At 37.6% G+C, this 144,179-nt stretch overlaps 3 protein-coding genes across 3 annotated transcripts in view; 1 reads left to right on the top strand and 2 right to left on the bottom strand.

Moving 5' to 3' along the window:
• The window catches only part of LOC115923493, a 19,241-nt gene extending 256 nt beyond the window's left edge, over positions 1-18,985 (top strand). Inside the window, exons 2-20 of the mRNA XM_030984275.1 lie at positions 971-981; positions 4,150-4,186; positions 4,911-5,005; positions 5,542-5,613; positions 6,247-6,339; positions 7,028-7,095; positions 8,859-8,964; positions 9,230-9,830; positions 10,507-10,616; positions 11,379-11,469; positions 12,625-12,741; positions 13,944-14,031; positions 14,793-14,946; positions 16,389-16,544; positions 17,103-17,191; positions 17,595-17,651; positions 17,832-17,935; positions 18,391-18,486; positions 18,881-18,985. Of these exons, the coding sequence (XP_030840135.1) occupies positions 4,154-4,186; positions 4,911-5,005; positions 5,542-5,613; positions 6,247-6,339; positions 7,028-7,095; positions 8,859-8,964; positions 9,230-9,830; positions 10,507-10,616; positions 11,379-11,469; positions 12,625-12,741; positions 13,944-14,031; positions 14,793-14,946; positions 16,389-16,544; positions 17,103-17,191; positions 17,595-17,651; positions 17,832-17,935; positions 18,391-18,438 (2,082 nt within the window). The 5' untranslated portion in view covers positions 971-981; positions 4,150-4,153 and the 3' untranslated portion in view covers positions 18,439-18,486; positions 18,881-18,985. The remainder of the gene's footprint in view (positions 1-970; positions 982-4,149; positions 4,187-4,910; positions 5,006-5,541; positions 5,614-6,246; positions 6,340-7,027; positions 7,096-8,858; positions 8,965-9,229; positions 9,831-10,506; positions 10,617-11,378; positions 11,470-12,624; positions 12,742-13,943; positions 14,032-14,792; positions 14,947-16,388; positions 16,545-17,102; positions 17,192-17,594; positions 17,652-17,831; positions 17,936-18,390; positions 18,487-18,880) is intronic.
• A 22,290-nt stretch (positions 18,986-41,275) lies between these two features.
• On the bottom strand, positions 41,276-67,229 carry LOC115918584 (multidrug resistance-associated protein 5-like). The gene is made up of 10 exons (XM_030984268.1): positions 66,951-67,229; positions 62,238-62,694; positions 59,975-60,250; positions 59,275-59,406; positions 52,386-52,533; positions 51,490-51,638; positions 50,405-50,650; positions 50,015-50,113; positions 49,137-49,655; positions 41,276-47,298 (listed from the first exon to the last, which is right to left on the bottom strand). The coding sequence occupies exons 1-10, from the start codon at positions 67,091-67,093 to the stop codon at positions 45,190-45,192; spliced, it is 4,278 nt and encodes a 1,425-aa protein (XP_030840128.1). The 5' UTR covers positions 67,094-67,229; the 3' UTR covers positions 41,276-45,189.
• A 7,020-nt stretch (positions 67,230-74,249) lies between these two features.
• On the bottom strand, positions 74,250-141,759 carry LOC582602 (guanine nucleotide exchange factor VAV2). The gene is given in 27 exon segments (XM_030984257.1): positions 74,250-77,012; positions 78,064-78,227; positions 81,327-81,359; positions 82,871-82,912; positions 83,961-84,069; positions 85,122-85,209; positions 86,807-86,911; positions 88,107-88,216; positions 88,842-89,157; positions 89,794-89,889; positions 90,371-90,489; positions 92,151-92,237; positions 97,245-97,265; positions 99,428-99,494; positions 102,556-102,655; positions 102,657-102,796; positions 102,860-102,933; positions 104,232-104,303; positions 105,681-105,776; positions 106,459-106,656; positions 108,775-108,843; positions 110,167-110,253; positions 112,407-112,539; positions 113,233-113,286; positions 122,466-122,524; positions 123,115-123,231; positions 141,452-141,759. Coding segments are annotated over 27 exon segments (2,820 nt in total). The 5' UTR covers positions 141,665-141,759; the 3' UTR covers positions 74,250-76,961.
• Positions 141,760-144,179: the final 2,420 nt, after the last annotated feature.

Here is a 144,179-nt window from a genome sequence, read left to right as displayed (position 1 = left end):
ATTTTGATGAGGGATTTAGATCAACTTTCATCTTTCATCTGACTTTGATTTCATGTTCTCGCGGGCATATTTGGAATTTGAATGAGGGATTTTGATCCAAATTCATCTTTCATATACAAACCAATAGAACTTGTCAAGGGTATCGAGTCTTGTACATTATACATGTAACGCTCTTACACCAATATCATACTCCAATGACTATTTCTTCCAAATTTTCTGTGATATTTGGGTTTCTGTGACACCACCTTCATTTCATTTCATTTTCATTTATACTGTCTCGTTTCTGACTTAAACTTAAGGCCCTGTTTTATTATACTGGTATTAAATTATGAACTTTATGATATAGCGATATACATCTTTCTTTGTTCGTCTTCACTCAAAAAACCTTTCAAATGTCAAGGTTTCATCAAAACTATCTACACAAACTATCTTCCACTTGACAAGCAGTCTGCTGCCCTGAGTCACACAAAGTGAAAGAATCATTTTGACTGACAGTGCGGCCAAAAGCGATCGATAAATAGTACAGATGAATTGCTGTCCTGAGCTAGTATACTGGGCAACGTACACAATGCACTGAACAGTTTAATACGCGTTAGCTCCCACCCGGTACGGTAGCGGGAAGCCGGAGTACGGCGTGAGGCAAAACATTCGCCCCGTGTCTAGCCGCAGACTATTCCTGGCCTACGCGATAGGCAGCTAAAGTAGCGGGCGGCATATTATGCCGCCCGCTACTTTAGACCAATCAGCGATCGACTTGGCAGACATCGCCATGGACGCGTGTCACATGGGCCACGCGCGGCAGCCAATCGAAAATATTGATTGATTTTTTGAGGCGGCAATTTCATATCTGGACTTTTTGACGCGGGAATTTCGTCAGCGATGAGTGTTGAACTTTTTTGGTGCGCGAGCAAAATTTGATGCGGGCGCTGACGAGAACCATGACCATGAGATCAACTTTCATCGGCCTTAGGAACATTCAATGTAAGTTAGATTTAGCGAACATTTTACTCATAATTACCATTTTTAAGTTCTAAAGATAATTCAGATGAGTAATGTTAACGTTTTAAATTGCATTTTGTTATTATAAATGGGATTAAAATTCTTATAATATGAGTTTTCCAGCACAGAATTAGCCGTTACTGCCCTATAAACGACGTTTTTGTTGTCCCATCCGTCGCTTTCTGTGTGTGTGTGTGTGTGTAAAGTATTTTGTGTCTAAGAGTCTATGCAGTGCTAGTGCGTCCCAGAAAAAACGAAACCGAGAATTATCGATGTTTTATCATAACTTAATCACATTTATATATTTATCTTTCATTTGATGCAACTCATGAGTTAATAAAATCAATTTGAAGAGAGGAAACCGAAAAGTCATTTGGCGGGCGGTATCTGAATTTCAAAGAGAAAATCACATTTCTACTTTCTAGAAAGTTGGGTTTTTGCACACATAGATTTTTAGACCCTAGGAGCATCACTATCCTGGCTGTGTAGTAAAAGCTGTGCTTTTGATTCTCAACATTTCAAACACCACTGTACAAAACTCAACTGATTTCACTAAAAATCGATACTTTAGTGACAATTGATGACACCTAGACTCTAAATAGCAGTAAAATACATTTTTTTGAACTCACTGATGTTAAAAAGAATAGGTCTAGATCTAGAGTAAAGTACCCGGTAATCGGTCAGCTCCGGTTTTCGGCCAATTGGTTGGATACATGGTAAAATCACTTTAAAATACATCGCATAATAGCATAACACATATCCCACACATACCATACCATGCCAGTGTCACTGAAGAACCACATTTGCAATGAAAAATATATCCTAAAATATCACATTTTAGCGATGTAATCGGCGGTCCCGCTACCCAAATCTGAAAAATCGAGTTTCTTACGCGTGTATGTAAGAAATATGGGTACCATAAAATGAGCTTTATTTCAAGTATTTTTCAGATATAGAGCCCGATTTTGTGCTGGTCGCAAGCTCAAAAGTATCTCATCGCATGTATTAAATCAATGCAGCCGCACACCGCGACGCACACACGATATGTCCGTCTAATTCAGATTCCAACTTCCGATCACCGCTGTGCCTGTATTCGGTCAGGCGAGCACCCGGGAGCTCCGGCGTGGGATACCTGCTCCGCCCGCTTGTGCTATACATCAGCGCGGAAACGCACGGCGCGCGCGAGCGCTTCCTATTGACTTTGTACATGCGGCCGTAAACTGAAACGCTCGGCCGATAAACAGGCTCCAAAACAGTGAAAATTGAAATGAATATTGTCATGGCAATTCGTGATTTTTTTTTGGGATTCTTTTTTTGTTTAAACAATAATAATATTTGCTTCATGATTTGAACAAGAAATGATAATAAATAGGAAGTAAAGAGTCCAATAAATAGGATTTTGTCTTAAGTGGCCGAAAACCGGGTACTTTACTCTAGACTAGATCTAGATCTATACTCTAGAATCTAGTCTAATTTAAAAATTCAAATTGTAGACTAGACTAAGTCTAGTGTCAAACTTTGCTTACAGCTGCATCGACATGATTGTGTAGAGTCTATGCGATATTGTGTGGTATGTGTATTTGTGTATGGGTATAGACCTCTAGATCTAATAATACCTTACTCACAGCAAGCTTGCAGTGCTAGAGGTCAATACGCTTTAGCATTGACTCTCTATGCTTTGCTGGAGTGGGTTTTTGCCCTTTCATATGACACCTCCATCAGGAATGAGTAAGGAATGACAAGGTTCTGTTTGTTTAAAGTAGCCCTTACATTTTCATAATTTTAGCAAACAAATTCGTTTTCACTGGCTGCCTTCCGTAGCAAAAAGCAGAATTAGCCTAACCCCGTTTCGTTGACAATCGGCCATGCATGAAGTCTTTAGTCTACGGCTGATTGTCAACGAAACGGAGTTAAGTCTTTAGTAATATGGGTGCATGTGTGTGGTAATGTGAATATTGCACGGAGATTACATAATGATCAATGATGAGAATGAACATGAATAAATGCGATGTACATAATGAATGAATAGAGCTTTACATATATGAAATGACGTCGAAAGTCCAATGAAGATGAAGAGAGTTGAGAACGAAGGAAGGGGCTCACGCGATGTGGTGCGGAGGCTTGAAGGTGGAGATGTAGCTTCGTTGTACGTGGCTGAAGAACCGTGAAGAAAATCTCGACGCTGACGCTCGTGATGAAAATGGTGAAGATCGAAGCTCTCAGGCGAGAAGAGAAGAAAAGTGGTGCTCGAAATCAGAACAGTGGGTCGTTCGCTGGCGGAGGCCAAGAGTAGAAATGTAGACATCAAGCCGGTGGTGAATTAAGACGGAGCAGTGAGTCGCTCGATGAATGATCCTGACTTTGATGGAGAAATTCATCAGAGTTACAGTGAGTCGAACTCGTTGATGAAATAATAGACGAACTACGGTGAGTTGAGCTCGTGTAAGAAAAGAGCTACCGGAACGTAGAAACTGGCAGCTCCCAGCGGAGAATCAAGCGCCATGTTGGGTCCTGATTATAACGTTCCACTGGGAAACTGCCAGTCCGTTGAAGACGGCAGAGAAAGAGTTGATGTGCCGTAGGATAGGCGAAAGGCACAGAAGAATCTCGAGTGTAGAGAGAGGATCACAGAGACGTCTTGACTCGAACAAGTTGGAAGCGGGAGTGAAGAAAAACCTCATGGCGTTGAAAATACGCGGGTGAACGGGTGCGCGGAACCACGGTGCTCGATTGAAGGAATGAACACACGTGGTCTGAATAATGCATATAAAATAAGTAGCGTGATGGAAAAATACTAGAGACATGAATGTACGATAAAAGTAGGGCGAATGTAAGAGCCGCTACAAGTCTTTTGTTAATTTCGTTTGTTGATACGACAGGCAGCCAGTGAAAACAAATTTGTTTAATACAATTATGGAAATGCAAGCACTACTTTAAAGTAACAAACAGAACTTTGTTATTCCTAGTTCATTTTTCCTGATTGAGGTGTCATATGAAACTCAACTTTCTAGAAATGTGATTTTCTCTTTGAAATTCAGATATCGTCCGCCAAAAAATGTCATCAGGGCCAGGGTCATTATCAAAACTTCAGTTTTCTGATCACTTCTAAGTTTTATTTATCTTGATTGGCTTATGTTGTTTTCTTTACAGCACAATGACAAGTAGGAAAAGGAAGTCTTTGTCTTCTGTAAGTTCTGTCACTTCTTTTTTTCTTCTTCACAGATTTTGCCATTCATTTAAAATAAAAGAAATATGTAAATATGCTGCATAGTCATAGATCTAACTAATCTCTTTATTCTTCAGCCATCCAGATTGAAAACCATTTCCCCCTTTTCTTGTTACAATACATGTTCATATGTTGCTTGAACTAGAAACTCACAGTTTTGTTTTATAGATAAAAATCAAACTTGTGTGTGCAAGTAATTTCTAACATGTTAATCCACAAATGAAATTATTAAAGTTAAACAACACTTATTAAACAGCATTTATTTTAAGTTGTTAATACAAACAAATATTATTTTTTGAATTATTGGTAGAGTTTGTGGGATGAATCATAGTGCCAGATTTGGACTAGAATTCACAGACTTAGACATTCAGTTAGTACAACCCACACTTTTGTTCTATCTTTGCTATGACATACTTTTCCCACCTCTGCAATGCTCTGTTCTCTTTATGCAATTGCAATTATTTTATTTTGAAATTTGAGAAATATTGACATGAGTTATGAGCTACACATTTTTTATAACAGCTGTGACTGATGATCTGACAGTATGTTTATCATGAGACTAAATGATTATCTATAGTTGTAAAATGCAGGCTCGTATGCATATCTGACTTTATGTTTATTTTTTAAGGCATATAGTACTGGAATGCTTATTATTTTATTCCATTCTGTTCTTTACTACATCTAGATACTGAAGGCCCAGTCCCCATCTAGAACTGCATTATTGGATTTGAAGCCAAACCTGAATGGACCATCAAGTGATGAAACAACACAATTGGATGTGTAAGTTTACAGCCTAATATCTCAATGTAAAATAGATAACCAGTTAATGAATTGTTAACAAACTAGATTGTACAAGTTATCTGAATATAAAATGTAAGGAGCAGAGGGGGAGGGGGGCGGGGTGCAATTTTGAGGTAAATGAATGACATCGGTGTGTGTGTGTGTAATTGTGTTTTTACAGATGTGTATCAATCAGATTTGATTAGTATCTAATCTGGGGACCGACCTTTAACTTCACCATCCGAAAGATGTGACTCAGTTTCGAACTTGCGTCCTCGGCCGAATCAGTTTGTAACTTCCATTGTTAGCTGGATTACAGGCGCACCTACGCCACAATACCCCGTTATCAGTGACATGTCCTTATTATAAAGACAAGACTGTTTGAATGTGTGGTATTCAAATCTCAGGACATTTCAGGCAGTTGATCAGAACATCAACAAAAATACAAATATCCTTGGATAAAGAAAAGGAGAGTTACCAGTAAATCATTTGAAAGTTTGAATGGTATCGAGATAAAGACTCTTGCTTACTTCCAGTCCCCACAGGATAGAGAAAAAGAAGCGCAGGTCTTCCAGGAGAGTGAGTTTTGCAGAGGCCTACCAAGTCAAGTAAGTCCTGATGCTAGCTTATGGAGTCACATACTCCTTTTTCTGGCAAGCATAGATTGATACTTTAATTAGATATTATAATCATAACATTTATTAAGCCTTGCCTAAATTCTGATTTTAGTAGAAAATTTAAATGATTTTGAGAACCCACACAATTATTTTTACCAATTTGGTGGGACATGATAGAGTGGATGGAAGCAATAGTATCTTGATGAATTATTTCTGCATACAGCCTGGCTCTTTGTTTATCAATATATTTTATGTACATCAGATACATCACTAATATCCTTTGGCAAGATATTTACCTGCACTTGCTACTCTCCACCCAGGTGTTAAATGGGTACCCGGTAGGATGCGACAGTCATTGTTGGTCAAACAGTTTTTGAGCGTTAAGTAACGCCTGGCTGGAATGCTCCCCAGGGAGTGGAGTATTGAATCCAATGACCGGGGCAAAGCGCTAATAGAGACATCATAGATGTATTAAGCGCTATTTAAAAGCGGAATTATTATTATTATTATAATGCAAATTGTACATTCTTATTTCACCCGTGAATCAAAGGCATATACGGCTTCGATCAGATTGTTTCATTCATAGTGAATACTTTTTTATTTCTTGCTTGTTCATATTTCCAGAGAATTTATGAAAGATTCTGACAGAAAAGAGTTAGGCTTGTGGGACGATTCTCAAGACGGCACAACACATCAGGAATTACCTGACCTTGAAAAGTAAGTAATTGGACAGTAAATTAAGCTACATTATTATTACCAGGTATGTGAGAAATAATTTTTGAGTTCATTTTACATTACAAGTGAAAGCTGATTACTTATAATTTAAATTGAGAGCAGTATATCTTGTTCAAAGTGGATAGAGCGTTGAATTGACGGTCGCAATTAAAACAGAAAACTATTGTTATCTGTAATGCACATATTCCTCTACGAAATATAAGACATTCTGTAATGGAGGTTATTCATATAAAAAAATAGTTGAGGTATCCAAGATGCTTTGGTTAATTTATGCATTTCCAAGTGCAGCTTCCCATGCATACAATTTACATGTGACTGCTTTAGTTTAGTATAAAAAATACCGCAAATGAAGAAGTGCTTGCTCAGTCTTTGTCAGCATTTTTGCTTTATGTTGTTGAATATATGGGAGGCTTGGGAGCCATTTCTCTTGCATTCTAAATATGACCATGTTTCTGATTATGTAACATTTACTCAGTGAAAATGATACTGTGGTACAGACATATTGTCCCACTGTCAATATTGTCAAATTAGTGCAAAGTTTTGTTTCACATTTTTCACTCAATATGTAATGAATTTTTACTTTTCTATGTAGGTAAGTCACCTCGGTGTGAGAAAAAGACAATCACAGATTTGTGTTATGATAATGTTTCTTTGTGCTTTGCTTCTATAGAGCCAACAATCCATCTGATCATGCTGGACCCAGTCATATTCATCTTGATCCAGCTCATCAAATTACAGGTAAATTGATAAGTCTTTAATTTCACTCTTGATTTCACCATCTATTACAAATTATTTTATCCCATATTAAATACAACCATTGAAAGGTTGTAATGTGATTATTAATTTACTTTCATGTTTGGTGAGAAGATTGATTTTGGAATCTAGATACTTCATCTTAACCCTAAAAAGGCCGGGCTAATTGAGGTCTTAGTAAGGCCGGGGGGGGGGGGGCCATTATGGACCCCCCCCTTAAGATCTCCGCGAAAATTTGCACGCATGTCAAGTGAAGTGTATAGAATAATATGGTAATTTCAATTTTTTTTTTAAATCACTCATTTGCATATTTATGGTAATTTATGCAAATAAGGTCATAAAATCACATTTTTACCCATAAATCATATATTATTCATATTTAAGCATTCTTTTTCACCACATATATTCATTAGACCATTTGAAATAATAATACGACAAAAAAATCGGAAGAGCCAGCTTATTCCTTATGTTATCTATTGTTTTGATAATTTCTTATGTATTTCATTGTTTTTTAACTTATGTATTTTGTTGTTTTTGTGGTTTTATTTCATTTCTTACTACAATTCAACTATTTTGACCCCAAAACAACCACCTAAACTTTAGACAAGACCCAATAACCAATGTTTGATCTATTTTTAGGAAAAATGACATTTCCATATGTTTTGTACACAAATCACAAAAATGAGCGATTTTCGGGCTGACATGCAAAGACAAAAGGTCACGTGACCTTGTTACTGTAGGTCCGATTTTCATTTTTTTTTTGTTTAAAGAAGCGCAAGACTCGAAAGAAAAAAGTCAGCCAGCGGCGGGGCGCCATCCATATGCGTTCCCGAACAATCAGAAAAATCGTGGAGGGGGGGGGGGGGCCATAATGGTTGATGGATTCCTGCCAAACTTTGGTCATGTATGTATCTTGCACAGCCAATGAACTGATTAGATTTTGGGGTCACGAGGTCAAAGGTGACAGGGCTCATTATGTATGAAAAAACAGCTCGTGATCGCGTTATCTGAAGAACCGATTGATGGGTTCCTGCCAAACTTAGATCATGTATGATACTTGCAGAGCCGACGACCTGATTAGATTCTGGGGTCACAAGGTCAAAGGTCACAGCGCACATTATGTATGCAAAAACAGCTTGTGATCGCGTTATCTCAAGAACTGATTGATGGATTCCTGCCAAACTTAGGTCATGTATGTTACTTGCAGAGCTGATGAACTGATTAGATTTTGGGGTCATGACGTCAAGGTCAAAGGTCATGCGGCTCATTATGTATGCAAAAAAAGATTGTGATCGTATTATCATTAGAACAGATTGATGGATTCCTGCCAAACTTAGATCATTTATGTATCTTGCAGAGCCGATAAACTGAGTAGATTCTTGGTTCATTAGGTCAAAGGTCAAAGGTCATGGGCTCATTATGTATGCAAAAATAGCTTGTGAACGCATTCTCATTAGAACTGACAGATGGATTACTATTTAACTCTTTGACATCTTGCAGAGCCAATGAACTGAGTAAATTTTAGGGTCATGCGGTCAAAGATCAAAGGGTCATATATGTATATGAGAAATTGCTTGTAATCACGATATTCTGAGAACCTGTTAATGGATTACAATTGAACTTGAATTTGAAAAATTTCTTCTGTTTTGGTTTGTTAAATTGCTCTATGACAGAGGCATCATTTTCGACTGCGCCCAGTTGAAGTTCCATCTAGTTTACACTTTGTTTTCATCATTTTTTATGTGAAGGTTTGGAGACTCTCTTGTCTGGACCCATCAAACAGGAAGCACATTCAATGACCTTAACCGGGCAAGATCCTAATGGAGCATCTCACACCAATGTACAAAGTACAAGGTAATTCTTACCCCATACATGTGTATATAATTTGAACAATTTGATGGTATGTTTGTAACCAGGTTGTACTTTATAAACGATACAGTACATGTGAACAATGAATATTGTCAATCTATAATATGTTTTCCAAATTCCAAATTCACAATTGAAGCTAAAAAGCACGATATCTGAAATGTGTAAAAGGTGAGGTATATTTTCCATAGAATATTTTGAAGTAACCTAAATTTTGTACTTTCTCCTTTTCATTTCATTCTTATTTTGACAGTTCTGCTGAGAACTTCCGTCAGTATCCTCAAAGCGCTAACCTAGACCAAAGGAAGAATGATGTGAATGAAACAAGTGTGAAAAGCAGTTTCCTGAAATCTTTCATTGCTGCAGATTCATGTGGGAGTAAAGGTAGTTTTTCAACGGACCTAGATGCTTTTGCAGCACCTGCCTTTCAGTCTTACCCACCAAACTCTGGACAACAACAACAAGGTGGTCAAGAAGACCCACCTCAAGAGTCCAGCTTCAAGAGTAGCTTCTTGCAGGCATTTGTGTCTGCAGGACCATCCTCCTCTAGCTCTGAAGCCGCGGGATCAATAGAAGCCAACAGTGAGCAGCAGAATGCAGATCCTGGTATGGAGCTCACAAATTGTTTCTACTCCAGCGAAGTTACAAATAAATATGAAGGACAGGAAGAAAAAGTTGGAGATATCACAAGAATATTTGGAGGACAAGGAGATGGATTTGAAAATGAAAATGGTATGGATATGACCACTTGCATGGGAGGCTTTGGTGCCAGTTCAGTGGAGGACTTCCTGCAGATGTTCTTCAAGTTCAATGACCTTCCTATAGGAAAGCGCAGTATCATGTGCCCCTCCAAGGCAAGTACTAATTAAAAAATAATGTTACATGGCGACTATTCAGGGGACAATAACAACATTTCCATTCTGCCCTTGTGGAAATCTTTGTCTACAAATTTTAAGCAAACTTGATTTGAAAAATGTAAACATATGTATAGTTCAGTTCCTGTTTTACCATCATTATTTAGTAACCAATGTATGAAAGAGTCATGTTTGTGAAAGAGTGATGAAATACAGGTTTAGAAGGACTACGTGTACATACATTTGCCCAAATTTTGCATGTATGTGATGAGACCAATTGATATTCCACCAGTTATGAATTATAGATAAACTAATTTTTGAAAATCGTTTAAATAACTCTTGACTCTTGACTCTAACTCAATCCTCCCTCTCTCTCACATGGTGCACCCGCAAGCCTACTGTATAAAACTCTTGACTTGTCTCTAAGAAACTCTGTTATTGAGTATTGATGCCATATTTATGCAGGTACAACTACTATATTAACCAGCTTTGTCTCTGTTCCAATCGAGGCCCCGATTGAATTGAAGAGAACGTCTTTCAGCAAATTCTTTTGTATCCATGTCTTGTGAACAACATATATCCATGTACAGTACCTATATGTATCTACATAATAGTATGTATGTCACCCTTTATTGATAGCATCAAATTTGTAAACGTTTTCCCCTCTCCCCTTCAGATCAATGAGCCTACAACACTGAGCAGCCAGTTGGAGAATGCATGCCTCGTGAAGCCTAAAGCAGACATGTATGAATGGGCCATCAAATTCTTCACACCAGCTGTAGAGGAGTGAGTTTCATTCTTGTTATATCATTTGTTCATTTCCTATTCTGATTGAAACTCTTAAGTCAAATATGTAACCCTTAAAACCCCTCTAAAGTGTTCGGAGACCAAAATTTGCCCCAAATGTTTTTGCAAAAATTATTTAAATTGTACAATGGTATGAAAGGGGATGTTATTTAACACACATTTCTGCAAGGATTTTCAAAACAAATGTGTTTGAAGACGAAAATTGATGACAGAATGCTGTATTTGGGTTTACTGTTGTACGCAGAAAACCTCAATTTTGTATTCTTTCATCAATATTCGTCTTCAAACACAATTGTTTTGAAAATCCTTGCAGAAGTTTGTGTCAAATGACATCCTCTTTCACGTCATTATACAATTTAGGTGAAATTTTGCCATCAATTTTTCGGAGCTCCCACTACTGCTATTGAGATGGCGCGTAATACAAATTCATAATTTGCATACATTGTTCTTGACAACGCCTATTGGCATGTATAAATAAATCATAGAAATCGACTTAAAATCTCTGAGAAAAAAATGTGATGTGACACTGATTTAGAATTGGATATGGCGTATATTCATTTGTATACGGTATGAATGCCGTTTTAGAGATCTTCCAAGTTAACCCTAATGCAGACATTCTTAAAATTTATTTACTAGTAGTAACTAAGTAATGATGGTAAATTATTTCAAAATGTTGTTACATAGTAATAGAGCATATAGGCCACTGCAATGATACAATGGTCATGATGTTCTCTTATCTAGGCTTAGGAATTCAGTGAGATCCCAAGATACTGAACAATTGAAGGAGGGTGCTCCCATCATCAAGGAAATGCAGTCTGCTGATCCTAAAAGGGTGTGTTATCTTTCTTGATTCTCTGTGAATATTAAAAGGCAGAGAAGAATTAGCCCTTTTAGATTAGATTCAGTAGAGCCATGTCACATAAAACTTATGAAAATACATGTACGTTGGAATAAATTGCACCTTGCTGGTTCTGAAAGGATGCATGATCTTACTCGGTTTTCTCTGAGGTTGAAGGCTGTAGGAGGCTATATAAGCACAAATATTTTTTCCCCTTCTGTTTCTTAAAGATAAAGACCAGTTATGGTCATGCGATCGCATTGTGAAATAAACGTTGAGGAATCGATCGGAAAAGTTTGATCATCTAGCATATAAGTATTGGTGTGTACTGCAAGGTTCTGGAATCATCAAAATCATAAGAAACTTGGCCCAGTCTTGGTAAAGTTACAAGCACTGTACACAGAAAGATGTATATGGGACTACGCACACGTGCACGACACGTGCGTTTATCTCTCACACACCAATAGATAAACTAATTTATCAAATATATGAATTAGTAGGCGGTTTCCCGGCAAAAATTTTATGATCATGTATTAGTCAAAACATATTCTTTCACATGATTGGTAATAAGAACTTCCATTTCATTCTTTGAAATTGGGGCGTTTCCAATACTGGTCTTTACCTTTAACATATCAGTTTGGTATCATCAGATGATCAGATATTAAAATCATATGGTACAAAATGAATAAAAGTAGATTACTTCCTAACTTCAGCTCAGTAAGAGTAAAGACAATACAAATAGTGATGCACCATGATTTCCGCAGAATCCTTTAGTTTGACCAATGCTGTTGTTTACCTTTATGTGTAGTGGATGATAAAATGTCTCTCTAATTAAGTGGAGGTGTCATGGTATAATTCTTCATTCACTTGACTCCCAATCCAAGGGATGAGGGTTTGAATCCCAGCCCAGCACTAACATGTTTTGGCAAGACATTAGGTAATCCACATTTGCTACTATATCCACCCAGGTGTAAATGGGTATCTGGCAACTGCTGGGGTACTAATAATAATAGCAGCTAGGACCCTCAAGAAGAACAACCCTCATGCTGATGAAGTTTCCCTGGGTAAACAAAACTATATTATTATTACATGTGTGTCAAGGAATGAGTCTTAGAATGTTTAGTAGTTACTGCCATGTCTTTCCTCCAGTGTGCTGAGATCCTGAAGAAGGGCAAGAGTCTGCAGAAGTATTGCACAGCGTCATCTAAAGCCAAGATGAAAGAATGGAGACTGCAGATGATCAACAATACCAAGGCGGCCATGGAGGTAAGTAACCTGGGGGTGTCTGTCATGGTCTAATGGATAAGTCAAAGGACTATAGATTAAATCATCTGCAGAGCCAGAAGGACATTAACTCTAAGTTAAAGGGATAGTTGAGTTCTGTTTTCAGACCGCAAATGCCTTCAAAGTGCATGGTTATTCTTTTATTCTTATCTATGACATTTATAGTGCCCTTTTAGAACCTAAAATTGCTATGAAGGTAATTTTAGACCCCAAAATGTGTGAAATTTAGCCAATACGAGCATACCAAGTCAGCTCCACTTTCAAAAAAATATGGTGACCGTTAATTAATTATTAATTAAAAATAACAATACATGGACCGGCTGGTTGTGCTTAATATAACCAACCTGAAAATGCCAACAAAAAAGCCAACATCTGCATTGGCTGAAATACGACGTAAAAGGCGCTATTTCGTTTTTTTCAACAGGTTTTTCAAATTATCTTATATTTGTGGTGGTACACAAGTATTAGAAATCGCTATATTTATGGATATTTGAGCGTCTCTGAACCGATTTTGATCAAACAAAGATGATTTTGTCATTTAAATTGTATGTTCTTTCAAATTTGACACTCAGTTTTTCATTATCTCACCAAAAAAATTATTTTGTGTAGCGCCCTCTGCAACAGAACTCAACTATCCCTTTAAAGTATATAAAAAAAATGCATTTCTGGCTCCAAACAGATGACATCATGGTCCATGTTCAATTTTCAGCTGTGGCATTTTTTATATATTTTTAAATCCTATGGCAAAACTTTGATCTATATTTACCACTCTGCACCCATGAGAGTCTTTAGAGGCAGGTTGCTGAATGCCACATATACCCCCCCCCCCCTAAAAGTGCTTATTTGGTAGGGATATTTTCCAGGGAGTGGAGATGATGTAAACAGTTTGTGTGTACATCAATACAGGGGTGAATGATTACTTTTGAAATTTGAACATTTAGAGACATGAGTATCCAGTGCTATACAGATAGTCTTATGTTAATGCATCTTCAGATTAACAATTTGCAAAAGTAATTAAATTATGAATAGCTACGTTGGTTGGTTGGTTGTATGAATCCCCAATGATATGGAAGAAAAAACACATTAAAAGCATTATTTTTATTTCAGTGGAAACCATATTGTTTTGTTTTTTTCTCTTCAGATTAACAGATAAATCCAATCTGTCTTTTATATGTATTTGCCAGGATTCAAGCCGCCATCTTGAAAACAAGCTTGCCGAGTTGACAAGTTCAATATGTACAATTGATGAGCAGTTGCAGCAATTAGCCTCTGGTATGTTTGAATAAGATACTCATATAGTCATAACACTTCAATTTGAAGTAAAATGTCAGTGTAATATTTTTGAATTGTCCTGCAAATCAAATCAAATCTCTATCTTTCTCTCCATCCATCTTCCTTCATAGTGATTTGTTCATTTTTCTACCCTCTCTCCCAAATATTAATTGTTTGTAAATATTAATTTACACGGCAGTTACATTAGGAAATATGTATGGACATTTATACCTTCCATGTAGTAAATAAGTCCATTAATAGAATTTCATGGAAACAACAATAATTTTAATATGTATGAAAGAGAAGTATATTGGAACATTGAGAGATTATTGTATCTTGAATTTCCTTCATTCCCTGAGCATTTTGTTCTCATATTTTTATTGCAATTATGCATTATATTACCTTTATATATTTAGAAGATCAGTAAACTTCTACTTGAACCTGCTTCATATTCCACATATATCATCTTTAGAATGAAGAACTAACTCTTGGGATCTAAACAAACTCCATGAAAATATGTTATTTTTGTATTGATTAGGAATTGTAAAAGCTGTTTGTATATTTACCTTTTGTATTAAAGGCATGTGAACGATAAATCCCCATATACGGACAATTAAACATTGAATTGCATTGAAATGTCATAACATTCTATAAAGCATAACATTTTATAAAGACAATATGAATCATGACAAAAGATTCATTTTATCTAATAAAAATCATGAAAAAAATGTAAGATATAAATGCTTACTTCCTAAATCCAGTGGATAGTGCCTTAGATGATGCTATCAACAGCTTAGAACAGATCAAACTACCTACTGAGGAAGAGAAATCTGAATGGGTTGCAAACTCACAGGGACTGGAATCCATGGAAACAAAACTAAGAGAAGAGGAATGCACAGTACAAGAGACTGAAAGGTTTGTTCATTTCTAATATGTTGAAATGATTCCTGTTAATTTATACATGGAATCACTATTTGTGTTGCTCAAACAACTATTATGATTGATCTGTAAAGAAGAGTATATAAACAAGATTAAATGAAGTTTGAATATATACTCTAATTACACTGCATTCAATGTTTCATTCATATTTGATATCAATCGTGCAGTTGTAATTTATGGATACACAATTTTCTCTTCATGCCCATGTAACCCTTTAATCTATTTAGAAGGAGCAGTGTTTTGTTGTTTTTAGCTTTAATACTAGATTAAAGCTTAGTTATTAATGTTTTAACATGGATATTGAATATACTGGTTCGTGAATGATTTATACTGTGTAATATAAGAAATTAAAGTTTACCAACCACCTTTAAAGGTACTATGTCCCATTTGCAGGCCAAAAAAATGAAAAAGTTAAATTCCAACTGCATTTGAAAGATAATACTAATTTATAACTTCCCTAAAAAAGGTGGGGCTTGAAAATGTCTTCAAGTGGGAAAATAACGACTATTAGTTGTCAAATCGACTTTAGGGCTATAGAGCCCAAAAGTAATAGTCTTGATTTTCAGACAATTGTACCGAATGGTCATACGTTTTATGCTGCACAAAGATTCAATCGGTTTAATCTTGGCCATCACAAGAAGTGGGTTATTGATGTAGACAAATGCTCATGTACCCTTTACAACTCTTTTCATGTATGTTATTACCAAAGAAGAAAAAAAGCCAGTCAGTCACTCAATAGTGTCTGACAGTGAAGTCTAGCAAGTAAACAGGTTTCCTTGCATAATTTGAATATGAGGACACTGCTAATATTTAAATTTCACAGATAGGACATGCATGACATATTCATAATTCCTACAAAGTTATACAGAATTTGAGGTTAGCTGCAAAAGGGACATAGTACCTTTAAGAAATAATTTGTGTAAAGCTAGAATATATAAAATCCAACTCAAATTTGTTTTCCCGGCATTCTATTGGCCAAAGAATGAGGAGTATGAAGAAACTAAAGAATGACATAAACCCCTACGCATGGAACCCATGTCGGACTTGAGTTTCATGCAGGCCTTATTCAATGCTAGCATTTTGTTGTTGTTGTTTTAGTTTTAAGGCGTGTATCATTCAGTTGTGAATATTTACGCCAAAATCTTTTCGCATGAACAGGTGCATTGAATTGTCTATTCATAAGTCATGGGTTTTTTTTAATGAGCGTGTGCTTGAATTTGCAATATCTCTTTATAGATATAATTTGTTAAGCTTATATTTTGAATATAGTAACAACATGGAGCCGCTAATGTACTAAACAAAACAACAACAACAATTTGTGACTGGTACATTTGAAAAATAAAAAATAACTTATGCCTTGCCCATGTAAAACTGACTTGATAGAATATAAACTAAATAAATGTAATTTATGTTTGCAGTGAAAGAAAACGGTTAGAAGCAGAGATAAATAGCATAGAGGCAAGCACAACCAAGCTGGAGGCAGAGCGAGAAGAACTGAGTAAACCTGGAACTGGAATCAGCCAAACAGACCTGGAGCTAAAGAACATGAAATCAGACATCGTCCTCCTCCACAGGCAATATATTCAGTTTTGTATTTTTGTATCATGGAACAATATGCCACTTTCCATCAGAGAATTACCCTTTCTTGCTTCTTTCAAAAGATCCCTTAAAAACATATTTATTGCGATTTATCTATTTACATGAGTCTATATATTTTATGTTTTCTCTTCACACTCTATATTGTGTAAGCACTATGGTACTTTTTATTTCAGCACTCCTAATGATTGATATTATTGTTATTTACATGCTTGTTATGTAGATGAAATGTAATACAACCATTAGAGGGGATGTAATATTAGAACTTATATAAGGGAAATGACTGAAATATTGCACATGTAGATATCATCATATGTAAGAGGAGTAATATTTTAAAAGTACCCCATTAGATTATATCTATCCATGTTCTTCGCATTAACATTTGGACTGGCTTTTCTTTTCTATTTGTAAATCTTCAATTATACATTTGAATCATTTTGAGAGTTTGATTGCAGCATTATTAAATGTCTTTTGAAATGGCCGTTTTGGATCACATTGAATCTTTGCTTATTTTATTATCTGCATTTCTTCTACAGCTTTCAAGAATGGAGACTACAAGCTTTCCTTGAGAACAACTACAATTTTTCATTCTTAAACAAATCAATCCTACTCAACATACAGTTTGGTGAGTTTCTTTATTTCACTCAGTAACTTGTAATAGAGTGAGATGATATCCCATAAGTTGTATCTTGTTGTTGTTTGTGTTTGTTTTTTTGTATGTGTGTTTTCCTACAATCCTGGTCCATATTCCCAGGTTCTCTTCCTACAACTTATAGTACAGAACAACAGAAAATATCAAAACTACATGCTGAACTATTGGTGAGTAGAATTAAGCCATGTCGAGTCTCAAAATGATTCTTTATCCAGACTTCCACCATATTTACATCTTGTCACAGTTTGTTCCCTTTTTCAATTAATTCTTTGTTTGGAAGCACTGATTCATGTGTAAAGTCTCACTTTTAACAACTTTCACGAAATATATGATTGGTCTTCTTCTTTTTTTTCTCCATTTTTTAAATTTTTTATAGGTGACACAGAAAGTGGTGCCAAGTTGAATGATCTCACATTACGTAGTGTGCTTGCAGGTAAGTATCTTGAGTAAATCTAATTTTAAACATCAACTAAAAGCAGTACAATTTTTTTTTGGTCACATAACCAATGTTTTACAAATCATGTTGGACATTAACCAAGCTTTTAGTTATGCAGGATGATTCAAACTGTATTCTTGAGATGTGTATCATGGTCCTGTTTTTATATTCTTGTAGATGATGCCTGTAGCTCAGCCAAACTAGCCCATTCACTCTTCTTCAGCAGTGTAAGTGCAGACAAGTTGAAGACACTCTATCCTACCTTAGCTGCCCTTCCGCAGGTATGTGTAGCTCTTGAACTTTCAGATGTTTCTCCAAGAAGTACAGCATTTCTTATAACAAATATCATTCATACGTGTCCAAGAAATCATATTGGTTCTGTTTACACAACAAATGTAAAATGTATCTCAAGTAGGAAATAAAATGTGATTGAATTAATATGAAATACATGAACAACAAAAAAGAGATGTTATTATTTTGTTTGTAATTGTTTTTTCAAGACTGTCCATGTAAGTAATTCTTTATCCACTCAGTGTTTGTATTTCTTAGTAAATTGTTGTTCATAAGACTTTTGGGGTAGATTTTGCATCATAGCAACCACTCCCCACCAAAAAAAAAGGAGGAAAAAAAGAAGAATATGCTGATAACACATTGATTTGTGACCAATATAAATGTACCAAACTAACATTGCAAGACTTGTGTGTTCTTTACATCACTTCTATTTTACCTTTTAAAGATGATGCAGCATCTTTCAGAGTTGGCTGGTCAGGTTGCTAGAGGCTGAGGTCAGTAGAATAGATTTCTGGCATCCAGTTACTACAGCACAGAACAGGTAAGACTACGTTAGATTTATCTGCCCATGTCTATTCACATTGATGCAACTCTGCTTACAGTATATATTTAACCTTTAAGAAATATAAAGCAGTGTTGACTTTCTGTTTTGAATGAAATGTTTGTATACTCCGTCACTTTCATGTAAGAGTCATCAAGAGTTCTGAGAGCAGTAACAGCTAAATGTATCATTCTGAGATCAAGTATTTGAAATAGAGCAAATTATGTTTTGTCTTTAAAGTAGCTAGTCGTCTCCCTAACAGATAGTTATTGCATTGATGTGTCGGTTTTGTGAATCTGTGAATTATGAGATGATGAGGCAGTCTAGTATACGGTAGGTACCGACATTAATGACAATTAAGAGCTGTCTTTATTGATCCATCTTGTTCTCCTAGACTATCCATTGAGTTTTCCAGCATTGAAGCCCATTCTACGTTCTGCATTCACCTGGACATTGTACCAGGCCAGTATCCATTGACAGCCATTCCACACAGCTGTGTCATCAAGATTGGCAAAATCAGGTAAGAACTATTAGAACACACCAGTTTGACCAAACAACTGTGGTTGCAGTGTTGAACGATGAAAGCCTTCCTTGCGTTAAATTGTTCTCATGACAAAAATCCCAGATTTTAGTAATAGATTAGGTCACCGTTACCGCGATAGCCCATTAGTTTTTTGGCTTGATGTTGTCTAACAGACAGCTTAAAAATTTGGGATGAAAGAAGCATTGTTATTTAAGTATGTGTGCTTATCCAAATGCATAACTTCTAATTCAGAAAATATATTTTTGATGTTGATTTACACAGAGGGCTTATTCCCACATATATGTAAGGCAGTACTAAAACCACCTCTCAAAATGCCTGTATGGCATATTAAGATGAAATAAGCAGTATGCATACACAACAATAACTTCTTCTGCCCTTGTGATTGGTATAAATCATATACTTCTGAGAGTCTTGAAATGGTTTAAATTTTACCTTTGTTAGATGATTTATGGCATTTTTAAAGTTGTATAAAATCAAAATACCCCAACCCCCCTAACTGTACATTCGAGATGACAATATGCTGCGTCAAGACTCTCTTAATCTGTCACAACACTATAAAGCAGATGCTCACCATTAATGAAAAATAAAAAGGCTGTCAATGTCAAAGAGGATCTCTCTCATTTTATTCTTCAGTGAGGAGTCCATCAATGCTACCATTGACACAGTGCAACCCGGATGGAGGTACGTCTCAAGAATCACCAAAGCTATTGAACAGCTCCTAATTGATAAGCGATGACTTTACTTATTGTTGTTTTGTGCTCATGGCTTAATAACTTTAATTCTTTAACATTATATTCTCTTTGGGGAAAGAAATTTTTTTACCTTTGTTAGATGATTTATGGCATTTTTAAAGTTGTATAAAATCAAAATATCCCAACCCCCCTAACTGTACATTCGAGATGACAATATGCTGCGTCAAGACTCTCTTGACTAAGAAATTAATTTGATATTAAATGTAGAGATACATATGACAAATCGTAGATTAGTAAAAACCTAGTTTGCTATTCGCAAATTAAGAATCAGAATTCTGATATTTTGGTATCCACTGTGCACTCTATTACTTCGAACTGTAAAATGTTGATATTTTAGACTTTTTTGTTGATCATGGGAGAGAGATGACTTTACTTATTGTTGTTTTGTGCTCATGGCTTAATAACTTTAATTCTTTAACATTATATTCTCTTTGGGGAAAGAAGAAATTTTACCTTTGTTAGATGATTTATGGCATTTTTAAAGTTGTATAAAATCAAAATACCCCAACCCCCCTAACTGTACATTCGAGATGACAATATGCTGCGTCAAGACTCTCTTAATCTGTCACAACACTATAAAGCAGATGCTCACCATTAATGAAAAATAAAAAGGCTGTCAATGTCAAAGAGGATCTCTCTCATTTTATTCTTCAGTGAGGAGTCCATCAATGCTACCATTGACACAGTGCAACCCGGATGGAGGTACGTCTCAAGAATCACCAAAGCTATTGAACAGCTCCTAATTGATAAGCGATGACTTTACTTATTGTTGTTTTGTGCTCATGGCTTAATAACTTTAATTCTTTAACATTATATTCTCTTCAAAACATACACATAAAAACAATTGAGGGGGGGGGGGTTAAACCCCAAAATCCCCTCGGTTCCTGGAGACGCCCAGCGCGAAAATCATCCAACGACGATGGAAAACGCCACACAAACCAACAACAACAAATGCTCAGTTCGTTAATAACGCCATCTTCGGCGGCTTGAATCAATAATTTTAGGGGAATATAATGAACAACCCATCAACCGGCCAGATTCTGGACTATAGGCCTACTCCATACTATAGAGATAGGGGACTGCAAACTTGCGATTGATTTGGGTTTACGATAATTGAGATGGCACTGTTGTCTTCTAGGAGTAGGATGTTCTCGAGAACTACCGTAGCCATAGCAGCCGCCAGACTCCATCGTAGACTCTTCTACGGGAACGACGAGGTAGGTAAGCTGGGCCGGGTGCTAGTGTATCCATTTTTGAGCCGTAACTCCGGCGTGGAGATACCCTACTAAAACATACCCTCCAAACATACAGGTACACGACGCCCCCTTGTCAACCGAGAAGCGTAACTCGCTGGGCTGGTATTGGTATTGGTATTGGTATTGGTAAGATGGCATCGTAAAAAGGACAGGGCCAGCGTGAGTTGGAACTGTGTGTAAATCGTGGTTTAATTTGAAATAGAATTCCAGTTTGTAAAAGTAAAACTGGGTAGACTATGAGTATGATGATGAGTATGACTTAATCAGTGGCGGATCCAGGGAGGGGGGGCACGTGCCCCCCCCCCCCCCCCCCCCGGCCAAAAAAAAAGAAAAGGAGAAAAAGGAGGGGGAAAGAAAAAGGAGAGGAAAAAGAAAAAAAGGAGAGGAAAAAGAAAAAAAGGGAAGAGAGAAAGAAGAAGAAAAGGGGAGAGGAGAAAAAGGAGGGGAAAGGGAAAGAGAGAGAGAAAAGGCGGAAAAAGAAGAAAGGCGGAAAGACGGAGGAAAGAAAGGGGGGAAAGGGAGAATAATGAGAAGGGAAAAGAAGGGAAAAGGAAGAAAAGGGGATGATATTATAAGAAGGTGTTTTTTTTTACCGGGTAATTGGGCGGGGGGGGGGATGCAATTTTAAGTCGAACATGACTAATACCAAAGATTTTATCTCCTTTATAACTTCTAACTTATAACTTATAACTTAGTCTTGAATTAATTTTCCGATATACCTATTCTAAGTGCTCTTTCAGCATGCAGATTGTCCCCGCCATTAATCCTGCCACACTTGCTGGTTTCATTGTCATATTATTTTCTGTCATCCCTGTGGCCGCTTTTTTAGTCAAATACCTGATTAACATTTGAAGATTTCCTACACTAATGCCTGGCCGTGCGTAACCCATATTTGAACACTAAGTTGCACCTGAAATTGCAACATGTGCATTATAAGCTCAAAATGCTTTCTTTCATACAAATACACCAAAAAAAAATCCCAAAAGCTTGAATGCATACAATTTCACAAGATGTAATTAAACAATATGAATGATATTAATGATACTTTAGAAAACTACATGGGGTATGGACTATGTTGCGTGTTAACTAGTAATCCCACATAATTCCCTTTTTTAATTAAACTACTAAAAAGCAGTATCCCTCCAGACAAGAAAACACTTAATAAATGATCACATCCAGACCAATTGATTATGGTTAAAAACTGGTTCTATATTCTATAATTTCACATAAGATACAATGATTACAGAATTATCAGAAACCTCTGGTGTCTATCTCAACAGTGACAGACAATTAAACTATCACTAGGCCCTTGGTAGTTACTATTAATAATCAAACATAGATAACTTCCAACAGCACATTAATGTAAAGGAGACTCAACTTAGTCACTATGGTATTAATGATTACCGCTTAATACAAGTCTCGAAATATCAGGAGTCCTGTTCAGTACAACTTAAGACAGTACTAAAACAAGTCAGTTAAATATCATTCACACTGCATGAATAATAACAGTCAAGAAAATACTACTCAAATCTAAGCTAGACAGCGTTTAGATTTACTTACATAGGCACGAAATATTGTGGTTCAAGAAACCACTAAACAAATCTCTACTTGTGTATGTGTACGGAATGCACAACACGAGAATACAACAATATATCGGTGGATCTAGACTATAGCAGATTTAGATCAGTAGACCAGGTATAGGCCTAGAACTAGTGCAATTATAAACATGTAAAATATGTGTTAGTAAGCGTACGCACTCAACAACAGGCACTCAGTCAGTCAAAATAAGGCATCACAATGATAAACAATGCAAAGCATCAATCACAATATAATTAACGTTACGTGAGTCATCGGAGTTGAATTCAGAGTAGATCTTCTTCAAGTTCTAGATAGATGTAGAAACTAGCTAGTCGAAAACAGTGGTCGATGAGCTGGTTGTCGATCGCGTAGGATATGCAGACGATGATCGACGCTAGGTGAATACCACGATGATGAAGACGATGTTGAAGACAACGATGATGACAACAATGACGAAGACGACGCTGGTGAAGACAGCGATGATGAAGTCGACGATGAAGACGATGATGAATCAGTATAAACAGATGAATACAATGATGATGCAGTCAATGTCAATAGATCAACTTCAGTGACTTGCGATGCAGGTCGAAGAATCAAATGTCGAGACAATATATATCATATGAAGTCGATGATAAAAGGTTGTCAAACAATAATGCAGGTGAGAAAAACGTTAGATCATATTAAATGTTCTATTCTCACTGCTGGTGAATTAAAGTGTAGTCAATGCTGAACAACGAGAGAGTCAAAATATATCTTGCAAAACGTACAAGATGTAAATAGGTGAGCACGTCCACTGGGAATGGTCCGGGGGGTAACCCGACACATGCTCCGCCGACGATTGCTCCGCCGACATTTACTCCGCAAAACGCGACAATTGCTCCGCGACATTTGCTCCGCGACATTTGCTCCGACGTCAAATGCTCCGCCGACAGTTGCTCCGCCGACAGTTGCTCCGCCGATTGTTGCTCCGCCGACAATTGCTCCGCCGACAGATGCTCCGCCGACAATTGCTCCGCCGACAATTGCTCCGCCGACGATTGCTCCGCCGTCAATTGCTCCGCAAAACGCGACAATTGCTCCGCCGACATTTGCTCCGCCGACATTTGCTCCGCCTGAAGCGACACTTGCTCCGCCGACATTTGCTCCGCCGACAATTGCTCCGCCGACAATTGCTCCGCCTGAAGCGACAATTGCTCCGCCGACATTTGCTCCGCCGACAATTGCTCCGCCGACAATTGCTCCGCCTGAAGTGACAATTGCTCCGCCGACATTTGCTCCGCCGACAATTGCTCCGCCGACAATTGCTCCGCCTGAAGTGACAATTGCTCCGCCGACATTTGCTCCGCCGACAATTGCTCCGCCGACAATTGCTCCGCCTGAAGTGACAATTGCTCCGCCGACATTTGCTCCGACGACATTTGCTCCGACCAAAAAGTGTCCCAAACTACAAATGCTACTAGTACTACGACAAATGCTTCGCCGACAATATTTTTTTTACACGGGTTATTTTCGTTTCTTTTTTTTTCTTCTTCATTTTCTGAATGCATTTCATGAAATAATGTAGATGAAATGAAATGAATGAATGTTGATGAAGTGGGAAGAAAAAGGAGTTACCTAAAAGTCATTTCGAATATACTGAAATAACTTTCCATCTATCACTGTACGTCCCATATAATGTACACTAAACACTCATTACATGTCGTGGGAAGTTTTTAAAAAAAAGTAGAGCAGCAAGCCACATTCCCCAATACGCGCATACCTCCTAGTTAATTTCAAACAGCTCATCAATATGTAAGACCTGAAATAAAACTCAATGCAAGCAAGCACATGCATCTTACTCGTCTGCAAGTAAAGTCATGGAAGTTCTAGAAAATAACAGGGGAGGGGTAAAAATCAGCTTTGAAGGACACGCATACGTTAAGAAGAGGACCCATTTAGACGGGAAAGTTAGATGGCAGTGCGAGAGACAACGATCCGAAGCATGCAGTGGGGCAATAACAACGAATGGCCCCCCTCAATATGGGGGAGTTATGGCGGCGACGCCCCATAACCACGAACCTGATCAGGATAGAACAAGGGTCATAGCAGCGCGGGCAGGCCTAAAGAGAACCGCGAGGGATGTCAACAGTGGCCCGACAACCGAAATAGTTGCTAACGCCCTCATGGTAGCGCACCCGGAGATTCGAGGGCAGTTGGGACAGCTGTCAGCCCTTAGGAGGGACGTCCAAAGACAGAGGTATGAATAAAATAATTGTATCTGCTGCATCTAAACTCCCCACCCCTACCATTTGGGGCGATGGATAACCACACACCGTCCTTAAAAAACTCTTTAAAATCTCCTTCAATGAAAAGTTGTTTTTAATATTATTAAAGCAATCACAAATGTTGACACTTTATGGAGAATTATCATTATTTACAATACAAAATCACATTATAAGCCGAATTAATATGTTAGTTTTATATATCAATTTAATTTGACGGAGTCATCTTGGGAGGGATACCCCACTCACCCCATTCAGGTCCCACCAGCAGGCCTATTTATCAGGGATCCTACGTATAATGTAGTTTCGTGCCTGTTCTGTTTTGGCAAACATCATGAGTGTCAGGGGCGGGGCTACAGAGGTGTTTAGATACTTAATATACTGTACTAGGTTATGATATTTGAATTGAACTTTTTTATTTCTTATTTAAGGTAATCAGCTTTTTAAAGCCGCGCTATGATGGATGTCTTTTCTCTCAAAACAATGTTAATCTCCCCTTCTCTCATTTTGATATACAGCTAGACTTAAAAACACCAAGCGAAATGACAGAAATTTTGATTGTTTATCTGTTGATCTTTTACTTTTTTTCCAGACGAGCTGCATACCCGGCAGAACCCGAATCAAAAGAAACCTTGGAGATTCCTGACGAATGGACACTGACCGGTGATGTAGAAGGACAGCGTTTTCTCCTCTACGATTCCGGGCCGGGGCAAGACAGGCTGATATTGTTTGCCACTGATTCCCAACTACGACGTCTCGCCGTTGCTAGCACGTGGTACATGGATGGCACCTTTTCCAGAGCACCCGCTATTTTCACACAGGTATGCATGCATGTAGTAAAGAAGCAAAGACATGACTCTTTCTATACCCCCCCCCCCCCTCAAAAAAAATTTCGGTGCCCTATCCTCTCTAACCAGGGGCGTCGCTAAAAGGGGAGGGGTATGAGGGGGTGTGACACCCCCCCCCCCCCCCTGTCAGGACATTGTCGGTGAAATTGCGCTGCTGTCGGGGAAAATGAGAGAAGGGGAGGGGGAAATGAGAGGGAAAGGGAAAGAAAAGAAAGGAAAGAGAAGAGAAGAAAGAAAGGAAAGAGAAGAAAGAAAGAAAGAGAAAAAAAAGAGGAACGAAAGGAAAGAAAGGAAAAGAAAGAAAAGAAAGAGAAAAAAAAAGAGAAAAGGGAAACAAAGGAAACAAAAGAAACGGGGGTGAAAGAGAGCAGAGAGAGGGGTAAGATCCTGAGAGAAGAGGGGTGGGAGTAAGAAAGAGAGGGGATGTTGGGTGAAGTCGCCGCGTCGGTCTAGGGAGCAAGAAAGATACGCATAGAAAATTATGTTGCTGTGTCTGTATTGTTGCTCGATCCTCGTGTACTATACAAATGCAGAAGATTGAAGTCGGTGATATGTAATATACCGGTCGGCCGGCTTTTCTTTCCCTATGAACTGTGACTTTTTGTCGGACAACGAAACATTTTTGAAAATTCAGACAATGATTAAGAGTCGGTACAACGAATCGTCTTCTTTCTTTTAACAATTTAATGAAACGTCAAAGCTTCCGCTCCGCGCGGGAGGGGGAAACTGAATTCAGACAAGGAATAAGATTCGAAAACAGTACAACGAATTGTCTTCTTTCTCTAATGATTTAATGAAACGTCAAAACTTCCGCGCTACGCGTAGGAGGGGGGGGGGGGGGGACTGAATTCAGACAAGGATTAAAAGTCGAGAGCGGTACAATGAATCGTCTTCTTTCTCTAATAATTTTAATGAAATGTCAAAGTTTCGGCGCGAAAAATAGAGAAACTATTGTGACTAGACCGAAAGGGTCTACCTCGGCTGGGTGCAACTATTATTCTACAGTTTCTTCTTACTGATTCTAGTCGTATTTTGACTAGATCCCAGTCATTTCTGATTAGAATTACGACTATTCACATTACTTGTATCCAGCTGACTCTTGGATCATCTTATTTCATGTTGATGCCTCTCATTTGATACATACTTCACACGAGAGTGAATAAAGACCAAGTGAAGCAGGCTACCTAAAAGTCATTCGGCCAACGATATCTCAATTTCATAGAGATCATCACGTTTCTCATGTTTCTAGAGAATTCATTTTCTGCCCTGTCATCAGTATTCGCATGACACCCTATTCGGAAAAAAATGAGCTAGGGATAATAAAAGTTCTGTTGGTGTAATGTGATGCTTGCATTTCCATGATTTATTAAACGAATCTGTCTATACTGGCATCCTGTCCGAGCAACAAACAAGACCAGGGGCGGCAGAGCGTCTGTGTAGGGGCACCAAAATAGGGGCACTTTTTAACATGGGCACTTCCAAAGGGTGAAAACAAGGCGGACAATACCACTTTGAGACATCATATCGCCGCATCTGATTAATCGGGGATCATTTTCGTCATCTCCACATGGTTCCAGATAAATATCTGCATGGTAATGATCTGATATTAATTTGCGAGCCAACCGAGCAAGCTTATTTTGTAAAGGTTTTCTAACACTGAAGGCTATGGTGTTGTACAAAGATTTGCCTTATATGATAAGATAATATAGTATCTAGTAAATGCGAGCGAGCTTTGTAAAAACCTACCTATTTTTTTCTCCACACTCCTTTGGTGATTTAGGGGCACTGTTAAATATGGTATAGCACGGGCGGCGATCCCGGGGGACGGGGGGAGGGGAGTTACGACCCCTTCAATTTTTTTAAAATTTGAAAAAGTGCACACAAACAAATGTATAGCAAATACTGACTAGACTGCAACACACTTTTAGGCTCTGGAGGGCCCAAGAGTGCAGCGTTTAGACAAATAAAAATGCACAAATCTTCTTACTCGGTAGCTACACTCCCTTGCATACTATCCTTCAAAATGTACAAGTAAATACAGAGAAAATTGAACTTTGAAAAAAGTATATTGCTTGTTTTTATACTATAGTTTTGCTAAGGAATGTAATTTTTTAATACAACAAAACTTCAAAAACCTGTGAGGGGGTAGTCACTTCCGTCACCTTCACACCTCTCATTCACTATGCTCCCTCGCACTTGCTTACACGTGCGGGAGCATTGGGGGCAGTTGTCCCCGAAATTAAATTATAACGTAGTTTATTTTTAATTCGATACCAGTGATTTACAAATGTTGTTGAAATGGCATGATTTTTCCCTGAGCTTTCGGGAGCTCTGCCCCCTGGACCCCACTAAGGGCCCTAAGGCGGCCCCTGATCACAATTTAATGCCTAAAACCCCTAAGATTCCGGGGGCTCCGCCCCATGGACCACACTCCAATAAGTGACCTCCATGCCAGTATCACAAATAAGCTATTAAAATATGCTCATCTGACCTTAAAAAATGCCTAAATCCGCTGAGCTTCTTGAGGTTCTGCCCCTTGACACCCAATTTACGCTCCACTTTGCTTTGTTTTGCTCTACCTGATCGTAAATACTTTAGCACCCCCCCCCCCCCCCACCCCTCCCACTTGGAAAAACGTTCCCAGGGCCTGCGTAAAATGTAAGAGTGGTGGTGATGCGGTTTTTGTTCTTCTCCCCCCAAACGTTTTTGCTCATTACGCCACTGTTCCTTCGTCCCTCGCATTTCGTTCTCCTGGTCATGAAAAGAAATTGCCGCCCCTGTGGTATAGTCTAGGGTATTGTGTCCTTTCTACTCAGGACTGCGCCCTGCTCCACTGCTGCACTTTGTGCTGATTCTAGTAGGGGAATCTGTTATCAAGCCTCTCTAGTCATCTGGAGGTGGTCGCCTCCTTTGTTTACTCTAGAGCATAATTTGACATCGGGATATATAGGGAAAAGGGGAAATTATCAAAAGGGAAAATAATATCAGAAAGGAAAAGGGTTCACAGATCATATTAGGGGGCACTTCAAAAGATGAACTGTTCGGTGATGAAAAGTGGCACTGTAAGAACGGAAAGTAATCAGACGAAATAGGGCTTTTATCTCAGCTTAAAAGGGGCACTTATCAGAAGGTGAAGAGGGCATTTGTGAGAAAGAGGAAGATGCACTATACGAAGAATATATTAACACAAGATTAATACAGATTAATTACCACATGCCATTCAAAAGTTGATATTCCATGACGGACACACAAGTGGGGAGACGGACGGGGGGGGGGGGGGCTCAAAGACAGAAGGGGAGAATGGGGGAAATGAAAAAAGGAAGAAAAACTCTTCAAATGTTTTTCTTTATTCCTTGCTATATTCATACCCCTCCTCCGTTTTAGTATTGTAATCTGTTATGTGGAGTGTTAATAGGTCTACTTTGCCTAGTGAAGCTACTTTCCTTTTTTGTATTTATTTAAAGAAAATTCTAGACCTTGCACTTATAACATATAAAGATAGGAAAAATATGCTTGTTCGGAGGGGGCTAGGGCTGTATGCTGGTAGTAATCATTTGTTGAGGTCCCCAGGAATGTTTGCCCCCCCCCCCCCTACCCTCCAGCTATGACCATATTAACACGCCTGTACACGTGTACATTATGAACACCAGACTAGTATAAATTCTTAAAATCTGTGTCATGCTCACTAGTTTTCTCATAATTATTCCTCTACTCCATTTTCATGTATTGTTTATAAAATGAAGTCCATTTTCATTAAAATTGCAGGTATACTGCATCAGAGCAGAAGTTGACGAAGGCGCAGTATCTTGTGTTTATGCACTGATGTCAGGAAAGACTCGGGCTCTTTATATCAGGCTCTTCAACGCTCTGATGGAAGCCCTCATTGATAGAGGGCATGATGCACACGCACCTAGGACAATCGTGACCGATTTTGAAGAGGCCGCTAGGAGTGCGGTCCAGTTTTGTTTGGGAAATGCAGTTCAGCTACACGGATGTTTTTTCCATCTCACCCAACGAACTTGGAAGAGGGTAGCTGACAATGGCCTCAGAGGGTTATATTTGCAAGGTAAACATTCACGTTCACATCAGATACGTTCACAAAGTTGCGATATTGTAATAGGGCAGCTTTTGGGAGGTGAAGCTTGACGTTTCTTGTCATGTTTCGTTTTTTTTTTTGGGGGGGGGAGGGGGGGGGGGTTTACCGCGACCAGCTATGCGCATGCATATCAAAACTTAACACAAAGTTCCCTCTTCGAAATTATGGGGAAAAGTAGGTCCTAGGCCTGTCAGTTACAATGTGTTATCAATGATGTAGTTTTAGTTCTGACTCTTGGGAAAAGAATCTTAAGATAAAGAATATATGTTTAGTGTACATGTATAACAACTGGGATCTGGCCATACTTTACATATCACAATTAAGAAACTAAATTGAGAGATCATTGTATATTATCATAGTTTTTTTAAATGTCTGAACCTTTCAAGTATTACAACCTTTACCATTCCCTCCTCTTTTTTCAACTTGAAGACAAATCAACTAGATGAGTAACAAAATATTGGATTGTCTTCTAAGTTCAAGTCACAAAGCAGTACTGTAATTTGCTTATAAATGAGAAATGTTTGTTCATATCTTGTCAACAGATGAGGGAGTCCGCACCTACCTTGGGATGATGGACGGTTTGGCCTTCCTACCTCCTCAAGACGTGGTGCGAGGCATGGAATTCCTGAGGCGCATCATGCCCACCCCTGCCCTTCAGCCTGTGGTAGATTACTTCGACAGGACATATGTCACCGGGACGTTAAGAGCGGACGGACACTTAACACCGCCACGATTCCCCCCCCCCCCCCCCCCCCAAGCGTGGAACGTCCACCAAATCACTATCCATGATGCGGATAGGACAAACAATGTGTGCGAAGGGTGGAACAACGCCTTCCGTAATCTCATCGGTATGTAGCTTTTATTTCCCTAAATTAAAATTCTATGCAATGCACATTATCACGTGTCAAATAGATAAATATTCATGCACAAGGTATATCTCAAAACCTAGAAATTATTTCAAAACCAAATAGCACCAATAGGTAGAGGAACGCAGAATTACCTCAGGACGCACGCAGAATTACCTCAGGACGCAATTTTATTTGAAAATGGGAAAGACATGAGCATGACCATGAGCATGAACATAAGCATGAAAGAAGATGTCAAGAAACTTGTAATCAAAATCAAAGTATCAAATAATAAGGGAGTTTACAGATAGCACATGGTACAAATGACCCCAAATATCCACAGATCTTTTACACATGGAGAAGTTCCACTTTGAGCATCTTAGAATAATAACTGCAAAATCCTAGATGTGCTTCATGAATACCTTTTGTTTGACCTCTTGAAAAGAATACTTCCACCTGCGTATCATAGAATGTATCATAGAATGTACCGTTGTTGCATAAATGAATAATATTACATAACTTTCTTGAGCGCTTTTCCAGTATTCATCTCTGTGGGTTTTACCATTTTGGTACAAATGACCTTTATCTACCCATGCGTATATTGTATCTGTAAACTCCCTTATTCTATGGTATTTTGCCTTGATGTTCATGCAGTTGCCCTCAGGGGCGTCGCTAGACCTTTTTCAGTGGGGGGGGGGGGGGGGGGGGGGGGGGGGGAGGTGTAGAGGCCAACGATTACCGACAAAACTAGCCACCAATTACCGACAAAATTAAATGTCCCAATATCTACAAATTTAGCGCTATAAACCCGGGGCCGAAGGCTAAATTGTTTTTTAATATACGAATGATTTTGTCAACTTAGACAGCATCATAGCTATATATTTTAATGCAGGCGCGGAGCTAGGATCTTATTTTAGGGAGGGGCGCTGGTGAGTAAGCGAATCATCTTTGCGCGCTCATTAGGGGGTGTGGATGATATAGGCCTCCCGCGCAAAGCGCGGAAGCTTAGACGTTACCTTAAATTATTAGGAAAAGAAGACGATTCGGTGTACTGTTCTCGACTCTTAATCCTTATCTGAATTCAGTTCTCCCGCGAAGCGCGGAAGTTTTGACGTTTCATTAAATTATTAGAGAAAGAAGACGATTCGTTGCACCGTTTTCGACTCTTAATAAGCCCTATTTATCTGAATTCAGTTTCTCCCTCTCGCGCGAAGCGCGGAAGCTTTGACGTTTTCTTAAATTATCAGAGAAAGCAGATGATTCGTTGTACCGTTTACGATTCGTCTAAATGAAGTCCCCCCCCCCCCCCCCCCCCCGATCGAAGCGCGGAATTTTTGGCGTTTCATCAAAATATAGAGAAAGGAAGACGATTATTCGTACCGTTGTTGACTCTTAATCCTTGTTTGAAATTAGTTTCCCCGAAAATTTTAAACCTCTGATTTCTTTAGCTGATATTATAGGAAAGTGAAACTTCGAGAAAATACAAATATTGTAGTTGCAGTCCCTCTCGAAGTCGACACAGCGGATAAACAGTCACAGTTCGAAGGGGAAAAAACTTGTCGGCCGACCGACAATATACATCTCACCGACTTCAAACTTCTGCATTGATATAGTAGGCCTACACGAGGATTGAGCAAGAATACCGACACAGCTGACCCGACACAGCAACATATTTACCCGTGTCTTTCTTGCTCCCTCGACGAGACGACTCAACCAAACAACCCCCCTCTCTCTTTTACACCCACTCCTCCTCTATCAGGCTCTTACCTCTCCTCTCTCTCCTCTCTTTCACCCCCCGTTTCTTTTGTTTCCCTTTTCTCTCTTTTTTCTTCTTTTTTTTTCGTTTTCTTTCTTTTCTTTCTTTTCCTTTCTTTCCTCTCCTCCCTCTTTTTCTTTTTCTTTTTCTTTCTTCTCTTTTCTTTCCTTTCTTTTCCTTTCTTTCCTTTCTTTCTTTTCTTTTCCTTTTCTTTTTTCTTGTCTTTCCCTTTCCCTCTCTTTTTTTCCCTCCCCCTTTTCTCTTTTTTCCCCGACGGCAGCGCAATTTTACCGACAATATCCTAACAGGTGGGGGGGGGGGTGTCGCACCCCTCACCCCCTTTGGCGACACCCCTGGTTGCCCTACCTTTATTGGATCTCTATATTGAGATAAATTATTTGTAATTATAAGCTGATGTGCGCGAAGTTCGAACTCGTTCTAGAATACATTTGTTTTAGTTGTAGCGCGGTGCGTTACGACATCGAACTTTCCGATCGCAATATTGTCAATATGCTTTCTTTTTGCGCCCATTCATAGAAAAAGAAAAATTGTTTTCCTTTTGTTATCTATTAATCAGAATAATTTGTTGGTAGATATCATTTAGAAATAATGGATTAAACATTGCATTCGTTAGAAACTTAAATATGCGCAAAATATAATCACTACATCATGCAGGTATTGGTCGGGATCACTTCAATAAGCTTTCATAATATTATTTATTCACAAAGTGAGATTAGATGACACCAAGGGCATGACGAGTGCAGGCGCGTACGCAGGGGGGGGGGGGGTATTTTTATGTGTGTAAACCCCCTAAAAATCCCCCTACCCCCAGAGGTTTTTTTTTTAAATTACTCCCATGGCTGACCTAAAAAAAGGTGACCTTACCCCCCCCCCCCCCCCCCCCCCCACCCCAACGGAGCAAAATTTTCAAATTTTCAAATTTCGAGACCAACAAAAAAAGAAAAGTGTCCTTTGGTATTTTTATGTGTGTAAACCCCCCTAAACCCCCCCCCCCCCAGAGGTTTAAAAAAAAAATTACTCCCATGGATGACCTAAAAAGTGTCCTCTTACCCACCCCCCCCCCCCCCCCCCCCCCCCCTCCCGCTTATTCAGCGGTCGGCTGAGTCGTTGCGATTTTTTGGGGACAAAAAAAAGAAAGAAAAAAGTGTCCTCTTACCTCCCCCCCCCCCCCCCCCCCCCCCCCGCTTATTCAGCGGCTGGCTGAGTCGTTGCGAAATTTTCGGCCCGATTTATTAATGTTAAACCCCACCCCCCTCCCCCCCCTTGAAAAAATCCTGCGTACCCGCCTGGACGAGTGTAGAAGGTCGAGAGTGATTTCAGTACCCATGATATTGCCTATGGAAATGATCTCCAGATCATTTATACCATTTTAGTTGACGTTTGCACATTTCAAAAGGTAGCTCAAAAATGCTGGTTTAAACCAAGTCTTCACGTTCTTTTAATCAACTTTTATTTTTGTTCGGGTGTTCGTGAACTTTACGTTTTGCTTTGTTTATTCAGACTGTATAATGCTTGGCATTTTTTCCTTTTTAAGGGCGTGTTCATCCTCCCTTTTGGTCCTTCCTCTCGGCCCTGCGAAAGGATTGGGTATTGACAGATACTCAACTACAACAATCTGCGCTGGGAATTCCAGTAAAAAGAAGGAAGAGGAGAAGCCATGTGGCACACCAGCACAGGCTGAAGGTTCTGTGCCAGCGATACGATGCGGATGGAGATATGGAAGTGTTCCTCAGAGCTATTGGGCCATCCATTAGGATAAATAAAGCTTGGCATCATGATGGGCAGGCACCATAGTTTGTACCCAACCAATGAATGTGACCTGCAAAAAAAAATCACTCTTCATCTATACTGGAATTTCTTGTGGATGAAAGTGGAGTATATGGTCATGTTACTTTTCTATTGTTGTTGTTGTTGTTTTGATATGCTCTAATGTGGCTCCAGAGCTACTTGATTTCAAAATGAATGCTTATTTTGCATCGTAAACATCCAGGTTGTTCATAATTTGGTAGTAAACAGTGGGGGAAGAGCTCGGTAAACAAGGATTCTGATGTTGAGTTTACATCCCGTGTATGTCCACTGGATATTTCTACTCTGAACATTCCTATACTCTCTTTGGATTAATTTTGTAAGAGAATATATGATATATTGTTTGCCGAAGTGTGCCGGATATTATTTAAGCTTTCTTAAGGTGCCTGAAAATGTCTGTTCTGGAGATGCCGTTCAGTAATGTTCTCCGGCTTACCAGTTGTTTAATACCTCCATAATATATAGCCATTTGCAATATCAGTATAATTGTACTTAGTAGTGTGGAGCTGTATAATCCCTTGATGTAGGTATGTTATACGCCAAGAATATGGAGAGTTTTCTTGCAAAAGGACCTAAATCCACTTTAGCTATTTGGGAGTAAATCGAGGTTTTTATTTTAGACATTTTCTTTGTTCTTTCACCATAGGTTTTTCTTATATCTTGAAGAGTTACCATAAGATGTAATCATATGACAGTTTGAATAATCTTGCGGTTATTTACCCCCCCCCCCCCCAAAAAAAAAAAAAAAAAAAATTATTTAAAGCGAAAACAAATTATAACCCTTTCAAAATGCAATCATTTTCTTCCTCAGGAATGTTATGAAACACCATACTTGTGAGGTCTTCATGTAAATCAGATGATTATCTAGAAGGTCAAGAGAAAGAAATTGTAGACAGAACATTAAAGCAATGTACATATTCCCTCCGAGAGGATATATTACTTGATTGATGATTCACAGCATGATAGTCATAGCCAGGAAGCTGGAAATATGTGGGTAATAATCAAGAAAACAAATTACCCAAAACATGTTTTCATTTGTTTTTCTCATCCACCCCGTTTAACGGTGCCTATTAATTTTAAAAGCTTATTTTGCAATCTTTCTATTTTAGAGCAGTTCGACGAATGTACGTTTCCTGTTTGAGCTGTAATTTGTTAGATTGTTATTAAGGATATTTACCATCCAACAATTGATATGTAGGATTGTTTTTATGTTATATGCTGCCTGTTGCATACCATTTGAGAGTGTTTTGGCAATTGTTCGGTTAACAGGAGTAAGAGAAATGTTTCTTATCCTTTTTGAACATATTTGCAATATCAGCATAGATTCTTTGATATGTTAATTGTATTAATTGTATGGTGCTCAATCCTCTTGTTTTCGAGTTTGGTTTTTAAAAGATTCTTTGATCAATATCTCGGATGTCTGTTCTTTTTGCGTGTTGCCTAGTTTTGGAGACGATTCGGAATGACGCATAAATAGGCCTACTTTGTACTTGCATAATAATGCATATCCAAAAACTGGTTAAAAACAACCTTAAGTTTTGGGAAAAGGATTTGTTTGTGTGTTTTCGCATTTTCCCCCCTTATGAGTTAGGAAGAATGTCATAACTTTTTTTAAAGGTTCCCTGAAAGGGAGTTGCTCGTCAAAGGCCTTTATCATGTATATTTAGTAATGTCAAGAAATGGCTGGATTCTGGCTGAACATTCATGCCAGAACAAATTGAGTTTGGTCCCTTGTAGTACTACTCGTTTATGCATGCAGCGCAAGTGCCTGAGGCGGACTTTCGTGTGCAAAATTATCGATTCGATAATCCCTAAATCTTGTTTATGTACACCTAATCTAATTTCATAATGCTTTGAAACGGTTTATTCCGAAATGATGACCAGAACTCCAATACAAAATTGATTGGGATTGAGATAAGAAGAAGATAAACCGAGTAGAAAATGATGTGACGGTCATGAAAATTAGGCCTATACAGTTTGTAGAAGAATTAGGTTGAAACAATATGAAGATAATTTTGAAAAAAGTTCTTTCAGGAAATGATAGTAACTTATGATATAACATATCTGCATCATGAAATTGTTTGGTTGAATATGTGATGTAAGTTTTTGTAATTATTATTTGAAACGATACGAATAAAGAAAATGAATAACACTGTTATTTTATTATCTTTATGGTTTAGTTCTTAGCCTTTCTGCTTATTCCCATTTATACAAATCATTATGTTGCAGTTTGATGTTAGTTCTTCATAATAAGCCAATTGTTCTTCTTCAGGTGGCTCCGTGAGTCCCTTAAAGTCAGTGAAAACAAAGTACTCGAATGAGACGGGGTGTTTTACACACAAATATATATATATATATATATATATATATATAATTATAGTAAAGCTACATACACTTAACTGAAGGAAAGAAACCTATAGAAAACGGACTGGATATTATTGAAAATACTATTCTAAACAAGAATGTACTACATTATGTTACAATTTCACGAGAGAAATAGAACTCGAGAGGGGGAGAAGAGAAGAAGTGATGAAATTGAAAAAAGACTAATAGCATGAGAGGAAAGAAAAGAGCCAAGAAGACAAGAAAAGGGTGTAAAAAGGAAAAGGAGGAGCAAGAGATAAAGAGAGAGAGATAGCCTTGAGCTTTGGATCAGCTAATGAGTAATACATGAAACAGATTTTGAGTGGAGTAATTATCTTTCGCCGGAGAACTTGCATATAAAGGAGCTATAATTTGATTTTCTCTTTTTAATCAAACATGGGGAATAGCAAAAAAAACGGCTGAGCATTTATTGCACTAATTACCAGAAATTGACTAGGAGGTATGCGCGTATTGGGGAATGTGGCTTGCTGCTCTACTTTTTTTTAAAAACTTCCCACGACATGTAATGAGTGTTTAGTGTACATTATATGGGACGTACAGTGATAGATGGAAAGTTATTTCAGTATATTCGAAATGACTTTTAGGTAACTCCTTTTTCTTCCCACTTCATCAACATTCATTCATTTCATTTCATCTACATTATTTCATGAAATGCATTCAGAAAATGAAGAAGAAAAAAAAAGAAACGAAAATAACCCGTGTAAAAAAAATATTGTCGGCGAAGCATTTGTCGTAGTACTAGTAGCATTTGTAGTTTGGGACACTTTTTGGTCGGAGCAAATGTCGTCGGAGCAAATGTCGGCGGAGCAATTGTCACTTCAGGCGGAGCAATTGTCGGCGGAGCAATTGTCGGCGGAGCAAATGTCGGCGGAGCAATTGTCACTTCAGGCGGAGCAATTGTCGGCGGAGCAAATGTCGGCGGAGCAATTGTCACTTCAGGCGGAGCAATTGTCGGCGGAGCAATTGTCGGCGGAGCAAATGTCGGCGGAGCAATTGTCGCTTCAGGCGGAGCAATTGTCGGAGGAGCAATTGTCGGCGGAGCAAATGTCGGCGGAGCAATTGTCGGCGGTGCAATTGTCGGCGGAGCAAATGTCGGCGGAGCAAGTGTCGCTTCAGGCGGAGCAAATGTCGGCGGAGCAAATGTCGGCGGAGCAATTGTCGCGTTTTGCGGAGCAATTGACGGCGGAGCAATTGTCGGCGGAGCAAATGTCGGCGGAGCAATTGTCACTTCAGGCGGAGCAATTGTCGGCGGAGCAAATGTCGGCGGAGCAATTGTCACTTCAGGCGGAGCAATTGTCGGCGGAGCAATTGTCGGCGGAGCAAATGTCGGCGGAGCAATTGTCGCTTCAGGCGGAGCAATTGTCGGAGGAGCAATTGTCGGCGGAGCAAATGTCGGCGGAGCAATTGTCGGCGGAGCAATTGTCGGCGGAGCAAATGTCGGCGGAGCAAGTGTCGCTTCAGGCGGAGCAAATGTCGGCGGAGCAAATGTCGGCGGAGCAATTGTCGCGTTTTGCGGAGCAATTGACGGCGGAGCAATTGTCGGCGGAGCAATTGTCGGCGGAGCAATTGTCGGCGGAGCATCTGTCGGCGGAGCAATTGTCGGCGGAGCAACTGTCGGCGGAGCAACTGTCGGCGGAGCAACTGTCGGCGGAGCATTTGACGTCGGAGCAAATGTCGCGGAGCAAATGTCGCGGAGCAATTGTCGCGTTTTGCGGAGTAAATGTCGGCGGAGCAATCGTCGGCGGAGCATGTGTCATGGAACCGTCCGGGGACGTAGTAGTTCAATCCTCGTTGGATACAATTTTCTAGGTACAATAATAATCAACACAATAACAGCATGTGTGTATACCAATATTAAAACAGCTCACTGATTCCCGCACAGGAAAATCAGAAGAGCGCCAATCAACTACAGCGCGATTGGTTCAAAACACGCGCACATGTATGTTAATTAAGCACGTGATCTAAATACTTATGAATAAATACGCGTACATCTATGTTAATTCATCATGTGATGAAAATACTAATGAATAAACATCGTTATATAATAAATCGAGTTAAAACCAGTTCTGAGGACATGGCGTAATACCAAATCCTCAAACTCTCAATGACTTCTAAAGCGGCCATTTTGGATTAAAAACACAATATGTATACCAGTGAATTATAAATGAATGCACTGTAACATTAGTCGCTACAATACACTTACATGTACATGCAAATGCATGATCATTTTTGCGCTTCTTGCTCCCAGCAAGATAGTTTCCTTCTACATTTAATTTTGTTGCTGTTGTGAGTTTATATTCATATTTTTGTTATCAAACAGGAATAAATAAATTAATATATAAATACATTTGTACAATGATAGTTGTACAATGATGATAGAAGAACCAATAAAAATCGCAACTGATTTTCCTTAATTCCTTTTCTTTGATATATGCTGTATTATTATTATTATTCTTCTTCCTCTTTGTTTTCTGTCCCTTTCTCTCCTCTTTCCCTTTCACTTCCCTTCTCCTACTCTCTCTCTCTCTCTCTCTTTGCTGAGAGAGGGGGGGGGGGGGTGGGGGGTAGGGGTACAAACCGGGACAAATTGCAACTGATCTCCCGTACCTTTCTTCTTCCTCTTTTTCCCCCTTTCCCTTCCCTTACTTCGCTCTCTCTCTCTCTCTCTCTCTCATTTAAGTTTGCTGAGGGAGGCAGGGGCCTTTCGCCCCCTCTCCCCGATCCACACGATGTTGGTGGGATTAATCGCAACTGATCTCTGCCTCTTTTCACCCTTTTCTTTTCTTCTTCCTCTTTTGTGCTCCATTTTGGCTCTCCTCTTTCCCTTTCCATTCTTTCTCTCTTTTTTTGGCGGGGAGGGGGTGGGGGGGCAGAGGCAAAGGCCTTTCTCCGCGATCTACATCTTGTTTGCAGGAAAATTGCAACTGATATCCCTTTTCTTTTCTTTTCTTCTTTTGTTTCTTTCCCTTTCCTTCCTTCTCTCTTGTTTATCGGGGGGGGGGGAGGCAACAGCATGGGCGGCAAGGCCCTGTCGGACCCCTTTTTTCTTTTCTTCTTCCTTTCCTCTTCTCTCTTCTTTCCCTTTCCCTTCTTTTCCTTCCTTCTCTCTCTCTCTTTTTTTTGTTTGCTGAGGGGCCAGGGGAGGGTAGGCGAAGGCCTTTCGCCCCCGATCCACACCGCGTTGGTGGGAAAAATCACGATTGATCTCCGTACCTTTCTTTTCTTTCCCTTCCCCTTCTCTTCTTTTCTCTCTCTTTTAAGTTTGCTGTAGAAGGGGGAGACAAGGGCCATTTGCCCCCCCCCCGATCCCCTGAGCCTTTCGCCCCCGATCTCATTTGTTCTCGCACCAATAGTCCGCCTGCCGCACCGAATGTCCGTACTCTAGTCCACACGTATACATATTCAATAAAAGTATAATTATACTTAATGAATGAAACGACTGGTACCCATATTCAGCTTTGCCAGCTAGCTAGGGATGATCGACACTCAGTGGTGGATCCAGGGGGGGGGGGGGGGCCCGGCCCCCCCCCTTCGTATATTCGCGCCTGAGTGACACCAACATAAACTGACCTTATTTATTACCGAACAAAAAATAACGAAAGAGGCCCCTCGACACCATAGATGTAAGTATTCAGCCAGTTGCTACCCCCCCCCCCCCCCCCACCAAAATAAACTTTAAAAGTGATTTGTTTTTGTTTTTTGTTCTAATTTGATACCAGTGATTTACAGATGTTGCTGAAATGGTCCAATTTTTCGGGATTTTTTCCTCACTTTTTAGTAAATTATACTTTTTATGCATTTGTTGGAGAATGACAAATATCAAAATTTACAGCCAGGCAAGAAATGTGCTTATTCAATATTTAGAGGCCTACATGTAAGGTCCCGTGGAACGGCGGGCTTGGGGGCTCAAGCCCACCCCCCCCCCCCCCCCCCCCCCCACCCCCACACTTTTGAAAAATGATATTAAAGAGAATTAAATAGAAAGAAATAGAAAAAGAAAGTATGCTCATGTGACCGTAATTAAATGCCCATACCCCTGAGCTTCCAGGGGATTTGCCCCCTGGACCCCACCTTGGGACCTAAGGCTGGCGCCTAGATGCTAATCTGACCTTTATTTGAATGCCCAAAACCCCTGCGCTTCCGGGGGCTCCGCCCCTTGGACCATACACCATTTAGGTATTAAAATATGCTCATCTGACCATAATTAAATGCCCCACCCCCTGAGCATCTGCCAATTTGTGCTACGCGCTACCTTATCTTAAATACTCTAGCCTCCCCCACTCACTTTCAACCCAATTTTTAATTACTTTTATTTCCCATTTAACTCCTTCATTAAACCTCGAAACGCCCCCAAATACTTAGGGCGGGGCCTGGATCACGAGTATATATATATATATATATATATATATATATTTATACTAGTAGTGAGTTGGTTGAAGTACGAAGCCACGTTTAAAAGTATAATCGATTACAACAGTTGTGGGGCCGATATCACGAGTATGTCTTCATAGAATAAAGGTTTTAAAGAAAATATTCACTTCTACTTTCAAAAGGACTGGCCCATTTGCTTTAAAAAAATTGTAGAGTTATTATTATGTAATTTTTAGAAAAAATGTCAACCACATGATGAGTCTAAATACCTTGATTTGCCGAGTTGCTTCCTTTTATCAAATATACACGTAAAACAATGGGGGGACAGAATGTGCGGATAGCATACCGCATATTATGTCCGACGGACAAACGAAACTGGTAGGACAAACGGCGCGGTCACACCGGCACCAAAACAACGGAAATCATACTATCTGGTAAGATACCATGAATCGAAAATCCGGAAATGCACATTGCAAGCAAGGGCATGAGTTTCGGACTTGCAAACTTTAAATGTTCAGCTGTTATAGTATCAAGGCTACATGACTTATTGTCATCTAATTTTCTAATAGCTTCTTTAACCTCCTCAGGAGAGATAACCATATTTACATCAAAGTCAACATTAGTAACATCCTAGCTGCACCGTACTCTGTACACAATTAAACAAATCCTTATAATGGCTACACCACAATTCACTTATTTTTTCATCACTAGAGATACCTTCAATATTAGTTGGAAGAGGCGCTTTACTATTATTAACACATTTAATTTCTTTCCAAAATTCATAATAACTTTTACCCTGCAATTACGAGCAACAGAGTCCGCCCGCATGACTTTCTCATTATTCTTAATAAAACGGCGAGCATACTTGAATCGTGCATTGGCCCTCATTTTTTAGCTCAAATAACCGTCCCTGTGTGTTTTGCCAGCTTCAACCCAGAGTAGGTGAGCCTCATGAGCAGCAGAGTGGAGCTCTGACACATGCTCATTCCAGCCAGGCCTAGTATTATGAACCTTGTTTTTACAGTGATATAGAGATTCACTAGCATCACATAAGCATTTCACAATATCATCATATGTATTAAATACATAATTAACATGTTCATTGTTCACACAATTAGAATCTCGACATAAAAAAGCATTGTGTGCATGTACATTAATTCCCTCAAGCATAGTATCACAGCAATAATTATACCTACGATTTATATCAATCTTAGTCCAATCTAGCCTGCCTTTATGTACAGTGTTAGCCATGCCTGAATCACGTTGCCCAGGCGAATTGTCAACATCAATTGATAAATTAATAGGAATATGATCAGTTGTAGCAAATCTATACATAATTTCCATCTTCTCTATAGAGGCATTAGCATCTGCTGTACATATACAATGGTCCAACCATGACGTGGTATATGCCATGCTTCACTAACATAAGTGTAACTATCTGCAGGTAAATAATGCAGACTTGATAACACAAAATTATTATCACAACAAAATTGTCTCAAATGATTTCCAAATAAGGAACTATTGTCAGATATGTCTGCATTCCAATCACTTACCACATAAACACTGGTAGTGTCTAGCTCAGAAATAACCGCCGCAATAAATCCTATTTTCTCAAGATAATCACTTTCATTTACAGGACACTCATAAGGAGTGTATATATTAATGATGACAAATTTCTTATCATCAGTTTTGAATTCAATCCCTACAGCCCAATCAACATTTAATCTAACTTCACTAATTAAGTGTTCATATCTAGTGTGCCAGAGTATAGCCACCCCACCAGGCCGGTATACGACCCCGAACCAGACCATTTCTGAGATCTGTAGTAGATTCACCAATACCATGATATAACGAATGTAAAGAGTTATTTCCATTTAAATCTTGCTTAGCTAACCAAGTTTCTTGAAGACAGACGATGTCTACCTCATCCTGAAATAGTTTTTCAATGACAAGACGACGAGATTTCTCTGCACTGCTCTGCCCAAGACGCAGCCCACGACAATTATAACTAACACAATCGAAGTTAATTTAAAAAGGTTAGCATAATCCAAGCTAGGGCTCTCTCTGGGTCTTCTCTTCGAGTATTGAATGACTACTGCTCACAGGTCCAGAAGACTCTAAAAGTGTCACAGACCCCTGCTTCCGAGGCTCATAGAACCTCCTAACAAAAATACCATCTGGCCAGATATCAGGTGCATACATCTCCGACGTCATTGCATAAAGCGGTAACCTGGAACGATGAGAAACGAGCTTTCTCCTTTTCTATCTTTCGACACTTAACAGAGTCATTCAGCCTTTCGTTTAGGTACTCCTGTAGTATGGTAGAATCAAGATCAGGGTCGAACCGAGTAGCAAAGACATTGACCTTCTTAGTCTTGACAGCTTGTATTTTCCCTACAGTGGCTGTCCCAACTATACCCGGCTTCTTTTTGGGCTGTGGCCTTTCCTGGGGTTGTTTTTGGGCCTGGCTAGAGTTGGGCTCAATATAAGGGGCCTTACGTTTCCCACCCCGACGTACCACCTGGCTCCAAAGATCCTCACTCCGCACTTCTTGTGGTACTGGTACAGTAGACATGGTGGGCGTGGAACTAGAAGCTTATTGCACGTACCGTAGAGATATATAGCCGACACACGTGAATCCATCTCGGATGTAACTATAGTTGAATATCCTCAGTAACTTTTGCCTGGCACATAACAGATTTCTTCAGTGCTGTCATTTCACCCTCTAGTTTCTGAAGTCTTCCCAGCAAGGCTGACACATCGAGGCTGTCAAAACTAACAGGCGGGAGCCTGTTCAGGTCCTTTGCAACGAAAGTCGGAGCCTTGTCACCACATTCGAGAAGCAATTTAATCATTGCTTTAACATTATTAATGTCCATTGTAGGGCCTTTGTGCAAAATATTCCTCTGGGTACCAAAATCACCACATGCATCAAACAGCCTCTTAGTACTTTTTATTAATAGATACCATTGTTCTTCTTGTTTTGTTTTATTTGGTCTTGTGTTTTTCCATCTTCTCCTTTTTTTTCTACTAGTTTTTCTTCTTCCTCGTCTTCTTTTTCTTTTTCTTTTCTGGTCCCCATGGAAGATCAGCTCCATTACATGTTTCTGTTACTTTATACTGCGGTGGGAGACTATAAAATCTCGCCAAAAATTCCGTACTCGTGTTATGATGTTTAAAATCCTCTATAACATGACGCCAAATTATTTAACTGAAAACAAATTTTATACCCCAGGCCTTATCATCTATAATACAATAATGTTTCTCTTCCCAAACGCCGAACAGACAACTGCAAACGCTTTTTATACTACAGGGAGGCTAAGTTATACAACACTATAACAACAGCATTCCCCAACCTATTCGCAACTGCACATCTCTATGCTTATTTCAATGATCTCTTTCACACGTAATTTAAATAATACCGTGAGACCTTAATATCATTTTATTTTAAATACCACTGTTCTCTTTATTTGTATGTTGTTTGTCTTGCTTTTTATTCTTCCATTTTCTTCTTCGTTTTCGACTCCTTTTTCTTCTTTTTCTTTCTGGTTCCCATAGAAGACCAGCTGCACTATGCAAGTTGCAACTGAGAATGGGCTATCCAGCCGTCTGTTTCTCTGTTTTTGTTTACTTCGATGTACATTCTTCCGTTCTTTTTGTTGTTCTTTTTCAATTTAATACCATATGATGTGTCTTGCGTAATGTAATCAGTGTATTCCGTATATGTTAATGAATTTGTTATTTTCTTTTTATTGTATATTCTTTTGACATGACGCAAAAAAACCTGACGTAAATCAATCTCGAAAACTGCCCCTTACAAAATCTTCAAAGGGGACACACATTGCCTTTATATTTATGGGACCCCCCCCCCCCCCCCACCCCCCGCTCTCCTAAAAAAAGCAACCCTTATTTACATCTAACTCGAAACCTAGCTACCCCTTACCAAATCTTGAAAGGAGACACACATTACGTAATATATCAATGAGATACCCCCCAACAAAGGAAAAATGAGCAAGCAGTATGAGCTGTATTATCAGATTGGGTCTTGGATCAATAAGCCGGTTATTTTATTACCATTGGGCTTTACCCTGTCTTCCATCCTAAACAGAAGTGTCAAAGCTGAAATCTACACATTATGGCCTAGTCCCACATCCTTCACTCTTATCCTGCTCATAGGAAATGTTCTAATTGTGTCCACAATGGTTGGTTTTATTGACGGAAACGTCTTGTCCTGAGCTCAAGAGAGCGTTTAGTCTGGAGTCTGGGTTGGCAAGAAGTGCTGCTGGAGTATCCATCTCCAGGACGGTACCATCTTCTAAGACAAGAATACGGTCAGAGTCTAGGACTGTGTGAAGACGATGGGCTATGGTCAGAACTGTGCAGTTTGAAAAAGCTGTTCTGATTGTACTTTGGACCAGACTGTCTGTTTCAGCATCAACAGCCGCAGTCGCTTCGTCAAGGAACAGTATCGTAGAGTTGCGCAGGAGAGCTCTTGCTAGACAGAGAAGTTGTCTTTCTCCAGAGGAAAAGTTAGAGCCATTTTCCGTCACCCGGACTTCAAGTTGTTGTTGGATACCAGCAATGCTTTTTTTCATGTATGTTTTATCCAAAGCATCCCAAATCTGAGCGTCGGAGTACTGATCGTATGGATCTAGGTTGAAACGAAGAGTTCCTGTAAAGAGAACAGGATCCTGAGGAATCACAGAGATACGTGAACGAAGTTCCCTGATACGGATGCTACCAATGTCGAGGTTATCGATATGGATTCTGCCAGAGGTTGCTTCGACGAGACGGAAAAGCGCTACTGCAATGGACGATTTGCCTGATCCAGTTCTTCCAATGATTCCAATTTTCTCTTTAGAATTAACATGGAAGGAAATATCCTTCAATACAATCGGAAGGTTGTCTCGATATTTGAGTTGAAGTGAATCAACTGTGATATTTCCATGTTTGGGCCAACTATCAATATCACTTTTTGATATATGCTTTTTCCCGGTGCCCCCCTCAGGTATCAATCTTTTTATATACTCGGTGATGCGTTCAATGGATGTGAAACGGGCCTGTGTAAAGGTGAAGATTCGAACAGAAAATTGAAATGTTCCTAAAAACTGTACAGAGTAGGCAAGAGCCAACCCGGCAAAAGCGGCAGCAGTAGTGTTGTGTGTAAAAACGACAGATAGACCAAGTAGCAGTTGGGCTACTGCTACGCATAGGTCCAGTCTAAATGCCAACCATCGTGGACCCAGTAAAAACAGCATTTTTGGAACAGCGCTGGCGTCTAAAAGCTTGTTACAGCGTTTAACGAAGAGTTCTCCCATGCCAAATGCCCGGACGGTAGTCTGAGCCTCGACTGTAGCTTTAACGTGTCCGATGAGCGGTGATCGTTTGATATTTTCAATACGTTTGATATCACGAATAGCTGGTAGAAACATTCGAGACAAATACACAAGGACAATAGCAATAATGGCAACAAAGACGATAAACCAGGGAAAGACCATGATGACAATAACAATACCTGCAAACACACTGAGAAATGTCCAGAGGGCCGTCTCGAGAGCGTTCGGGACTTCATTATCTGCTTCATCAATGTCACGAGAGAAACGATTCAGGACCCTTCCCGATGGAGTGGTATCAAAGAATTCCATCGGGCAACTGAAGACCTGCCTGTAGAGGGATCGATGAAGGTTGAACGACGCCCTCAGCGTAATCATTACGTAATAAACTATGCTAAGACTACATACTACAAACACACTCAGAAAGCTATACAGATAGATATCCCTGTAAAAATGGAATTCAGGATTCTTCAGAATATCTTGTTCATCTTCTGACTGATGGGTGTCATTTTGAGGGATGCCACTGCCCGCGCTGAGCCAATGACTTAGCCAGACGTTGTTGAATGCAGCGCTCGCTGGTGATAGAATATATAAGAATAAAGAAAATAAGCATGGAAGGACACCTCCTGCGTATTTGAAATAGGCCAGATAGGTCCCTGTGCTGACTGCACCCTGCTTGTGAGTCTCTGCGTCTACCAACTGACCCTTAATCTTTTCTTCTAGACACTCTTCATTCATATTTCTCGTCGAGCAATTTGCCAAGAGGTCACCGTTATCGGTGCAGCTTTCGTCGTCGTTCTGCACGCTGATGTAGTCGTCTGCTGTTTTGTCGTGGTCAGAGCCAAATGTTCGTAGAAGGCGAGCATACTCGGCTTCATCTGTCATGAGCTGCGTGTGTGTACCCTGTTCGATCACCCGTCCATTGCTGATAACAATCACCTCGTCACATTTGCTCAGGTACTAAGATAACAGAAAATGTTAAGATATAAAATTCCAATGAAATGTTTTCATAGTCACGACAGATTCTCCTTAAGTAAGACGACAAGCGTAAGTAAAATTGAATTCTCACTATTACCATATGCGCACTTGGAAAATATCAATGGGTAAGCTATAGAACCCTCTGGAAAATGAACATCAAGACTAATTATGCCGACTATAGTTTGATAGTAAATATACAGTGCGTCCCAAAAAAAACTATACACTTTTGAAATGGCTGCCAAATAAAAAAAAAATATATGATTCGTGGGGAAAAGTTGTATATGTATGGAAAGCTCATAAACCCAACGTTCATATGACACCAAAAGGTCCGAAAATAATTCATGCTTGGGTGAGCACTGCTCACTTTTGTAAAGGGTATGGAAATTAGGTTGCGCAGGAATTAACCTTCCAATTTGTGAGAGGTAAATCCTTTGGAGCTTACAAAATTGAGGGTGATATGATACATTCATGATTTGCTGAGTGAATTTCATGGTCTATTAAACCAAACTTTTATGCATGAGTGAACAGGAATTGCATTTTTTATTGTAGCATTGTAAATTTCCCTGGTAGACTCAGTGGTGTGTTCATGGGAGTCAGGATGGAGTGTTGGTACATGTTGTAATTTCCGTGTTACAAACTGTTATTTCTTTTCTTTTTTTTACATCTGTGACTGTGAATAAAAACCTTCACCAAGATTGTGCATCGAAAGAGGAGGTGGACATATGGGCCATTGTTTCCATTTTCAGATATTTTCTCCCCTTTTTTCTCTTACAAGATGGACGAAACAGTTATAAAATTGAAAACTGACATGTTCATTTTACAAATTTGTGAATTTGTGTTTAACTGTACCGTATTTCTTGTGCGAAACTCAAGTGCTAAAATGACTGGTTGGTTGGTTGATAGATTGAGTGAGTGACTGACTTATTGATTAATTATGATCGATTTATTGAATGATTAAATTGATTGAAATACAGAATGGTGATTGAATGCTTGATTGATTAATTGATTGACCGATTGACTGATACATTGTTGATTAAGTGATTGATTGCTGAATGTTGATTGTCTAATGAATTGTCAAGAGAGAAAGAGAGAAGGGGGAGGGGCATACATGTCCTCTTGACCCTTATCCCATCTACCCAACAAAGTCCTACCCTACATTTCACCTCCCCTGTACCATGTACCATCACCCCGTCCTGACTCCCATGAACACACCACTGAGTCTACCATGGAAAGTTACATTGCTATACGGTAATAACAAATGCAATTCCTGTTCACTCATGCATACAATTTTAATCCCATGAACCACAAATTTCACTTAGCAAACCCAAACTCATCACAATTGATCATAAATTGGTCATATTATTCTCAATTCCATAAGCTCCAAAGGATTTACCTCTCACAAATTGGAAGGCTAATTCCTGCGCAAACTAATTTTCATACCCGTTACAAAAGTGAGCAGTGCTCACCCAAGCATGAATTATTTTCGAACTTTTTGGTGTCATATGAAAGTTGGGTTTATGAGCTTTCCATACATATACAACTTTTCCCCAAAGAATATTATATTTTTTATACGGCAGCCATTTCAAAAGTGTATAGTTTTTTTTGGGACGCACTGTAGTGCAACGTACTTATATGACATGAGGATTACTCTATATTATAATGTCAGTATGGATACATCATTATACCAAATGTTCTACCAGAAAACTTATACTAATCTGATCATTCAGCTTCTATACGCTTCCAAAGTGTTATGATATATACAGAGTTGAAAAAACATTACAGATTGATTCAAACTGTAATAGAAAAGCAAGTAGACTTACCTGTAGGTTAGATGTGACCAAGAGTACGGTCTTCTCCTTGAGGATACCTGCGAGGCACTCTGTGTAGATGTGTTCTGCTACCCTTGTATCCACAGCACTCAACGGATCATCCAGTAAGTAGATGTCTCGATCAGCGTACACAGCTCGAGCCAGACTCACACGATGCTTCTGTCCTCCACTCAGGTTGACACCACGCTCGCCGATCTCCGTACGATCACCGCACGGAAGCGCCGCGATTTCGTCACTCAGACAACATACCCTGACCGCTTCCCAGTATCTCTCTTCTCTGTGAACTCTCTCAGCATCGTCCTTAGTCTCGACTTCATCTTCACAATGGTCGCCGAACATGGTGATGTTCTCACGTAATGTTGCGTTGAAGATATCAGGTTGTTGGGAGGTGTATGCCAAAGACCCTGATACAGCTATGGACCCTTCAAGGATGTGTGTCTGTTGCAGTATGGTGTGTAGTAAGCTGGTTTTACCACTTCCTAAACTACCGCATATACCAACAAGAGATCCCTGCCAAATTTGTTTAAAAAGAGAGCAAGTTTTGTCTTAATTCACGACAATCCGTCACCTCGTATTTAGACACCCCTCAAAAAGTTCGGCCTTCGTTGATCACTAAAGTAGAAAGGATTCTTATAACTATACGTGTTTGTCGTGCATTCAAAAGAATTGTGTTTCTGTTTTACATCTTTCAAACCATTGACGTAGCATTACCCCTTTCTATTTATAGTTACGTTTATTTCTGAAAGTATTTTGATTTTGTTATAGATTTTGCATTGTCTATTTGATTGCAAACTCTCATAACTGAACATGAAACAACCAAGATTGTATTAATAATAGATATGCAGATAAAGGAGAAAATTATACCGTACCTTTTTGACTGCCGCCGATACATCATTCAATGCGCATGCTCCATAGAGGTTTGATGATGGAACATTTCCTCTGTCTAGGAAGTCATGATCTTCTGTATCCTAGCAACCGTCAGGTAGTTCATAGAAAGGGAAATTATAGATCCATTTTATTGTTGATAAGTTACATTCAGACATGATTTATTTATAAGGAATACTAAGCGAGTAATAGACACTAAGCAGATGGAAGCATTTCTCTTTGCTGATTTGGTTATCCAGGGTTGATCAAAGAAAGAAATAAGTTTCGTTTTCGCAAAGAATGTGATTTCAGGAATTCCTATGGGAAAATGAACATCAATCGATAAACGGATTCATTGATCAGTTTGTGGTATATGTTTACTTTGTTTATCTTACCCGAGCTGTATCGCATTGAGTCTTCTTGTCTTTACTGCAGTCATCCCAAGCAGCCGACACCGAGTTCATCTCGATCGCATTCGACCGGTCATTGACACTGTCTGTGATGGGTAGTATCTCATCTTGAATCAGCAAGTTCTTGATACGTGGTATGGACACCAGGATATCACTCAAGTATTGAAAACCATACTGAGACATGTTGAGCATCGAACGTATACTGTAGATGACGGCTAAATAGGTCAACACCTAGAAATAGATAGGATGAGGATGGTATTTAAAAAAAATTAAACGTAAAGAAATTAATCTTGCATTTTATATTTTTAACCCGAATACATCCATGGGTAAGTCGAGATTTCGTTGTCTTGTGAATACATCACCGGACTTTGATCAATAGTTCAAAATTCGAGTTGCAACAGTGGCACGAATATCATTTGAAAAGACATTATTTTTACATTTACAACTCTGGATCTAGGTGTACGTAGGTAGCAGGATATTTTCAAGGAGGGGGGGGGGGGTAAGAGGACACTTTTTTTAGGTCAGCCATAGGCATATTTTTTTTTTTTTTCCTTTCTTTTTTTTAATTAAAAAAAAAAAAAAAATCACAAGGGGGTGGAGGAGGGGGGGGGTTGCTCCAAAATACACTCATTAAAAATACTGAAGGGGTGGTTCAACCCCCCCCCCCCCCCTTGCGTACGCGCCTGCCTGCATAGTAAGACGTTATTCATTGATACTGTTTTCAGCACTTTTGGAGGGCTTGGCTATAAAAGCCAGTGTGATAATTATACTTTTAGTCGTCTTGAGCGACCCCTTGGATATATTATGGGCACGACATAACGTTACCTGCAGTTACTATGTCAGTCGAATACTTCTCCATCACTTCAGTACAATAAAAATCAATAGTTTAATAATGTGCAGCTTCTTTCTCCTAATACCGTTTCTGCTGATGAAATTTGTTAAGCCCTAGTCCTCTACCAACATAACCATCGTACATGGTACATTATTCGCATTCCCATTTTTTCATTAAAAATAATGTTGCAGAGAGAGAGAAAAAGAGTCTGGGATTCTGAGGTGTGATTTGAACGTACCTGGTCTGGGGAAAGACTCTCTTTGAGATAGAGTTTGAACATGATTGTGGTTACTACAGCTACTATTGGTACAGATATGATGAGGCTCTTTTCGATACCACTAAGGATGCGCAAACCAACGAGATGTCGTAGTTCACTTCGGCGGAGTTCTGCAGAGTTAAAAACAAAATGAGGCCTTAATTTCCTTATTTCCTTCTGTCCATTGGAAATCCATTGAAAGGTCATAGTTTTACATTTTTGCAATTACTTCTAGTATTATAAATGTTTTCCTTTATCATCCCATAATAGTCAGCATTTTGTTTTTCAGGGTTCTGGATCCTAGCTGATTGGATAATGGAAAATACCCAATCGGGGTGCACCATCTAGCATTAGACAGGTTGTTGTATTATATTATATTATATTATTATATTTTATTCTCGAATATGATTGGTAAATTTGAAAGTTCAATAAACGAGACTAGGATTTGAGGACGTGCATAGATATGTAATGTCGATATTTATATCTCAGCCTCTGACTTTGTATCTAATTACAATTACTCAGGAGAAGCCAAAATAACATTTTCACCAATTCAAATATTTCGGGAAATGCCAAAGGAAAGGGTGAAAATTCCATCCCCTTGAAAAAAGAAACTTTAATCAAACAGACAAACTAAAAGAATGTCTCTGCATATTAGATTATCCATATTTCATTGTAACATATGACATTTCCTATTTTAATCGATATTGTCTAGTCCTCCTCCTCCATGCCCCGGCCCCTTTGCATGCAGAGTTTTTGAAATTGAGGTCGATTCTTAGACCACAGACTCTCCCTCTTATATAGTGTCCATGTGTAGACCGACCGTAAAAGCTCTGCTACGACACACAATCTAGAATAGTCCTGGTCCATGTTTGACCTACCATTGACCTTCTTCTCAAAGCAATCTTCCCATGCATACATCTTGATGAACTTGATGTTAGTCAGCATCTCACTGATGATGTGAACTCGTTTATCCGTCTCTTTCATCATGCGTGCACGGTAGATCACCTTGCCTCCTGTTAATGCGAACTATTATAAAGAACAAGACAAAAATGCTGCTTAGCTAGGCAAGGCGATGAACCTGATAGGCCTGTTGCAAAGAAGGCTTTATTTTCATCACGTCATCACTTGCGCTAATCAAACCTAGATAGGGAATAAGCCCAAACTGCATTAATTAAAAAAACACTTTATTTTGTACTGTTTACCATTATTGCATTTACCTTGTGTACGATACGACTCTCTTATGACGCGTCAAGGCCGTGCTAATCACTGACGCAATCCCATCTCAACAAAATTACGCCACGTTATTGTCATCATTTTGAATAAGGCTATGCCGCACCGACCCAAACAAAATGTTTTGTTTGGGTCCACCATCGAGCCACCATCACCATTATACCCCCATCACCAGCATCATCATTACCACCACCACCACCATCAGAGGAGCAGCGTCGGCTCAATCCTAAGGGGGGGGGGGAGTCTTTAGTCTACAAGATCAGCGTCTTTATGCCTCCGCCACCGAAGGTGGTGCCGGAGGCATCATGTTTTCGGGTTGTCCGTCCGTACGTCCGTCCGTACGTTCGTCCCGTTTGACCGTTATCACAATATCTCAAGAACCATTTAAGATTTAAACTTAAGACTCGGGAATAGTATTTATCACCATAGGAAGACGATCTGATTAGATTTTGGAGTACGTAGGTCAAAGGTCACAGGTCACAGAGGTCAACTTATGAAATTCCTTGTATTGAGTTTGTTAGCGCGATATCTCAAGAACCATTTGAGATTTAAACTTCAAACTTAGTGATAGTGTGTATCACTATAGGAAAACAATCTGATTACATTTTGGAGCACGTAGGTCAAAGGTCAAGGGTCATAGAGGTCAACTTATGAAATTCCATACATTGAGATTGTTATCATGATATCTCAAGAACCACTGGAGATGTAAAAACTTCAAACTTAAGGATAGTATGTATCACCATAGGAAGACGATCTGATTAGATTTTGGAGCACGTAGGTCAAAGGTCAAGGGTCACAGAGGTCAACTTATGAAATTCCATACATTGAGATTGTTATCATAATATCTCAAGAACCACTGGAGATTTAAACTTCAAACTTAATGATAGTGTGTATCACCATAGGAAAACAATCTGATTAGATTTTGGAACACGTAGGTCAAAGGTCAAGGGTCACAGAGGTCAACTTATGAAATTCCATACATTGAGATCGTTATCGCGATATCTCAAGAACCACTGGAGAATTTTCACTTCAAACTTAATGATAGTATGTATCACCATATCATAATATCTCAAGAACCACTGGAGATTTAAACTTCAAACTTAATGATAGTGTGTATCACCATAGAAAGACAATCTGAATAGATTTTGGAGCACGTAGGTCAAAGGTCAAGGGTCACATAGGTCAACTTATGAAATTCCATAAATTGAGATTGTTATCATGATATCTCAAGAACCACTGGAGATTTAAACTCCAAACTTGTTTAAATTGCTCTATGGCGGAGGCATCATTTCGACTGCGCGCAGTCAAAATTCCATCTAGTTTTTTTTAATTAACAGTGCGTCCCAGAAAAAACGAAGCCGAGAATTAACGATTGAATGGGCAGAACCTCAATTTTTTAGAAATGTGATTTTCTTTTCGAAATTGAGATACCGTCCGCCAAATGACTTTTTGGTTTCCTCTCTTCAAATTCATTTTAATCACATATTGCGAAAAGAGGAGGATCTAAGCTTTCCAAATATGTTTTATTTAGTAATTATAAATGTGACTAAGTTATGATAAAACATTGATAATTCTCGGTTTCGTTTTTTTTTGGGACGCACTGTATATTCCTTTTTTAGTCACGGCACCCTTTTTGGAGTTAAACCATTTCCCGTCGCCCCAATCTAAAATTAATCTATTTAACATAATTAGTTTTCCATCCCTCCTACACATAGACGTTAGGGCACATTGTTGAGTGAGGGCCGAGGGCCTCTTGTCCGAAAATATGCTCTCCTGATCTGAAATATTGCGAGCGAGCAAAAATGTTATTCAGTCATCAATATAAACTAGATAAAATGTAAAAGTATATTCGGTCATGTCGTTACCAGAAATCATCTTGATATATCAATTTTGCGAGAAGTGAAGTGAGAGAGGGTATAAAGAGACAATTTATCCTGGTATGAATTTCAATTTGATATTAGAAAAACACAATAAATATGATTATATTTGGGCAGAGAATATCGTCATATTATTGTTATGGAGATATTCATGGAACTCCCCGCCTGAAACTATCTCGTTTCTTAAGTTTGGGAGCGAGCAAAGCGAATGAGTAAAATAGACACCTTACTATCTCTGACATGTTATTTCCTTATCAAATTAACAAAAAATAATATATATGTGAGAATCTTTCGGTTTCTTATATTCTCGCGGCATTCCGGTTTAAAAAGTGGTATTCTAGATGTTTAAAAATTGAGGGTAAGATATAGGCCAGAAAAGGATTTACTCCTTGCCCCATAAGAGTTGGGAAATTTTGTATTTTAAAGTAATATGAACACACATAAATACTCTTGGTCTCTTTTTGCGTATGTTTTCTATCTTACACCCCCTTTCTATACCCTATACTCTTCACCTTATATACTCATACCATTTAGCTTAAACCCCATACCCCATACCCTTTACCACATACATCATACCCCATACCGTATACCCCATTTTTATACCTTGTACATTACACCCTATATAATGTACCTTACACCCTATATCTTACACATTATACCCTGTACCGTATACCCTACACATTATACCTTAAACCATATACCTTACATTCCATACATTATACATTATACTCTATACCTTACAACTTATACCACGTACCTTGAATCCTATACATTATACATTATACCATGTACCTCATTTCTTATACATATCCTGTACCTTATGAATTATAATTTTTTTTATTGGACTGGACCCTTTACTAGCGCGGTTGTCGAGGATCGCGCCGTCATTAAGTATCGCGCCATCACTCGGCTTAACGCTTATAGTCGGCGAATAAAAAAAAATCAATAAAAGGGTCCAGAACTAGACTAATATGGGGCGCCTGTGGGCCGCATATGAGTTACAATATGGGTCTCATAAGGGATATCCATACATATCCCATAAGATTGTGCGAAAATTGTAAGATTGGTATGTTAAACGTAGGCCCCATCTGGGTAAACCTTGTGGGCATTTTGGGGCAAAATACGGACTATCAAATATGGACATTGTCTGTGGGGTCCTAAATGGGTTCCACATGGCCACGGCCACCATCACCTTCACCAACATTATTGACTTAGTAAACAGTAAACAATTGCTAATTCTTGATATATATGAACAAATAATATCTACCGTCAATGTTTTTGTATAGGGCATAAGAATTATGTATATTAACCCATTGCTTACTGGAACCTGGTGGTCCCTGTGTTAAGCTTATGGGAATTAGATAATTCAGTAGCCAACGGGTTAACGGAACTATGAAAATATAACGTTTTGGGGGATATGTCATCACCGGCGACTTGAACATTCACTTGGACAATAACTCTGCACCGAACACACAAAAGTTTAATGATCTTCTCACTAGTCACGGCATCTCCCAGCTAGTCAAATCTCCTACCCATGACAAGGGTCACATCCTGGACGTTGTCATGGTGCGGAACGCTGATGATCAAATCCTGTGTTCGAAACCTCAGGTCATACCTGGCATCTCCGACCATTCTGCTATCTTATGGAAGCTAAACTTCGCTAAGCCTAGTCGGACCCACTCTACATATGTCAGTCGTAACATCAGAGATATTGACAGAGAGACCTTCGCGAATAGCATTGCTGACTGCAACATCACTGCTCCTGCTACATGTAGTGTCGAAGAAGCTGTTCATCACTACAAGTTAGAACTCGGGAGGGTTCTAGATGCTCATGCTCCTCAGAGATCACGAAAAGTGAGGAATCATGCAGACTGTCCGTGGTATACCAATGACATTCGTACTCAGAAGAGGATACGTAGACAACTGGAGAGGAAATGGAGGGCCAATGGCCGACTTCAGACCGACAAAGATCTGTACTGTGCCCAGCGTGACCTCGTAAATTCACTTGTGAAAAGGGCGAAGCGCTCATACTTTGTAGATCTTATTGAAGACTGTCGGAATGATTCCAGAAAGCTCTTCTCAGTAGCAAACCGACTTCTGAATCGTCGACAGTCATCACCACTTCCAGCCCACACGGACAGCCAGCAAATGGCCTCTACATTCACCCACTTCTTCCAGACGAAAGTCAAGACCATCTGCGACAGTTTATCACCTGACGAAACACCATACCATCCCCTTACTTCCTCTTCTTTTGAAGTAATACAACCTACTACCCCTAAGGAGATTATGTCACTCTTACGTAAACTACCCCCCAAATCACGTCAGTTAGACCCTGTTCCCACTAAATTATTAATGGATTGTTCCTCCACATTCGCTCCCATCCTTTCTTACTTGATTAACTTGAGTTTAGAGCAGGCACATGTTCCTTCCTCATTGAAAATAGCTCATGTTACTCCGTTGTTGAAGAAACCTTCTCTGGACCGAAATTCCCTCCAAAATTATCGACCAGTTTCAAACCTACCTTTTTTGTTCAAAATTCTTGAAAGGGTTGTGTTTTCTCGTCTTTCGGATTATTTTCTGGACAATGATTTGTTCGACCCTTTCCAGTCAGGTTACAGAACCCATCATAGTGTGGAAACACTGCTTGTGAATGTGTCCAACTATATCCTGCAAGCGATGGATAGGGGTAACTCAACTGCTCTCCTGCTGCTAGACTTGTCCTCCGCCTTCGACACCGTTAATCACACTATCCTTTTGAACACAGTTCACTTGGTGTCAAGGGTGAGGCATACAAATGGTTCGAGTCTTATTTGTCATACCACTCTCAGATCGTTTGTATTAATGGTTGCAAATCAGTTGCTTTGCCTCTCTCTTGTGGAGTACCACAGGGTTCTGTGGGCGGGCCTACTCTCTTCTCAATTTATTTAATTGGATTGCGACAAGTTTTGTTACAACATGGCATAGATTATCATATTTATGCAGACGATATTCAACTTATGATTTCCTTCAATTCAGATCAAACCGCTGCAGAACGAGCCGTTCATCGCCTTGAATCTTGCATGGCTGATGCTCATGATTGGATGCTCGCACGTTCCTTGAAATTAAATTTTGACAAATGCAAATTCCTTATTTTTGGTTCCAAAGTACAGCTTAGTAAAGTTAGTTCAATTGCATTTCATTTTCTGGCCACATAATTCACTTGTCACAAACGTGTCGCAATCTCGGTGTTATGTTTGACTCACATATGACAATGTCTGACCAAGTTTCTAATATTTGCAGATCAGTAAGGTACCAATTGCGTAATATCGGTTTTATTCGTAAATATTTGTCCAAGTCTGCCACCGAAAAATTAGTACATGCTCTGATTTCCTCCCGTCTTGATTTTGGCAATGCCCTCCTAATCAATCTACCCCAGAATCTACTGTCCAAACTTCAGAAGCTTCAAAACGCTGCAGCTCGTATTGTTTCTCTGTCCACCAAGCGTACCCACATTTCCCCAGTTTTGCAGTCGCTACACACTGGCTCCCAGTAAAAGATCGCATTGTTTTCAAAATTTTGTTGCTAACCTTCCATTGCGTTCACGGCTCTGCTCCTCAATACCTTATCTCTCTAATCCAAAACTACACTCCTGCAAGACCTCTACGCTCATCCACTTCCGATTTTCTCGTGACCCCCAAAATTACCAAAACGTGGGGGGAAAGATCATTTGCATACTCTAGTCCTAAATTATGGAATGGCCTTCCTGAAGACATCAAAAAATGTTTATCTTCTGATTCTTTCAAAACTCATCTCAAAACATTCCTTTTCAAGTCTTGATCGTTTTTCCTGTTCACACGCGCCTTGAGCACTCCACAGAGTGGATTTGGCGCGATATAAGTTACATTATTATTATTATTATTATTATTATTATTAAAACAACTTATAGGCTTTTAACGCCAAAGTTGCAAATATTTTTTATTTGGCAGGATTAGAGTCAATTACATTTCAATTCAATAATGGTTTTATTAAAAAACAATGCCTCGCAGCCAAAATGCTAAATTGTGCATGTTTACATGTATACATGAGCTTCATTACATAACATTATATTTCATTTGTTACAATCATTCATTCAAACAGTATTGGTAACATCTAACAGTATTCATGTGTAGCATTTAAAACCAATCACTATATATTATTTACATTTTTAAAATCTATTAAACTTCACAATAGTAATAACAACAATTAATCAAAAGCAATACAATACATAACATACAAATAAGTAAAAAGCTAATACTGAAATTATTGCACCTGTGTCTTTAACATTAAAAGTCAGCAAAATGTTGCTCTGTGTTGCCTGTTCATCAATGGTAAGTACATAATTATAAATTGATGTCTCTGTAAAAAGATAAATATATTCCTACGTTAAAAATAAATCATTGTTGGGTATGTATTAAAACATTTAGATAATAAACATATTTATCAAATATTGTTAATATATATATATATTGTGTAAAATCCATTACATTAATCACGACGTATTTACATTACATGTAGCTGGTTGGTAACTTGTGTATATTTAACTCTAACGCCGACTATAATTGATGGCATCTTATGAAGCACTTTATATTCAGTGGAAAAGGCGCTATAAATAGCAACTATGATTATTATCATTTGTACTTACCTGTACGATGTATGTGAGCGCGTAGACCAACATCCCAATCAAAGCTGATTTGCCCATTATGTAAGTCGTGAATACGCATGCGCAAATGAATGACACGGGCGCTCCAACGACATAAGGTGTATACACCACTCCCTTAATAGCAATTAGAGTATGAGAGATAGAGGAAAGTAGGATTAGAGCTAGCAAACATTATCGAAAGCAATATAACATAGACGAGGTATTTTGAATATAAAATGAATTCAATGAATTAGACTCTTCATGAAACATCGGAATTCTTGGAATTGAGTTGATGGGTATAGTCGCAATAAACACTTTCGCGAGATTTGTCTGCTGTTGAACCCGATTGGCTAATTAATGTTGAGAACTAAAATTATTGTTTTTCTTGATAATTCAGTCTGCAATAATTATGCAGAACAAGTATGAATTCCTATGTTTGTTCAAATAAAGGTGTTTCGTATAAACGGGGTCACATAGTCTTTCGCAAAATATCATTCTAAGACAATTTCAATAGGCTTGCCCATGCATCACCCTTTGATATGAGCGAACAGTATACAATGATATATTGCGTAATCCAATGGTGTTTTTTGTGGTCAATGGGACACACATTGAAATTCCCGAATGTCTTTGTGATTGTCTTTATTTTTATAAATCCATATATCAAATGCATAATTAAGAACATTTTTGTGTTGTTGTGACTTACATCATGGAGTCTATTCGCATCGTTGACACATAGATTTACAATCTCGCCCATCGATGTATTGTGAAGACCACGCAGCCGCAGAACCTTCTGTAGTAATAACGCCACCACGCCGCCTCGTAGCCGCACCGCGGTGCTAGCCCCGATGAGGTAGTTTGCATTGAGGATAATGTTGTAGAGCATTGTGAAGAGCATAGCGCTGACCGCATACAGAATACCGCGGTAAACGGGCGCAGTCGCATCCTCGGAAAATTGAATAAGACCACGGATGGAAACGGACTGAAAATATGTTTGTTCAAAAGTGAGAAAGAAAATCGTTAAAGGGCAATCCAGCTTTCGTGATTTCGTTCATATTGTTTGAAAGCAGAAATAGAAACGAAACGGAATCTCGAAAGTTGAGATAAATCGGACCAATAATACCATTTTAAACAAAGCCAATGACCTAGAGGTCATGTATTTATGCGTAAATTAAGATTGTGCCCATGCAAATTATGATGATATCACCGCCTACGCGCTGCATTGTGCGCGCACATCATCCTTTGCATGGGTGCAATCTTAATTTACGCATAAATACCACTGACCTCGGGTCATTGGCTTTGTTTCAAAGCCAATGACCCGAGGTCAACTGTCTGCGCATGCGCACTGATACAACCGTAAACTGGTGTATAAGGAAGTTTTAAATGTTTGAACTAAGACATCACTAAATATATGCCAATCTCAAATCGGCAATACACCAGTTTACAGTTGTATCAGTGCGCATGCGCAGACAGTTGACCTCGGATCATTGGCCCCGTAACGGGGCCAATAACCTCTGACCTCTGGTATTTATGCGTAAATTAAGATTGCGCCCATGCAAATTGATGTGCGCGCACAACGCAGCGCGTAGGGCAGTGATATTATCAAAATTTGCATGGGCGCAATCCTAATTTACGCATAAATACATGACCTCTAGGTCATTGGCTTTGTTTAAAATGGCGCACACAACTGTAAACTATATTTTGTCAGTGGATTTCTGACGTATAGTCACGAACAACTTTCCCGTTAGTCGTGTACATAAGCATTGTAATTTTTTCCCGTACTAAGTGCGTTCTCCTTTGGGGCACTACCCAAAACATATTATGAATAGCATATTATTATAGGTCCTCGGTAGAGAGAAAAGGCCCTCCTGAGTCATACATCTTGAATAATTGACATTTTAGACATTTTTGTTGTGTTTGAACAACAAAAATTGTCTGGCACTATACGTCACAATGACATTACCGATTTTATTTTGTCGGACCCAACGGAAGAACAGCTGTGCTGAAATGGTCCAGCTGTGTAGGATGTTTCTTCCGTAATTGCTTTGTCATATCATCATCATAATATGTTATCTTTTACACTCAATCAATCAGCCAATTCGAAGTGCCAATAACTATTACAGCTTTATAAAATGCATAACTCTCTCATTTTATGTCCGTTCAAATTGTTTGAGTTTTCTGCTTTCTTTTAGAGTAGTTTTCTATAAAAGTTGGGTTTTTCTTTAAAATTGGCCGACTATTTAATCCCTTGACATCGCATATCCATCGTAGATTTAATACAACAACTACCTACTTCTACCGGCAATTGATAAATTTGATTATGGCTTTGAAATGTAACAGACAATAGTAATAAGCTATCATAAATGTCTCTTTCTCCGTTTCGTAAAATCATTAAAAAAACGCACCAAGAAAAGTAAAATGTTGATACACTAACCGATTTTACATGTAGATTTTATTCTTTATGCCTTTTAACTTTTGAATTATGTGAGAACAAAGTACTAATTGGTAATGATTATTGAGAAAAACGTGCAGGACCATGGGCATGGCTAAGTTAACAACAGAGTAAAAATGGTACTGGCCTCACAAGATATACGGGGATGTGCCGCTCTATTGGGTTATTTTTTTGCAAAAATATTCCTACACATGGAGTATGATTTTGCCCTGCAAAATCCCTTAAAGTGCCCCCACTTTTCACATATTTGCCTGAGTCTTTTCTCAGTTCAGAACAATATCTCACCCATAATCACACCAAAGTGAAAATTCTAGATTCGAAACCCTGATAATGAGTAGTATTTTCTGCCAAACTGACCCTTAAAAATGGGTATGGGTTAACCCGCTTCAGCCGCACACCCTCGTCCAATTAAACCAAATCTGAGTCCCCCCCCCCCCCCCCCCCCCTCCCCCCGGTATTATCAGACGTAGTTTGAAATATCATGATGTCTTTGTTTATATAACAGGAGGCTACTCACCGAAAGAAGAAATATGACCAATTGGGATAATATAACCATGAGCATACTGCCGAGAATACGCCACGATACGAACCGCAGAATGACGCGTCCCAGTGATGCTTTGACCGCGTCACCACCGTGATGTTTTATCTCTTCCTCCCATAACTGAGCAAAGATCTTGGCGTTTTTCTCCGCTGAGTCCACGGGCAAGATGGGATAGAGGTCGTTGTCGTTAAGTCCGCGTTTCTTGGCGGTGCGGAACAGCGGTGTTAACCACTGCCATGTTACGACGCTGATGAAGTTACCGGTCGCCCAATGCTTAGTTCCGGTGTTGCTACTCATCTCTACTTTAGTATCACCTCCTTCAAGTTCCCGTTTGACCGGAAGTTGTTCAGTTTCCCCTGGGTCATCCTCCTGCTCTCCGATTCTCACGTGTTTCATCTTTCTGGGTGTCTTACCGTCGATGTAGCTCAGAGCCCTTTCAGTATTCATGGGAAAATGGAGGGGAAAAAAACGAATGTTAGCATTGAATATGGGGCACTTTTTAGCAAGGGAAAGAGGCACATATCATATAAAAGGGTCATTAATTAGAAGTGAATAGGGGCACTCATCAAAGAAGAAAAAGAGCACTTATCAGAAGGGGAGGGGGCAATTATTACAAAGAAAAAAGGGGCACTTCTGAAAGTAAAACGTGTAAGTGTCAGATTTGAATAAGGACAATTGTCAAAGATGAATGGGGCACTCAGAGGTGGTGAGGGGTACTTCTCGTTCCTGAAAAGGGGCACTCACCAGAGATGAAAACAGGCACTTATGAAAATGGAAAAAGGACACTTATCACAAAGGGAAAGGGACAGTTGTCGAAGGAAAAGGAGCACTTATCAGATTTTAATAGGGGCTTTAATCAAAGGTAAAAAGGGACATTCGTAGAAAAGTAAATGGAGTATTATGAAAAATAGGGGTGCACTTATCAAAAGGATAATGGGCACTTAATAGAAGAGGGAGCAGTTCTTACAAAAAAAAAGGGGGCACTTGTCATACGTAGAAAGGTGCGCTTTGTCTCTGAATTTAACATCTTAATGTTGAAAGAGAACAGACCAGCACGAGTATGTTTTTCACGATCAGACACCCGCGCAGGCATAATAATAATAATACATCAGATTTGTATGGCGCCAAATCCACTTGACAATAAAATGCTCAAGGCGCAGCTTGTGCGAAAGATGAAATACATGATAAATACTTACATAAGTGCAATAGAAAAGGTACGGACATCGAAGGAAATGGTAATCAATTACAGGCTAACTTAAACAGATATTTCTTAAGATTATTTTTAAACACTTGACCAGAACTGCGACTTTTGTTTGAGGGAGAGTTTTCCACAATGAAGGCCCGGCATAAGCGAAGGTTCGCTCCCCACTTTGTTTTAACCCTAGGAATAACAAGTACGCCAGAGTTTGAGAACGTAACTGTCTAGAGGGAATGTAATGCCAGATCAAGCCGATGTATTGTATTGATTCTTCTCCCAAGTTTTACAGCAATGATACTGGTACTGAAAATAATGAGGCTTGTTTTAAGTCTATATCTGATCCAAGGAGAATTGTTACAGTTTAAAAAACAGAACCGCTAGTGCTTCCACTCGTTTAAATAGATTTTCTTGAAAAAGAACACCCACTGTCCTGGAATTTTCTAAAAAAAACTTTCAAAATGCCTCTTACGTGGATTTTTTTTATTTGGATGAATTATTTGCTCTGGGGAGACCAACGTCATAACTCATACGACTTGTCGCACAGTATCAGATTATGAACTTTCAGTAAACTTTAGATTTGCGAATAACAAGTAATACTGAGGAAGTAAAAGGAAAGGGATCAAACTAGGTATATATACATTTTCTCAGCGGCGGATGAAGGATTTATCAAAGGGGTAGTGAGCACTTCTTTTTTTTTTGTCCTCAAAAAAATTTCAATTTGCACACCCCCCCCCCCCCTTGAGCGCCAGGGGGAGGGGGGGGGGGGTAGTGATATCTCCGTGGTATCTGTACCCGGTAGTGAGCACTTCTTTTTTTTTTGTCCTCAAAAAATTTCAATTTGCACCCCCCCCCCCCCCCCCCTTGAGCGCCAGGGGGGGGGTCCAACCCCCCAAAAAGGTAAAAATCACGTGATTTTACATGATTTTTTTCTCAAGGGGGGGGGGCCGGGCCCCCCCCCCCCCCCCTGGATCCGCCACTGCGTGGTGGGGTCCAGTGGCAGAGCACAAAGACGTTTACATATATATGTATGCATACTTTAGTGGGGCTTATTTTGCTTTCAAATGGATCCATACAACATGGCAGAGCTTGGGGACTGGCAGAGTCCATGTCGGAGGTTCCGGAGTGGAGCACCAGGACGCTCTCGAGTGTTAGCAATTCAGAACCTCAAGATGACCGTCTTGAGCTTATGGGGCTTATGGAAACTCACACTCTCTCCTAAGGACAATTTTATACAACTGCGGGTTGTCTAGCTTGGTTACCAATTCTATCTTTACTAATGGGGTCCAGGGGTCCGCCTTAGGGGCCCTGGTGGGTTGCAGGGACAGTGCCCCCGCCAGGGATTCAGGAGTCGGAACCCCCGGAAGCTCTCGAGTTTTGGCAATTAAGATTACTTTCTAGATAGCCGTCATGAGCGATAAAAATCCCTAAAATATAAACTTCACTGCCCTTATTGTGTGCTCTTTTTAAAGAGCCCAACAAAGTTCTCAGGTTATGCATTGCATCTTATTTAATACGTAGTTCAGAAGTTCGTAGTTCTTTCTAGATAGCCGTCGTGAGTGATAAAAACTCTAATCTATCACTTGAAATTTAATCTGCACTGCCCCTATTGTGTGCTCTTTTTAACGAGCACAAAAAAACCTCAGTAGACGGCCCTAATAAACTGGACATAACATTCAATGGGATGATGCCCACATCATCGAGTTTGAAACGCACCTCTGATCAAGAATGGTAGAAGAATCCATTTGGATAGAAAGGATAAATCCTTCACTTGCTATACATTGTTACTTGTCTTCGCTCCAGTAATCTCGAGGCAGAAGCCAGCAGTAAATTGTGTGAATAATTTTTCACGGGAGTGGTTGTTAAAAGCTTAAACAACATAAAACTCACACTCTCTCCAATGTTATACTTGGGAACCACTTCCATCTTTACGGATGGGGTGCAGGGGCAGAGCTTTTGCCGGGAGTCTAGGGGGCGGAGCCCAAGGAAGTTGATTTCTTCTAAATTTAGAAATATCAAAATATTCGTCAAGAGCGATAGAAATTGTAATTTCCTCGTTATAAGCCGCATGGCCGCTTTCATTTCAATTTAGAATAACCTCTTTTTCTCACTTAAAGACAATTATAGAACTTATTGTTCGTATTTTTGTACTTTCGTCCGAAGACTTTTTTGGCATAATTATGTCGAGCCAAATTATCGGAAATGTAATCTGTAAGTGTAAATTGAAGTTTCATGTTCTTCCTTTTTGTCTTTCTTTTTCTCTCTCTCTCTGTCTCTCTCCTTTTCCTCTACCCTCTATCTTCTTCCTCTCTGTTACATTATAGTCTCTTTCTTTTCTCATTTATCCTTCCACCATTCTCTCTTTTTTCCATTTCCATTGTTTAAGGCCACCAAAAAAGCAGAGCCGCAGGCAGCTGATTCCCCCCCCCCCCCCCCCCCCCCCCCCCCCCCCGCTCAGCCAGTGATGTATACGTTGATGCAGGCAGTACGCATCAGTTCAATGGGATTTGATTTCCATCCTATATATCTAATACGTTGCCAACTTGTTACTCAGAGTAGCGATTTTTATATTATTAGTATAACATTTCTTATTTTCCCCTTCTCTCTCTCTTTCCTCTTCCTCTCTTGTTCTATTTTACCTTTGTGTTTCTCTTTCTTTACTCTTTTTTAGGCCGCCATAAAAAGGGGACCGCACCTGATTCGGTCGTCACCTGGATATATTGAATTTCCTTTAAAATTCCTTGACACTATCAAAACTCTGTAATTTCCTTTAAAAAAAGGCAATGTCCCCGGAGGTCCGGACTTTGAGAAGTCCTGCTCTAACGCATACCAAGGGAAATTTTTAGCAGTTTATTTGTCCCCTGTTTTCTTTCTTTCTTTCTCTATTTTTTGTTAGCGGCCAAAGGGGGGGGGGGGCACAGGCGGGCTGTGCCCCCGCCTGGATCTGCACATGCCACTACATGTCAGTGTTGTTGTTGTGGACTAGTGGATAAGTCACCCGACTGCAGATCACAAAGTACGGGGTTCATGTCCCGCCGCGGCACTAAAGTCATTTGGCAAGACGTTAATCTATATTATTTTGCCACTCTCCACCCAGGTGTTTAATGGGTACATGATATGCTTGAGCTCTAGTTACTTTGGCAGCTCGGCTACAACCAGGGTAATATCATTATGTAAAGCGTCATGAGCGTCAAAACCTGACGGATACCGGCGCTATATAAATATCCATATTATTATTATTATTATTATTAACTGTCGGTTTTTTCTTCTATCTGCCCATGGAACCCTCAGTATTCGCCGATACACCCACAGTTTGGCACACTTCAATAAATCAAATATCTTGGCTAATGCATATATTATGCAGGATTTAGGCGAAGGGAAGTTCTGCATATATGTTTGCTTCTAGTATTTCATAATAATCGTATGATTCTGTGATTTGGAACACAGCAGACGGAAAAAGAAACGAAAATACACAAGATCTAATTTAAACTTACCCAAGAATTTGTGTCACTTTCGATTGCGCCAACTCGTCTATGTTCCCAAGCTGTGGCGTACGTTGTACACCGAGACTTGCACCCAGACAATGATTTTTTTTTTGCTGGAATAAAAAAAAAAAAAACTCGCAATTGCGCAGCATTAAGAGAACGATGTGGCTTAATTTCGTTACTTATTGGTACGCAGGACAGGTATAGCTCAAGACATGGTCTGGTGACTATTCAAGGATCCATTTCGATCGTGCGACTCGGCGATAATCATTGCCCATCAATATATCCTTTGTGAAAATAAGGATCAGTCTAGACGTGCCATGGTGTATGCCGTGGTGTATGGCGTGGTGTACGGGGGATCGAGGGAGGGGAGGGTGGAGGGGGAGGCAATGGGGCCCCTGCACAGGGTGGTAGGCCTTGTTGGAGGGGTGCATAAAAAGGAAAAAACGCAAAGAGGCGAATAGCAAAGTGAGAATAAAGAGAAAAAAAGGTGTACGGGGGAGGGAGGGGGAGGGGGAGGGAGGGGGCAATGGCCATCTGCCCAGGGTGGTATGCTATACTTGAAGGGGTGCACAAAAAGGAAAAAACGCAAAGAGGTGAATAGCAAAGGGAGAATAAGAGAAAAAGATAGTCCTCTTATACCCGTCGTCACAAAACTCGATAATTTTCAGTACTCGTACTTGTTTTGCTTCCATTCATTGAAACGTTGATTATAACCTTCCATGACTAGCTGGTATGAATAAACGTATGAATAAAAAGTGGCCAACTTGGGATACTGATTAAACACTGTGTTGTATATATACAAACACTTCAAGGCTCCGACTCGCAGACCTAGATTTACAGTCTTTGTAAACAAGCTCGCTGATCTCAAAATCTTATTCTCGTTGTCCAGAAACCTCGCGAGTCTTCTCATTCTATAGCATAGGGGGGTAAGAGGACACTTTTTTTCTTTTTTTGGGGTCCCAAAAAAAATCGCAACGACTCAGCCGGCCGCTGAATAAGCGGGGGAGGGGGGTAAGAGGACACTTTTTTCTTTTTTGGTCTCGAAATTTGAATATTTGACATTTTGGGTATTGTCACCTTTTTTAGGTCAGCCATTGGTATATATTAAAAAAAAAAAAAAAAATTAAATAAAAAATACAAACCCCCCCCCCCCCCCCCCCCCCCCCCCTGCGTACGCGCCTGTGTAGTCATGCTATCGAGCTTTGCTTACTTTGTCAACTTACTTTTGTGCTTACTTTTGTCATGTGTAAAATTTGCAATGTTTTGTTCGTTATATCTGTATTGGTAAAAATACAAAAGAAAAAGAAAATCAAACATAAATAAATAAATAAAATAAAATAAAATCAATACCTCTTGATATCTCACCAGGGTATTTCTTGCTAAATTCTCTTTCCCACTCTCATCTCTACCTTCATGACCATCTCATTCATTTTCTTCTCTTTCTCATCATTTCTTTGTCTCTCCCACGATATTTTCACTATCCTCTCTCTCTCTCTCTCTCTCTCTCTCTCTCACATATTGTCACTATCCTCTCTCTCTCTCTCTCTCTCTCTCTCACATATTTTCTTCATAATCGTTACCTCTGCTCCCCCTCCCTCTGTCTCACATACACACCAACACACAATGCCTCTTTCTCTCTCTTTCTCTCTCTATAAGTATACATATCTCCATTTATTTCTCTATCTCTCTACTTTGAAGCCCGTCTGCACTAGTTTGGCCAGAAGGGATTAGACCTTCCTGCAAGTGGTAAGGCATTAATCCCCATTACCAAGTCCCTCGGAGAGGACCTCAAGCCGCTGGTCCCCTGGTTGTTTATTTACACACATATACATGCTTTCATTCATAGCAGTCAGGTAAAACAAGCATCTTTTTTTTTTTTAAATGAACATAGCTCCACAAAAGTGCTCGGCTCTGTGTAGCATTAATGACAGTAATTTTAATGCGATTTTGTACAGGAAATGTTTGACTATAGCTTTGATACACTCAGTATAGGGTAAATATTGTATGTTTAATACAGAGAAATTGAAATACAGTCTATTGTAGGGTGTGACATACATATATTACTCTTTAACTCAATACTCAATGCTTAAAATTTCATTAATAAAAAAGGTGTATTGTTATACTTCACAAAATAAGTACACTTTATCATCGTAATGAATTTATGATTGGAATAGTAAATCACGGTACATCACAGAAAAAACTTTGCAAGTATAAACGGAAGGGGGGGGGGAGGGGATAACTCTACATGTATCATGGACAAGAATAATATTTTTTGGTCAATTTTGGAGCAGAACTCTCATGTACAACACGCATAAAAGAGTAAATATGTATTTGTTTCTAGCTATAGCTAGCTGCAACACTGAATATGAAAACGGAGCAAAAAAAAATATATGTTTATACCTTGAGAAGACTTAAGTTATCTTTGTTCACTTTTATCAACGTGGAGTAAATACTGTATTATTTGGCAGTAGAATGCACTACTGAAGTTAGCTGAACTGACTTGATTATGACCAACATTGTGAAATATATTTGTAAGTAAGGAAGTTTTATTTATATTTGAACCCCATTCTCCCATAGTAAACAAACAAGAAGAATATAGTTTTGTGTGTACTGATATTTATTTTTGGAAATGGTTTTATAATCGTCGGAGACTTTGACTCACATTAAAACTATTTCGAGTTGTCTTGGTATTGTGTGTGACCTTCGGTGAGACAGATTACAGTTTTAGTAGGAAAACAAGCTTTCAACATTTTAAAACAAATGAATGATATGTTCAAGTTATTTAGAATACTACTATGATATTGTGCATTGATATCACCAATTATCATTCACATGCCTTGGCAAAATATTAAGTCATCTCAAAGAGAAAGACAGATATGATTAAGAACAAAAAAGGAGGGAGGGAGAGAGAAGAAGAAAGAAGAAGATATAAGTGAGGTGGCAGATTAGCCCTGTGCTAAACAAGTTATCCAATAAAGTATACAACTACAGATAGAGAGAGAGAGAGAGAGATAAAGAGGAAGAGAGAGATAGAGATGACACTTAATTTTAAGTGTTTTTCCTCAAACATTATAACTTCTACATGTACTTTAGAAAAAATCAACCTCCGGCAATTCAATAGCCTTATATGTCACCTATTGAACTGTGAGAAAATGACAACATATTATGTAATCTGAATATACGGTTCCTACGGGGCATACAATAGGGTATTGAAATTGCCCTCGAGTTGATTTTTGAAAAATAGTTGCGATTGTGTTCTAGCTCTCCCCACCCCCCCCCCCCCCCCCCTTCAAGCGATGATTTTATGCCATAGTAGACATGTTCACGTATCTCCTGATTCTACATAGACTTTCCAATGATGATTATTACAACCGAGCTTTCATGGCCAACATCACATTGCCTTTCTTCCAACATACAGCTGCCTTATTTCCACTTTAATTTTATCCTGTCAACACAGCCTCATGTATTATCTCTGGACTGGGGGGAGGGGGGAGGGACAACAAAAAATACAACTTATCGATCAATAAACGTCCATTGCTGAAACCGAATGAATTTTTTTTAGTATGAAGAATTTATTTGTAGATTTGATGGTCCGAATACAATGAATTGCATAAAATACTAATGGGTTAGTGAGGGCTGGAGGAGGAAATTATTCCAGTATGAATGGGGTAAACAAATGTGCAGACTCCTATGTACTTAGATCAGCATCTAATTTGACTCATTCATTTCAATTTGAAAATGTGTAACAATATATATATAACTACATACCATGAAAGAAATATGACAACAAATAATACAAAAAACATATGAGTAGAGTGTAGACTTCTAGAAACTACCTTAACAATCTATAAACAAAAAAGAAAACATTAATGAATGGATCCAAACAAAGAAGGATACTTTCTGGTAATAGTACATTTGAAAAGGTGTACATGTGCATATAATATATGATTTTCCCGGAACTATACAAATATTCAATCTTTGCATCAAGTAAACATCGGCTTTTTCCATATAGACCTTTAGATGAGAGTTGTTATACGATTTAATGATTTTTAGAAAATAAAGATATACACAGTAGATGGTGTGACATTTGAAGAAATAATAACTAATTGCATTTGTGGTATTTAATCCTAACTTTACTAAGCCCTTTACACAGTAATTACCCTGGTCACTTGATTTCAAGCCAGCACACATTGTGTGCACCATCTCCACCCCTCCAAGGATTATTCTCATCTACAGTGCACCATTCCAATTCGCATGGCAAAAATAGATTAAACGCCTTGCCAAACATACACAAGTCCCTCTACTGGGATTGGAACCTGGCCCGGTTAATCCATATTCCAGCTGAGAGCCAGAACAATATTAACTCTGTGTGTAAACACATATATATTAAAGCTAATGCCCTTCTATCTCTCACAGGCCTATTCCACCAAATAGCTCCCTCATGATATATTTGATGTTTCAAAAAAACGTTAAAAAAACCTAGTGCAGCAGCTAATACATCTATACAGATTAGGGTATACAAGATTTTCTCTACCTTTTACTGCCCAAATATGTTACAGTTATAGAAACAAGTCTTATTGCAACCACTCACTCTCTCTCTCTCTTTCTTCCAATTTGTTATTAATGTTCCAAATATATAAACAATCTGCTATGTACAAGTATCTTATCTTGGTTGAAATAACTACTTGACTATTACATATTCTCCAGGTCGAGGCTTCACCGGATACCATTACGTGCCAAGCAGGAGGATGCGAATGGAAGCACAACAAGTCAATAGGCCTGTCCTCATCAGCTCGAGATATCCAGTTAATTTGCATCTTCACCAGCCCGAAGACTTGCACTATGCATGTACGCTGAGCAAATTATCTCGAGCTAATATCTTGAGCTTGAGTTTCAAGTTTCGAGGTCAAGTCTCGAGCTGATGAAGACCGATTTTTAACTTCAAGATTATTTCCCGCATCAGAAATATCAGGCTATTTGGCAATCTTGAGCTGATGAAGGCAGACCTATAGTATATTTTGAAAATTAGTCATCCTTTGCTGTATCCACACAACACATTTTAGTCAGTACATTGTCTAAACTGCTCAATGTGAAAGATTAAGCTTCTCAAATTATTGTTATCACTGCAAATTTTTCAAAGTGATTATTTTGGCCATTTGTGTGCTCTTCTGCTAGGCACACAACAGTATCACATTTACAAAAGCAACTTATAAATATGCTTATACATAGATAGACCATATAAACACAAACCTTTTGAAATTCACACATTGATTTAGATGCACAGTAATGCATTTGACAAGACTGTAAATTTTACTATATAAACATTACATTTTTTAGCATTGATAGAATAGTACAAGAGGAAAAATTATTTTTAAATCATTTTTTTTTTCTGTAATCTTTAAAGCTATCTTATTTTGTGCTCTTTTCAGTTGAATATGATACAGCAACTAAGTAAAAGAAAGTAATATGGAAATAAGCACAACAATCTCAAGCACATTCTCCATATTGTGTATGTGTTATTTTTCATTGTCATCATTAGCTTGGTTACATGAAAACAAAACAAAAAAATAAACAAGTCATCAAGCAGGACTCATCGCGAACAGGTGCAAGGTCATATGAACCTCAGGATTTTAGAATGACCCAAAATATTTGACACTTAGTTATTACAGTTAAGAGATCAGCAATACTTGTATTCTTCAAATCACAACCTTACAGAAGAATGTGTAAGGAGACCGGCACAGGGTACGAGCAAAAGCAAAATAAAAAAAAACATTGATATCATTTGATGAAATCTTTGACAAACTACACATGTGGTTCATCAAATTAAAAAAAAAATTCCAGTGACTATACTGGGAACCTGATAGGAGAGACGTTTCCACATAGGCACCTTCCTTATACAAAATGTTATTTGCTTAATTTAAGGTTTTGTTGCATTCAAGACGGTTTGTCCCTTTTGCAGACCTAAAAACCTGAAGTTCCATGAATCCAGGGACCGGTTTCACAAAGCCTTTTTTCAATGACAAGTTACAAAAATCAGTGACAAATCAGCTGATAACCTATCAGAAGCAAGGATTCAGTAGCTTATAACAAAAACTGTCATTTTTCACTGATTACAAGTTTAGTGAAACACCCCCTGGGGTGTATACTGAAGAAGTAAATTTGTAGGAACGTTCCACCAAAAGAAAAAACTATTTTTAGTGATTAAAAACTAATTCCATCTTTATATCTGTTGATTTGAGACTAGCTCCCTCCGCAGCAAAATGAAAAAAGAGCGCTCAATTTTCATTTCTGACAAAGAATTTTCAGAATCTATGACTGTACAATTTCACACACAATATCTGAAGGATATATTCAAAACACTTGCCGAGTTTCATGGAATTTGCACAAGTCTGCAAAAGGTACTTAGTGAGTGATTCAATATTCATCTAAGAACACTAAACACGCTGCCTCATGAATGCAGGAAGGGCAGCCAACACAGTTTATTGTATAAATAAGAGTTGTAAATTGATCTGGCAAAAAACAAAATAAAGCAATGATATGTATATACAGTCAAACCTGCTTTAGTGACCACCTGTCTACAAAGACCACATTTTTTGGCTCCCTTGAAAATGGATTCTCATTGAAACATGTACTAAAAGAACCTGTCTTCAAAGACCACCTGTCTACAAAGACCACTTTTTGTGTTCCTCTTGAGCGGTTGCTATAGACAGGTTTGACTGTATATCATCTGCTGAGGGCCAGTAGGTCATTTCTTCACATCCTTTACACAGAGTTAACGCCCTTGTGGGTCTCAGCAAACAATTGGTTAGCCCTAAGAGAAGGAGGCATCATCTAAGCTCCATAAATCATCGCCTCATTAGCCCCTTGATTTTATAATTAGAGTTATACCTAGAGACAAAGAAGGTCTTGGGGTCCATAAAGTCAGTTCGTAGGCCAAGACGGAGAGCTGACCACACAGCTAGACCAACTTACAACTCAATTAAAATCTGTTCCAATGTGGTGTGAAAAACAAGAATTTAAGTCTTGCTCTGCTATAAAAGACGTTCTACTTTTGGTCAAAATGTCCTTGCATCACCAATGCATTTTCAGATGCTAAGAGGTCCCTTGGATTGATTTTGGCGCTGTTGTGGAGCCCATGGTACTTATTTCCAATGCCATAAAAGTTGCAAGTGAACTCATGGAAAACTGCTTTAATAAGTATTCATCTAATGAGAACGCTCTTAGATCATCTATTATAGGACATCTTAATTTGGGAACAGACATGAACAAAGTTATTTGATCGGTACAGTCTATGACATGATCTCAAAATGTTTACAAGGAAGCAAATTTGTTCATAAAAATACCCATATCTGAATAAAAAACTATTGATATTTCTCTTGATCTGTGAAAGTTATTGATACATCTCTTGATCTGTTAATGCTAGCTTTCTGAAGGAAGTGTATCGGAAGTCTCATCTCATTTTAAAAATAGCAAAACAAATAATTTGTTCTCTTTTCTTGCATATTGACTCAAAGAGTCTGATCAATTCATTGGTTCCTAATAACAATCCTATACCCACTAGTACAAATCTAAATATTAACATGTTTTCCCTCATGAATATTCCAACATACAACTTTCTCATGTAATTTCCTTAAATAACATGCATGCATAATGACATTCTCTCCGCCAAAATAGTTATGCTTGCCTTAATCAAACTTCATGGAAATTCATGGAAATATCTGACTTCACTTCTTGGAAAAATGTGTATTTCTGTGTAACACAAAATATGCAATACCATACAAAACAGAAGATATTGAATGATCTTTGTCATGAGATATAATGTAGAATCACCAGAAAGGTGCGAGTTTACATTTCATTAAGGGGCAAACCATTGTACACCAAACAATTTGTATTCCCCCTCCATGCAGTGTTTACTCACAACATTCCGACGTGCCTGATACAATGTACTGGTAGGTGATGTAAGATTGGCCAAGGTTAAAACACAACCCAACCATACAACTGACATTAAAAAAATATATTTTGGTCTCTTTTGCCACACATGTGACATTTTTTTCACAATCTTGAGAAAAAATTGGAATGTCTTTATAATTTCTTAAAGAGAAGGTTGAGGTCTGGGAGAGGTGAAAGATAATGTATATTTTTTATTAATTCTCTTAAGTTTGGAAAGTATTATAGAAAAATGTTGCCTCAAAAGGATGGCTCTTCAAATGCCTTCACATTCGAAAATATGACAACTTTCATGCCACATTTTTGTGTAGGCCCTTGTACACGTTTCTGTGTACAGTGCATGTGGCACTTTAATAGCAAGACTGGGCCAATTTCTGATCACTTTGATGATTCCAAAACCTCACGGTATACACCAATAACTTCCACACATTTTTTTCACATTGCAATTGCATGACCAGAACTCAACATTCTCTTTCAAAATGTCATTGACAAAGTGTGAGTTTTCTTGTTTTCCACTCATCAGCAAATATCAATGGCTCGTCCTTTCACTTATTTGCACGTATAAGATGTTAACATGGATGCATCAGTACTCTTTGTTCGACTAGTTTCAGTAAGAGGACAAAGTCCTCAATTGTTAATTTCATGACGATTGAATATTTAGTTAAGATTACCTTCATCTTTATTTAAATACAAGGCTCTATTCTTACATCGGTTGGGAATTCCTCTGTGCAACCAAATAAAGTAGTCTACTCAGTTCTGTTTACACGTAACATTTTTACCGTTACCTGAATTATGCATATTGACCAACTATAACCCCCATCCATCGGTATAAAGAATATACATTTAGCATGTGTATTATATCATTGTGACATATCAAATTGTGCAACATATTCAAAATAAATTAAGACTATAATATACGCATGTATTATTTTGGTCTCAATATTAAAGAGGATGATATAAAAGCTGTGAGTTTAATTAACATGAAGTTTGGCTACTCAGACAGCACACAAGCTTGGGAAAGCAAGCATAAACTACGAGATACAGCTACCAATGTTCACTTTGACATCTAAACAGAAGTATTATATCAAAAATATGTAATTGATGTCATATTCCACGATGAGAAAGTCTTACTTGGGGGTGTTTCACAAAACTTGTCATCAGTGACAAATGACAGTTTTTGTTATAAGCTACTGAAATCCTTGCTTCTGATTGGATATCAGCAGATTTGTCACAGATCTTTGTCATTGTCATTGAAAAAAGACTTTGTGAAACAGGCCCCTAATAACATTTTGTTCTTCTTTAGAAGGGAGTACAAAAAACTACATAGTATAAAATAGCAAATATTTTGATATCACTGCTCTTGATCCCTGTACAAAAGTAAATGATAGAACAAATTATGGCGATACATAATAACAAACATTTGATGGTTCTAAATGAATAATTAAAAATAAAAGTTTTTTTTTTAAAGTCTCAATTTCCCCAGAAGCATTGTGTTTAATTACCTGTTGTTTATAGCATACAACCAAACTATATGCAACCTCTTTTCACATTATCATTCAACCCATGTAAAGAGAAGTTGATTTTCAATGGCGGATACTTCACTACATTGTGATACGTCTGGACTATAACACAGAGATGTAGTTTAGAAAATTAGAATTGAATAAACAATGCAAAAAAAGATATATAGAAGATTACCCCTCCCTTTTTTTTTTGATTGGGGGGTGGGGGGGGGGGGACAAATACATACATAGGGATAACAGGTTGATATGAATCTACTCTGATCAGTTTATATTATATCTTGTGGGTCCAGCACATATACCGAAGCCACTTTAATATCGGCAACATTTCTCATCAGTCGATGAGGAGGAGTCTGGGTTAGTTAGTTACACTCGCTTGTCTTCACCACTTTATCTCACAAATATATAAGTCTAATATTCACACTAGTTTTTTTCAATTATCACACATGTATGTATAGAAGGATAAAGGCTCTGTGAAACAGTACATACAATAATCATAACGCAAGTCGCGATTCCATCTGGGATGTTATCGTGGTGAAAGTCTCGTGGTGCATCAGGACGGCACGTCGATTTCTTCAACATACGTCGAAGGGAAATAGCCAACCTGTAGGAAATAAATAATAAGAATAAGTAACAGATAAATTAGGAGATCACATTGTCATGTTCAAAATCTGAGCCTAAACTTATAAACAATTGAGATTGATTCAAATTAAGTGCAACTTAAAAAGCAACTCTGTTTTGAAAAGGTATAGGATTTCTAAGTTTGTGATTGTAGGACTTGCAATCAATCAGGATCAGTTACAACTCTTGGACCCTGAGCATTTACTTGTGCTATATATGGCAGTATAAGAATTTTATTGATGGAATCTACTATGTATTTCATAAACCTGCAGCCTTTTCCCCCCTTCAAATGAGCTCCCGTGAATCTGATAACCCTGCCCCTAACCCAAAACCTATATGTAGATCGCCAATTGCAATCCTTACCCTATATCTCTAAAGGAATAAACGGTACGATTATCCTGGGGAGTGTTTGACAAAGATCTTAAGTCAAACTTAACTCTAAGTTGGACATAAACATTTGGAGAGCCATTTGTAGCCTTAAAATAAATTATGTCTAAAAGCAAAAATTGAAGTAATTTAGACTTTTCATAAATTTCACATCAAGAACATGAAATCTCCTTGATAACAGAAAATATGAATGATTTAAATCAACATTTTATGCCTTTTAAAGTGGCTCGGTAACATTGCCTCACATTGTGAAACAAAGCCCTAGATTTAGCTCATGCTGCAATGATAATTATAACCCTTTTAGTCAGTCAGGAACCCCATGACTTTTACAAGCCAATCGCCTGTCTGATTATCAAAATATTCATGATTGGAAATCGAAATCAAATTTTGCGTTTTCCTAATGGTTTTTATAACACTACAGTCTATTGGGGAAAATGGTAAAATCGGTCACTCAAAGATGTTTACTTTTTGAGGCACTTCATGATCATTTTGAAGTGCAATTTTTTTAGGGCTTCAATATTACACCATATCAAAGACACTGGATACCACGTAGGGCAATGCATCTCAGATTTAACATTGTTAAACGATGCTTTTAAGTTTGACTTAGGATCTTTGTGAAACACCCCCCCCCCCAGACGCTGTCTTACCCTGTCGCCTATGCATCCTTTCCACCACCCTCTATGTCCTCCTGCCTTGCTGATGATGGCCACCATCTCGTTTTCCCTCAACGTCAGCTCTCTCGTATCCCTCGCACTGAAGTCATACATGGCCTTGGCCTGCCCGGTCACGTTGTAACGTTTGTTCCTCCCACCTGCATTATCAAAATGAAGCAAAGTTATTTCATCATTATTGGTTATTTTATTGTTACTGTCCAGTGTAACAGTTGTTCTTCACATCTGCATCATTGAAATCAAGCAAAGTTTGATTTGATTTGATTTATTTGATTTGATTTGATTTATATATTTCTGTTTGATTTTCTTTTTGTTTTGCAGTTTTACAAATATATAAGAAACAAATCATTGCCAATATTACACATGACAAAAGAGTATATAGAATAAAGTAAGGCTGGCTGTAACTAATCAAAACATCAAACAGAAGAGTTGACAAAATAAGCAAAGCTTGATAGCATGAGTACCGTCAATGGATACATAATAATACAACGGAGGAACAAATATTAGTAAAAGGGTAAAAGGGGAAAAAGAGAAAAAAAGAGAGAGCGAGAGAGAAAAAAGAGAGAGCGAGAGAGAAAAAAAAAGAAAAAAAGAAAAAAAGAAAGAAGGGGTGTACATAAAGATTCACAGATGTATGTTATTTCATCATTATTAGTATTATTAGTAACACTGGAACAGATGGTTGTTGATGGTAGTTCCCCAAATGTGTGAGATATCATATGTTGGCATCTACATGTATTTAAAATGCATATTCCAACAAAATCATAATGATTGCTCTACACAGAGTTGGTAACAAAACTAACAGTAGTGAATTCCTAGAGGCTTCAACATTTTACCATCAGTGGTATGTGTAGCATAAAGAAAGTGAGAGTCAAGAGTGCAGCATTGGTGAAAGTTCTTATCCACAGAAAAATAACACTTCCCAACAGAATGAATAGTTTGTGATGTAGCTGAAGACAGACTTTCAATCTACTATTTAACCAAGGAGAGATTTATTTGGCAAAAGCAGCAAAGATACACATGTAAATATGGTCATTGTTTATTCTGCTAAAACATACTTTCAATCATGAATGAATATCTTCAAAAAATTAAACACAGGATTTCATAAATCAGTATGCTATGAAATCACACACTCCTTACCATGACTCAATTTGCTTCTACAATAAAATAAAAAAATCTGGATTCTATACTTAATCCATAATGTTTGGGCCCACTTATAGTGCTATCCTTTTAACAAACTGAATATTATATTCATCAACAGAAGTGGAACCTGTGGTCATTGTGCAATTACGTAGAAAGATGATTTCCAAATTGGATTTTCTCGTACACATTGTATTCAAATCTCCCAAAAAAATTGCAACCGATTGTTTCTTTTGAAATAATGATAATAGTCATTTTCTTTACCCAGGAAGACCTTATTAGCATCAATGCCAAATACCAATTTACACCTGGGTGGAGAGTGGTAAATGTGGGTTAATGTCTTGCCAAAGGATGTTAGAGTCAGACAGGGTTTTTGAACCCTTAACCCTTGGGTTGAGAGTCAAGCGATAAACCACTATACCATTACACCTCCACTTTTCATAAGTGCTAATTTGTCACTTTCATAATGCAAAACTAAGAAACGCAAAGAATAAGCTTTGTGTATAAGCCCGTTCATAGTTGCAGTCTGAGCACGAGCAAAATAATAAAATAACAATGGTAACATAACACAGCAATATTATAACACATTTAGAAAAAAGATGTTGATAATTAATTATCAAAATACTTAAGGCAATGTTATTAAATATTCCAAGGATAAATTCAATGAGCAAATGTCCTCAAATATTTAGTTTATTGCACAAAAATATCACTTTAGACAAACAATTTTAGTTGAGTATGAGAGGGAATAATTACACAGACGTAGCACATAAATGTGCAGAACCATCAACTATGGGTTAAATTATTCAACCTGTTACTCGGGAATACCACTTAGTGTTAGCTAATTAATTGAAAAGAGACCCAGCCATATATAATATATGAAGCCTAAGGCTGTAATGGATAAGTAACAGAGCCTAAAGTCAGGCAATAGATTGGATTATATCGATCCTGTTCTCTCCTTCAAACAAGATCTATAGAGAGATTCTAAAAGGGATAACTGCATTTAAAGATAAAGTTGAGTTCTGGGAAGAGATGAAAAATAATTTGTGAGCGTTATCATTCTTATTATGCAAATGTGGAAGAACATCAGATAAGACATGTTCCCTGAAAAGCATGGCTCTTCAAATGCCTTCATATTCTAAATATGTCATGTACACTGTAACATCGTAAAAATCCAGGGTAGGATTTTTACGCCACGTGTTCGTGTAGTCCCATATACATCTTTCTGTGTACAGTGTTTGTAACTTTACCAAGACTTGGCCAAATTTCTTATCATTTTGATGATTCCAGAACCTTGCAATACACACAAATTCTTATATGCTAGATGATCAACCTTTTCTGGTCGATTCCACACCGTTTTTTTCACAATGCAACCACATGACCAGAACTCAACTTCATCTTTAATATTGTTCACAAGTCAGTAATCTTAGCACTTATCCATCTCTGAGTAATAATTAGAACCATGTTCCCACCTACAACCTATGTGTTTTGGTTAAGGAGAAAAAGCGATTTAGAGCAAATCATGTATGAAAATTAAGCCATTTTTAAATTGAAATGAAATGCAAATAAATATGAGATTTGAAGAGGACGTTTTCCTATGAAAGTGTTCATGTTCTCACTTTTTCTAAATAGAGATTATGATTAATGAACGAATAGCAGTAAGAGTTTTGTTTAGAATAGCTTTACTGTACATGTATAGATAAATTTTTTGAAAATTTGCTGACACAGTGACTCATTATCATGGTTGCTTCTTTGTGCATGTTCATTAATACGTTTACTGAAATGACTTCATAAATGACTTCACAATTAACTATTTTTACAAGAAATATTCTTTTCTTTATTTATCTAGGCATCAATTATATTGCATTCTGATAAAATGTTACTTTTTTGTCGATGTGATGACCATGACTACATCAGGAGTTAGTGCAAGGAGCAGTACTATACTCAAGCATTTCTTAGTAAAGCATTCAGTCTACCAAAACCAAATAATAATTAAAGTGAAATTTTCTAAAATTGAGCGTATATGAAGTAAAAAATTATAATTAAGCCATAAGCCATATATTGTGGCTCAAGATTAGAAAATAAAAGATTTCACGGCATACCTGTAAGTATCGCTTGAGAGTTGGAACCAGCTCCTTTTTCAAAAATAACGTTTTTAAAAGGAAACGTTCAGGTTTTGGAACGATCTTACACTTTATAATGAACGATTTTGACAAAACTGTCTGATACCACATACATGTAGGCCTACTGTCTGGTGATGTCATAAGAAAATGAAAATAATAAAATGTTACTTAATCCTATAATGAAACGTTTATACAGTCAAACCTGTCTATAGCAGAGATGCCAACCTTCTTCAACAAAAAAAAGTATTCTTAAGAGCAAAAAACAGTATTTTTGGAAAAAAACAGTATTTTAGAAAAAATCTCTCAACTTAACATATCGCCCAATCGAGGAGCTTAAAAACCAAGCAGTACCACGTATACGTACCCGGATCGGAGCGCGACATGCATACATTACATGTGGGTTGTTCGCAATGTGCGCAGTTTGGGGCCCGTATCACCTTCCTGCGTGCATCGTTTTAAGATGTAGGTGCATAATACACTTACGACACAAAGCCCATGATCAGAAATTAAGAAAAACATTACTAAAAAATTTTTAAAACGTAACAAAACATACAAAAAACGTACTGCCGTATTCATAGCGAAAAAACGGAACAAATACGGCAAAAACGGAACAGTTGGCATCTCTGCTATAGCGACCACCCCAGGGAAACACAACAAGTGGTCTTTGTAGACAGGTTCCTTCAGTACATGTTTCAATGAGAAAGCATTTTCAAGGGAAACAAAGAATGCGGTCTTTGTAGAAAGGTGGTCACTAAAGCAGGTTTAACTGTATTACTAAATCCTATAATGAAATGTTGTTATTATAAACAATAGCATGGGAGACAAACATACAACTAGGCTTCATATAGGTTCAGTTTATTCCTAAAAAGTGAGTGTACATGTTAGGGCTGTGCACAACAGTGTAATGAGGTACCCGATTACACTCCCAGGCTCATAAGCGAATACTCGAATATTCAGACGCCATGTTTTTTTATAATTTCTTTGAATTTTTTTGATTTTTTTTTTAAAATTTTAAATTTTTTGATTTTGTTTTTGATTTTTTGATTTTTTCATTTTTTTTCATTTTTTCTTTTTTTGCCACTACCATACACTGGGCAGTTTCCCAGGTCCCTCGCTGAAAACGCATGCAATTTTACCTTGAGTTGCAGTTGAAGGCGCCGATTTAATGAGAATAATAACAGTAAACAATGCTGTTTTAAAAACCAAAGATGGCAGAATAATCCATTTTCCTCCAAGTCCAAACAGAAATCTGGACATTTGGTCCCAGTTTCTGAAAGGTGAGTTTGACAGTGTGGCCACCGCTCTCCCTGGCACGGGTAAGCGTGGGCCTGGACATTTTTTTTTTTTTTTTTTTTTGCGGCCGAATATTCGGGTACGAGAAATCGTACCCGAGTAGTTGTCAACCATGCGGGTACTCGAGCATTCGACTACCCGTCGCAGCCTTAGTACATGTATATGAAGTAAGATGTGATAAGTAAGCCGTATGTTGTGCACAAGATTAGAAAATAGATTCCACAGCATACCTAAAGAAGTTGGAGGTTCGGCTTCAGGGTTGGGACCAGCTCCTTTCACAAATAATGGTTTATAAGGTAAACATTACAGTCTCATAACGGTATTACACTGAGTTACAGTAATTTTATTGCTAAATCAACCTTAGCATGGGAAACAAGACTAAGATCAACTTTCAGTTTAACTTAACTATGGCAGGCTGTTCATGTCACTGTTTGCTCTCACCATTTACTGGCATTGGTCTCTCAAGGGACGTCACAAATCTACATCTGGGGGGGGGGGGAGGGGACTCTTGTCGGCAGCAAGCCAGGTACATGTTAAAAAACCCACGCGGGAAGGACTTTCATTAAACTGCGAGGTGCAGTTGAAGGCGCTGATTTGTGCTTGTGCTTGTGAACTTGTCACAAATGATAGTAACAATGTCGTTTTTAGAAGAATGTGTAAGATCATTAATGTAAATTAAAAACAGTAGAGGACCTAGGATAGAACCTTGTGGTACGCCATGTGTAATAGAAGAAAAATTAGAGGATTTTTATAAACTACATGTACATATTGAGAGTTTTGTTCTAGTTTCCGAGTGGTGAGTCAACACACCAATTACTGAGCTGGGAGACATTGCCAGGCATAGTGCCAGGTGGGGGGCATAAATCGAAACTTAAAAAAATAAAAACAAAACCATCCAAATGAAAACGAATAGTGCCATGGGCGGTCCGATACCGGACGGTTAAACGTTTGACTACAGCACTTAGATTAATGTCTCGTCAGAGGAAGATAGTGCTGGGGCAGAGATTTGAACCCTGTACCTCGTGGTTCACAGTCCGGAAATTATTCTCTAGACCACGACACCTCTACATGTAACATTAATAATGATAATAATAATAGGCATTTCTATAGCGCCGCATTTCTATAGCGCCGTCTGTCTAGAAATTTTATTCCGGGGTGCATTTATTATTACCCTGGCTTTAGCCTAGCTGCCATTACAGCGCTCCAGCATTTCACAAGGAATTGATTCCTGCCAGGTACCCATTTACCTCAACTGGGTCGAGTGTGGCAAATGAAGATTAATGCCTTGCCAAAGGACGTATAGAAAATGAGGACCCTTACCATTCTCTGTTAAGGGCATGGTTCCTCCTCTGTATGGCTTCCGTAGATACGCATTCAGCCCTCGGAACACGCTCACAAGGCTGTTTGTACCGTAGTGGTTGATCATTTCCTGCAGAGGTGGAAATGGAGCATTTGAATGAGTGTAAGGCTACAAGACATCAGTAAATAAGAGTTTATAAGATGATGAAGAGGATCCAATTCAAATGATTGGTTGAGAGCTTACACGTGACCAGGCATTTATTTTGCCTAACACATAATTTTATTAATGACCGGTCATTAATAAAATCATGTTATAAAACATTTTTTTATAAAACAAATAAAACATCATCTTATAAAACAAATAATACAAATCATTTTGTTCGGGCATCAGTAAAATAACCCATACTCTGTACCTTAAAAGAAGTCCAAATGCCCTCGGCAGACTGTTCCAAAGGTACCTTGTGTGGGTTATTCTTACTAATGCCCTCACTGCAGTGTATTATTTGTATACTATTGACCAATGACCCAGTTAGATTGGAACTGGTTATACAAGAGGAGGAGAAGAAATGGAAAATAGATACAAAAACAACAACACAAAAAAGCAGAAAGGTGGAGTAAGAAAAGGAGAAGTGAGGAAAAAGGGGAGAAGAAGCAGTAGTAGAAAAAGGAGGAGGAAGAGGAGGAGGAGGAGGAGGAGGAGAGGGGGGGGGGGGAGGTGATGGGAAGGAGTAGAATGAGGAGGAGACGAAGAAAAAAAGAACATGATGGAGAAGTAGAGAGAATATGAAGGAAGAAAATGCAAATATAAGGAAGGAGAAATAGTGTAAGAGGAGAGGGAGGAGGAGAAGAAGAAGGAGAAGTAAGAGGAGAATATGAAGGAAGAACATGCAAAGGTAAGGAAGGAGAAATAGTGTAAGAGGAGAGGGAGGAGGAGGAGGAGGAAAAGAAGAAGAAGAAGAAGAAAGAGAAGTAAGAGGAGAATATGAAGGAAGAACATGCAAAGGTAAGGAAGGAGAAATAGTGAAGAGGAGGAGAAAAAAATAGAGGAGGAAAAAGAGAAGAAGAATAAGAAGGAGGAGAAAAGGAGGAGAAGAAGAAGAAAAGGGAGAGAATACAAAATGAGGGATGGCAAAGAAAATGGAGGAGAAACAGTAGAAGATGAGTAGAGGCTACTAGACTTACTTGTAATGAAGAGAAGGTTGTTTGTTCTGCTAGTCCAAATTGATTGTTCTCCATCACTACCTTCATATGCTTGATATTGCCTTCATGTCTACCAGAACAAAAACAAACAATCAAACAAACAAACAAACAAACAATCAAACAAACAAACAAACAAACTCTCACAAGTCAATGATGCCTTCCACAATCAATCAAAGGGTTAACCAACGTTTCATGAAAACAAATTTTCCTGATTATCCCTGATTTTTTTCTCCAGATTTTCTCTGATTGTTTCAAATACTTCCAGGGTCATTATTTCCAGCAATTTTTCCAGCGAGAAACATTTTTAAAATGTATGATTTTAATTTGTTTAAATGTTAACAGACTATCTTTTCTTTTGGTGCCAATGAAATTGCCTGTTTTTTTTCCCTGATGTTTGTGATTTTTTTCTCAATTGTGTTTGTTGCTATCGACTCGAGCATTCTTGCTTATGATAGTCGGCTTCTGCATTTATCTTGATTATTTTTACTTTCCTCGATATGTTCAAGCTTTCAATTATGCATTTTCTATTTGTAAGTATTTAAGTTGTCATTCTTTATGTAAATCAATTATATTATATACTATTATTGTTATTTGAATGTTTTATATTTGATTTATCAATAAATGCAGAAACATCTGCTATAAAAAAAAAAATATGTGTATGTAATAATCGATACATTAAAAAAAAAACAGCATACACAGAGGTTGCGCGAGGACGCTTGGAATAAAACAAACCAAAAATACAGGGAGAAAACGCTTGTCATTAGGTGCATTTCAGCTTCTCTGCAACTTATCTACAGTCTGACAATCGTTCACTGATTCCTGGGGGGGGGGGGGGGGTTTCACAAAGACTAAGATAGACTTTAAGTTGGACTTAACTATAGCAGGTCATTCATGCCACTGTTTGCTCTCACTATTTTAATACTGGCATTGGTCTCTACCATAATATGCATTAGATGTAATTTTACTTTGTCACTGATGTACACCTTGTAGAAAAGAAACTGCAATTAGTCTCTTGGGCCACGAATTTTTTTAAAGAATTATACCATTTAAAGGTATACACCAGTTTTGGAAACGCCCCCCTCTCAAAAAATGTCTTATCATTTTGATTATTCCAGAACCTTGCAGTACACACCAATACTTATATGCTAGATGATCAACCTTTTCTGATCGATTCCACAACATTTCTTTCACAATGCAGTCGCCTGACCAGAACTGGTCTATATAAAATAAATTAAATACCAGAGTAAAAAAAGTTTAGAATGGGGATTAAAGGGATCCGGTAACTTTGTCTCAGATTCTGAAAACATATTCTGGATTTAGCTCATGATGCAATGATAATTATAAACCTTTAGGTCAGTCAGGAACCCCATGACTTTTACAAGCCGATCGCCGGTCTGATTATCAAGATATTAATGATTGGAATTACAAATTTTGAAAACCGTTCGCCTGACGGTTTTCATAACACTACAGTCTATTGGGGAAAATGAGTATGGTAAAACCGGTCACTCAAAGATTTTTTACTTTTTTGAGGCACTTCTTGATCATTTTGAAGCGCAATTTTTTTAGGGCTTCAATATTACACCATGTCACAGACACTAATAACATGTAGGGCCGTGTATCTCAGATTTAACATTGTTAAACGATCCCTTTAAGGAGAGAAAACTTACTCCAAGCTGACAGCATATCCTCTCTTACTCTTCCTGAGTAAGAAACATCCAGGCTTAGTTATGAGCAGGTCATTGGCTTTATCTCTCTCCATCTCCCCAATAAACCTGTTATATAATATTGGATGGTAGCAGGGAAGAAAGACAAAATAGGAAAAAAATAGTGAACAAGAGCTACGACACATACTGCGGGGAAGATTGGAGAGAGGGACTAATAGTGTGGTACGGTATGTCACTGAAACAGCTCCCGTGGGATTTTTGTGCCAAAGTTGAATTTTTAGCACTTTTGGATTCATTGGGATCCAAGCTATCAGAAATTGATGGGGTTCAAATTTTCCCGAAGACACCAAATTTCCCTATTTCGCTTTATATAAGCCATTTTGGTGCCCAATAGAGACCCCCCATGGAAATGAAGGAGTGGTCTGAAAATTTGAAACCCATCATTTTTGGCCAATTGGGACCCTTTTGAAGCCAAAACAGCAACAACAAAAAATCAAGTTGGCACAAAAATCCTACGTGATTACATACCATACCGCACTGTAAGAGAGAAGTACTAAGAGTAAAATATAATTGTAACTCTCAAAATCAACATCGTCAATTTAATATCAATCATTAAAGGGACTTGGTGACATTGTTCAGATGAGAGAAAATGGTGCTAAGGTAGTGCCTTCAATGCTAAATGTACAATTAAAGATAATCTGAAAGTTTGAGTGAAAACATACCATCATTAATGATAAAAATATTGAAAAACTGATCTGATTGATTCTCCCAACTATATTATTATGATTTAATTTAATTTTAGGTGAATGTATTTCGTCACAAAGCAATGAATTGGAAAGTATAGAAAGATTTGTAAAAGCGTGTTATACATGTATGTATTCTTTTCATGGAAAAATGGTTGGGAAAATTCAAAAATTCTCGATCTTGTAATTGAACCACCATTCTCGCCCATAAATCTGTTCTTTACGCATTTCTCCACCAAAGTTTAACATATTCAGATACCACTTGCTTCTATTTCCACAGTAGAGCAGAATTTTTTCACACTTTAAAGCCCATCTGTACTAGTGTACAGGATGGATTAGACCACCCTGCAAGGTCACTGGACAGGTGGCTATCTCATCAACTCAGCTCTCAAATAACAAAAATGGGGGACCAATGGTCACCGATAAGGCATTGCTTGTTATATAGAGGGCGCAAGTAGCTACAAGTAGTGCAGTGGGCCTTGAAGCCTTTCACCTCTGCACAAGCGCATTCCAAGTGAAGCAAGCACTGTGATGAAAGAGCCTGGAATTGAACGACTTACCAAGGGTATTGAAATAAGTCTGATACTTCGGGTGCTTTTGGTGTTTGCGTTGGCGGTGGTTGTCGAAATCCTTGAGGGGGAGAAATATCAACTGGCTCATAATTCTCCATCTGAAATGGGTTTAAAGAGAAAGGTTGAATACAAGCAGGGTGGTTAGCTATGCATACATCATATATTTTGGAAATTTATATTATCAATATAAAGAAAACAATTAGTGGACAGTGAGGCAATGACGTCACAGACTCATGAGTGAGTTGCCAATTTGTCTTGTGATCTTCAAAGTTTTTCCTGTCATTACAAATTCATAACCTTCTTAGTAGTTATCCGATTTTGCTCAAACTGTTTATGATTGGTTTGTCTGATTTTTCTGCTTCTATTGAAAGTAATTTTTTTTTGGAGTGGACTTGCCCTTTAATTGTTCACCAATAGAATGCCAGCTAGTTTTGGGAGGTCAATTCAGTGCATACAGCTGTACCCAAAATATTTTTAAGTAAATGTAATAATTTCATTTCGAAATGCAATTTTAAAATTAAAGAAAAAAAAAAGCCTTCCAAAACAATGCATGTAAGCTGGGACCCGTTTCACAAAGCCTTTTTTCAATGACAAATGACCCAAACTAGTGACAAATCTGCTGTTAACCAATCAGAAGCACGGATTTCAGTAGCTTATAACAAGGACTGTCACTTGTAACTGATGACAAGTTCTGTGAAACGGGCCCCTGTTGTGCATACTAACCAGGTAAACTGATGGTACAATCCCAATTTGGTTTGGCGGGCTCAGCATCTTGACTCGCTTCCAGTCACTGCCGATGTTCTCCAGCACGACCACCTGCGATCCGCCCGACACGATAAGAGGCTGTTCCCCGTTGGGAGGCATCGGCGCACCCTTGTAGGACCTGGAGACCCTGAGCTGTTGGCCGGTGAACATTGAGGGCGCGTTGGATTTGCCGCCTGACTGGTCCTTGCAGTAGGAGGTGTGGTTGGAACTGATGCACTCTTTGTGTACTGAGATGCCGCACGTCGTGCACTTGTAACCTTGGAAGAACAGGCCTCTGTAATTGGATGAACCCCAAAAAATGATGGTCATTTAGTGTTACCCGAACTGTATCGGGTAACATTCCCAAATCTAGACTCTCGGCAGCTGCATCAAAGACTTGGAACAGCATCCCTCTTTCCATAAGGGAAATTACTTGTCTTGCCACCTTCAAAAGACCCCTCAAAACTTACCCTTTACCCCAGTGATCTATGTGATCTACTTCCTGAGAGGCTGTACATTTTTTGTCCTCTTTTCATATATTTGTATTTGTAAGCGCTACTATGGTACTTATTGTTTTTAGCGCTCCTAAATATTCAATATTATTATTAACACATCTTGTGTTAGATACACCCTTTAATGGCCTTTTTCATCTTTGATCTGTCCATATAGCCGCAAAACGTCTTACCAAACGACTACGAGAAAGGAAAGTACATGTACAGTACATGTGTAAGCTTTTCTGTAAAGATTTTCAAAAAGTGGACCCAAGCCTTTTAGAAGTCCAGGGTATTGTAACTGAGGATGAATGGCTTACTAAAAGGCACACGAGCATCAGCTGGGTTTCGAACCTGGGAATTCCCCCTGGGAGGTTTCACTGTATGTTCCTTTATGAAATAATTACCCTTGTGCTATAGATGATAAAATATGATGTTACCTGAGAAGTTTTCCGCATGAATCGCACGTTGTAGATTCCTTGAAGGATGTGTATTCTACCGTGTGTCCTTTGGTGGTCCTGGGAAGGATGTTGTCCCTAAGAAACAAAATAAGAAGAGTGATAAACGGAACAACCATAGTCATTTTAAGGCCACGATAGAGGGTACAAGGCAAGGGTGAAAGAGAAAAAAATAATCAAAACAAAATAGAAAAATGGTCTCCAAATGGGAGATACAATACACACATGTATTCAGGTTATTCACCAAAACTTATTCAAATTTGATGATTATATCTTCAGTTCCAACAAAGTATTTTTACCACTGAATTTTGAATCTACAAAGTATCTTCAAAATGTTGCTTTGAAATGGACTTGCATGCTATAAAACTACCAAGTTTCATGTAGCCTAACAAATACATAACATCATTTGGGACTATCCTTACAGGGACTGCTTGGTTTGACCAGCTGTCAAAAACTATCTGTTGTTACCAGAACTGGCTATTTTTTGCAAATATACAATATATGTCCCCTCCCCCCCCCAAAAAAAAAAAAAAGTTTATGTCAAAATGATGATACTTACTGGGCAAGGCGAATTCCTTCCACCCATCTCAGCATCATCTCTTCAGTTTTACAGTACACCTCAATGTTGCTCCTGGAGCCAGTCTTGTCTTTAGCAGTCAGATGAAAGCAGAAGTTCCACTGTAAAATAGAATTCACGAAAGTAGGACTTCAATAATATGTAAGTGCAGTTAAAGATAAAGGTGAGTTCTGGTAATGCGATTGCATTGTGAAAGAAAAGGTGTGGAATGGATCAAAAAAAGTTGGTCATGTAGCATGTAAGTATTGGTGTGCACTGCAAGGTTCTGGAGTCGTCAACATCATAATAAATTTGGCCCAGTCTTGGTAAAGTAACAAGCACTGTACACAGAAAGATGTATATGGGACTACACAAATGGTGTCGGGGCTAGTACTACCTGATTTTCTTATCTTTCTATGCTCATTACTCAGCCAGTATACATTTTCTTCCAAAATTGTTTGGCACATGAAATCTATTTGTAATCTTAAACATTCAGTGTAAGTTTCGTTTGATTCTGTGAGAATTCCTTTTTTTTTTTTTTTACCAGAACTCAAGTTTATCTTTAACAACTATGTGATCCAGCATGTGACAGTGACAATGAAGGTAATTTACAGGATAAAATAATTGAAAGTAATTATTGTTTGGAAGATGAATTTATGTCTTAACCAAAATTAGTTACTGATTTATAGTGTCGTACATTTAATAAGAGAAGTTTACTCAAGAATTTCTTAGCTATAAGTGATTTTATTCATTTCATTTAGTTACACTTTTTCTATTTATGGTTTCACAAAAACATGGATTCAAAGTAATACACCCATTTTATTTCATTTAGAAGGATATTCATTCATTCATCATTCATTCATTCATTCATTCATTCTGATCGTATAAGTGGTAGAGGAGGAGGAGCGGATTTTCTTGTTTTGGACTATTTGGATTTTACAAAATAATATAAATGATATCCCATTGGAATGCGATGGTAATGAATGTTTTTTTTATTGAAATTATTAATAAAAATGCAATTGCATGACAAGAAGAAAAATAATAAACTTAAGTATCATAAAGCTCACAGCAAGATAAACAAATTATTGAAAAAGGCACGCAAGGCATATTATGCACAAAGATTCAAGAAGACACAAGGTACCGGTAATATAAAACAAACATGGTTTGTAATAAATGAGATATTTTGTAAATCTAGGAAGACTTTGCCTTCATATTTTATAGTAAATGGACAAAATATATGGTGGTGGTTATTTTACCTGACTGCTGAGAAAGCATAAATGCATGATCCACATGATATTAAAAAATTCTTTTAATGATTTTTTCATTGATATTGGATTGAATATATGCAATACAATTCCTGTAAATAATATTGTAAATTATAGAGATTTCTTGCCTGAACTATGTGCTGTACCTTTATTTTTGAAACCTGTTAATGCAAATGAAATAACTACAATTGTGCAATCATTAAAAAATACTCAAAGTTGTGGAATAGATCATTTTAATCTATACATGTATGTAATTAAGAAAATTATTGATTATATTTTAGAATCTCTTATTCATATTTTTAATACATGTATGTTTTTATGTACAGAAATAATACCATCTGAAATGAAAATGGCCAGAGTCACTCCAATGTACAACATGATCATGTTCATAATTTAAGTAATTATAGACAAATCTCAGTTTCACCATTTTTTCCAATTTTTTTAGAACTCAACAGACAGAGTGTTTTAAGAATACAATGCAGATCGTGCAGGATATTTGCATACATAATGCTACTTACCCGTCCACTTCTGCCACTTGGTAAGTTATTCTCCACATTGTACTGGGTTAGGTCAATGGTGTCGTTGTACTCATGGCTCTCCTGGCCCTGTAAATATTCAATTCAATTCGATCCAATTTTATTTCACATCTCTTTAAAAATTCATCAGAATATATTCAAACAAATCAGTATAAATTAAACAATATAAATATAAAAACATTCATTGACATGGTACTATGAAAGAAGGATGAAGGGTGGTGGATGTGAGGGATCAACAAAGGCCATTGGCCTGTCAAGGCTAATCCCCTATTATATTACCACACTTCAAGAAAAAGAAAACAAATATATTAAACAAATATATACCCGGTACATCAATATCAACATCGACATCAAGTCAGACGCTTTCTATTATCAGGATGAGAGAAAAACTTGTTCCCCTTAAGCATTTTGGACCGTGTTTAATGGATATCCATTATTTCAATCAGCCGTCAAATGGATGGATTATGACACTAATCTATTAAAGTACAAACTTGAATAGAACATTGTAAGAATAACATTTTTTTTTAATTATCTTGAAAAGAAGCTGATTATATAAAAAGAAATACATTGTTTTCCAAGCAGCTAATGAAATAAGAAACTTCCAAAAGGCTGCTTATAACCTTTAACTGTATAGCGCAAATCGTACATCAAATTTTTAATTCAATGCTAGGTATTTTTTCTTCACTTGGTTCAGGGGGGTGTTTCACAAAGACTAAGATTGAATTTAGGTTGGACTTTACTATGGCAGGCCATTCATGCCACTGTTTTCTCTTACCATTATGATCTTTAGATAATATATTTTCCTTCAATAATGAATTATCAAAAAATGTATATTCTGTAGATTTGTGACCATGATTTGTACGTCTTTTGAGAGACCAATGCCAGTAAATGGTGAGAGCAAACAGTGGCATGAACGGCCTGCCATAGTTGAGCCCAACTTAAAGTCGATCTGAGTCTTTGTGAAACATTCCCCAAGTTTTCAAGATGTGGATTTTGATAAAATCCCTGCGTCAAGTTTAACTTTAGATGAAATACATGTGTGGGCCTTACAATATACAGGAAATCTCAGAATGATCATAATATGATATAAACAATTGTATTTTATAGGTTAACATATGTCTTAACGAAATTTATGATTAACAGTACATGGTTTCTGAGAAAATAGAACAATTAATCAGACTCAAAGATTTGTTTATAGAAAATCATTACTTTCATACATTGTCTTTGGCTTCTTTGATGCCTAAAGATACATCTACTAGAAAGAAACCATAACATATCTTATAAATCCCTCTTTTCTAATTTTCTATGCCTCTAGCTCAAAGTGTTCAAAAGAATTTGGATCTAAAAAAAAGCTAAGTATATACATTGGTCACATAGCATTCCCCCAATCCTTTCAAGCCTCCACAGGGGGGCGTTTCATAAAACTTGTCATCAGTGACAAATTACAGTTTTTGTTATAAGCTACTGAAATCCTTGCTTCTGATTGGTTATCAGCAGATTTTTCACTGATTTTTGTTCTTTGTCATTGAAAAAAGGCTTTGTGAAACAGGTGTCTGGATCTTTCACAGTTTGCTCATACATTACATAACAAGCTATGTCTACATGTTGTTTTTTCTCTACGCTAAACCCAATTATGATAAGGTATATATGTTATCTGTAATGATAGTACATGTACAAGGTTTATCAAGAACCTATCTTGTCTATACTCAATCTACCCACTTAAAGGTAAAGACCAGTATTGGAAATGCCCCAATTTCAAAAAAAATAATTGAAGCTCTCATTACCAATCATGTGAAAGAATGTGTTTTGACTAATACATGATGATAAAAAATTTGCCGGGAAACCGCCTACTTATTCATATATTTGGTAAATTTGTTTCTCTCATGGACTGTGAGAGATATAGGGTAGTCCCATATACATCTTTCTGTGTATAGTGCTTGTAACTTTACGAAGAATGGGCCAAATTTCTTATCATTTTGATGATTCCAGAACCTTGCAGATGCTAGATGCTAAATGATCAACCTTTTCTGATCGATTCAACAACGTTTCTTTCACAATGCAATCGCATGACCATAACTGGTCTTTACCTTTAAACATGGGTAGCTTGGGATGCAAATATCTATTTGTGTGTATGTATACCAGTGTATTTATCTATTATCTTGTTTCTCAATGAGCAACGCTAAATTAGAGGCTATTGTATTGTAGATATTGACAAGGACGTTTTGAGTGTATGACACTGACTGTGTCAATTCATAAACAACAATATTTGACAAGGAAAACAACAATTAAACATCAAAACAAGTAATACATGTATATTGTAAAAACAGGTCACTTCACAACACGCCAACCACTAGAGTACATGTCATCATTTCATTTGTTACACATTGGTGAGACATTGAAAGGTAGCTCTTAATACAAGGAAGGAAACAACAATATTTCATATCAGAGCAATTCCACATGGGTGTTATTAACATAATTTGTACATTGTGTACTGTACATAGAGTTGGTCATTGGAGGCTGTAAGTTTGAAGTACATAGACTAGTGTGTGATTCTCACAGAAACTACTGAATGATATAAATTTTAACTAAAATCAACCGATTCCTCTTTGACCCGAATTTACTCCTGTACCAAAAGAATGTTGGTGACAGAAATGAATCAGAGAATTTAAAACTTCCCCTCCTTCAAACCTTCAATATATGCATTTCTGAATTTTAAATAGTGGCTGAGAAACTTGTATCCTACGTTACTCCTTCAAATAGAGACATATTTTGCATAAAAATTATAGGTTAAGCATTAATACACTTTAAATCACAATAATATATTTTTTTTCTCCCATGTGTAATTACCCTAATAGGCTTTGCAATTCTGACATCATGCAATGCAAACAACTTTGTTCATATACATTAGATGCACATAAATACAGTGTACAATCATGCAGTCACATACATTCGCAATACTGGGATATGCATGGAATCGGCAGACATTTGCGTATGCATGCAGTTTATTATTTGATTTAAAATGTATCAATCAATTGTGAGATACTGAATGTGATCAAAATCAGCTTTCTAAAAATATCTGAGCACTTTTCATTATTTTCCTCCTGCAAAAATAACCTCCTTTATTTGCAACATTTTGAAGCCGTTTGAAGCCGTTTGAGCAGTTTTCCATATTTTCCTCCAACTACCTCACTTATTTGCGCCATAAGTTAGCTTAAAGGTAATACAAAGTTTTGGGAAATTTTGAAAATTGGGTGGATAGTGATTCTTTACAATTTTGATATATTTGGATGCCCCTGTGGATGTATTATAAGCACTAGAAAATTTAGCTCCTCAAACACTTCTGTTTCGAGAAAAATTTAATATAAAAATTTACCGGTGCTCCTGGTAAATTTTGATAAATTTCAAATAGCGCCTACGACCGAACAATGGTAGCTGCGACCATGAAAATCTCAGAATACGTACATGTACATGTAGTTGTGATACATAATTTCCAAATGGGAATACATGTAGCTAATCGGTCAATTTTAGTCAAGAAACATTGTTTTATAGCTTGATTAATATGTTGACCTTGAGAGGGAGCTATACAACATAAAGAGTTAATTATTTACAATTTCATAACTTTAGACTTGATTTCAACCGCGACAGCAATCACTGAATATTGTAGGATCACATATGCATCCAATATGTTCATTTGAACCAAATTCATGACCCTATACCAAAACTTTATATTGCCTTTAATCTCATTTCTCTGTTATACTTTGTAGATAAAGATAAGCTGTATGCTTTTTTTCTTCTTCATATTGCTTTTTTTTTTCTTGTCTTATTAGAATGGTTAGGCAAAATTGGCATGCATTTTAAATAGCATTGTTAAAGATAAAGACCAGTTCTGGTCATGCGATTGTATTGTGAGAGAAACGTTGTGGAATCAATAAAAAAAGGTTGATCATCTAGCATACAAGTATTGGTGTGTACTGCAAGGTTCTGGAATCATCAAAATGATAAGAAATTTGGCCCAGTCTTGGTAAAGTTACAAGCACTGTACACAGAAAGATGTATATGGGACTACACGACACGTGCGCGATATCTATCAGGTCCAAACAGATATAATAATTTACCAAATATATCAATTAGTAGGCAGTTTCTCGGCAAAATTTGTATCATCACGTATTAGTCAAAATATATTCTTTCACATGATTGATAATAGGAGCTTCCATTTCATTTTTTGAGAGGGGGCGTTTCCAAAACTGGTCTTTACCTTTAAAGATTAATTTTCAAAGGTATACTTTATTCTTCATATTGCTTTATACATGCATTTCGGCAGCAAAGGGCTTTAAAAAAAAAATCCATTTCACTTCTGTATCTTTCAACCAACTTTGAATAATAATTATTTTTAGATATCTCCATCTTCTCTTCTCAACCCTAAGGAGTATCATAAGACAGTCTTTAAGCACAATGAACCCACTTCCACATTGGGAACCGACCTCTCTCACATGTATTGACAGCAAGCATTTTTTTTTAAAGTACAATCCGAAATAGAAGATAAAAACAAACAGTCGGTACGCACATTCATGTATTCAGCAGTATTGAGACGGCTAAATTTTGCCCGCCAAGTTACTTGCGCAAACTCTTTTTGTGTCGGCACAAATTTGACAGGAATGGCACCGACTTTTTGTAAACGACACTAACTGTCAAATGCTTGTATCTCATTTAAGGCCTCTTTGATTCTTAATCCTACGCACAGCATATCAAAAAGACAAACCATATTAGAGCCTTGATGATATTAGTATGCACGCACAGAGTAAAGCATGCAACAAAATACATCTAGCCATGCAGGATTGAACATCAAAGACAAGAAAACATTTAAAAACAGAAAAAACAAGCGATGACGTCAAGCCATTATGGAAAAGTCGATTCAAGGGGATTGCAAAGAAAAGGAACATGAAGACTCGGCACTCTACTACAAGGAAGAAAAAGATGCATGAATTCAAATCAGACACAGATGGATGGATGGAATATAGCTAGCTGATGGAGAGGAGAGGAGAGGAGGGGGCATTCCAGAACAAGGCTTATACCTACCCATAGCTTCTCCACGTTTAGCTACGAATGAGAACAGAAAGTGAGTCCATGGCGGACAGTCAGAGAGAGAGAGTCAAAGGAGGAGGGTTGGAGGAAGACGAGGAAAGAATATCCATGAATATATATGGATTATTCGATCGAGAGAGAGAGAGAGAGAGAGAGAGAGAGAGAGACAGGCAAGGTACTACCCCGGCTACATCATTCTGCGAAACTCTTGCCTATTTGAGGCAGTGGTTCCAAGAAAGTAAACTAGGGTACTGAAATTTCGTGTAATGACATCAAAAGCCAGTCCTTTCTTCACAAAACTATTCAGCTTTGCCAAAATCGTTTGCATTGAAGTCAGAGGTATTTTTTTGAGTACCAGTACTGGTATTTTAGAAGAAATCTTTCAGATTTTTCCAATATATTTTGGATTGTTTCCCTTGGTCCACCTAGACTAATGATTTTTGGAATCCATGGGATTCCACTATAAACAAGGTTAATGAAACGAGTATAGAATTCCCAGAATAACAGAGGTGATAGAACAAACAATATGAAAGCTTTTTAACTTCACACCTTACATGTAAATAACAGAAAGTTATGAAATATCAACATTAAAATAAACCCTGTCCCCACTCTAATCACATCATCAACCCCAACAGGCAAAAACAAGTTAAATGGTATTAGAGTCTTAGCTTTTGAACTCTTACAAACTTAGTTATCAACACTCTAATATAACATATTTTTATAAATATAATTGAGAGCAGTTTAGTTTTTAAAAAGAATTTAAAAATATAATAATAACAATAATCATAATATGTCCTAGTATCAACAGTCAAGAAAGAGAGTCATCATAAAGACAAGACATATAACAAACAATAGGCAAACCCAATCGTTATTTATGGAACCATCTAGTATCCATGCGATTCCTTATCTATTTGCATGTTATATAGAAACTACATGTAAGTCTCTAAAGACCTAGCACGCATGCAGCTCTATGAAACTCTAACAGTAATAATTACATCAGTGCAGCTATTAAAGAGCCATGTCAAATGCAAGACTTGCTACCTCTCTAGCTGTGTTTCATCAGCCATTCCCTGTAATAATACTGGCACATACTATACATAATCAGGCTTTACATACGAATGGCACACATAAACATGTAACTGCGTGAGTTCTAATGGAGATTGCAGCATTATCTTAGAACACACTGTGCTGTGGTACTGAGTTGTATATGTTATTAGCAAATCTCATTAAATATAGTAATGTTATTGAGTGTTATAAACATTCTTACGCACAAATTCATGAATGTCTCATCAAGTGATTTACGCATATTTCCTCCTTAAAATAAATCGAAAATCTAAGAAGTTTTTGTATTGAACAACCAGGCATTGCATTGCTTCAAAATATGACACTTTGGAGCACAGGTGCACGAAAAGATACATTTCGTATCCCACGTTTAAAAACAGTTCAGGTAGACTAAGGAGAATGAATTGTAAATGACAAGAAATTAAGACTCGTAAAGTGAAAGGGAGCAACAAAATAACCTGTGTTAACGGAAATCTTTTCACTTAAAAGTTGCAAAAATATTTTTTCTTTAATTGCATTTTACTTTCAAAATTAAAAAAACAATAGCAGGAAGTAAAAAAAGAAATGGAGAATGAATAAGTAACGTAAATGCTGAACACAAATGTTCATTAGAATTCATTTCCATGTCATTTCCCTGTTTCTGTTCTGAAAAAAAATGTCTCTTATATTTGTGATCAACTTGTTGATGATCTCTCGCTTTAAACTCTCCTGTCATTTTCCTGTTTCTGTTCCTTGTTTACAACAATATCAATATTCATAAAGTTATCTTCCGAAAGCCTGTAAGTGTTCATCCATAATAGCAAAGTGTTAAAAACTAAACCCCACTATTAAAACGGAAGGAAAAAAAAGGTTGCTAGAAACATCAACATAACAAAAATCCTGTTGAACAAAAGAATTAAGAGAAAGGACGCAGTTTTATCATGAACAGAAAACAACTTAAAAACAAATTTGAGATATAAAATTGCTTCATCATTGTATTTGCAAGTGAGAATTCCAGTTGTTAAGCATGTGATTAGGAAATTACATATATATGCATTTTTTGTTCTTTTGGGGGGTAATTTTTCTTGTTTTCTCTGATTTTTCTTTTGAGTAATGAAACAAGTATTGTGACCTACCCTTCCACCACTTTTACAGACCAGAAGGACCTTGTCAAACAAGAAGCAGTATCTTGTTTGTGCGGCACTGTGAGAAAGACAAAAGAAGAAATACAATTTGATTTGATTTGATTTGATTTGATTTGATTAGACATGTTTTTTAAATAATAATAATGATAATAATACCACTCTTATATAGTGCATAACACATTAATAAAAAGATAAAGTTGAGTTCCGGTCATGCGATTGCATTGTGAAAGAAACGGTGTGGAATCGATCAGAAATGGTTGATCATCTAGCATATAAGCATTGGTATGTACTGCAAGGTTCTGGAGTCATGAAAATGATTAGAAATTTGGCCCAGTCTTGGTAAAGTTATAAGCACTGTACACAGAAAGATGTATATGGGACTACACAAACATGTGGCATAAAAATCTGTCCCGATTTTTATGCTGATACATGCCATATTTAGAATGTGAAGGCATTTGAGGAGCCATGCTTTCCAGGGAACATTTTTTACCTGATGTTCTTACACACTAGCATAAAAACAATGATAACGCTCATACATGTAGTTATTTTTCACCTCTTTCCAGAACTCGACCTTCTCTTTAAGTATGTCCCTATGCACTTGGTATGTGCTTGGGTATGTCCCTATGGTTTATTCAATATAGAATATCGTCCCAGTTAATAGTAATACCTTTAAAGTCATATCACCCGAGCGACTCCACTGTGACATGAAAATGGAGGATCCTTGGCCAAGCATAGTAAAATAATGTTTAGTTTTGGCTGTTGTATTGCATTGTATTGGTTTGGTTTATTGCAAAATCACATCAAACAAGCAGCTCGCAGGCTGCAAATGTTCAATTTACAAATAAGTTTATAAAATAGAGAGATATAAACATATACAAAACTAAAATACATATTGTAAGTCTACTTTAGCAGAAATTATTTAGCATTGGTAAGATGAAGTCGAAATTGCAAAACAAAGTTTTAAGTTTAATGTAATAATATACTTTCATGTTGAAAGACCAAGACGGTGGAAAGGAGAGAATGGAGAAGAAAAAATGGAAATTGTTTGAGTGAAAGAGTTGAGAAAGTACCGATATTTAACAATTGCTATGTTAGCCATGGCTGGCATTCAATACTTAGAATAAGTAAGAAATTTACTAAGTAAACTGTTAAGCTAAGAACTTTACTTATCTCATATTCAAATCGCATTTTAGACTTTTACATACGTAAGACAAAATCTTATGCCCCCCCCCCCCCCCCCCCCCCTAAGGTCCAATGTGAAAATTAGCATGGTGATAGATTGAAGTATATTTAATGAGATGGTAATGTTTGTTATCTTTTATGTTTATTTTTTATTAATATTTTTATGACAATGTGCAATTTTTTTTTGAATTTTCAAAAATGCATGATTTTGAACAAAACATGGGCAGAGTTGATTTGAAATTGCTGTTTTAGTTGAGTAATAAAATTTAAAAAAATTAAATTTAAATTTAATTTAATTTAATTTAAATTTAAATATATTTGTTTCTAATACAAACATACAACTAAACACACACACAGGTACAAATGTTTGCTACATAATGTTGTTTTCATATGAAACTATAGTTTGCACAATATTTTGCGTGTCATATACTGTAACTGTTTAGTGACTGCAAGTTATTTGATTTGATTTGATTCATTGGTTTCTATATCATATTTTAAACATACATATTTTAAATATACATAATGTCCATCAGTGTGATATAATTTACGTTTCAAAGTACAATACATGATACTCATATAGTATAGAACATAGATAATATAATACATAGGAGAACAATACTCATTTTTACAATTAACATGATATAAGAGGGATACAGCCTAAGCATGAAGCTTGTAATGCTTGCAGCCCTCGATTAAACTAAATTATACAACACCTACGTGGATCCCTGTCATTTGATTGGAGGATTGTTGGTCACATGATATTCAACAGATGGTATATTGCACGGTCGTGCATTTTTGGTTATATGCGCCGTGCATTTTTGGTTATATGCAGACTGCGTACCTCTCTGCCGTGCGCGCGCGTATCCCTGCGTGTATCTGACGCGAAGGCAATCTGAATGTAATCGAGAAGGCTTGAATTCAACTTGAATTTATCTTTAATATAAGGAGTAAAGCATAATTTGTTGATTAACGTTCTATTAGATCTTCTTTGATGTTGTATGAAACAAATAATGAATGTTTTTCATTCGTTCAATGGTGCGAATATTTTCATTCGTTGAAAGATTAACATTAATTCTATTCTATGACGCCTCGTTGAATAGAATGTTAATCTTTCAACTCATGAAAATATTTGCACTATTGAACTCATAACCATTCATTATTTGTATACTATTATTACTTAAACTAACCTATTAAATCTAACCTAAACTAACAGCTACATACAGTATGAATTATAATGAAGGATGAGAATGACTTGCAATAGAGAGAGAGAGAGAAAAAAAAAAGATAGAGAGAAAGAGGGAAGACTGTATGAGATAAATCCACATTTCATTCCAATTTGATTTATAACTGACAACTCTTACGGAGTGAATTCAATTCAATTCAATTCAATTCAATCGTACCTTTCTGTCTGCCATCTAGAACTGTACAAATGATATGAAAAATATTTCAAAATAAAACTTCCTCCTACATCCTCGGTATAAACATGGCTTCAGATTTGGAAACAAAAATCCTGGATTTAGCTCATACTATACTACAATCATAATTCTAAACCTTTAGGTCTGGATTCCCATGACTTTTACAAGCCGGTCTGATTATCAAGATATTTATGATTGGAAAACTGAATATAATTTTTTTGTTTTCCTAACGTTTGTTTTATTATACTACAGTCTATTAGGGAAAATGAGTTTGGTAAAACCGGCCAATCAAAGAATTAAAAAAAAATAAAGCCACTTCATGATCATTATGAAGCACAATTTTTTTAGGGCTTCAATATTACACCATATCACAGACACTGATAACATGTAGGGCTATACATATATAAGACTGAACATTGTAAAACGATGCCTTTAAATATTTAACTTCCTTCAAGACCCCAAACTGATTGAGAACCATTTGGAATATTTGATGGCTGTTGGTACCCGAGAAATTGGACTCACTTCTTCTTTGCTCCAGTGACTCTGATCTTCAACTCTCCATCTTTCTGGTTACGTCCGTACGAATTCAGACTCTCCCCTCTGTAGCTGACCAAACTGTGTTCAAACAAAGACAAAGAATCGATCAATGAAACATGAGATGAGCTCATATGAAAACAAAACAATGTTTAATGTGTATGTAAACTCTCCATCTTTCTGGTTACGTCCATACGTGTTCAGACTCTTCCCTCTGTAGCTGACCAAACTGTACAAACTAACAAAGTGCTAGGGTTTAAAACCATGGTGAATAAAGAGTAGATTTATTTACCTTGCTTGGATTGAGTCATTGGTCTGCATCAGCTCATGGTCCCTCTTCACCTCATTCACAAACATGGAAACATCCTGAAAGAACAAGGGAGAAGGATAACATCATTACCAATACCACCACCATCATCATCATCGTCATCATCATTAACCCCATCACCACTACCATCATCATCATCGTCATCATCACCATCATCATCATCATTACAACCATAATTATCATCATCATCATCATCATCATCATCATCATCATCATCATCATCATTATCATCATCATCATTATCATCATCATTATCATCATCATCATCAACATCACCATCATCACCATCATCTTCACCACCATCATCATCATCATCATCATCATCAACATCATCATCATCATCATCATCATTACCACCATCATCATCATCATCATCATCATCATCATCATCATCATCATCATCATCATTACCACCATCATCATCATCATCATCATCATCATCATCATCATCATCATTACCACCATCATCATCATCATCTACTCCACCATCACCACTATTATAATCACAACCATCATCGTCATCATCATCACCATCATTACCACCACTAATGTTGTATAGCCCTTTAGGGGCCAAAACATGAGTCGGTCATTCAGAAATCTTCTTTTCTTTTTTTTTACTCCCTCTTTGGGCTGATATTTCTCAGTTTTCAATGCTTTAATGATTTTTTCTTTCTAAAAAAGCGGTAACAAAAAAGAAAACTATTTTTAAAAGCCGACCGTAGATTTCAAGATTTTCTTTTGTCAGAAAGGGTAATACAACATCTTTTGTTTAGGCTTTATCAGCATCATCGTCATCATCATCACCATCCTCATCATTGCCATTATCACCACTATTATCATCACAACCATCAACATCATTATCATCATCGCCATTACCATCATCTGATTCTGATTAAAGGTTGTTAAAGGTAAAGACCAGTATTGGAAACGCCCCAATTTCAAAAAATTAAATGGAAGCTCTTATTACCAATCATGTGAAAGAATATGTTTTGAATAATACATGATACAAATTTTGCCGGGAAACCGCCTACTAATTGATAGATTTGGTAAATTAGTTTATCTATTGGTGTGTGAGAGATAAAAACGCACCTGTGCGTAGTCCCATATACATCTGTTTGTGTACAGTGCTTGTAACTTTATGAAAACTGGGCCAAATTTCTTATCATTTTGATGATTCCAGAACCTTGCAGTACATTCTATTCTAGATGATCAACCTTTTCTGATCGATTTCACAACGTTTCTTTCACAATGCAATCGCATGACCATAACTGGTCTTTATCTTTGAGGGCTTACATATCCTTGATAGGGACTTTTAGTTTGAATAAATATGACCTACCTGCATCTCATCCAGCGCTTCATCCAACTCCTTCCTCTCTGTATGTTGCTTGTCTGTACTCTTCACTAATTCCTGTTTAAATGAACAAAAGGTAGGTAGCCATTAATACCTCATGAACACCGAGCTAAAGAATACTCCACTCCAAATACAAAAACAAGTCACATATGGAAAAGTGTCTCTCAATCAATCACTTAGTGTCATGTACCACTTTCTCATTTTAATATTTTTGTATAGTTTAACTTCATATTAAAGGTAATACAAAGTTTTGGGAAATTTTGAAAATTGGGTGGATAATGAATCTTTACAATTTTTATATATTTGGATGCCCCTGTGGATGTATTATAAGCACTAAAAAAATTAACTTCCGAAACACTTCTGTTTTCGAGAAAAATTGAATATAAAAACTTACCGGTGCTTCCGGTAAATTTTGATTAATTTCAAATGGCGACTACCGCCGTACAATGGGAACTGCGACCATGAAAATCTCAGAATATGTAGTTGTGGTATATAATTTCAAACGGGTATAGCTAATCGGTCGATTTTAGTCAAGAACATTGTTTCATAGCTAAATTGATATGTTGACCTTGAGAGGGAGCCATACAACATAAAGAGTTTATTATTTATAATTTCATAACTTTAAACTCGATTTCAACCGGGACAACGATCAATGACAATTGTAGGAACACATATGCTTCCAATATGCTAATTTGAACCAAATTCATGACCCTGTACCAAAACTTTGTAATACCGTTAAAGGGATTGGATATCTTTGTCTCAGATTCTAAACAATATCCTGGATTTAGCTAAAGCTGCAATCATAATTATAAACCTTTAGGTCAGTCATGTGCTATATGTGCTATAAGCTTTATCACAGGTAACTTTCAGGAAAAGTACAGTAGTGGCATGAGGGACAACAATAAGGAAATAAAGTACATGTATGATCATGTTCAATTATATTAAAGGATATAGACAATATTTTTTTTAAAGCTGTTTCATTAAGATCTACTTTGTAATAGCGTGACAGAGCACACAAACTTGTGGTGGAAAACAATAAGTAAGTTAGATCTTGACCATGAAATCAGAGATTTATTAATAGTGTTGTTCTTTCTTTTTTTTGGGGGGGGGGGGGTTGTAAAGTTCTACGGTTTGCATTTAGTGTCCAAGGCTTTTAAAGAATTTAGAGTTATGCTAGATCTCTTCAGCCACATTTATCAGTAGTATATTTTGTATTGCAGCATGCTAGTCAAGTTACTCTCTGCATGCATTACCCCAAAGTCCACCCCTATCATATGCCTTTATCAACAACAAAAATTGCCTTATCAGTTTCTATTACACACTTTCTCCCATACAATAAAAAAGATTTATTTATCCACCTGTCATTTCCTTAAACAAAATCAGAAAGGTAAAGTAATTGAATGAATAAAAAAAAAAAATAGAAAATTAACTCACCTTTAACAGAAGATGGTACTTGAGTATTCTTTGCATGGGAACACTCAGAAGATCACGCAACCGGAATTTCCTGTCATTCGCTTTCCTCTCAAACTCCTGTCGGAAAGAAAGAAGAATTGAATAGAAACCATGAAATGACAAAATCTTCTACCATACAGATCACATATTATACAAAATCAGTCACAAACTTATCAATAACAATTGCCATATTTCTGTAACAAATTTGCTCTCAGCCAATCAAATGCAACAATTTCAGTAGCTTCTAACTGTTATTGCCACTTGTCATTGACAACAAGTTTCATGAAACAGGGCCTAGGGTCCATATTCAATTCAATACTTAGTACAACATTTAAACTTTTTACTTAGTATTTGGCTTTGATAAAATACTTAGCCAATTTTGGTATTCAACTCAAACTTTTAGCTGAGTATTTTACCCTAAATTTAAGACAGCTCCCTACCAGATTTAAGCCAATTATTTGGAGGCCTTGATTGGCAGGCATATGGTTTTCTTACGCAGTATCATAACCTGCGCACAAGTATATGAGCGAGCATTTATTGTGATGCGTTAATTGCGCATTACTTTTGATTGAATGTGTGTTGTCACAATGCTTATCGGTAAGTATTTTACTCACATTTTGTCAGAGGTAAGTAAAAGTCTAAAATGCGATTTGAATACGAGATATGTAACCTTCTTAGCTAAGTCAATTACTTAGTAAATTTCTTACTTATTCTAAGTATTGAATTGCATACCGGCCCTGATCTCATACTAAACCCTTACCTCAATCTTTGCTCTGATTTGTGGGTTGTTGCTGACCTTCTCTATGTGGTTCTGAGCACCGAGCATGTGTGCACAGTAGAAGCCATAGATGAGGAAGTCTGGCTTGTGTTTCTTGAAGGCATGGGCCATGGTCGGAGTGGGCCTGCGGAAGGCATCTTCAAGGTCTCTTAGGAACCCTCGGTGCCGCCTCAGAAGTTCCTGTGTTCAATCAAGCGGATAGCTCTTGGTTTAATCACTGATCAAGGTGTCACATTAGGCCCGTTTTCATCAGCTTGAGATTGCCAAAAAGTCCTTTATTTCTGATTTGGGAAATAGTCCCGAAGTTACAAATCGCGTCTTCATCAGCTAGAGACTTGACCTTGAAACTTGAAACTCGAGCTCCAGACATTTTGCTCAGCGTTCGCGCATAGTGCCAGTCTTCGGGCTAGTGAAGACGAACTGGACAAATAGCGGGATATTTTGCAAACTAGCCCAAGATATCTTGGGATGATTATCTCGACCAAATATTCCGCTAATTGCAACTTTGGGCTGATGAAGACGCAAATTAACTGGATAATTTGCGATCGGGATAGTTCAAATAGCAGGATATTTGGCAATCTCGAGCTGATGAAGGGAGGCCTATTGCCAGTTCAACAACCAATGGATATGGGTGAAGTCTCTTTGCAAGGTGGTGGGGGGGGGGAGGGGGAGGTTACAACCACAAAAGTACTTCAGGGGGCAAAGCCTTATTGCAATAAGCATTTCCAAGGATGACATTACCTGTACTAATAACATTTACCAGCTTGAAGCGTTATAAAACACTTGTATTGTTTAAAGACCTTAAAGGTACTATGTACCATTTGCAGCCACAATTAAACTGATTGAATCTTTGCGCAGCACAAAACGTACAACCATTTAGTACAAGGGTTTGAAAATCAGACTATTACTAAAACGATTGCAATCACTAAAGTCGATTCGACAACTAATGCTTGTTATTTACCCACTCAAAGAATTTTCAAGCCCTTTCATTTATTTAGATTAGTATTATCTTTCAAATGCCATTGGAATTTAACCTTTTCATTTTGGGGGCCTCAAATGGGACATACATGTAGTACCTTTGATATTCAGTTAGTACACAGTGCTGACAATTTTTTGATACAGTCGGTACATTTTAATAGCGGTTCAAAAGACATACTTCGGAACCCTTTAAACAATTTAGCACACGTTTTCAATTATTACTACTTGTTAATGGCATGACAACATTTTGGAACCTTCATATTTTAAGGATGTGAGGCACTATTACAAGCCATTTTAAGTCTTGATGTTGTCATCAATGCATATTCATCCCGTACAGGCTTTCCAAGGAGAGAGGACATTCAAACATCTCTTTAAATCCATTGGGTGGTATTCTCTTAAGTTAAGCCGGGACTAAGTCCAGACTAAACAAGAATTTTAGTTCGCACTTCTATGGAATGCTAGGTTTCATCTTCCTCCTTCAATATTCATGACAAAGATAATCTACCAAGGACTTTGTTGAAATTTAGTTTATATTCATATTATCTTTTTCTTCCTATTTCAGTGCAAAATTAATTTTTTGGACACTTTTCATTGAAGGATTAAAATAATCTGTTCAGGGTAAATTAGTTCACAACAGGCACTCCATAAAAGTGTGAACTAACTAAGCACGCGCTAACTTAGTACGCGCTACCGGAATACCACCCCTAATCTTTAACCACTATTACAGGTTTTGTTTAAAATCTTTGTACATTAACATTCGTTTTTTTGTAATTGGTCAAGGCTTACAAAGAATTCAGCTGTATAAAACTTTTTCATTATTTGTTTTGTTTAAAGATCGTTTGTTGCATCCACTAACCGCATTTGTTCTAGTGCTTAACACTAGTGTTAGTGTTAGCATTTTCCATTTCCTGTAACTTGGTGAGAGCTTGCAAGTGATTGATATCATTTTCACAATAGTTCAGTGCCAGGGGGGGGGGGGGGTGTTTCACAAAGAACCTAAGTCAAACTTAACTTTAAGTTGGACTTAAACATTATGGAGAGCCATTTCTGATTTGTAGCCCATAAAATATATTCGAGAGCGAAAATTCCAAGTATTATAGACTTTTTATAAATTCTAACATCAAGAACATGAAATCTCCTTGATTATAGAGAATATGAATGATTTGAATCAACATTTAATGCCTTTTAGAATAACTTTTACAAAATATTTTCAAAGATGTTTAATGGCTTTCCATAACTTGTTAGTCCAACTAAGAGATAAGTTCAACTTAGGATCTTTGTGAAGCACCTTCCTGGCGTCCTTTCCATAATTCATCTTACCTCAATATTCAGGAAAATCTTGTCAATATCTGACCTGTCTAAGATCTTCTTCAGTGGTTTGATGAATTGCTGCAAGAAAAGAGGAAAAAAGTTGTGTAAAATCATCAGTCTCGACAAAAGGACGAATGGATACATAAAATAATAATTCCAATGGGTGGTATTTCGATAGCGCGTACTAAGTTAGTCCACACTTTTATGGAGTGACTGTTGCCAACTCATTTACCCTGAACAGATTATTTTAATCCTTCAATGAAAAGTGTCCAAAAAATTAATTTTGCAATGAGATGGGAAGGAAAAGATAATATGAGTATGAACTGAATTTCAACAAAGTCTTTGGTAGATTATCTTTGTCATGAATATTGAAGGAGGAAGATGAAACCTACATGTAGCATTCCATAGAAGTGTGAACTAACATTATTGTTTAGTCTGGACTTAGTCCCAACTTAATTTATGAGAATACCACCCAATAGCTTTGCTTGCATCTTTGCATATCCTTCTTTAGTAGGCCTATGTGGACAGCTATATTGCAATAATTTTAATAGTTTTATCTCTCTACTCAAAGTACAGTATCTGTTTGAACATGTATATGTCCTTTTATGTTGCTTTTATGGCATTAGCCTATAAAAAAAAACATTGTGTAATTAAATCAGCAGCACTCTAACATCTAAAGAGCGTGGAAAGAAAAGGAAAGCACTTTCAAATAGGCAGTATTACTGTACATTTCCTATCACATATCAGCTTTCTTGAGCAACGTTGTTGATCATAATAAGCTCATGAAGACCATAAACAAAGCCGAAGTGGAATGCAATGGAAAGTGAAAGAGGTGGGGTATTGAATACCGGTGCTAGCATTGTACATGTATGTCTGTGGAATTTCAAAGAACTCTGACTAGTGTTAAGCCACATTTATCAATTTCATTGGAGATCTTTTCTAGAAAAGATTGCAAAAATAGGACAGAATGTACAGTATGAATGTAGAAATTGGAAACCTGGGAACTAACTTATTCCACAACATACATGTATAATCACTATTACCATTCTTTCTTAGTCAGGGCTTTGCACTAACAGTAACCAAAATTTAACACCAGGGAATTGTTTCATAAAGACTAAGTTGGACTTAACTATGGCAGTCTGTTCATACCACTAGATAATAATTTTTCTATCAGTAATTAAGTATCAAAGAACGTAAATTCTGTCAAAAAGGACCATGATTTGTACGTCCCTTGAGAGAGCGATGCCAGTAAATGGTGAGAGAAAACAGTGGCATGAACGGCCTGCCATAGGTAAGTTCAACTTAAAGTCGATCTTAGTCTTTGTGAAACACTCCCGAACCCCATAATCCCCAATGGAAATGGAGCCCATTCGTAGGGCCTTGTAGACCCCACTAGCTTACCTCACAAAGCATGGACAAAGCTTCCACGTATTTCCCTTCTGTCTCGACTATCTCCGTCCGACAAAAATCACGCTTTGCTGTTTTAGGCTGAAATGACAACAAACAACCACTTTAAAAATCATAAATATTATAGAAATGATATTTAATAAACCTATAAATAATTAGAATATTGTTACAGAACTTATCTTATATCCTGCTTGCATATGTATAAATTCACCTTGTGATTTTCAGAGTGCATGCATTCTTGAAGTAGTTTTCACAGCTTCATTTGTTTTTAATTTCAGTCACGCTTAAATTGGCAGTACGAACATAGTTGAAGAAAAAAATGTAACCAAAGCAAACTTCCATTTGTAGCAAAAACATATTACCAAACAAATGCATTGAGTTTTCTTATCATTTAATTTATTTTTTAGAATAGGTAGCAGGACTTGTTTTTGCCATCGAAGCTGATGAAAAAACGACCTGTTAACAAAACCAAAGTTAATTTAATTTCAGTGTGATTACAAAATAAAAAGTAAATTAAATGTACAAAATTATAGAATTAAAAGGTTACAATTAAGAAATTATTAAAATATTAATTGACATCTTTCTTGAATCTGTCCATGTTAGGTGCAGGGGGAGTGGGGGGGGGGGGGAGATATTACATGATAAAAACTAGATGGAATTTTGACTGCGCGCAGTCGAAAATGATGCCTCCGCCATAGAGCAATTTAAACAAGTTTGGAGTTTAAATCTCCAGTGGTTCTTGAGATATCATGATAACAATCTCAATGTATGGAATTTCATAAGTTGACCTCTGTGACCCTTGACCTTTGACCTACGTGCTCCAAAATCTAATCAGATTGTCTTCCTATGGTGATACACACTATCATTAAGTTTGAAGTTTAAATCTCCAGTGGTTCTTGAGATATTATGATATGGTGATACATACTATCATTAAGTTTGAAGTGAAAATTCTCCAGTGGTTCTTGAGATATCGCGATAATGATCTCAATGTATGGAATTTCATAAGTTGACCTCTGTGACCCTTGACCTTTGACATACGTGCTCCAAAATCTAATCAGATTGTCATCATTGTCTTCCTATGGTGATACATACTATCCTTAAGTTTGAAGTTTTTACATCTCCAGTGGTTCTTGAGATATCATGATAACAATCTCAATGTATGGAATTTCATAAGTTGACCTCTATGACCCTTGACCTTTGACCTACGTGCTCCAAAATGTAATCAGATTGTTTTCCTATAGTGATACACACTATCAATAAGTTTGAAGTTTAAATCTCCAGTGGTTCTTGAGATATCATGATAACAATCTCAATGTATGGAATTTCATAAGTTGACCTCTGTGACCCTTGACCTTTGACATACGTGCTCCAAAATCTAATCAGATCGTCTTCCTATGGTGATACATACTATCCTTAAGTTTGAAGTTTAAATCTCAAATGGTTCTTGAGATATCGCGCTAACAATCTCAATACAAGGAATTTCATAAGTTGACCTCTGTGACCTGTGACCTTTGACCTACGTACTCCAAAATCTAATCAGATCGTCTTCCTATGGTGATAAATACTATTCCCGAGTCTTAAGTTTAAATCTTAAATGGTTCTTGAGATATTGTGATAACGGTCAAACGGGACGGACGTACGGACGTACGGACGGACAACCCGAAAACATGATGCCTCCGGCACCACCTTCGGTGGCGGAGGCATAAAAATCCAAATGTTGATAGAAAACAACTCCATCATGGGTGCCTTTAAATGTCACTTCCCTCTTCTTTGTTTTTAGAACATCGGCTTCAAGACATCCTATTTCATGCCGTATAAACTACCAAGTACATTTACACATTAATAGAGTAGGGTACTTAAATTTCAACAGTCTCCTAATGTTTCCTCAACTAGCAACGAAAGCTACACTACCCTTGTTCACACGACAGGTCTCTATCTTCCAGAACTACGTTTTTTCTGGAAGTTACACGGACAGCTCCTCGTTTGTTGACGTCTCTACCCTAAGCAGTTCAAAATCACACAATATTCCCACTCTATAAAACTGATCCGGAAACTGTTTGCGTAATTGTCCATTTGTATCTTCTAAGCACAAGTGAAAACACAATATTAAGTTTCCATGGTCAATTTTAAAGAAAAATTATGGCTCACTAAGACGTTTAATGTGAACGAGACTGCTCATACAATTACAGATAGAACCCCTCATCTCGAGTGTGTTCCCACAGGTCATTAATCACCTCGCTCTGGCGCTGCTGAGTCCTGTGGCTGGTGAGCTCTCGCCGAATATTGACCAGATCGTCGTAAATCTTGTCCCCTTCATCTTCGTCCACCGTGTCGTAAATGTCGCCCTCGTTTGCTAAATCATGCTCGCTGTATAAAAAATGCAAACACGTTTTTTAAATGACTTGACAAATGATGATCATTAACACACTGTGGCGCTATGGAGAACAGAGTGAACATAAGCTTTAATCGCGAGAAAAGAGAAAGAGCATGGTATTGCACGTCAATTGCATACAAGTACATGTATCGCTGTGTACATGAACTTCAGAAATACAAATATTTTTTGTAAGTGTACTAATCACCAAAATATATTATGCTCTGTGTATCAAACTGTTTGGAGGTTGATTTTATTCATTCTAGTAGTACACAATAGGTGAGTTAAACCCTTAATATGATAAAGTATGTACTAAACTACTATGTACTATATCTACCATTGTAGTGATGGTATTACACAAATTTGATTTGTAAGTGATTTCACGTTTGCAACTTTGCACCGACATTTGCAAAAGTATTGCAACTCTTTTGAAAAGTCCCAGCTATGAATCAAAACTTGAAACTACAAGCACCTTTAATCTACAATGTCTACGCACCTTTACATGACACGCCACTTTTAATTAATTGACAGCCATCCAATTAAAGTTAAAAGCCATTTACATGTGCATCGCTAAGAGCAATCACATTAAAAGCAAACATTACCATACCATATTGCCATTAGAGGTTATGAATACTTGTTTTCAGGGCATCGCTTGTGCATAAAATAAAAGTCCATCACTCCATACTTACTCGGCCAGATCCTCCAGCCCTCCATAAATGTCCTCTTGTTCCGTCTTGAAGGGTCTGAACGAGGGGATAAAATGGAGAATTTATAGCGGTAAGAAACAGCGCTTGTTACGACCAATCGTGCATGACGCTAACAGTGCCTATGGGCTACTTAGTGAAGTAATCAATCACCATTAGTTGCAATATATACACTGTATGCCCCTTATAGGAGAGGCTAAAAATTGGCCCCAAGGCTGCATTCAAACTGAACATTTATAAGACAGTGGGAAGGTCAATGTGACCCCCAAAAGAGTCAAATCATAATTCCGTGATCCTCGGAATTGATTTTACAATTCCCGGGATCCTAAGAATTGATTTAGCATTGGTGTCTTTATAGTATTTTTTAACTCTGGTATAATGGATAATTAAAACCAGTTAATTAACAACTATTTTATGGAAAACCATTGCGAGTATTTATGAGATGCTAGACGATTTCTTTACGATAACAATCACATCGTAACTATTAAAGTCAAGGATTAAGACACTCTTAAAGGATAAATTAGCAGAATTAAATAGACTACAACTGTATGTGCTGATATTGCGTGGGTAGGAAATGCGCTTCATCTACATGTATGTGTGATTTTTCTCTCAAAATTAAGGTTAAGATGTCTTCATATACTATTTTACATTTTCCTACATGTATGCTCTGTATACTCTTGAATGATGTCCTATGACAATAAATGTAGCCTTGAAATATATTTCACACTAATGTCAGCCTACATTAACATTTAGCCAACATGTGTAGTCCAAAAAAGAACTTTTCTACTTCTGATGAAATCAATGCAACCACAGTTACACAACTTCCAATCATTTCATTCTCTTTTTCTTGTAAGGAAAATAATATTCATAATGTTTTAAAGGTTTTGCTATTATGATTGTTGCATAGAATGATCATGACTAAAGTAATAATTTGGAAAGACATGTGAACTGTGCCATAAAATTTCTATACTATATAACCATGGTAATAATAATAATAATAGTATATTTCTATAATTTTTTACACATGGCATTTATGTATAAAGTGCTGTACTATTATTACCCTGGCATTTAAAGGTACTACATGTATGTCCCTTTTGCAGCCAACCTCAAATACTGTAGAACTTTGCAGGAATTATGAATATGTCATGTATGTCCTATCTGTGAAATTTAAACGTTAGCAGTGTCCTCATATTCAAATTATGCAAGGAAACCCATTTGCTTGCTAGACTTCACTGTCAGACACTATTGACTGACTAACTGGCTTTTTTTCTTCTTTGGTAATAACATACATAAAAAGAGTTATAAAGGGTACATGAGCATTTGTCTACATCAATAACCCATTTCTTGTGATGGCCAAGATTAAACTGATTGAATCTTTGCGCAGCATAAAACGTATGAACATTCGGTACAATTGTCTGAAAATCAAGACTATTTCTTTTGGGCTCTATAGCCCTAAAGTCGATTTGACAACTAATAGTCGTTATTTTCCCACTTGAAGACATTTTCAAGCCCCACCTTTTTTAGGGAAGTTCTAAATTAGTATTATCTTTCAAATGAAGTTGAAATTTAACTTTTTCATTTTTGGGGCCTGCAAATGGGACATAGTACCTTTAATAGCAGAAGTACCCTCACTGTACATGTACAGTGTATTATAACAAGATCATGAATTACTGATAACTTGACATTCAATGAATTATCCTTCGTGTAATTGTATGATCATGAAGTTATTACCCTTTTCACTCTCAGTCACTTTATATAGGGCAAATGTCAACCTACATTTGTAAATAAAAGGATTGAACACGTCAGATATACAGGACATGGTTTTTGCAGTGTGGGTGGGTCACGGTGTGAAACACGTACCGGTACCGCATACCGTTTTGTCTCATGCTTAGATTTCCCGCTGACAATCATCAAACAGTTGCTTTTCTTTAATTGAGAGCAGCAGAAGCTGGCAACTGTCCTCAAAGTGACAGCTTAAAGAGCTTATTAAATTGCTGTCTGATAATGTCAATAGTTATCATCATCACAGGCATGCTCCAGTATGGGGAGGAGATAGCACAGAGTTATACAAAGCACACATTATCTGATCTCAACCCGACGCAGAAAGGCATGAGTGGGGCACTGCTGTCAATACAAGGAAGTACATACACGTCTCATTCAGAATAGAGGTCAAAATATGTATAGACCTATAGATCATACATTTCCCCCCTTTTCTCTTTTTTTCCTTCTTTTCTCTTTTTTTCCTTGTCACCATGTCGACGCAATAAGGTTATTTTTTTTAGGACAATTTCTTGGTAACTCACAGAAAAGCTTCCTACTTTTAATAGGTTAGGCTAGATCCTTCAGCCTGAGAATCGTTATCCTTCATTTGAAAAAGATGTATTCAATCAGCTTATTCCTTTTGTAATATTTATGTCCAATCAATGTGTTAGTGATTTGTACTTTCAAACAGAATAGAAAAAGATGTATTAACAGCTTGTTCCTATTATAATACTAATGTCTAATGTGTTCATGATTTGTACTTTTGTTTTAAACAGTACATGAATAGTACAAAAATAGAAACACTGCTATCAATAGAAGTGAAGTGACTGGCTTTAATATCAAACTCACAGATTCAGAAAATATTTTTTTCAAATCATAGGCAGATGCATTCATACATGTACATGTACATACACAGTCCTCATACATCTTTTATGTGGGTTTCTTAGAAATATTTGGCTGTCCATTGTTATTAAATGTGAGATTATGTTACAGACTCTTTGACAAAAAGATTTGCACATCTGTATGTAATAATGTCAGATTTCATGCTTCTTAAAGGCACACTGTCCTACTTGTAGCTACTTACTCCCTCTATATAGAAAACTTCCCCAATCGGTGCCTGTTGGTCCCCCATGATCCTCTTTTTCTTATGTTAAATGAGAGCTGAGTTAATGAGAAAGCCACCTGTCACAGTGACCTCGATGGCTCACTGGGTGGTCTAATCCCTTCTTGCTGAAGTAGTAACGCCTCCCTTTAATATATATTTTGTTGTTTGGTAGATGGAATAGAGAACCTGTTAATTCTCGCTACCCTAAATAGGTACGAAAATCTCGAAATTCGCGAGACGAGGTAATTTTCACTCTCTCGGGTCGTCACTACAACTTCCGGTATAGAGTCCCATCCCGCTGGCGCTAGCGCCTGTGTTCGCTGTGCAGAGTTTTCACGCACGCTAAAATCGATGCCAATCAGTGTAATTTGTACAGATTATAATATGCAATGGAAAGCTTCGGGCAGAATTAGTGACTTTAGCACAAAAGGCCGTTAAACTCTACCGTGAAAGAGAGGGTTGTGATCACGAACGCCTGCACAGGAAGCTGTAATGTCGAAAAGCTATCCCATAATGCAATGCGCGTTTTCAGGATTTTCCCCGGATCTCGGCAGAATCGCTATTTGGGGTAGCGAGAATTGATTTAATAGGAAATGTTCATAATATGTAGGCCTAAAACTCTTCACTCATCCTTAACAGTACCAATGTATCCTATATGTTGTACTACGTGTTGGTTATATGTATTCTAGCCAATTGATCTATGATTCACTTAAATTTGATAAATTAGATGTTTCGATTTTGTAAACACCTTGCTCATCTAATGTTTAAAGTTGTCAAAAGAGAGTTGCCTAGTTAAATTTATATGCAATTTATAACTCAGACATTTAATTACAGTCTCAGGGTTGGTGATGTGCATTTTTCCATACCTCGCATAAAAACAAATTATGGAAAAAGATGTCTTAGATATAGGGGATCCAAATTATGGAATGTAATCGGGAAATCTTCATCTGTATACACACTCGCAGCTCAACAATTTAAGAAGTACATTATCTTCCTTGACTGGAAACATATTCTTACCCAAATGTACCCATACTGAATTTTCTTGTATATCTTATGTATTTAATTAATGTAATTGTTTATTTGCTTATCTCTTGTATATTTCATGTATCTAATTGTTTATTTCTTTGCTTGTTTGTTGATATGATTTGTAACTGTTTTTAAATGTGTGTGGACCCCTTTTAAAATCAACCTAAGTTGAAAGGGCAATCCACCCCACATGTGGAAATAAATAAATAAAAAAATATATATATCAACTAAGAATAGTATAAGACAGTCAACCAATTTTAAAGGATACTACATGTAGTTACAAATTTCTTTATGAAAAATTCTAATAACTTTAATGTTTATGCAATATGTTTCCCCCTTTTCTCTTTTACGTTAACTTCCTTTTTTGTAATCTTGATTTTATGTAAATCATGTACCAAAATTATTGTTATTTTCTCCATTTACATGTGTTTTTCATGATCATCCCACTTCAGATTATGTTTCTTTGTATTTTGAAGATTAGATAGTATGAATGAATGAAATGCACATGTGCTTTATAATACTGTACATGTACTTGGCCTCATTTTTTCTTTTAATTGAAAAAAAAGAGAAAAAATCTCACCAGAAGTGATTTCATAATAACTTCCCAAATAATGAGGCGGGCAATCTTCCAGACATGCATGGCCTCTTCAACCTCATATATTTCTTAACTCCACTTATAGGCTCCTCGGGGAAACCAGGACAGTAGAATGACTCAAGTCCATTATGATTGCATCCATGCATCACTCTTTATTTCATCAAGATTTTTCCCTTATGGGCTACTTGATCAAAAAACCTGCTTCCTTCTTCTTCATCTTCTTGCCTCCTCTTGGCCAATTTCATCCCTTCATCTCTTATCATTACCGCTCCTTCCCCGCCGCGCAACCTGTGATTATTAAACTTCTATCCGTATCCTGGTTGGCCTCAGGCTGGCGCGATATGAGAATCAATATACGGGATCCGAGGCATGAATTTGAAGGGTAATTTGGTTCATCAGCATAGATGCGGTAATAAAGGAAGAGCCTAGCTCCAAGGGTATATTAAAGGCTCTGCAATGATGCTCAGAGTCAATCAAGAATGGGGATGAGTTCATCATGTAGGACACACACTGGATGTTTACCATGGCAACCAGAGGAAGGAAAGTATCATATTCCCTATTCCAGCCTTTATGATTTATGGGGAAATGAGGTTTTATCTGTACTTTTCACAGAAAATCATAGATTTATTATTTCCTATTATAGTCTATTTAGCCAACAAAGTGGAATGGGATGTTCACTTTTATCTTATACATGTTAATTAAAGATAAACTTGAGTTCTGGTAAAAAGAGAAAATGAATTCTCACAGAATCTAACGAAGCTCACACTGAATGTTCAAGATTACAAATAAATGTCATGTGCCAAACAATTTTGGAAGAAAATGTATACTGGCTGAGTAATGAGCATAGAAATATAAGGAAATCAGGGTAGTACTAGCCCGACACCATGTGTGTTGTCCCATATACATCTTTCCGTGTAAGTGATTGTTACTTTACCAAGACTCTGCCAAATTTGTGATGATTTTGATGACTCAAGAACCTTGCATTACACACCATTACTTACATGCTATATGATCAACTTTTCTGATCCATTCCACACCTTTTCTTTCACAATGCAATCGCATTACCAGAACTCAAGTTTATCATTAACTCATCGATATTAAAGTAACAATATACGTATAGACACATTCTACTACAAGTTAGGCGAAAACTACTTCTACCGGTTCACACTGACAAATGTAGCTTTAAAAAATGCTTGACTCAATGACGAATTTGCAGGATTTGACACAAGGACGTCAATATTTGTGTCAAGTATGTCCATGTAGGCTTACTGTTGGTGTGTAGTGCTATTTATAATCCATCAAGAATTGTCATTAATAGGAAAAGAAGATACAACTTTTATAATGTATCTCATATTCATTTTTCAAAATAAACACTTCCCACATGATGTGTTGTTTCAGACTGATAATGGAACTTAAACATAAAGTGGAGCTATGGGATTGATGAAATATAATTACGCAAGCTTTCTCATTCTGTGTATGTAAAATATGACAAGAAATGGCAGAAGGGTTTACACCAAACTTCCATGACAAATGATTGTGTAGTCCCATGTACAAATTTCTGCATACAGTATATGTGACTTCCAGGAAAACTGACTCAGTTTCTTATCTTTTAGACGATTCTGAAACCTGACCATACACCCCGAGAAACATGTACTTGTATGTGATACATATTAAACAAACCTTTATAGAAATGGCTTCCAAAGAGTTTCTTTCACAATGCAATCACATGACCAGAACTCGGCTTTATCTATGTAAACAATTACTTCTCCAGACAGACCCTGCTACATCTGCAGACTGGAATGTTAAAGACTCCATTAAAGAGCTTCTTTTTGACATAAACATGTACATGTATTACTGCCATCATACAGGGTAGTTCCAAATGATCATAACAATGGTCTTACGGGTACTTCCTCATTTAAAGCAAGTCTGTCATGTTTCCTATGAAAACAAATTTGTGGAATATGTATTTTCCCTTTCCTTACGCATGTAATCACAGCTAGTGAACTATAAAAGATGAAATATAAAATATGTTTGCTTCCTTAAAGGGATCGTTTAACAATGTTAAATCTGAGATACACGGCCCTATACGTGTCAGTGTCTGTGATATGGTGTAATATTGAAGCCCTAACAAAATTGCGCTTCAAAATGATCAAGAAGTGCCTCAAAAAAGTAAAAATCTTTGAGTGACCGGTTTTACCATACTCGTTTTCCCCAATAGACTGTAGTGTTATGAAAACCGTCAGGCGAACGGTTTTCAAAATTTGTAATTCCAATCATAAATATCTTGATAATCAGACAGGCGATCGGCTTGTAAAAGTCATGGGGTTCCTGACTGACCTAAAGGTTTATAATTATCATTGCATCATGAGCTAAATCCAGAATTTTGTTTCAGAATCTGAGACAAAGTTACCGGATCCCTTTAAAATGTTATGCTGTTCTTTCTTGCTCTTTCTTCTTACAATGTTACGATTCCCTTATCCTACTTTTTATTCTCCCTCTTTCACTCATTTTCATTTCTCTTGTTGTTTTTTGTTTCATCCTATCATCTTCTTTCTACTAATTGTTGCCAAATTTGTGCCCTTTTCTTCAATATCCGCATTTGTTCCGTCTTCGTCATTTTTCAATATGTATTTGTAATTCTTTTCATAAATTTACTGAGGTGTCTTCAAATTTTATCAAAGTCTGTGGTTCAGCTAATCATAATTCACATCCATTTTTTTTCTGATTATTCTTCCAAAAATCCTGGTTCTCCCATTCCGTTTCTTTCATTTCAATCACATCAAATAAAGAATAAGTACAAATGAAATAGGAAGTAAATACACATGTATCTGAAGTGATTCTCTTTGCCTGTACAGCTTCTGTTTGGCTCTTTTAATTCTTTCTTTCATACAACGATGTGTGGGTGTGTGAACAATGGACCATCAACGGAAACTAACAGCCAATTATTACAAAAGAAGAAAAGGAGCGTAGGTGCATTTTGTTTCATGAGCAAATATTATAAATTATGGTAGTTTTACATTATTGACCTGTTTCTGATTTCACAACTACGGTATATTCCTAGTTGTGCTGTTTTATTGCAAATACGTGTGTCTTATTATCATCTTTATAGACAGGTGGGGAATTCCCTAATCTTTACCTACAGTGTAGCTGTAATAAGCAACATTTCATGAGCAAATAATATAAAGTACAGAACATATATGTCCATGTGGACTTTATAGATGTGTAGTGTTATTTACAATAATACATCAAGAATTGAAATTAATAGGGAAATGAGCAAATATTATAATTATGGTAGTTTTTTACATTATTGACCTGTTTCTGATTTTCACAACTATATTCCCAGTTGTGCAGTTTTATTGACAAAACGTGTGTGTCTTGTTATCACCTTTATTAGACAGGTGGGGAATTCCCTAATCTTTACCTACATGTAGCTGTAACAATGAGGTCATGACCCATAGAAATCTTCCTACACAGCCAAAGTTGGGCTTGATAAAGGAACTACACAATAGGCCTATCCTCATCAGCTCGAGATTGCCAAATATCCTGCTATTTGAACTATCCCGCTATTTGAACTATCCCGATCGCAAATCATCCACTTAATTTACTCTTCATCAGCCCGAAGTTGCAATTAGCGGGATATTTGGTCGAGATAATCATCCCAAGATATCTTGGGCTAGTTTGCAAAATATCCCGCTATTTGGCCGGTGCATCTTCACCAGCCTGAAAACTCGCACTATGCCCGAGCGCTGAGCAAAATTTCTCGAGCTAATTTCTCGAGCTCGAGTTTCAAATTTCGAGGTCAAGTCTCGAGCTGATGAAGACGCAATTTGTAACTTTGGAATTAATTCCCAAATCAGAAACAGCGGGCTATTTGGCAATCTCGAGCTGATGATGACAGGCCTATAGATGTATCAAGAGATATCCAGGGTTGATATATTTTCCTTTTAATACAGACCTTCCGAGACAGGATGAGGAAGTCGCGAGTGGTATTTTGCAACACCGGTGTCGAGCCAGTCACGAGGAGGGTATTCTGGGCTTGGACTGGGTTTAATACTTGGATTGAAAAACGCCATTTTGCTCATGGAACATGGACTTTGACCTTTGATATAATGTTTCCTTCTTTCATTGTTTCTATCACAATAAAGTATGCAATGTTTTTTTCTTTATTTGTATTGTATGTGATTGTGTTGAATCAGACATTTTGTTTACATTGGTACATGTACATGCATGTTTATGGGTTATAAATATTGCAGGGAAGCCATTTTTCACCTAGGAAATTTTGTTATCATTGATATACTTTTGCAAGGTTTTTCTAAAAGGAGGGAACAAATTTTAAATCCTCTGCAGTTGTAATCTCATTGTTTTTTCTTTCGTGTCAGTTCTTAAACACAGATCAATGGAAGTCAAGTTCTGGAAGCCTTAAAAAAAATATTTACAAAATTCTTTTTTAAGAAAGTCAAGTATATCAGTTTAACTCATAGTATCCTGACAGTAGGAGAACTAAACATAGAAATAGACTGTATCGATATAGAAATGGAAATGTTAAAGTCTAGTTGAAAGCTTCAAAACATTTAAGCAGCCTCTGTTTTGTATGTAAATTGTGTACTATTTATAAGAAGGTGAATGTTGCTCTTCCAATTTTCAAGTGCCACATACTTGGCTTCAGATTGAGATTCTAAATGAAATCCTTGATGAAGATAGAATACAACAGCTGCTTGCTTGGATACTTACTGTGCTCCCATGCGGATGGCATCGTCTGCTTGTGAGAGTTTGGACAGCAGATCGATGAGCTGAATAGAAGAAAATGAAAATACTGGTAGGCATGAGAAATTTCAAATAATTTTACAATGACATCACAAACACCACCAAAAAAGGAAATGGAATTGAGGTCGGCTTGCCCTAGTAAATCTGCATCGAGTCAATGCACTACAAAACAACAATGAACATTATATCATGGTTCAGTCCTGCACAAAAGTAACCATAAAAAAATAATCATAATCATATCATTAAAATGTATACTACATTTACTACAATTACTACTGCTACTACTACTAGGACGACGACTACTGCTACTACTACTACTACTACTACTACTACTACTACTACTACTACAACAACAACTACTACTACTACTACTACAACTACTACTACTACTACTACTGCTGCTACTACAACTACTACTACTACTACTACTACTACTACTACTACTGCTACTACTACTACTACTTTGAATACTAAAGGTATTTCCTCTTTGCCTCTTCCCTGTTATTCCCAATATCTCCCAGTTCCAAATATTATGGTTGCAAGCATTTCATTCTCGTCATCACATTTTAATCTTTAACTTCAAGCACAAAATTACGGTGTCTTTTTATTTTCTTACCGATCCAAAGTTTGACATCTGGAAGAGCCATGCTGGATCAAAGAAGTCCGCTTCTCGTATCTTGAATACCCTAGAACAGGCTCGCAGGAATGTTCGGATGTTTTTCATACACAAGAACTGTTGAAGAAGAGAGTAAAGATATATAACGTAACCTTATTGGGTATAAAGACTGTGACATGCTTTGCAATAATATTCATCAAATTATTTTTTTTGAAGTATTTGCAAAGAAGAGAAATGAAAATAAATGTTGGAATTCATTAGAATAGTAAAATCGTGCAATAATAACTATGAAAAATATCCAGGAGTAACTCAAAACAGCTATAGCACTTTATACAAAATCACAGATTTGAAGAGGAAAAAAATACATCAAACAAATTCTTGATTGAACTAAAATGATAGTCTCAATATTCTGGGCTAAATGTTATCAGTTACATACTCTCAAAAGCACTCTGTCTTCCCTTATCTTTCTATTAATGGATTAGTTTCACAAAATATATCATGACTACTAATGAGTTTATCATGGCTATTAATAGGATTTAATTAAGCCTGGGAATGCCCTAATCCATTTAGTAAATGAATCACAATGTTTCAAATTACAGAATGAAATGAGATACGTGGTATTAATCAATCATCACCACTTAATCTAATCACATTTCATTACAGCAGACAAACACACATATGATTCTCATATTCACATGGATCAATCGTCGACGTCATCCTAAATCTGTCCACACACATTTTGACCAGTGGTATTAATTAGTCAGAGCAGCCTACTGCACTTATGACATGGTGTTCAGGATTGGATTCGGGTAAATATTTAGCATCTCATCACAAACCTGACCAGATTGAATTAGTGCTTGTATTATGGAGGTGGACTTATGACCCAGATTAGGCCATAGCACAGCGACTGCTGTTTTGTCATATTCGGCTTGAAAGTTTACAAAAACTTGCATGTGCATGGACCTTGTATGTACATGTAAGCTGGTAATCTTCTCTGGTATAATTCATAAATAAAATAATACAGTAATAATAACAGAGAGGGAGGAAGGGCGCGAGAGGGAGAGGGAGAGGGGAGAGGGGAGAGGGGAGAGGGGAGAGAGGAGAGAGGGGAGAGAGGGGAGAGAGGGGAGAGAAAGAGAGAGAGAGATAGAGAGAGGTGGGTGGTAAAGAAATTGAAAGACACCGAGACTGTTTTAGAGAGAGAGAGAGAGAGAGAGAGCACTACACTACTGGAAAAACCCATATTAAAAATCTGTCAGTATTTAATTTATTTTTAAAACAAATTTTGGTGTGAGTTGTGTGCATGTTCCTCTTGTCGTTGCTCTGCATGCACTAGCACGAAAGCGAGGAAAGTCATGTGACCCAAAACTGGATTAATTCACCGGTGTTTTGAGAGTCAGCATTCACACTGCAAAAAATGGTGGAGTTCCAAAAGACCACACTCCAGATGTGAGTCTATTGAGTCAGGTTTTCATTGTGTGGAATGTGGAACGAGAAATGAGGGGAAAAAAACAACGGTTTTTGCTTGCAATGCAAATGCCCCTTTAATGAGAGATAGAGAGACAGAAATAGAAAAACAGATACAGGGTGATACAGAGAGATGGAGAGTCAGAGACAGAGTGATACAAGACAAGGAGAAAGAGAGTGAGAGACGGAGATGGAGAGAGACAGAGACAGAGACAGAGACAGATAGAGAGAGAGAGATACAAGAAATGGAGAAAGAGAAAGAGAGACAGAGAGAAAGAGAGACAGAGAGAGAGAGACAGAGAGAGAGAGACAGACAGACAGAGACAGAGAGAGAGAGTAATACGTTGGGATGATGACTAGGAAGAAGAAGATGTGGGGTGATGAGTCAGAACGCCAAGAATAGTTCAGAAAAACACGTCCAAGTGGAGGAGACTGATTGAAATAGGAGTAGCTCATCGATGAGAGGTGACTTGGTGGAGCCAACATGTATCAACTGAATGAATCTCTTGCTCTTCATCTCTCTCCAGAATCTGTTTACAAACATCTTATATGCCACTCTTACTTTTGCCCCATCGCTCTTCACAATCACCTTTCATTTTCTCCACCTCTTTGAACTTTTTTTTTTTGTATTCCTGTGTCTACAGTATACAAATCTACTTCCTTAATTCATTTTCCGGAAACCTTTCTTCTCATCTCTTTCTTCTTTCTCTTTCAGCTTTTACTTTTCTTTTTACAGTAAAGGCTTTCTACAACTTGGTTCATGTTTATCCCCACCCCTCCCTGAGGCTCCCTCAATCTCTTCAAAATAAAAACTGTTTCCGACAGGTTCTCCCTCCCACTTTGCATCTCTCTCTCTCTCACTCTTGTCTTTCTGTCTTTATCCCCTCCCATCATCTCATTCTTGCCATCTCTCTCCACTCCCCACTCCCCTCTCTCTTTTTCTAGAGCTCAGTTGTTTCTTGATGAAAGTACAGATGATTGATACAAATGGGAAAGTCTCCGCAGCGGCCAAGCCAACATGAGAGAAACTGAAAGATATTGAAAGTGCACTGCTTATCGACATTGACAGCATCTCATTTTACGTGTGGTATCTTTTCTCACGGTTTCTCGTGCTCCTTCCCATCCCAAGCTAATAGGAAGGTCAGACTCGAGAGAAATGAAAAGACGAGGCTGAATGCAACAAGAAATAACCTCAAAAGTACAGGATGTGATGGCCGTGATAACGATAGATGAAGAGAAATTGGGTTGTAATCAAATCTGGAACCCTAAACAGTACAACATGCACATCTGGGCCCTGTCTTATAAAGAGTTACGATTGATCCAAAATGCCAGATCAAACATAAGTCCTCTAATCAATCGCAAGGGGTAGTCTCCTATCTCTTTAATATGTTCATACATGTACATGTAGATGTAGTTGCGATTGATATCAATCGTAAATGAGTAGCGATTGATTCAACTCTTTATAAGACAGGGCCTCAAAACAATCAAACAAACAAAATTAAATGTTTAAGTATTTTAACACCGAATATACAGTGTACCTGTACATGTACATGTGTAACTGCATTTCGTTATTATTACACAAAATGTATAAAACAACATGTAATTCCATAAATTGTACAAACTAATTTATTAAAGTTTTTTTTTCCATTATGATAAATTTGTCACATCATCTGCAATGTGAATTTTGTAAAGATTAACTTTGCTCAGTTTTTGTTTTATTAATGATTTATATTTGCTGATGTTGCTGCCCACCAACTTTTGTACCAATTCTCTAATACTAGTTCAGGATTGAATGTGCTCCCTTAAAATTATCAGCTCTTGAAGAATTTGTCATGAGCTGTAACATTCTATAAACACTGGCATGCCAGCACATGGCCGTAGCATAAACAAATGAATCACATGACATGTAACATAACATGTTCCTCCTCATTAGTCCACTGATTCGGCTGTGACATGTTTTTGTGTGTTCCCAGAAGGCCTGTCCTCATCAGCTCAAGTTTGCCAAATAACCCACTATTTTAACTTAAACTGGTCGCAAATTAATCAATTAATTTCCGTCTCCATCAGCCCGCAGTTGCAATAGCGGGATATTTGGTCAAGATAATATCCCTTGAAATCTTGGTCTTGTTTCCAAAATATCCCGCTATTTCACAAATAGCGGGCTAATTTGCGCCCGTCTGAGCTAGTTTGTGATGAGTGTATACATTGGTCTGGAGAAGATGCAATTTCGCAAAGTAGCGGGTTATTTGGCAAACTCGAGCTGATGAGGACAGGCCTATTGTACATACACTGTAGTAAGCAAGCAAGCCAGCACTATGAAGTGATTACTGTATCAGTGGTGGCACGTGAGTCGTGTATGGACTATTTAAAAGAAGTGAAGAAATAATTACAGTTAGATGTACATGTATGGTGGATCCATCCAGCCATCTGGATTTTCATAAACCACAAGAATGAATGAATGAACACATTATCTTGCAAAATATGAACAAGCCAATACAGATACATGTACATTGTGCATGTCACATTGGCCTCATTCATACTAAATCCCACTTCTTACAAACTAAGATACCTTGAAGATAGGTGGTGTGAACAGAAATCTGAAATGATAAATAACCCCTTTGAAATCTAGGGCAAAACACGGATGACATTTTTCAACTTCCCAAAACATACTCGGGGCAATTTGAGTGCAGGGACATTTGAACAAGTAGTACCCAGTACTGTTTTAAAATGCCCTCCATGTACAGTACATCACTCATTCTGCTATTCTTCATTATTTCTGCAGGATTTGGCAGAAATATATACATGTAGTCTGTCAACCTTCCTGTGGTCTGTTTATTCCAGAAAGTAATCAATGTTGAGGTATAGGGCCTGTACATCCGTAAAGATAAATAAGGCTTTAAACAAAAAAGAGGTGCAATTGTAAAGTTATGATTAAGAAAAGTACATGCACATGGGCAAAGTGCGTTTTTGTCCCTTTTCATAGAGATATTATATTATAATATTGCACCAATAATATTCATTAGATATTGTCTGAGAATTCATGGCTGAGTTTGACTAGACAACCACAGGCAAGCAATGATTGATTGTATAAAGCTTCTTGTATCATCCAGGTTCCCAGAATATATTGTGTAAAATGGCTACAATTCATGTCCATGTAGGCATAGAGAATTGCACTGTTCATTGTTCAGTATTATGGGTTTACCATGTCGTGTTACTGCCAAATCACTGTATCCGTAACATGCAAATAATCCTAATTTGATGTACAAATGATACATCTTCACATATTCGCAGAGGCAGGCACCCGCTTGCACGCTCGAACCAGTTCCACGAAAATGGATTTGGATTATTCGTCTAACAACCCCCGCTGTGGCCGCGGCACGATTTTCGGCAAGCCTCGGTTTTCCAAAGATTTTATTGGATTACGAGCAGTTCTTGGCATTGGGGGATATGGTGTGAAATGATACACCATCCAATGGGTTTCTCCGTACTCATTTAACCCTTAGAGTCCAATATTCCATTACCTTGATTACTTAATGGCACACAGGGGGTTAAGCTTAATGAACACACACATCTGGTATGCCAGATGGATACGAAGGCAGGGAAGATTTCTTACTCACTAGGCCTGTTTTCATCAGCTCGAGATTGCCAAATATCCCGATCGCAAACTATCCATTTAATCTTCGCTTCATCAGCCCGAAGTTGCATTTAGCGGGATATTTGGTCAGGATAATATCCCAAGAAATCTTGGTCTAGTTTGCAAAATATCCCGCTATTTGCCCGGTGCGTCTTCACCAGCCCGAAAACTCGAACTATGCGCGAACGCTAAGCAAAATATCTCGAGCTCTAGTTTCAAGTTTCGAGGTCAAGTCTCGAGCTGATGAAAACGCAATTTGTAAAATCAGAAATAGCAGGCTATTTGGCAATCTCGAGCTGATAATGACAGGCCTACTGACTGGGCAGATACTGTGTAATCCATTTAGCAAGATGTAAAATTTAGGAGGAGTTGAAGTGGCCATAATCCAAGGATTTTCCAGAAATATATATTTGTGCCACAATATACGTAATATAAATATATACTGTATGGAGTTTTGGATGCAATTAGATTTATGAATTTATCATATGTGTATGTGTTATACCAATGGTGAGAAAGAATACCATTGCAAATAGAGGAGGCCTTATGGCTCAGTGGTGGCTCAGTGGTGACGCAGTGGTCTTGTAAGGGGGGATGTTGGGTGGGGTCGGTGGGGTCGGTGGGGATGGGAATTGGGGTCAAAACTTTAGTCAATGATCTAATGTCCTCTGTTTAAATAGTACATTACATGGTAAATATCATTATTAAGTCCCTCATAAAAGACCTACAGCCATAGCCTTTGCTTGCTCCCTGTCAACTGGTATACATGTAATTGGTTTATTAGCAGTCAATTTAAAAAATTTAAACCAATAATTCAATTATAAAAATAAAAAACATGAAACTAATCATTAATTATGATAAGATTTGAGCAGGGTTCCAGGCATCTAGCAGATCAGTTGACTGTTTAAAAATAATCTTAAAAAGCATCTGTTTAATTTGGCATATTAATTATTGCTTTGTCATTTCTGTCTGTTCTATCTCACTTCCGTTCCTTTGTTGTGAGTTTCTGTTTCACAAGTGCACCTTGAGCAATTGAATTCACATTAATTAGGCATCTTACTTGAATATCATATTATCATTGTCATTATTATTATTATCATCATTATCCTTATTAGGATTATCACTATCATCGTTATCCTTATTAGGATTATCACTATCATCGTTATCCTTATTAGGATTATCACTATCATCGTTATCCTTATTAGGATTATCACTATCATCGTTATCCTTATTAGGATTATCACTATCATCGTTATCCTTATTAGGATTATCACTATCATCATTATCCTTATTAGGATTATCACTATCATCATTATCCTTATTAGGATTATCACTATCATCATTATCCTTATTAGGATTATCACTATCATCATCATTATATATTTATTATTCATATTAAATTATTATTAATATTGAATTTTTATCATTATTATTATCATTATCATTATTATTATCATTATTATTATTATCATCATTATCATCATTCTTAATTTATTATCATTATTATTATGTACAATACAGGCCTATTCGTAAGGAGCTACAAAATGGACATGTGCATTTACACTGTAACATGTACTACCTGTGTATGCGAATTGACCATCCAATGATGAGTTTATGAGGATGAGTGATGAGTTCACAGCTTGATGACGACTTGCTTCATTACCCCCTCAATGGCTTGGCCATTTACCAACAATATTCCTCTTATAAACAACACTTAGCAGCTTGGCACTCGTCTCACAAATGTACAGTAACTATGCAGATGACAATAGGCACATAATAAATGTAGAAGTATACATTTAGTCAAGGTATCAGAGAGCTTACAAACCCCTTGATGCAAGTAATGTACATTTGTATGTTTACATACATGTACATGTACATGTATGTTTCAACAAGGAGCTTCAGTAAGCAGCAAAACAAAATAGACACTAGCTGCATTTCTCATGTCTCACAAACCTACAGCATCTACGTATGCAGATGACATAGCCACATGTATACGGAAGGAGCTTCAAAACCTTGATCTTATGTTTCAACTGTGAAGAGCTTCGGTGAACACCAAAAAATATTCACTGAGTGGATAATCGTTTATATAATGTAGCTTTAATAGGAAAGCACAAATAGACCTCTGAAAACCTTGAAAACCACTCTAGCAAGAAAATGTTTTCTGCATAGTCACACAAAATACTGCTACAACTGTACATGTACAGTACGTACATGTAATTATACTTTTATGATAGCAAATCTGAAAAGAGCTGGCCTTTAATACACAAAAAAAAGATTTCTCACACTGGATCATAAGACTTGGTTTAACTTTTGGGAAACAGTTGGGAAACATTTTTACCGACGGCACCATGCCAGCGGCCGCCGCTCTCCCTGGCAGGGGTAAGTATGGGCCTGGACATTTTTTTTAAATGTATGTATTTTTTTTTTGGGGGGGGGGGTCCGAAGTTAGAATTAGCCTAGGGGGCACACATGCAACCCAAATGCCCAGTAAAGCGATAAACTACTCGTAAGTTTTTATGCTCGATAGGCAAACTTTCTCTCAACAAAAAAAAAGTTAATCAACCGATAAACAGAATTTTCATGATAAACTGAATTTATCTGTTGAAAAAATGAAGTTAATCGCTTGGGGCATTTGGCTTGCCATAAGCGCTGCCTACAGTGTTGTATGTAGAAGGATGAATAATTTTAACACAGAAAATATACAATCACCGTATTTCAAAGATGAGCACATTCCCCTCTTGAGAAACATTGCACCTGTGCATGCATCTTGTAGATATTGATATCAAATTCATACTAAACATGGCATTGTATACATTGTATGCCATAAAAAATTAATTATATCTCATTAATAGCTTCTACACGCATCAGTACTTATATCTCGTGACAATTTAAGCTGTCATAAACATATGGTCGTAATTTCAAAGAACATACAGTATACTGTAAACCGCAATACACAAGGCTTGACACTAATAATGGCAAGAATGCAAGTTTCAATTAGGGCGACCCTTAGCCCAGACACTATAAACTCAAAAGCACAATAATTAATTACCATCAAAATTCAGCTTCAAGGAGTGTTCATAATATGGTTGTGATTTCAAAGGAGACAACTGTCACACTGTACTGGTATATACATTTAAAAATATTTTCTTAATTTCACTGTCATGTACATCACTTGGATACCATTATGAAGTACTGTATGAACATGTACAGGTACATGTATGTTAAAGATGTTTCTAGATTAAAGATGGCAGTCTCCTGCATTTTTCAAGTTTGAATTGTTTGTCTACGATGTGATTTTTTGAAAGGTATAATAATTTAATTGATTTATATCAGGAATACATGTATGATAAATTTTGTTGATGTAAATGTATGAACATATAGTTTGTGTATTACTTTTTATTATGTTGAAAAATGCTGAAAAATACAGAAACAAAATCAAACAAACAAAAAACTATTGGAGTGGACTGATCCCATATTTCTTAGATGACAATCCTGTATGGGTGTTTACTCAATGATGTTCTCGTTTGCACCGATGCCTTCGTTGCACACTAATTGGGCCTACCGACATCAAAGGGCTACCCCGGTAGTACTTTTTGGTACTAGTACTAGTAGTAGGGAGCCTAGCTGAAGGCCTGTACATGTACAGTATGTGAGAATGTGAAGCTGCAGAAGAAGTATTTGACTGTATGGTTCAGGCTACAGTCTACGGATCCATGGTATAGTGTACAGTACATCAAATGTTGCTGCATTTTTGTTCATGTGGGATGCCTGTCTTTAAAGGCCACATGCCATTCCGATAACTAGATCCATAAATTATATTGATAATTATTCATAAATCAGCCCCTTGTAATTCTCGCTACCCTAAATAGGTACGAAAATCTCGAAATTCGCGAGACGAGGTAATTTTCACTCTCTCGGGTCGTCACTACAACTTCCGGTATAGAGTCCCATCCCGCTGGCGCTAGCGCCTGTGTTTGCTGTGCAGAGTTTTCACGCACGCTAAAATCAGGGTTCTTACGCTTGGAATCATGAGCCCAGCACTGTGCAGCCTCACAAAAGAAAACCATCATCACTGATGTCAAAAGGCGCAAAAAAACAACGAATGAAATGTTCAAATAAACGTTGAAATATTTGCGGAAAAAAAACAAGACCGAGCAGACGACATATTCGGTGCATACACGTTGTGTGGCGACGGCGTTTTACGTTTGCGCTATCGCACCTAGTAATATAGCGCCTGCACAGGAAGCTGTAATGTCGAAAAGCTATCCCATAATGCAATGCGCGTTTTCAGGATTTTCCCCGGATCTCGGCAGAATCGCTATTTGGGGTAGCGAGAATTGATGTGTTGAACAAATGTGTATGTGTACTGTTGTACACAATAATAATAAGCGAAAAGTACAATAACAAATCATCTCTTTTGTCAGGACAGAAGCGGTATATCATTTGGCCTTTATTAAACTGCTACATGACATGTAAAGGCTCTGTTTTATCACAAGGTAGACCTGTTCAGTGTCTAAACTAGAGCCAATAATGATGGTAGGATTTCCTTGTACCGGTAATCTCTTACATGTAGCAAAGCTTTGGTAAAATCAAAAGCTTTTAACTTCTCAATGTCAACTGTCAGCATCATCCTTGATGTAAAATCACTAGCCATGTTCACATTCCCATATATCTTTCTGTACAATGTAGTTTTCTGGAACTCGGAAGCAGCGAAGTATTAAGGACTCGGTCAGATATGTCGTGGCTAAACCACAGCGGTTTTTAAGAAGCAAAGTGTACACGTCAAATTTCTGTATCTCAATTCTCATAACACAAAGATCAGTGAATACTGGTAGTCAAAGTTATTATGCCAAAAGGGTACTAAATGGTTATTTTACACATACCGGTACTGAAATTTTCTTCTTGCTCCAAGCTGGGGATATACATGTATCTAGAAAAATATGATTTCTAGTTGGGATAGTTTTGTCTACGACTGAAAATGTTCTATCAATTAGGGAAAAATATACTTTAAAATTTGGGGGGCTACTTTTCAAGCTTGCCTCCATGAAAATAACACTCTTTAATTTGTTTTACATTGAACTCTTTGCAAATTTTTTTGGGCTCTTTTATGACTTTCGGGGGCTCTTTTTGACATTTCGGGGCTAATTCGCCCTGAGCCCCCATGTTTTTTTTCTCACTGTTATCAATTACGTCAAATATGTTAAAGTACATGTTCATGTGTAAGGTATTTCATCCCAAAGCTCACTTTTCTAGAATTGACACATAACATACTGAAGAGTACAGTAGGTGGGACCAAGGACTAACTTCTTGGTGGGACTGAAGGCCTTACTGTACACATCGTTCAGCAGGAGCATACGGTCAGTATCAAGAAAGTATTCAAGTAGCAATGTAAGGAATGTCATTCACTGACATGTATACAAAGCTGTACATCAGCATCAGAGTCGCCTGTTGTGTCTACTCATTATGACATTAAAGGTGCAGTGCCAGCTATTATTTTTATAATAAATAATATTGAAAAGAATTTTTTTTGTAATGTAACTAAAAAATCTAAAGCAAACATCTTTGTGAAGTGCCTCAATACAAATTGTTTCATTCATCTGTTACAAATGATTGTATTTCATTAGTCAGAATGAAAATTACACGCATTTAGTTGTTGCTAGGTTTGCCCTACCTAACAACATTAAATTTAATACATGTACAGTATGAAAGGCAACAGGATGAAAACAGCACTGAAAAATGTAAAGTGTACGGTAAGCCATTGCACAAAGTCTAATCCTTTGATGACGAATGTGTCATACGTTAATGGCATTCTTGGTTATTTAGTGTGTTATTCATATTATAACACATGGGTTTGATTTTGTTTTTAACAGTCCCAAGTAAGAAAACAGAAAATCCCAATATTATTGAAAGATAACATTTGCATTGAAGAGTAGTGAACTACAGACGGCTTGCCTCACTCATTACAAATTTGTATTAAGGCCATTTAAAAAAAAAAAAGTTTAGCATCCCCGCCCGCTTCCTTTTGGGGGCCGCCTCCTATTGTTGTTGTTTTTTGTTTTTTTTTGTTGAAATTTTTGAATTTTTTGATCTTTTTGAATTTTTTTTGAATTTTTTTGAATTTTTTTTTTTTTTAAAGAAAAAAAAAAATGAAAAACACTGTTAAAATGGATCTATTTCTGATTTTTTTTTTTTTTAAATAAATAAAAATTGTCGCCAGCCATCTTGAAAAATAGCCCGACTGTCAGGGAAAATGTACTGAGCGGCCATTTAGAGCGGCCATTTTGAAAGAAAAGAAAAAAGGGCCTCCTCCTTCCTATTTTTCAAAAAAACTGGATGCTAAACATGTTTTTTTTTTTATTTGGCCTATTAAATCTGTTGACTAATGTACAGTTGTAAAGTAATTCTCCTTTTCCCATTGGCATAATACATGAACCATTGGGTTTCTGGTAGCCCATGGGTAATGCATAAAAACTAGAATGACCATGATTTTACAAGGCCCTGTTTGTTACCTTTTTTGTAATTGTGAATATAAATTTTCACATTCAACTAAATTGAAGAAAATAAAAGAAGAAGAAAACAGAACAGGAAGTTTTAACACAAGATGTCTTTGTTGGCACGCAGAATTGTGCAGCTGTGATTTTAGTGCATTTTTTGTTGTGGACAATTTTCAAGAATTTTATGATCTTGGCTGGGAAACCCCCCATAAACTACATTATTAAGTCAAATATTATTATCATGACGCATTGTTAATAGGGTCAATGCCTTAAACTAGACCTTTACTTGACCTGAATCTAAATGCGGAAGCTCTTGAGAAACAATCACAAAGCATGTAATTTTATGGTTTTTACCACAAACCTGCCAAGAACTATTGCAGGGAGGGATGCCATTAACCAGAGATAGAGAAAAAATCTTAGGTACAGTGCACATGTACTAGAAGTATGAATTTTATTGTGGGTATTTCAAAATCTCCTAGTAAGTACTATGACCACATACCCTCAATGTTCTCTTGATCTGGCAGTTGAAAAAAGAGGAAAAATCTGAATAAAAAGAATGCATGTTTACCCCTTATCTACCTAAATGCAAGAAACTAATTTTAGAAAATAAGAAAGAAAAACACTAAAACCACTCACAAGAATTTCAAAGAAAAACCTCTGTATAGTATGGTTAATTTGGCTGGCCAAGGGAAGTGAGCACAACTGGTTTCTTAATTTGTTGTTCTTTTGTCAAAATTGTGGGAACACGTACATATGAACATCCAAAGAAATCTTCCACTAAAAAGCTTAACAACAGCAAGATAATTATGAGTTTTAGAACTCACATCTCCTGTTAAAACTTAAAAGAATGAAGAATAAAAATATTAAATGGAAGTAGCTTTCCTGGCATATTTTCATCAACAAGGGCTTACAGTTTACTACACATTGTAGGCCAACATATTTATAATACATGTAGATTACGTATGTAAAGGGGGGGGGGGTAATCAAATACAAATGTGTCTTATTTCCTCATTCACTGTTTGTTTCCTTTTGCAGTCTACAGAAGAGGGATAGGCCACCGTCTAAAACTACATACATGCCTAAAACTACATACATGCGTGTACATGTAAATGTAGTTACTGAGCGTGTCACATTCATGGTCAGGGAGTAGGAATTGTACATGTACTGTATACATGAATTTAATTTGATTGAATTCAAAATACTTTTGCTTGTTTATAAAGCATTGAATGGTCAAGCCCCAAATTAATTGTCTGAATTATTATCATCTCTTAATTTGCATCCATACTGTAACTTTAACGAAGTACACAGGACAAGCCACTTCTAAAGCTACCTCACACAAAAACAAAAGTAACTCTTGGAGATTGTGCTTTCAGTTGCGCCGCTCAAAAGCTTTGGAATAACCTACAGTGTACATACCTGTACTGTACATATAAGAAAAGAATCATTCAAATAGTTTTGTTAAATATCTTTATTGAGTGTTTGTAAAGTAGCACTATTAGTTTTGTTTTCATCACAGTGCAATAGAGTTTATTTATATGGTACATGTAACTGTGCCATATAAATTTATCTAATTATCATTAATATTACATGTAGGCCTACAGGAACGTGTTTGTAGAGAAATGTGTTTTTCAATAATTGAAAAAGCAAGAATACTGTACAAGTATAATTAGGACAAAACCAGTCTCATTTCAAATTTTTCAATCTTCCTCCTGCTCTCTCCCCAATAGCAACCGATCTTTGCATGAAGCTGGAAACCACACGTATGAATGAGCAATAATGTAGCATCCCATCATCTCACTTTGAAAATAATGTATGCATTGCAACTAAAATTTTGTTCATACTGTACATGTACATGTACATGTATATTAATGTTTCCCATTTTAGAAAAGTAAAAAACTGAGGGGAAGGACGGAGTGGGGGGGCAGAAAAACAAATCACATTGAGGAAATGAGACTCTTTCTTCCATATAAAATCAAGAGATTCGGTGAACAAAAGGTAATTTCTATACAAGTTTGGGGGATTACCACACCTACAGTAGGTAACCTTTAGAGGTCAATCGTTGTTCCCCTGAAAGATGTGTACATTGTGTACATGTACATGAACATGTACTGTAACATTAGGCGGGCTCCAGTTTCTTACAATGGTACTTTACTATTTTGACAAAAGCTTTTAATAAAGGCATTTTTTAACCTTGTTTCCAGTTTTACAAATCTGAGATGCGTGGCCCAACGTGTTATCAATGTCTGTGATATGGTGTAATATTGAAGCCCTCAAAAAAATTGCGCTTCAAAATGATCATGAAGTGCCCTTAAAGTCTAAAAAGTAAAAATCTTTGAGTGATGATTTTACCATGTACAGGTACTCATTTTCCCCAATAGACTGTAGACCTAGTGTTATAAAAAAAACGTTCAGAAAAGGGTTTTTGAAATTTCAAATTCCAATCATAAATATCTTGATAATCAGACAGGCGATTGGCTTGTGAAAATCATGGGATTCCTAACAGACCTAAAGGTTTATAATTATGATTGCAGCATGAGCTAAATCCAGGATTTTGTTTAAAATCTGAGGCAAAGATACCCAATCCCTTCAAAACCCTACTTAGGCATGCTGCTTGTTCATTCACGAAAAATGCAACTTATGATGCGATTGACACAGCGATAATCTCCGAAAATATTTGATTGTATTAAAGTTGCAATCAAACACAACATACAAAATGATGTACATTGTACGTCATACTGAAAGTACACTGGAATACTGCACCATGGTGGTGAGTGTGCTGCAACTTCTTTTCTTTAAAATGAACCAGTACACTACAAAACATTGTTCGGGTATGATCGAGCCATTTCTTTATGTTGGATACAGCAAACAATTGTTCTCGCCTACTGCCTTGCTCAATGTTGAACTTTACAGGCCTGCACTGTACGCATGTGATGTAATGTACACGTTTGTACATTTGGGCTACCTACATGTAGCGCTACTGACTGACTGGTGAAGCATAATGTTTATTTAGTGGTGTAGCCTACATAATTTAAACACTTGTATCACTAAAAGAGCATCAATCCGGCAAAATGATAAAAGACCTGGCACTGCAAAATCCTACACTCAGTCAGTGATTGTAAAATCTAGTGACAAAACCAGGAAGTGCCTACTCAATATTAAACTATGCAGAGTTCAAAATACACAGATAATGCATGGCTATGGGTATGTTCATGCACATGTAGTATGTATCAATTCAGTTCTCTGATAATTTCCCTCTGGTACTGAACATGTAGTATCTGTATGATACAGATGCGGAGTACAGTAAAGCTTGCAGTTGGTCAAATGGTTGTGTAACATTCATGTACACATGTACAATGTAGGCCCTAGTGCCCGCCCTACAAAGTACAGACTGAAATTAACAACCATGTACACTGTACATCCTGTACTTGTACAAAGTAGGTCAAGCGTGTAAAAATATAGCGGTTGATTGGTTTGTTTTGAGTTGACAGAAAATATGGAGGGGGAGGGTTAAAAAATATGTAGCAATATCCTGGCACAGACAGGTCTCAACTCAAATACCTATACAACTAGGGCCCTTGGTGATTTCACCCCTTAAAGACTGTCAAAACTACTGGGCCAGAAGGGATTAGACCACACAGCGAGGTCACTGACAGGTGGCTACATGTATCTCATTAACGCTGCTCTCAACTAACATAAGAAAAAGAGAATCATGGGGGACCAACAGGCACCCATTGGGGAAGTTTTCTATATAGAGGGAGCAAGTAGCTACAAGTAGGACAGTGTGCCTTTAAATGTTGAACCTAATGAAATTGACTCTATAGGCCCATTCTCACAGCCCAACAACTACATGTATTTAGAAAAAAAACATTGTTGTTTGATGACAGAACATTTGTAACTGCTCGGAACATAAGTTCTGACCAGTGACTAGTGGATTCTGTGACTCCATTCTAAACATTCCCGACCTTCATACTTGTGAAATGCAGTCTCATGCATCAATGCCAGTTCAGTGTTGTTTCTATTATTCTTCAGGAATGGTGTCAGCAAAGGGGTTCTATTCATATGCCGATCTCATGACCCGATACAAAAGAAATTTGATCACATCCAGTTGCATATCATAAGTTCCTTTATAAAGTGAAACCCAAAAATGTAGGGCTGGTAAATATTAAACTTTGCTTGTGCTTGGTATTCACATTTTTGTAACAACATACTGTACTGTACACCGAAGGAGAGGAAAGTGACAAAGAATAACAGAAAAAAATATGAAACATCCACATATTTTTAGAGTAACAGAAAAACTATGTAACATTCACATATTTTTTTAGGGAAAAAAAGAATTCTGGTTAATTGTAACATACATGTTAAAGATTCAAACAAAATGTTTTTTACAACTACATGTAATAAGTAGTGAGTGTGTCAAGTTATGATTGCAGTATAATTACAACCCATTTCTATTTTAATTTCAATCCAGTTGATGACAATATGAAACATGACACAGAAAGTCAGAAGGAGCAAGCCTACTGTACTACATTTGTACATGTATGTACAGGGAATGTGTTTTGCTGAGACTACATACATGTACATTACACAGCGGGAGAATTAGTGAACAGCAATGCGACACTTTCTTCTTATCAACGAGAACTGTCAGCTGCATAGAAAGCGGATATGAAAGTAGTGCCAATAATAACAAAACATTCACTCTCACTGCTATTATGCACAAGACACTTGGGTTTTAAATGTGACAAGGACAACTACTTTAATAGCATTCACTTGAATATATTCCTTGTCAGCCAGACAAAGATAAACTAGCTCTAATTGCATTTATTATGCAAATTTTCTTTCTTCTTCTTCTTCTTCTTTTCCAACTCCTCCTCCTCCTTTTCTTCCTCCTCTTCCAACTCTTCCTTTTCTTACTCCTCCTCCCCTCCCCCTCCCCCCCCCCCCCCACACACTGTCTCTCTCTCTCTCCCTCTCTCTCTCTCTCTCTCTCTCTCCCTCCTTCTTCCTCCCTCCTCCCTCCTCCCTCCTCCCTCCCCCTCCTCCCTCCTCCTTCCTCCTCTGTACGGAAGAGTGATTAACTTGAGGACTTGCGAATTGCAATCAATCACATTTTTTATGAGATAGGGCCCTGGACGGATACTACAAAAGTTGTATGAACAAGAATGATCCCGTTAATTCTTGTACATATATTTCATATAAGGGCTGTGATTTCTGTGAAGAAATTGCATAACTGTAACACTAAAAATAACCTGCTGTAGTGAATAAAACAACAGTTTTCTCTTTTTGTTTTCTTCAAAGAAAATCAAGTCACAGCAACAGAATCTGGGCTACAAAATGTAACTCAGCATTATGGAGTCTTAGGATTAGCCTACAAAGTTAGGGGCAACTCAGACTCTGTGAAAAATCTTGGATGAATTGATCACGAATAGTGGGACCTGGGTGAATTTTCATATAGTGTACACATACAGTGTACATGTTCATCTTTCAGAACATGTACATGTACATGTATGTACCAGTACCAGTGCTGTATTATTTGATGATAGGAATGTGTAAAATATTTACCGGTAGTAAAAGAAATGTTAAACATTTCATCAGGAGGGGCGCTGGGCCGAAAATGAGGATATTCCGCATGTACGAAGATATCCTGGTAGACACGGGCAAAATGCATACTATAGTAAGAAATAAGGATCGCACGCATATTCGCGGACCTATTTTTTCCAGCGCTCTGTGGGTTTTGGGTTCCCGAACCGCCCGCTGGCAATGCTAAAAACGAATTTCGCATAATAAAATATGCCCAGTTCACCGTCTACTTTTATGGGATGTCCGTCTCATTAAACGTGAAAGTGTCTGTACAAAGTCAATGTGAAATACATCAAGAAAATCATTCGGAATCTGTTTTTTTCGCATCGTAAACACGCGGATCGAAAATCTGAATCGTCAGCGAAAATGCAAACAATCCTTATTTTTGCGGACGCGTCTGTTCTCGTTAAAGAAGTCGATCCTCGTTTATGCGAACGATCCTTGTTCTCTTACCAGCGCCCCTACTGTTCATGAGGTGAAGTTCTAAAAACGAACGAACAATTCATGACCAATTAATGGTCCAGTGAGTACTAGAATCTATGCACTATTGCACTTCAACTCTTGAATTTGTTCTTTCTGAAGTTTCTCCAGCCAATGCCAAAGTCAGGTCATTACGTAAGCCAGGCAAAACAAAAGGTGAGACACAGCTTATGTCAATGCGCAAGACAGTTTTCCAGACTAGCCATCGTACGGCCAACCACCTTTTTTACATCATTTTGAAGGAAAAAAACAAGACTTTGACACTGACAGGTTTATAATAATTTTTCAAAGAGTTTCGTCTAGATATACAGCCTGGATGGGTATTGATATATTCAATATTGTGGTAGGGGCCTAGTCTACAAACAGTTATCAAACCAATATCATTATCAAAACAGACAAATTCACAAAATAGACAAAACCGAGGTAACCTAGATCTATCATCTAGATCTATCTCATTCTCATTTTCATTCATAATCATATGACATTAAACTAACAGGTTAGACTGATTCCTAATTCCTGAAAAAGGGCTCTCTTTTCCCTGGATTGATAGAGGAAAAATTAAACACACCAGGAAGTCGACAGACAGTCAGTGAACTGTGGTGTAGCACACAAGATCCACAAGGCACAACACACATTGCATGCCCACAATCACTGCACACAGTGCGCTGAACCCCATCCAAAATTTTACCTGTGAAGTTTGTGAACGTATGTTCGAGAGTTCTAAAGTGTCGATGGAGCCCGGTTTTATGTGGTTGAGCAAATGACACAGGATAACACCGTCCCGAAGAGTCTGTCCTAGATCGAAAACTTCGGCATCTTGATTCATAATCCTGTGATCGAATGGCAAAACGCCACATTCCACCAGCCATCTCGCACATAACCTCCATGATTCCATAGCCATTTTGTGAAAAGTGAAAACTTAGCCACTTTATCGCTGTGCCGACATAGTATTCTCTCACTTCCCTGTTCGAGGTTCTGAGTTTGCGCTGTTCCCCATTGCGGGACGGTTCCGCATGTTTCATGAGGGATTACTGTGCGTGTCACAATGTACTGTCAGCGCAGCGAAATACATGTATATCGGATGGTATGTATTTTGTGCGCGACGTGGGATATTATGTTGCACAACTATTGCAAAATAATGCAGGAAATGGGTTTTCTCATTTTTCTGACTTCAGAAAAAGATCAATAATACTATATTCATCACCAGGATGTTAATTGTCCCTAGGCGACAGTGATATTGATTCATAAAATGAACATTATTAATATCTTTCTCGCTTTTTTCCCCCTCTTCATTTTGTTACTAGTTCTTCTTCAACTCTTCTCTATGACTCTATACTCTCGATCTGCATAATTATGCCTCTGAAAGCTTTTTTTCTCAACCACTCTCCACAAAGACCTTATAAGGCCTAGATTTTTTTCTCGTTGTGTTTTCTTTGATATCATTCCCCCTTTTCATTCTCTCTATACCACCTCTCTGCCACACAAACGCACACAATTCACAAGCAAAGTTCCTTTCATTTAGCATATTCCCCTCCCCAATCCAAGAAGGAGGGGGTCACCCCGGGGCAGCGGCGGCGATCCCGGGGAGACGGGGGACCCCCCCCCCTCAATTTTTTTAGGGGGGGGGGTCGTCCCCCCTGAAAAATTGAAAAAGTGCAAAAAGAAAATGTATAGCAAATATTGACTAAAGACTGCAACACACTTGTAGACTCTGGCGGGGCCCACGAGTGCAGCGTTTAGACCATAAATAACAATGCAAAAACCTTTTATCGCTCAGTCGCTACCCTCCCACACATATCCTTTAAAATATACAAGTAAATATTGCAGAAAAGCTGTATTCCGTGATCCCCGTGATACCCACTAGCGTACTGATGGGGGGGGGGGGTTGCCTCCCCCAAATAAAATTCAAACGCGGTTTATTTCTAATTCGATACCAGTGACTTACAAATGTTGTTGAAATGATACGATTTTCCAAGATTTTTCCTCACATTTTTGTAAATTATACTTTTTTTTTATACTCGAGCCCCCCCCCCCCCCCCCCCACTTTTTTTGAAAAAGTATGTTAAAGAGACATAGAAAGAAAGACAAAATAGTGGCTTGCCAATGTCACAAATACTTTATATCAAAATAATTATGCTCATCTGACCTTAATAAAGTAAAGGCCTAAAACCCCTGAGATTTTGGGGGCTCCGCCCCTGGACCCCACGCCAATTAGTGTCCTTGCAGTGTATCAAAATTTATCAAAATAGTTCATCTGACTGCATGTAATTAACTGCTCTGCCCATCCACCCCCCATCCCCCAGCTTCCGGGGGTTCTAGACCCCACCAAAGGCCCCGTGGCCTAAAACCCCTGAACTTCCGGGGCTCCGCCTTTGACCCCCGCCTGGGCTTTGCACCTAGACCCCACGCCAACTTACGCTATACGCTCTGCCTGATCATAAATAATTTTGCCCCCCCCCCCCCTCCCGCACTTTGAAAAAACGTTACGCGGGGCCTGCATGTAAAACGTAAGAGTGGTGGTAATGCCGATTTTTATTCTGCCCCCCCCCCCCCAAGAAAAAGGTTTTTTTGCTCATTACGCCACTGGTAATACCAACGGAATACAGATTTTTTTTTTTCCTCGCATTTCGTCCCCCTGTAATACTATGCCTGTAGGTTAGCTAAAATAAAAAATGTGTGTAAAAAAAAATCACAAAGAGGGCGCTCTTCAAGTAAAGGCTTCGAAGCTCTTTAATCTGCTCGGAACCACTTCACAGGCCAAAGTTTTGTTTTTTTCTTCATGTTTCGGTTTTGTTTTTCTCTTTGTTTGTTTCTTTATGTTTGGATGAACAACAGGGAAGAAGGAGATAAGAGTAAACATATAAGTAATATTAATAGTGGTAGTAATTGTAATATGAATATATATAATATATATTATATTGTATTTCTCTCTACACGCATACCTTTAGATATCCTTCTGCCTCCCCTCCCTCCCCCTCTCCTCCTCCCCATCTCTCACCTCTCCCTTCCCCCTCTCCTCCTCCCCATCTCTCACCTCTCCCTTCCCCCTCTCCTCCTCCCCATCTCTCACCTCTCCCTTCCCCCTCTCCTCCTCCCCATCTCTCACCTCTCCCTTCCCCCTCTCCTCCTCCCCATCTCTCACCTCTCCCTTCCCCCTCTCCTCCTCCCCATCTCTCACCTCTCCCTTCCCCCCTCTCCTCCTCCCCATCTCTCACCTCTCCCCTTCCCCTATATCTCCCCCCGCTCTCTCTCTCTCTCTCTCTCTCTCTCTACATCTTTTTGTCTATCTGTTATCTCTATTCTTTGTCTTGCTTCTTCTTCTTTTTTCTAAATTATGCCATGTTTATTATTTTTCTTCTTCTTTTTCTTCGTCTTCTTCTTCTTCTTCTTCCTCTTCCTCTTCTTCTTCTTCTTCT

This window comes from Strongylocentrotus purpuratus, unplaced genomic scaffold, assembly GCF_000002235.5.
Source record: "Strongylocentrotus purpuratus isolate Spur 01 unplaced genomic scaffold, Spur_5.0 spur5_contig_833, whole genome shotgun sequence".
Lineage (NCBI taxonomy): Eukaryota > Metazoa > Echinodermata > Echinoidea > Camarodonta > Strongylocentrotidae > Strongylocentrotus > Strongylocentrotus purpuratus.
This window is presented reverse-complemented; position numbering and strand designations above follow the sequence as displayed.

What these genes read in the sequence shown, in the direction of transcription:
- LOC115918584 (XM_030984268.1), bottom strand. Translation starts at nt 67,093, where the DNA reads ATGCTGCGCAATTGCGAGTTTTTTTTTTTTTTATTCCAGCAAAAAAAA. An exon ending in TGGTCATATTTCTTCTTTCG is followed by an intron (nt 60,251 to 62,237) that starts GTGAGTAGCCTC and finishes ACATATTTTCAG; the next exon opens with TCCGTTTCCATCCGTGGTCT. An exon ending in CTTTGAGAAGAAGGTCAATG is followed by an intron (nt 51,639 to 52,385) that starts GTAGGTCAAACA and finishes TTAACTCTGCAG; the next exon opens with AACTCCGCCGAAGTGAACTA.